General features: G+C 39.6%; 1 long non-coding RNA gene and 1 pseudogene across 1 annotated transcript; both read left to right on the top strand.

The window, feature by feature from the left end:
• The first annotated feature begins 77,569 nt into the window (after positions 1-77,569).
• LOC133257411 (uncharacterized) lies at positions 77,570-138,024 on the top strand. The gene is made up of 4 exons (XR_009739540.1): positions 77,570-77,715; positions 120,492-120,607; positions 121,127-121,209; positions 137,734-138,024. It is a non-coding gene; the product is annotated as an uncharacterized LOC133257411 (long non-coding RNA).
• Positions 131,235-131,890, top strand: LOC133256548 (selenoprotein H-like; annotated as a pseudogene).
• Positions 138,025-144,179: the final 6,155 nt, after the last annotated feature.

Below are 144,179 nucleotides of genomic sequence, written 5' to 3'. Positions count from 1 at the left end.
AGTGAACTCCAGGAGTTGGTGATGGATAGGGAGGCCTGGCATGCTGCGATTCATGGGGTCGCAAACAGTTAGACACGACTGAGCGACTGAACTGAACTGAACTGAGCTCATTAGAAAGAAATGGACATCTCCAAAGTTAAAAGAGAAATGATTTAACCAAACAAACAAAGAAAGAAAAGCGTTCACTAAGCTAGAACAGGTGCAGATAGTGTGAGTTATATGCTAATAAGTTCAAAGGTGTGTTGCCAGGAGGGCAGATGCCCACCAGAACTTTCACAGCCCAGTCCAGAGCCACCAGTAGAATCCCCTTTGTTGAGTCATCTTCTCCAAGTGAACTAAAGGGAGCCTGGTTAGACACTGAAGAAGCCTATGTGTATCTCCTAAAACACTGTACAGCTAGGTTTGTTTCTATTTTAAGTCTAATCCAGCAATTTCCTCTAATTTGCCAGTTCAGCTCATTTGAATTATTGTGATTATTAATTTGACTCATTTGAACTATTGTGATTGATGTATTTGAACATTTAAAAATCTTAGTCATTTCTGTTTTCTTACTGATTCTGTGTGACTTGTCTTCTTTTATACATTTTGATAACTTTTATTTTTCATTATTCCATTCATCCTACACCCTAAAAATTAGAACTTATATGTAGTCATTACTTTTGTGATTTTTACCATGCATATATTAAAAATTCTGAAGTTAATGGATATATTATGCCTCTCTATCCCATCCTGAACAGTATGTGAATAGTGTTCGGATAGAACTTTTCCCTCTTTTATATCTTCTAACTTAATTATTCCATTCCATCTCTATTGATTTGATGGCTGAATATTCCTTACTCTTTTTTCTTTGTGATAACTCTAGGAATAATAGTACATCTTTTTGGTTTTTAAGATCTAATTTTTTTTTTCTGACTTTTATTTTTTTATTTTTTATTTTATTTTATTTTTTAACTTTACAATATTGTATTGGTTTTGCCATATATCAACATGAATCCGTCACAGGTATACACATGTTCCCCATCCTGAACACTCCTCCCTCCTCCCTCCCCATACCATCCCTCTGGGTTGTCCCAGTGCACCAGCCCCAAGCATCCAGTATTGTGCATCGAACCTGGACTGGTGACTTGTTTCATATATGATATTATACATGTTTCAATGCCATTCTCCTAAATCATCCCACCCTCTCCCTCTCCCACAGAGTCCAAAAGACTGTTCTATCCATCTGTGTCTCTTTTGCTGTCTCGTATACAGGGTTATTGTTACCATCTTTCTAATTTAAATTAGAACTTTTAATATTTCTTAGAAAATACAGAGTTTAGTATTTTGATACTCCTTCAACTCTTTAGCTGGTTATCTTTATACTCTCTATTTTAAATTCCATAAAATAGTATAGTCAAATTCATTTAGGTTTACTACATAGTCACTTTTTTCATTTTTCTTCACTTCTTCCATCTTCATATTTCCACTTTGGATTATTTATCTTATGTCAGAAGAATACCCATTAATGTTTCCTCGAGTGTGTGCTTGCTGGTGGTGAGATCTTTGTATATCTCTGTCTTGGCAGTCATTTTCTCTTAGGACTTGACTATATCCTTACATTGTCTTCTAGTTTTCATTATTTCTACTAAGAAGTTAGTAAAAAGCCTTAGTGATGTTCACCTGAAGTTATCAATTTTCCACAAATTTTATGTTTATATTTAATAAAATTTCAACTACCACATTTCTTATTGCTACTGTTGGTTGCTATTTCTGCTAAGTTGGTCTTAAAATTAACATGGTAGAGTTGATTTTAAAATTTATATGGTAGAACAAGCCCAAGAAGTTCTAAAGCAATTCTTGTGACAAGATAAACATTGCCTTACCAAATAGTAAAATGTATTTCTCTAGAAATTAATACAGTGGCATTTATCCAATAAAAAATTGCCAAACAGGATAATGAGCTCAGAATCACATCCAAAGATTTAGGGAAGCATGGTATATAACAGAATTAATGTTGCTGATTATTTTTAAAATATGGAGTTCTCAATGAATGGTGCTTGAACAATTATCTAAATAAATAACAGAAAACTGAAATTGTATTCTTATCTCACCAAATGTACAAATTAATTCCAAGTGAATAAGGATTCAAATATGAAAGGAACAGCTTAAACTTTTAGAAAGGAATATAGAAGAATACCTTTATTTATCATCTGAGGATTGCTTGAAAAAAATGGAGGGTCACTAAAATAAGAGTAAAAAAGTGATAGCATTAAAGAAAGATTGTCAAATTTTGCTATTTTAAAATTAACAACTTTTATTCCACTAAAGTTCCCCAAAAAAGAATTAGATGACAAGTTACAATTTGAAAAAGATATTTTGTGAAATATAATGAGAAAGAATAATATTAAAAATACCTTAAATTAAAAAAAAATCCTACTTATCAACTGGAAAAGATGAATAATGCAATAGAAAACATGAGCAAAAGATATGAATAGTCTTTCCACAGGAAACACAAATTAATAAAACAGAATAATGTGCATTGCTATCAATCAGAGAAATACAAGTTAAAGCCACAATGAGGTATTATTTTCCTCCTATTATATTGGTTGAAATTGAGAAATCTACTAAGTCAAATGTGAGAAGGTTTCCTACTACACGCAATTCTGAGGATCAAAAAAGTGTAAGGCACTTTGGAAAGCAATTACAGCACAACAATTCTATTTCTAGAATTATATACTCTAGAGAAATTCCTACATATGTGCACTAGAGGATGCGTAAGAATATTCACAGCAGATTGTTTTTTAATAGAAAAACAAAACAATGTATTCATCAAAAGAAGAATGAATACTTTGTGGGCTATTTGTACATATTATACATCAAAAAAATGAATGCCCTGCAGTCACACACAATAGCACAGATGAGTTTTAGAAACAATGATCAATGAAAACAGAAAAGTATGTACAATGATTCCATTCATAAAGAGTTCAAAATAACCAAAACTAAACAATATATTCTTACATGCATACATGAAAATATTAAAACTGTTTGAAAAAATAAAGGCAACCTGAGATTGACAAAGACAAAAATCACAGTAGCTACTTCTTCTGGAGAGGGGTAGGTTAGGATAGAGAAGAACATAGAGGTAGATTCTAGAATTTTGTAATGTTCTATGTCTTTAAATAATGATATGTTCACAAATGTTTTTAAAATTTCTTTGCTTCATGTGTGTGTGATCAGTCACTCAGCCGTGTTTGACTCTTTGCATCCCCATGGACTGTAGCCCACCAGGCTCATCCATCCATGGAATTTTCCAGGGAAGAATGCTGGAGCAGGTTGCCCGTTATCATGTCAGGGAATCTTCTCGACTCAGGATTGAACCCACATCTTTTACGTATCCTGCATTGGCAGATGAATTCTTTACCATTGTGCCACCTGGGAAGCCCACTTTGTTCATAGGTGACCTATATACTGATTTAGTTGCTAAATTAGGTCCGACTCTTTATGACCCCATTGTAGCCCACCAGGGTCCTCTGTCCATGTGATTTTCCAGGGAAGAATACTGGAGTGGGTTGTCACTTCCTTCTATAGGGAATTTTCCCCACCCACAGATTGAACTTGGGCCTCCTGAATTGCAGGCGGATTCTTTACCAACTGAGCCGCCAGAAAAGCCGCCATTGACGTACGTACTATATATATTCATTCATATGTATCCATGCTTTAAAATATTTTTAATAAAAATTGGAGCAGAAGAATAAAAAGACTAGGATATACATGACTCACGACTGCGTAGTACTGCCTAGTTTGCTACAGTAAAATAGAGAATGCATCTAAAGTTAATGAAGATTTTACCATGAAGGCAGAATAGTTGTTTCTAATCAAGAGAGAGAAAATAATTTGCCTAATATCAAATAGTAAGGTAGGGACCTAATTCTGCTTGACCTACTTCCAGCTCTGTGTTCTCTATTAAATTCTGTGGTGCTGAAAGATGAGACTCACTGAAGTAGAGAGAAATATTTAAAGAAACTATGAGCCAGATAGGATAGAAATAGATTGAGGATTAAATGCCACTAAAATTGGAATTATAGCTATAGCTGTTCTCCAATGCATTGGCAGTTAACAAAAAATTTAAAATATTGCTTTAGCAAAAGTTTTCATTTAACTTGTTGGTGAAAGAAAAAGAAGCACTGAAAAGTATTATATCCAAAATATTTTATATAAGATTTGTTAGAAAACAAATCTCATATAAATTATTTTAATGGCTATTTAAATAAGTATTAAGCTTGGCTACGGGTAGACTAAAAAATAACTGTGGTTTAAATAAGAAATAATTTTATTTCACTGGGTAGGTAATCCAGGTATAAATTGGTGCTCCTTTGTGTTAAGAACCCCAATTCTTCAGTTTTATGACTCTGCAATGTGACTGATATTAAGTTTAAGTCTTTATCCAAGATGGCTACTTCATTTCCAAGGTCAATTCTTCACCTAAGAAGGATACTGCATCTTGATTAGAGCCAGGACAAAGGGAAGAGTTGGAAATATCACTTCCCCCTTATATCATATTGACTATAAATTAGTCATATAGACACATATTAATCCAAATGAAAGTGAAAAATGTAGTCTTCTAGATGGCCACATGTCCTGCTAAGATATACAGTTTCTGTTACTCTGAAAGTGGTGGGGGGGATGGATACTGGGGGACAAATAGCTGCCTTTGGTGAAAAGAAATTAATGTGCATTTCATTTTTTTTTTTCAATCAGCCATAGAACATAGTCCTGTGGCAGACCAGTATTTACTAGATAGATTAGGTATAGGACAATCCAGATACTTGGTGATTGACTGTGTGCAAAGGTTTAATGGAGGTTTTATGGAACTTCCCTTTGAATTATCTTTAATGGACAGTGAGGCAATGCATGTTCCTCTTGATGGTCTCTGAACAACAGAAGGCTTTTAAATTAAAGATAGATATCACTAGAAGAAATGAGATGTATTGAAAAGGTGAAGATTAAAGGTTAGACATCTAGAGAATGACCACAGTCATGACTTAAATGACCACAAGTATCCCTGAGTAGGAGTAGGGGGGTTTTATGTTGGTTGGATTTCAGTGGGAAGCAGAAAATGTAAAAAGGCAATAAGGAGGGTTTTAGGAAAATTAACTGAATTTTTTGTGCTGATACAAATTGACCACCCCTCCCTTGCAATATGTCATATACTCTTTTAATGAATTTTCAGTTAAAGTCAACAAAGCATATGAAAGTATTTTCAAAATGTGCAATGAAGTTTCTTTTAAAAACAGAATAGACTCAGTGGAAGAAATAGCATCAGGGTCTAAAGGAACATCCTAAAATAATCATTTTGCAACTGGCAGCATCTTCTCTATTATACCTTACTATTCATGTTTTACTTTCAAAATCAGCTTTTCTAATATATATTTTAAACTAAAATTTTCACCATAAATTTTATATATTCTGGACAAAATATTTCAAATATAGGAGTCCTAAAGTAGAAAATGTAAGTTTTTATAGTCCTTCCCTCCAAAAGTAACTATTTGGTGTATGACTTTATGAGCTTTTGACTATAGATATTAAACATTTTTTTCAATGTGAAAAAATTTTTCAGACTGATTGTTTGGAATAAAAAAAAGTTTAATACATAATTTTGAGAATTAACAGGAAGAATGACACAGAGTTACAAACAGGGCAGAAAACATGTACCAGTTTGTGATTAGTTAATTTTCATAAATTCAGGGTCACATATATGTGTGGCTATATTGACAACATTATTTTTAACTGCCCTAGAATTGGTGAGAAATGAAGTTCTGAGTGCTGCCGAGCAGGGGTAATGATGCAATACTTTCATACTCCTTGAATGGAAATTTCAATTAGTGTGTCTTTTTACTGAAATTCAGACCTATTGTGATATAACTGTGCTAGGTTTCTTTTTAAGTTATGAGCCACTTTACTATGATAAGAAAACCTTCACAAAAAGGCATTTTAAGTGAAGTCTCACTGAATCACGTCCATGCTTATCATTAATACTTAATTTGAATCAGATGCAAATGACCTAAATTTTTCAAGATACTTCTCCATAATCCAGTATCTCCATCTGGTTGCAGGTGTCATTTTTATAGCCGGTCTCTCTTCATGGGCGGCAAAATCATTAACAATTTTGCTCTGGAATTATTGATTAAAATAGTTCAACACTGAAAAAAAAGTCAAGTTTAGGAACCCCTCCTTATTGCTAACATTAAAAATGAATCAATCCACTTTATTATTTTAGATAATTTTATGATTGAGAAAAAAATCAATACAGAGTTCAGAAAATCTCACAAATAGCTGGCTTTCAAAATCAGTTCCTATTTCATTAAGAATGAATCAATAGAGATGATATTTTCCAAAGAAATTGTGTTGCTCATAATGGCCTATTGAACTCTAAGATTCAAAGAGACAATCTCTAATTCATGGAGGTGAAGTGCCCTTAGTGAATGATGCTGTGTTTTCTGGCCAATCAGAAAACGTCCCACTTTTTTTCTATCTTGGATTTGTCTCAAAGTGGGGAAAAAAAAGTCATAAATCTTGTTAAGTGTTAAATTTCTTTACTGATTTTTTGCCCACAAGAACTTTAAGGATTAGTATGTTTTGCAAATTACATCATTAAAAATGAAATCAACAAGTTCGATAAAATTACTAAATCTTCACTGCCCATACATTTGTTCTGCTAACTTAACTTTAGATCCACAATAAAGCAAACTAAACTTTATTTTTCAAGCTGTCCTTGATGGATGCTTTCAATCTGCACAGTTCTTTTTCATCTAAAATAGATTTAGGCATATCTATGACATCATGATATTTTTCTTCTGATGTTAAATTCACTTCTAATTTAATTCTGAAACTGACCTTAGAGATAGTGTCAAGATATATTTACTTTTTGGTTACTTTGTTTGTAATGATAGTTTTTTAACTTAAGCTAATATTTTTACTTGTCTCAAACTTCTGAGATTTTCTTTCAAACTTGCACAATTTATTTTTAATTGTCATGACAAACAATTTCATCTAATCATCACTCATTTTTCTTGCACAAGTGATTGTAGCTTTTAGTAGCATCTGAATTTTCAAAATAATAAAACCCATAATTTAAGTAAGCATCAACTACACCCTAACTATGTTGGGCAAAATTCCTTACCATCCCTTTTCTCATTATTACCTGAGGCAGGATCTCCATTTTGCTTATTGCTGGCAACTCACAACTGTCTCAAGCCTTGATGTTAGCTCACTCTGAAGGGAAATGGAGATGACAGAGAGGCGGAGGGAGAGGAAAAGAAAGAGGCATGGAAAGAAGAAAGGAAGGAAGAAAAAGAAGGAAGGAAGTAGGAAGAGAGGGAGGAAAAATGCTTCTTCTTTCGTAACATTATTTCTAAAATTTACTCATTAATTATTTCATATTTGTAGAACTCACTCTTTTCTAGAGGGAAGAAATTATCTGAGCAAGAGTTGTGTAGAACAGATTCAAAGGAGCTATTGAGAGATTATACCCTTTTATTAAGAATTCCTTAGATTACTGGTACAGTTTGCCTGATTACTGTGTGAATGAACTGATCTGTCCATGTGGTGTTAAAATACAGTACAGAGACACAGGCTCTCTGGCCCAATCTGCTGACATGTGTCCAAAAGAATTAGGAGAGAACCCTTATTTATACACACATAATGAGAGAGGCTTCTGTTGGAAGCTGAGGGAATAGCCAGCTATCAACTCTGACCACCTCATGACAGAGCTGGAGAATTCATTGTCAACACTTGCAAAAAGGTGTGAAATAGAGAAAAGTCACAAAAGCATCTTGTGAAAATATAACTCTGTTCTTGGGTAAAGATGTGGGAGCAGCAGTGCTCTCTATTCAGGAAGTAACTGCAATTGCTCAGCCCCACCCTACCTGTCTCACAAAGCTGTTACTTCCATCTAATTAAAGACATCTGAAAGGGAAAGTGAAGTCCCTCAGTCACATCAGACTGTTTGTGACCCCATGGACTGTAGCCCACCAGGCTCCTCTATCCACTGAATTTTCCAGGCAAGAGTACTGGAGTGGGTTGCCATTTCCTTCTCCAGGGGATCTTCCTAACCCAGGGATCGAACCCAGGGTCTCCCACATTACAGGCAGATGCTTTTACTGTCTGAGCCACCAGGGAAGCCCAAGACAACTGAGGCTTACAGCAATTAAAACTATCTCAGTCAAAGTCAAATAGCTCATAAGTGGTGGAGCTGGTACTGAAACCACGCACACACCACAAATTTCTATTTCAGTATTTTAAGAGTCACCATCCATCCCAATAGCCTGTTGGGTAATTCCGAGCAGGGACGTACATAATTTCAGCCTCAAGGGCAGGTTGTACTTGCCTTTCTGCTAGATAACTCTTCATGTAGAACTGAGAATAAATTCCTAGAGGAAACATAGTGACATTGACAATCCTGGTAAATGACAAAAAAAAAAAAAAAAAATTGGACAGGTCTTTCAAAGAATTTGGAAAGATCTCAAAATTAACATGAGTGTTCTAAGTCACTTCAGTTATGTCTGACTCTTTGCAGCTCTGTGGATCACGCCAGGCTCCTCTGTCCATGGGATTTCCCAGGCAAGAATGGGTTGGGTTGCCATTCTGGAGTGGGTTGCCATTTTCTTCTCCAGGGGATTTTCCTGACCCAGTGACTGAATCTGAATTTCTTACATCTCCTGCATTGGCAGGTGAGTTCTTTACCACTAGCGCCACCATACATGTATCTAACTATTACGAGGAAGCAAGGGAGGGGAAGAGGCAAGGAGGGAGAGAAAGAGAGATATTGAGAGAGATGAGCTAGATCGAGAAAGAGAAAGACTGATTCTCGATCCTTACTCAGGACGGATTTCTTGGTGAGCAGACCTTTACCCTCCTGTTTATCCTCAAGATGGTTTATGGCTTCATAGCTCCATGAATTCATTGCGTAAGCACAATGAATCACAGAACTCTTTCTCACTGAGGTTCTGTCCATACAAAGAAATCCCACAGTGACTGCAGCTTTGAAAGTAGAGAATTTAAATCATCTTTCTGTAAGTGAGAATGGAAATAATCCCAGAGCACCCAGAAACCCTCCCCAAATGTTGAGACAAGGCTATCTGAGAGGATTACCAGGGAGAGTAAACATGAGAGATGTGATTTCTCCTCCAGTAAATGCTTCTTGGGAAAGGCACTTGTTAACTCCCCCCAAAATATAGGCCTGTTGTCCAAGTCAGCAGTGAATTACAGAAGAAATGGTGCAAAACTTCACAGCCTGGAGAGAAAACCCCAGTTGCACTGAAGTGGAGCTGTGAAATGATTACTATATTTCAGGGAGAATTATTTTCTCTCTCTCTCTTTTTTGCTAAGCCGCTGAAATAAACAATCACAGTTCTAAACTGTGAGAAACAGGAAGAAACACTGGGAAGATTTATAATACACATCTTACTACTCCCTGTAGCATAATTAAGATAGTAAACATACATCCAAAGTTAACACAATAATTTCACATGTGTCACCTTACTTAGATTTTACGACAGTGTCTGCGAGAGAGATATTATTATTTTTATGTTATAGGCAAGAATGTAATATTCAAGCAATTTTAAGTGAGCCATAATTCATTGGGGATATTTTTTCAGGAAGTTAAGCTAATAAAATACACATACATTGCTTTGGTAGTAGCTGGTCTGTTACAGCACAGAGCTTAGTAGAACTCAGAATTATTTAGAATTTTTATTTCCTCAGATGAATTTTCAAATCCTTTCATTAGTTCTTTTAACTATAGTTTCCCAATAGTTAATTCAAAGCTGAAATTCCAAACCTAACAAACTCAGTATGAAGAAACATCTATTTGTTTGTTTGCTTATTTTCTTAGAATTCTTTTTTAAATGAAGCATCCTTGAGGTACAATATTGTGTCAGTTTCAGGTATACTACATAGGGTATGGTACATTAGTGTACCTTATGAAATGATCGCTGTGATATGCCTAGTAATCATCTGTGCCCATACAAACTTATAGCAATAATTATTGACTATATTTCTTATGCTGCATATTACCTCTCTGTGGCTTATTTATTTTATAACTGGATATCTGCACCGCTTAATCCCCTTCACCTGTGTTGCCCATCCCCTCAAACCCTTCCCTTCTGGGAACCACCCATTTTTTCTCTGTTGCTGTGGGTCTGTTTAGGATTCTTTTTTCTCTGACTAGATACTCTAACTCCTAAATTCTAATCAAGATCAACTCATGATTATGGTTGCATGGGTGTGCGTGCTATGCATGCTCAGTCTTTGTCAACTCTTTGCACCCCCATGGACTGTAATCCTCCAGGCGCCTCCATCCATGGCATTTTTCAGTCAAGAAAACTGGTGTGGGTTGCCATTTCCTTCTCCAAGGGATCTTCCCAACCGATGGACCAAACCCATGTACCTCACATATCCTGCATTAGCAGGAGGATTCCTTACCACTAGTGTTACCTGGGAAGTCAAATTACAGTTAGCATTAGGGTTAGGGTTAGAGTTGATTTCTCAAAATAGGAAAACAGAAACATTACTGTTGGGACTCAGTGTCTTTACTAGAAAAAAAGCATAAATATATTTTTAGCAATACTATATATTTAGTATTTGTAAAAGATACATGATAGAGAAACCATCACATTTTGCCAAACAGTACAATTATTTTTTAAAAAGCCAACTTAATATTGCTTTGGCTAAAGATCAAAACAATAATTTCAGGATAAAATTATATTGTAATTTGGATAATTCTAAAGTATAGGATAAAATATAATGCTATAAATACAAGTAAATATAACTTAAAGAATGAAAAAAATCAAATTAAAGGACGCTGTTATGTTAACTATTAAGCTGTTACAGAGACTGACTAGAATTTTTAACATTAATGGTGTGAAGGAAAAATATTTTATAACTTCCAAAATATCCAGAATGGTATACCTGGAAATATCATCTGATTAAAAACCAAAATTTTCTGATTTCAGTTCAGGATATATCAGCTGTAAATTAGAGGGCTGCATTTACTGATCCTTAGTTTTCTTACATATTCATGAGTCTTCTTATATGTTCATAAGGACATATGACTCACGTTCCACAGGTACATTGCTCCATAAACATTACTGAGAACACGATGTGGATCAGATATTGTTATAGGCTTTAGATTTAAAAGCGGCTCTTGGCAAGATTGTACAATGCAGGGGGAAATACTGCCAAGGAACCATTACTCCAGGAAGTGTCCTAACGGCAGACATTGAGCTAAAAAGATAAGATGTGATGATAGCATTGAGGTGGCACTGAGCTGGGTGTCTGGAGGATGCTTCACAGAAGAAATAATGCCTGTGCTGATTTTCAAGTGTGTTAGCAAGGTCTGACGATGAGGGATTGGAGCACCCCGGCAGAAGGAACAGCTTGAGAAGTATACAGTGTGAAAAAGCATGCTGTGCACAGGAAATGAGAAGTAGCTCAGTATTTCTCAATACAAGGCTGAAAGTGGTAAGAGGCAGGAGAAGCTGGAGAGGTAGGTTGTTTTTATGACCATGTAATGGTGGCTCAGACGGTAAAGCGTCTGCTTACAGTGCAGGAGACCAGGGTTCAATCCCTGGGTTGGGAAGATCCCCTGGAGAAGGAAATGGCAAGCCACTCCAGTACTCTTGCCTGGAAAATTCCATGGACTGAGGAGCCTGGTAGGCTACAGTCCATGGGGTCGCAAAGAGTCGGACACGACTGAGTGATTTCACTTTCACCTTTCTTTCAATGTTCTATTATTGGGCTTTCCTGATGACTCAGCAGTAAAGAATGATCTGCAATGCAGGAGACTTGCAGGAGATGTGGGTTCGGTCTTTGAATCAAGAAGATACTCTGGGGAAGGAACTGACAACCCATTCCAGTATTTTGACCAGGAAATTCCATGGACAGAGAAGCCTGGCAGGCTACAGTCTACAGAGTCGGACACAACTGAGTGACTAAACAACATCCTATTATTAAGGACATAGGAAGCAACTGAAAGATTTTTATAGATGACAGTGAAAAGGTTATATTTGTATTTTAGATCAGTTACTCACATGGAGAATTCATTTGAGGGTACCTAGACTAGAAGTGGAAAGACGACTTAGAAGACCTGGCGAAGTTTGCATGCACACACACACACACACAAGATTGGTGAAGATGCTACGGAGTGACTGGAGCAGTGCTCTTGCAGGAAACATACAGTTAATAGTAAATACAGAATTGAGAAATACATAGGGATATATGAACTCACATGAGGCACAGTGGAGTAATTAGAACTGTGAAGTAAGAATGGAACTCCCCAAATTGAATGTGAGATGGAGGAAGCAGTGCTCAGGAAGGAGTCTGAGAAGAAATGGCCGGAAATATAAGAGCATCAATTAAGAGTAACGTCACAAATCCTGAAGATAGAAGTTTTCAAAATGGGCGAAATCAAATGGGTGAAATTCAGCCAGTGAGAGTTAAAATAAAGAATAAATTGTTCATTTAGACTTAGCTCCAGAAAAATAATCAGGCAGAGAAACAGCTGTTGCAGGAACATAGAAAAAATTAAAGACAGATGCTTCTGAATAGTGAACTAACTAGGGAATACAAAGAAGAAAAAACAATACTTTGACACAAATAAAATGTCAAATTTTAACCCTGTGGAAATTTTAAAAACTGAAGAAGAATAGAGAAAGAGATGTGAGAAAAGTGACAGTTATTAAAGTTAGGCAAAGGCAATCTGAAACATGAGTACTAGGCGTCCCTGAAAAAGAAAGCCAAAGCAATAAAACACATATTAAATAAGCTATAATTCAAGAAAAACTTCCTAAAATAATAAAAGTTTGATATTTCTTTGGAAGGGTACACAGTTTAGGGATGATGAAGTTCTATGAACCAGAAGAGTTCTGGAGGCGGGTGGAAATGGAAAAAAAAATGAAGCAGTTGTTTTCAGACATTGAACAGTATGTAGTATAGCATGTGATTCATAATTGAGGAAAACGGCAAAGTAAACTGTAATAACACCCTAACTTTCTGCTTGGGGGGACTTCCTGGACCAAGGTGTATATAGAAGAACCAACCAGATAAGACCAGTTTTTTGTTGTTGTTTTGTTTTTCTGAGTTGAGTAACCAAGGAATCAGTTTTCACTGAAGACTGCAGTGGAAGTGATGCTTAGAGCAAGAGGGAAGAGAACAATGTAGAGAAAGAGTTCCAGAAATGAACACTGGGGTTCTCTTCAGTCTTTGGCTGAATGAGAAGCTTCATTTCTTTAGGATGAGACTTGAAGAGACTAGGCAAAGAACAAGTACATGGGAAAGAGCAACTACTGGAGAGGAATAAGCTGAACAAAACTGGAGCTAACACAGGTTTAGCAAATGTTCAACTTCCAACCTCCAAGAAAGATCACATCTTATTATACCTTAGAAATAGGAATAAAACAGCCCTACAACAGACTTTAGAAAAGCTAAAAATTGAATTTTGAGAAATTTTTGAAGTTGATCTCTAAGTAAATTAAAATTTCCTGCCAACGGCAAATTTAATACTCTTTAAAGGAAGACTACAAAATGCCGAGAGGAGCAACCCTATGTCCAAGGAGCGGTGGCTGCGTGGGTGCAGGAGGGTCAAGAGGAGCTACTCCACATTCAAGGTCAGGAGGGGCAGCAGTGAGGAGATACCCCTCGCCCAAGGTAAGGAGCATCGGCTGCGCTTTGCTGGAGCAGCTGTGAAGAGATACCCCACACCCAAGGTAAGAGAAACCCAAGTAAGACGGTAAGTGTTGCAAGAGGGCATCAGAGGGCAGACACACTGAAACCATACTCACAGAAAACTAGTCAATCTAATCACACAGCCTTGTCTAACTCAATGAAACTAAGCCATGCCGTGTGGGGCCACCCAAGATGGACAGGTCACAGAGGAGAGGTCTGACAAAATGTGGTCCACTGGAGAAGGGAATGGCAAACCACTTCAGTATTCTTGCCTTCAGAACCCCATGAACAGTATGAAAAGGCAAAATGAGAGGATACTGAAAGAGGAACTCCCCAGGTCAGTAGGTGCCCAATATGCTACTGGAGATCAGTGGAGAAATAACTCCAGAAAGAATGAAGGGATGGAGCCAAAGCAAAAAGAATACCCAGCTGTGGATGTTTACTGGTGATAGAAGCAAGGTCCGATGCTGTAAAGAGCAATATTGCATAGGAACCTGGAATGTCAGGTCCATGAATCAAGGCAAATTGGAAGTAGTCAAACAGGAGATGGCAAGAGTGAACATCAAAATTCTAGAGGGATGGTATGGGGAGGGAGGAGGGAGGAGGGTTCAGGATGGGGAACACATGTATACCTGTGGCGGATTCATTTCGATATTTGGCAAAACAAATACAATATTGTAAAGTTTAAAAATAAAATAAAATTAGACGGAAAAAAGAATCTAGGAATCAGTGAAATAAAATGGACTGGAATGGGTGAATTTAACTCAGATGACTGTTACATTTACTACTGCAGGCAGGAATCCCTTAGAAGAAATGGAGTAGCCATCATGGTCAACAAAAGGGTCCAAAATGCAGTACTTGGATGCAATCTCAAAAACAACAGGATGAACTCTGTTCGTTTCCAAAGCAAACCATTCAATATCTCAGTAATCCAAGTCTATGCCCCAACCAGTAATGCTGAAGAAGCTGAAGTTGAATGGTTCTATGAAGACCTACAAGACCTTTTAGAACTAACACCCAAAAAAGATGTCCTTTTCATTATAGGGGACTGGAATGCAAAAGTAGGAAGTCAAGAAACACCTGGAGTAACAGGCAAATTTGGCCTTGGAATACGGAATGAAGCAGGGCAAAGGCTAATAGAGTTTTGCCAAGAGAACGCACTGGTCACAGCAAACACCCTCTTCCAACAACACAAGAGAAGACTCTACACATGGATATCACCAGATGGTCAACAACAAAATCTGATTGATTATATTCTTTGCAGCCAAAGATGGAGAAGCTGTATACCATCAGCAAAAACAAGACCGGGAGCTGACTGTGGCTCAGATCATGAACTCAGGTATGAAAGTGAAAGTGGAGTCGCTCAGTCATGTCTGACTCTTTGCGACCCCATGGACTGTAGCCTATCAGGCTCCTCAGTTTATGGAGTTTTCCAGGCAAGAGTACTGGAGTGGATTGCCATTTTCTTCTCCACAGGATCTTCCCAACCCAGGGATCGAACCTAGGTCTCCCAAATTGCAGGCAGACACTTTACCGTCTGAGCCACCACAGAAGAAAGTGGGGAAAACCACTAGACCATTCAAGTATGACCTAAATCAAATCCCTTATGATTATACAGTGGAAGTGAGAAATAGATTTAAGGGCCTAGATCTGATAGATAGAGTGCCTGATGAACTATGGAATGAGGTTTGTGATATTGTATAGGAGACAGGGATCAAGACCATCCCTATGGAAAAGAAATGCAAAAAAGCAAAATGGCTGTCTGGGGAGGCCTTACAAATAGCTGTGAAAAGAAGAGAAGCAAAAAGCAAAGGAGAAAAGGAAAGATATAAGCATCTGAATGCAGAGTTCCAAAGAATAGCAAGAAGAGATAAGAAAGCCTTCCTCAGCGATCAATGCAAAGAAATAGAGGAAAACAACAGAATGGGAAAGACTAGAGATCTCTTCAAGAAAATTAGAGATACCAAGGGAACATTTCATGCAAAGATGGGCTCAATAAAGGACAGAAATGGTATGGACCTAACAGAAGCAGAAGATATTGAGAAGAGGTGGCAAGAACACACAGAAGAACTGTTCAAAAAAGATCTTCATGGTCCAGATAATCACGATGGTGTGATCACTCACCTAGAGCCAGACATCCTGGAATGTGAAGTCAAGTGGGCCTTAGAAAGCATCACTATGAACAAAGCTAGTGGAGGTGATGGAATTCCAGCTGAGCTCTTTCAAATTCTGAAAGATGATGCTGTGAAAGAGCTGCACTCAATATGCCAGCAAATTGGGAAAACTCAGCAGTGGCCACAGGACTGGAAAAGATCAGTTTTCATTCCAATCCCAAAGAAAGGCAATGCTAAAGAATGCTCAAACTACTGCACAATTGCACTCATCTCACACTCTAGTAAAGTAATGCTCAAAATTCTCCAAGCCAGGCTTCAGCAATATGTGAACCGTGTACTTCCAGATGTTCAAGCTGGTTTTAGAAAAGGCAGAGGAACCAGAGATCAAATTGCCAACATCCGCTGGATCATCGAAAAAGCAAGAGAGTTCCAGAAAAACATCTATTTCTGCTTTATTGACTATGCCAAAGCCTTTGACTGTGTGGATCACAATAAACTGTGGGAAATTCTGAAAGAGATGGGAATACCAGACCACCTGACCTGCCCCTTGAGAAACCTATATGCAGGTCAGGAAGCAACAGTTACAACTGGATGGACATGGAACAAATAGGAAAGGAGTATGTCAAGGCTGTATATTGTCACCCTGATCATTTAACTTCTATGCAGAGTACATCATGAGAAATGCTGGGCTGGAAGAAGCACAAGCTGGAATCAAGATTGCCAGGAGAAATATCAATAACCTCAGATATGCAGATGATACCACCCTTATGGCAGAAAATGAAGAGGAATTAAAAAGCCTCTTGATGAAAGTAAAAAAGGAGAGTGAAAAAGTTGGCTTAAAGCTCAACATTCAGAAAACGAAGATCATGGCATCTGGTCCCATCACTTCATGGGAAATACATGGGGAAACAGTGGAAACTGTATCAGACTTTATTTTTGGGGGGCTCCAAAATCACAGCAGATGGTGCATTACTCCGTGGAAGGAAAGTTATGACCAACCTAGATAGCATATTGAAAAGCAGAGACATTAGTTTGCCAACAAAGGTCTGTCTAGTCAAGGCTCTGGTTTTTCCAGTAGTCATGTATGGATGTGAGAGTTGGACTGTGAAGAAGGCTGAGCACCGAAGAATTGATGCTTTTGAACTGTGGTGTTGGAGAAGACTCTTGAGAGTCCCTTGGACTGCAAGGAGATCCAACCAGTCCATTCTGAAGGAGATCGGGCCTGGGTGTTCTTTGGAAGGAATGATGCTAAAGCTGTAACTCCAGTACTTTGGCCACCTCATGTGAAGAGTTGACTCATTGGAAAAGACTCGGATGCTGGGAGGGATTGGGGGCAGGAAAAGAAGGCGATGACAGAGGATGAGATGGTTGGATGGTATCACCAACTCAATGGACGTGAGTTCGAGTGAACTCTGGGAGTTGGTGATAGACAGGGAGTCCTGGCGTGCTGCGATTCACAGGGTTGCAAAGAGTCGGACACGACTGAGAAACTGAACTGAACTGAACAAAATCGGGACACTTGGAAGCATCATATTCCCAATGTCCAGTGCCCAATCCAAAATTATATGTTCATCTCAGTAAACAGAGAAGAGCATTGATGTGTTTCAACATCCCCTCCTTCTTGACACAAACTGTCGGCTGAACAGGAATAGAAGAAATCTTTCTCAACCCAGGAAAGCATACCTGCAAAAACCTACTGCTCAATAAAATCATCCTTAATGACAGTAAGCCAAATGTTTCCTATTGAAGGTTGAGAACAAACCAAGAATTCTGCTGTAACTTCTATTTAACACTATACTTGATGCCTTATTCAGTGCAATAAGGCAATAGAAATAAATCAAATGAATACAGATTGGAAAGGAAAATGAAAACTATCTCCCCCTACTATATTTAACATGATGGATAGAATTCAACACGAACCTAAAAATAATAGAGAAGAACCAACACAAGTCTACTAAATGTACTGGATTTTAAAGACTAAAGAAATAATCTTTTTGGCACATAGGTAAAATGAACACTATTAAGGTTTTTTTGGTGTATATCTGTAATATACACTAGTATGATATAACTATAAACAAATACAAGGTTTGGCTACTATTAACATTAGAATAGTGGCTAATTTTGAAAGAGAGGAGAGACTGGGGTGAGGCGATGGAGGGAAATTCTGAGATGGCTGGCAAAGATCTATGTCTTAAACTGGTTGATGAGATGATCTTATTATTATCTTATAATAATTTAGTGAAATATATATATTTATTTGTGTGGTCTTGTGCATCTGGGTTTTCTTTTATAATAAAAGTTAAAGAAAGTAAAGTCAAACAGAAAAGAGTGCATTCATATTTTATTGTGATCTTTAATGTGATCACACTTTAATGTGATCTTCTAAGAAAGTGGGAGAAGCAATTAAGTGTGTTATGGTTGCCAAATATGATATATTTTGTATTTTAAACCCAAACTATTTATCTATTTTCTTTCAGTGATAATCTGTGATGTTTTAAACACATTCATTCAACATTCATAGTGAGTTTCAAAATTGAGAAAAATTTTTGAAATATATATCTGCTATATATATATCTGTCATATATATAGAATGTTAAGGTTAAAAGAATAGTAAATATGGTGTCTGTCAAAAAATCCCACTATGCAGTGACCGAGGCAAACTAGTAAACACATGACCCAGTTGTCATGGCACCCTGATTTTGTTATAAGTTTGATATGTTTAACTCCATGTTGTTTTTAAAAATAATTATATGAGTATTACCTTAAGTTTAAAAAAAAAGAAAAAGAGAAAAGAACAAGCAGATGACTACATGGAATGTATGGATGGGAGAGCTGGGCAGTAAGAAGGCTGAGCACTGAGTGCTTTCAAATTGTGGTGCTGGAGAAGACTCTTGAGAGTTCCTTGGACTGAAAGGAGATCAAACCAGTCAATCTTAAAGGACATTAATCCTGACTATGCTCTGGAAAGACTGATGCTGAAGTTGAAGCTCCAGTGCTTTGGCCACCTGATGCGAAGAGCTGACTCACTGGAAAAGACTCTGATGCTGGGAAAGACTGAACTCAAAAGAAAAGGACAGCAGAGGATGAGACGGTTGGATGGCATCACTGACTCTATGGAAATGAGTTTGAGCAAACTGGGAGATAGTGAAAGACAAGGAAGCCTGGAGTGCTGCAGTCCATGGGGTCACAAGGAGCTGGACATGACTTAGCGGCTGAACAACAACAGCATGGAAACTTATTACAAAGACTGATTTTCTTAATGTATAGAGTTCTTTCCAATCAATAAGGAAAAGGCCAACCAAAGAACAGAATAGTAGGCAAAAAGAACTACACAATTTATTAATTTAACAATATAAATGAGGGAAGAACATATTAAATATGCTTGTCCTTGCTCATCATTAAAGACGTGCAAATTAAAACAATACAGCATATTAAGTGCCACACGGTAGTGCATATTAAAGTGCTACATGATCACAAAGAAAATAGCAACGATGCGCTTGAGTGCATTTCAAAAAGCTTCCAATTGTTGAAATCATATTTAATATATATTTTAAAAGATGAAGAGGAGTTTATCAGGCTGGTAAGATATATTGCACATGAACATGGCTTGAAATGTCTTGGTTGCATTTGGAAAAGACAAAAATGTACATATAGTTGAAATACAGTATGTATAGGCTACCATGGTAGGAGATTCTAACATTCAGCTAATGAGATAAGTTGGAGCAAAAACAGAAGAATTTTTTTTTTTTCTAAAAAGAAATGATACAAATGAACTTACTTACGAACTAGAAACGAGACTCACAGTCTTAGAGAACAAACTTATGGTTGCCAGGAGGAAGAACAGAGGGGCGGGATAGTCAGGGAGTTTGGGATGAACATGTATGAACATGTATGTGTTGCTATATTTAAAATTGATAACCAAGAAGGACTTACTGTATTTATAGCACATGGGATTCTGCTCAATGTTACATGGCACTCTGGATGGGAGGGGAATTTGGGGCAGAATGGATATACATGTATAGGTATGGCTGAGTCCCTTTACCGTCCACCTAAAACAATCACCACATTGTTAATTGGCTATACTCCAAGATAAAAGTGCTTTTTTTTTTAATGGAAGAACTTTGTGTACCATACTAAGCAGTTTAGAAGCTATTCTTAAAGAAGACAGGGAATTTCCAAAGAATTTGAGGGTGACTTAACCAGATAATCATTATTAGAAAGATAACACAAGTATGAAAAATGAAGTGAAAGATCAGTTTAAAATTATTGTAATTATTCAGATGAGACATAATAGCAGTCTATACCAGGCAGTGGTAGGAAGGATAAAGAGGAAGACAGTTTTGTAAGCCAGGGTTTAGCAATAAGTTTAATGTGGATTGTGTAGGATGATGATGTTTTTAGTTAGAGTAAGACTGTCAAAATTTGAATTCTGAGTTTCCACAGTAGTGATGAGTAATGGAAGATACAGTGTGCTAGGATGGAAACTTTGTACTATGATATCAGTGCTAACATGGGAGAAGTCTAAAAATCATGACAAAGATAATGAATTCTCTTTTCTAAAAAAGGATATATAAAAATACATCATCTCTTAGAAAAGACAAAAATGCTGGTCTCTTTAAGGTGTCTTTATATTTTAGTAGTATATGTATGAAACAATTAAAATACTCTTAACTTTCATCTATAACAAAAGAATGATAAGCAGATCCCTTATTTCTACAGTAACAGAGCTCTCAAATATCACATAGCTTGAAGACTTGACTCTCCATGGATTAGATGCTATAAAAGAGCAGGACATCGAAGGAATCCTCAGGACTTTTAAACAAAAGGGATTAGAACATAGATCCATTCAACATTTATTCAAATACTCCCTCCTTTGTAAATTCTCTGATTTCTCTCCATCAAACTGTTTTAATTCTCACATTATTTACTAAGCCTACAGTAATGATTGCCATTTCTGTCTTTTATTCCGGTTATTGGTCTTATTACCTAACCTAATGATGATAAACAATGTCTAAAATGTATGAAACTTTTCTTCTGTGTCAAATACAGTTCTGAGTCATATATGTATATCTCAATTTATTTGCTAATGATAGTCCTAAGATTTATGAGAAAGGTAATTATATTACCCACTTCATTTCACAGATGAGGGACAGCAAGGCTGAGTATTCTTGCCAAAGCCACACAGAGAATTACCACTTAAACACAGTCTGGATCTGGATTATATGCATTCAACCACTACTGAATGCTTTCCCTCACTGTCTATAACCTCCCACAGCACTTGGGAGAGTGCTGGATGCATAGGGTAAAGAAAGAAACATTCAATTAATAACTGACCCATGAGACAATGCCAGAAGTTGTAGGATCCATCCTGTTCAGAAAGAAAGATAAGTGTGGAAGCTCTAGGTTTCTGGCTTTCAGCCCCTTTCCTAGTTTCCTTATGACTCATGGTATTTGGAACAGGGCTATGCAGACCAGAGCTGCAGGTCTCATCTGTGCCTGGGGAAGCAATGCAATTAGGAACAGAAGCTTGGTAAGGAAAGTTAGGAAAAGATGCTGTTCTCCATTAGCTTGACCGTCTACTGCAAATCATGAAAATCCCAAGTGCTTTTCTATATACCAGCTAAGTCATTGAAAGAGATTGACACATGGGTGTCATTCAGGAAGAATATATACAAATGGAGCTCCCATTAGTGGGACATCACTGATATTTCCTCAAAGACACACAGATCTGCCTCACGCCTTTCTGCCTCCAATGCAGAAAGGCATGAGTGCCTTTCTGCTCTCTGCACTCTACACAGTTGTTCTACAGTCAGAAACCAAATGGAGACATTAAGTTTGGCCTCCTAAAACTGATCTAGGTTATGGAAATAAAGACCTAAATGTTGGAGTTGGAGGGAACCATGGAGATTACCATAAGGAAATAAGAAAATCAACCCTAAATATTCATTGGAAGGACTGATGATGAAGCTGAAGCCTAACTACTTTGGCCACCTGATGCGAAGAGCCAACTCATTGGAAAAGACCCAGATGCTGGGAAAGATTGAGGGCAAGAGGAGAAGAGAGTGACAGGGGTGAGACGGTTAGATGGCATCACTGATTCAATGGACATGAATCTGAGCACACTCCGGGAAATAGTGAAGGACAGGGAGCTACAGTCCATGAGGTCACAAAGAGGCAGACACAACTTAGCAACTGAACAACAACCCAGAACAGGAAACTGCAGCCCCAGATACTAGTGGCAAAGGGAATGTGCATTTGCTGCTGAGGCTCGATGTGTAAAAATGCGCATTCCTGTTAGAGGGGTTATGTCCAAGCACACTGTCACACCACTAGTTACACACTTGTAGTGCAGTGGGACACTTGTAGTGGCACACTTGTGTTTAATGGCACTCTTATTACATATGGTAAAAAAGTCAATTTGGAAACCCTTTGTGTTAGTGATATTTCTGGAGAAATATTCCAAATTTTGTGTTGTTTACACAATGAAGTCAATTTCCTTCACATGAGCTCAATTTGCATTTCAATCAGTCTCTCAGGTAATTTACAATTTTATAAATTGTGGTAATTATATTTTTCATAACATAAGATCTTTCTTACCATATCTCTCCACTCAATGTTTTCTCTATTCTCTTCCCCTTTTCTGGTTGTCAAAATATGTCTTATCTTTCAAAGATCAACTGAAATATCTCTTCCTCTTTAAAGATTTTTCCTTCCTGAGTACATTTCCCCCCTTTGATTCTTGTATTACATTAGCTGCACAGATTACTTGTATCTGTAATACAACTCATCAAACACATGTCTTGTTAGAGCTGTGTGCCTCTACCAATTTTTTTTTTCCTCTCAGTGTGCATCGATTGTTTTATGGATTTAGTATTTGCCCAATGTTCGTTAAAGTACATTGAGTTGACTCACTATTATTGAGAGACAGTGTCCTATAAGACCACAAGATTTGAACTTGCAATGTCCGTGTTTAAATTCTATCTTCACCACACTATTTGATTTGACCAAAGTGACTTAACGTTGCTAAGCATCAGACTTCTCATCTGCAAAGTCTGGATAAGAATATTTAACTCACAGATTTATGGTCCCAATTAACTAAAATGATGCCTGTAAAACAGCATGTTATAAACTGTAAAGCTCTGCCAGATCATTGTCGTTAAAGTTCTCTGTCGATTTACGGTCATGTTTGGTCAAGAATAGTTTGATCAAGGCAGATATGGAACTTTATGCTGTTATTTCAAACTAAACAAGCTGGCTGGCTTTGCTTCCTCAGACACAGACCCCCGACTCACCACATCACAGCTGGATAGAGCCTGCTTTGCTTTCCAATTCAATGTCTTTTTATAGCCAGTTTCCTCACAAGCCAACCAAAGAGAATACAGTCTTCCTACTGCTAATCAATGCCACGTGTAGTACAATGAGCAATTAAGCCCAGAAAAAGGAAAAGGACATTAATAATAGAACGCTTGATTACTGAGAGATTAGAACCTGAAATTGTGTTTGCATTCTCAGTTGGAAGGTATAATTTAATTAGCCAACTTGGAAAGGTTTTAGATGTGATAGGAAACTAATATTCATTTCTGCAATTTCATAGTCTCTTTCTTTCTCGTGTCAGCCCACTCCGTATTCTTGCCTGGAGAATCCCCTGAACAGATGAACCTGGTGGGCTACAGTCTACGGGGTCGCAAAGAGTCAGACCCGATTGAGTGACTAACAACACACTTTCTTTCTCTTACTTCCCTTCTTCTTCCTACGTGTTCCTGGATGCTCACTGTATGCCTGGTGTGGGAACCTTGGGTGACCTTGAACTATAAACACAGGGCAGAAAAGCCAGTTTTGCTAAACTGAATTCTTACTCAAATGCCAGAAGGGGCATAAGTCTCTGTTCATATTCAGCTTGTTGGACCTCCTCGTGTCAAGGGTGATGTACATTTTAGAGAGTGAAGTGCATGACCCATCAGCCTGCCTGGAGGCTAAAAACAGGAAGTGTCTCACTTCCTGGAAAGTTTCACACATGGCAGGAAGTTGATTTTGGAAAGACCAGTTCTTACTGACTTTTTCCAGAAAGGACAGGACCAAGAAGTCTCTTGGAGAAGGCAATGGCACCCCGCTCCAGTACTCTTGCCTGGAAAATCCCATGGATGGAGGAGCCTGGTGGGCTGCAGTCCGTGGGGTCACTAAGAGTCGGACATGACTGAGTGATTTCACTTTAACTTTTCACTTTCATGCATTGGAGAAGGAAATGGCAACCCACTCCAGTGTTCTTGCCTGGAGAATCCCAGGGACGGGGGAGCCTGGTGGGCTGCCATCTATGGGGTTGCAGAGTCGGACACAACTGAAGTGACTTAGCAGTAGCAGCAGCAAGAAGTCTCAGACGCTTGGGTAGATGCTAAGATTTTCATATTCTATGGGCTTCTTGAGTGGTTCAGTTGGTAAAGAATCTGCCTGCAATGCAGGAGACCTGAGTTTGATCCCCGCATTGGGGAGACCCCTTGGAGAAAATGTCAACTCATTCCAGCATTCTTGCTTGGAGAATTCCATGGGCTGAGGCAGCTTATAGTCCATATGTTGCAAAGAGTCAGATACAACTGAGCAGCTAACATTTTCACTTTTCTTTCAGTGAAAGTGAAAGTGAAGTCACTCAGTCGTGTACGACTCTTTGTGACCCCATGGACTGTAGCCTACCAGGTTCCTCTGTCCACGGGATTCTCCAGGCAAGAATACTGGAGTGGGTTGCCATTTCCTTCTCCAGGAGATTTTCCTGACTCAGGGATTGAGCCCCGGTCTCCCACATTGTAGGCAGATGCTTTAACGTCTGAGCCACCAGGGAAGTCTTTCTTTCAGTATCTCACAGCAAATTCTGAAGAGGAAGATTCTAAACAAGGTTAACTGCTAAATAGGAAAAAAGACACAATACATTGAAGTTCTGACTTTGATAAATCCCATTTTGGGGAAAATAGCATTTGGGAAGAAAACACTGTCCAAGCCACCCCCTTCAAGGTGTTTATTTGCCTGAAGGTGAAGGTCGGACATACCTCTCAGTTAGGGAGCTGACTTGGGGAGGTGTGAAGACATCCAAAGCAGTCATTGGGAAGGCTTGTGAAGAAACCCCAGAGGGTTAAATTTAGTTAGCCTTACTCATTTTGATTGATAAAGATCCCACAGAAATGATCCAGGAAGCAGGAAGAAGCAGAACTGCCCAACTGCAAGAGCATCTAAATAAGGAGAACTTGACTCACCAAGCAGGTGGCAGTGGTGGGTTGTGGGTAAGGTTGCCAGATAAAATACAGAATGCTCAGTTAAATTTGAATTACAGATCAACAAAAATGTTTTTTTTTTTGGGGGGGGGGAATGATAAGTATGTCCCAGGTATGTATAATTCATACTTATCCTTTAAAAAATTGTTGAATTGTTGGGTTTACTTGAAGTTAAAATTGAACAGAGAATACTGTATTTTCATTGGGGAAATCTGACAACCCTAGTTGGGGAAATTTTTCCATCCCAGAAGATTGGACACTCTTGTACTTGCCCTTCAATAACACCTGAAGATGGGTTTATATGTCTGTTTGTTTTCTAGAACCTTAGCTTTGCTTAGGAATCAGAGTTCCTGGTATGGGAATCTGTGGTCCCTAACATCTGCTTATAACTTTGGGCAAGTTAACTTCTCTGTACTTCAGTTTCTCCATGTATAGAATGGGGAATCACATGAACTGAACTGAGTTCAGTCTCATACTGTCATTGTGAAAATTAACAAATACTGATGATGTCTTTTGAACAGTTCTTGGAACCTAGTAGCACTCAGTAAATGTTGAAAAAATAGTAGCTATTTATGATTATTTTAGTAGTTCAGCACTCTTATGACTGTGGGCTCCCCTGCTGGGAGGTAGATAAGAGAAGTAAGAGAACTTCAGTACCCTAGTTCTTGAGTATTCTTGAACACTTCAAGTACTTCAGACTGCTAATACAGGAATGATGATAACAAAAAGATCATGACACCAAAAAGAGATGTCATATTGACATTTGGAAGGAAGTTGGCACTTCTGTGAGGTCAGCAGTTATTTCTAGTGCAGAAGCAACCTCCAATCTGCATAAGGTAATAGACATTGGCAACGTGGCTGAGAGAAGAGGACATGAGGCTAAGGTTGATAAATATTACAGATCCCTCTTTAACCATTTATTCACCGATTTTCAAGAGAATCCAGAACAGCAAGACTCATTCCTCTGTCTTTAAATTCAATGTTTGCAGATAATTAGTGACTCAGGCAGACCCAACACTGCCCTTCCTCCCCAGCTCAGGTGAGGGACCCAGCTAGCTTTCCTTCTATCTTTAGAGCTGCTTCCACTACATCTGCCTCTATAGCCTGACTGTGCTGGAGGATGCATTTCCGCAGTCTCTTGGTTTAATATTATTCCTAGAGGTAAGTGCAATTTGAAGAATTTTAAATTTACTCTCTTGGGCGGCACAGAATCACAGAGCTGTGTCAATGGCACCATCAAGGAATTGACTGCAGCACTGAAACAGACAACGACAATATGGACCTGTCATCTGGCTATGTCACTTCACCGACCCATGATGTGACATGCGACTGGCTGGTTAACTAACCTGGGTCTCAGTTTCCACACCTTTGAAAACAGCATAATTTTATCCCCTGCACTACCTACCACATAAGTTTATTATGAAAGTCTAATGGGGTGACACACGTGAAGGAATTGTGTAAACCATTCAAACACCAACAAGCTGTTATTTTTATTGTGATTAATTCTGACAGCCTGTGAAAGACTGGAAGCTTGTGTGAGAGATGTTACCATATGCTTTCACATGCTAGATTGGGGGCACTTATTCATTGCAAGAGGAACATTCAAATTAAAATTTTAAATTCAAGAGTGAACCATGCTGTATCTGAATCAAATATTTTTATTTCTGTGGCCTGAGCGCAGTTCAGGATGTTACCCTTGAGAGAATGTTACTGCCTCTAAATGAATTTGTCTGGTTCCTACAGAGAGATCTGCATGCCAGAAAGTGGCCATGTACCATAAAATTATAGGATCTGTCTTGGTACCATTTCCAATATATCTACCAAGATTATATTTTAATTTCCTGTGGCCAGGACAGCATGCCCAAATGCCCTCTTTGCTAGAACTCCCAGGAATGTGAGAAATACAAGCAGAGCTAAATCAAAGACTTTAATTGAAAGACAAAGTTTCACTTTAAGCCAATGATGGATTCACAAAAACTGTCAAAACTTTCCTTCTTCAAAGCATGAGCTTAACTGATATTAGGAGAGCTTATTACATACATGCTTCCTCCTGCTGTCATCAGAGGCCAGGGAACATAGACCAGGGGTTCACTCCCCTCTCCACCTCTGGGCCTCTTCAACCTACAGTAGCCATTAACTTTATTCACTCTTTTTTGTATCTTTCCATAAATATACTGATAATTTTCAGAACTTTTATGTTTGTGAAAGACAAGGAGAGTACTTTTCCTTTGACAAATCTCTTTTCTTTGGACAATAGTATTTCTTTTGGAGGATCTATTTTGCTTATATCTCCTGAAATCTTCTCTCTGATACCCTTTTATACTGTAGACATGTTGAAAGAAAGGAAGGAAGGAAAGAAGGAAAGGAAGACTTGCCTGAAGGCAGTTTTTAACATTCTTCTCGGTCCACATTTTAAAAGTATTTTATTTTAATAATAACTGTATAAACTTGAATACAACATGATGATTTGGAACACATACTCAGAGTGAAAAGATTACTACAGTAATAAGTGGTTAACATGTCATATTCTCATATAGTTACCGCTTGGTTTGGGTGATGAGAGCCCTGAAATCTGCTCTTAGCATATTTCCTGTCTTCAATAAAGTATTGTTAACTACAGTCATTCTGCTGTACATAAGATCTCTAGGCTTATTCTTTTTATATAACTGCAACTTTGTAACCTTCGATCAATACCGTCCATTTTCCCCCTCTTCCCCACCTCTGGTAACCACTCTTCAATTCTCTGCTTCTACATGTTCAACTTTGTAGATTCCACATATAAGATCGGGCTTCCCATCCCAGGTGGCCCTGGTGGTAAAGAACCCACCTGCCAATGCAGGAGACACAGGAGACTTGGGTTCAATCCCTGGGTCTGGAAGATCCCCTGGAGGAGGGCATGGCAACCCACTCCAGTATTCTTGCCTGGAGAATCCCATGGACAGAGGAAACTGGTATACAGTCTATGGGGTCGCAAAGAGTCTGACATTACTGAGTGACTAAGCACACACACACACAGTCATTTATACACTCTTAAAAAAGATGGAGAAGCTCTATACAGTCAGCAAAAACAAGACCGGGAGCTGACTGTGGCTCAGATCATGAACTTCTTATTGCCAAATTCAGACTTAAACTGAAGAAAGTGGGGAAAACCACTAGACCATTCAGGTATGACCTAAATCTGATCCCTTATGACTATACAGTGGAAGTGAGAAATAGATTTAAGGGACTAGATCTGACAGGCAGAGTGCCTGATGAACTATGGACAGAGGTTCATGACACTGTACAGGACATGGGGAGCAAGACCATCCCCAAGAAAAAGAAATGCAAAAAAGTGAAATGGTTGTCTGAGGAGGCCTTACAAATAGCTGTGAAAAGAAGAGACGCGAAAAGCAAAGGAGAAAAGGAAAGATATACCCATTTGAATGCAGAGTTCCAAAGAATAGCAAGGAGAGATAAGAAAGCCTTCCTCAGTGATCAATGCAAAGAAATAGAGGAAAACAATAGAACGGGAAAGACTAGAGATCTCTTCAAGAAAAGAGATACCAATGGAGCATTTCATGTAAAGATGGGCTCAATAAAGGCCAGAAATCGTATGGACCTAACAGAAGCAGAAGGAGAAGGCAATGGCACCCCACTCCAGTACTCTTGCCTGGACAACCCCATGGACGGAGAAGCCTCATAGGCTACAGTCCACGGGGTCGCTAAGAGTCAGACATGACTGAGCGACTTCACTTTAACTTTTCACTTTCATGCATTAGAGAAGGAAAAGGCAACCCACTCCAGTGTTCTTGCCTGCAGAATCCCAGGGACAGAGGAGCCTGGTAAGCTTCCATCTATGGGGTTACACAGAGTTGGACGTGACTGATGTGACTTAGCAGCAGCAGCAGCAGCAACAGAAGCAGAAGATATTAAGAAGAGGTGGCAAGAATACACAGAAGAATTGTACAAAAGAGATCTTCACGACCCAGATAATCATGAAGGTGTGATCACTCACTTTCACCTAGAGCCAGACATCCTGGAATGTGAAGTCAGGTGGGCCTTAGGAAGTATCATTATGAACAAAGCTAGTGGAGGTGATGGAATTCCAGTTGAGCTATTTCAAATCCTGAAAGATGATGCTGTGAAAGTGTTGCACTCAATATGCCAGCAAATTGGGAAAACTCAGCAGTGGCCACAGGACTGGAAAAGGTCAGTTTTCATTCCAATCCCAAAGAAAGGCAATGCCAAAGAATGCTCAAACTACCACACAATTGCACTCATCTCACACACTATTAAAATAAGGTTCAAAATTCTCCAAGCCAGGCTTCAGCAATATGTGAACCGTGAACTTCCAGATGTTCAAGCTGGTTTTAGAAAAGGCAGAGGAACCAGAGATCAAATTGCCAACATCCGCTGGATCATGGAAAAAGCAACAGAGTTCCAGAGAAACATCTATTTCTGCTTTATTGACTATGCCAAAGCCTTTGACTGTGTGGATCACAATAAACTGGGGAAAATTCTGAAAGAGATGGGAATACCAGACCACCTGACCTGCCTCTTGAGAAATCTGTATGCAGGTCAGGAAGCAACAGTTAGCTCTGGACATGGAACAACAGACTGGTTCCAAATAGGAAAAGGAGCACATCAAGGCTGTATATTGTCACCCTGCTTATTTAACTTATATGCAGAGTACATCATGAGAAATGCTGGGTTGGAGGAAGCACAAGCTGGAATCAAGATTGCCAGGAGAAATATCAATAACCTCAGATATGCAGATGACACCACCCTTATGGCCGAAAATGAAGAAGAACTAAAAAGCCTCTTGATGAAAGTGAAAGAAGAGAGTGAAAAAGTTGGCTTAAAACTCAACATTCAGAAAACTAGGATCACGGCATCCGGTCCCATCACTTCATGACAAATAGATGGGGAAACTGGAAACAGTGGCTCACTTTATTTTTCTGGGCTCCAAAATCATTGCAGATGTTGATTACAGTCATGAAATTAAAAGAAGCTTTCTCCTTGGGAGGAAAGTTATGACCAACCTAGACAACATATTAAAAAGAAGAGACATTACTTTGTCAACAAAGGTCTGTCTAGTCAAGGCTATGGTTTTTCCAGTAGTCATGTATGGATGTGAGAGTTGGACTATAAAGAAAGCTGAGCACTGAAGAATTGATGCTTTTGAACAGTGGTGTTGGAGAAGACTCTTGAGAGTCCCTTGGACTGCAAGGAGATCCAACCAGTCCATCCTAAAGAGATCAGTCCTGGGTGTTCATTGGAAGGACTGATGTTGAAGCTGAAACTCCGATACTTTGGCCACCTGATGCAAAGAGCTGACTCATTTGAAAAGACCCTGATGCTGGGAAAGAATGAGGGCAGGAGGAGAAGGGGATGACAGAGGATGAGATGGTTGGATGGCATCACCGACTCGATGGACATGGGTTTGGGCGGACTCTGGGATTTGGTAATGGGCAGGGAAGCCTGGCATGCTGCAGTTTATGGGGTCACAAAGAGTCGGACATGACTGAGAGACTGAACTGAACTGAAAGGGCTTCCCTGGTGGCTCAGATGGTAAAGAATCCACCTGCAGTGCAGGAGACCCAGGTTCTATCTCTGGGTCAGAAAGATCATGGAGAAGGGAATGGCTTCCCACTCCAGTGTTCTTGCCTGGAGAATTCCATGGACTGAGGAGCCTGGTGGGCTACAGTCCAGACAGTCACAAAGGGTCAGACACAACCAAGTGACTTAGCATGCATGCAGCATAAATAAGATTATGCAGTACTTGTCTTTCTGTGCCTGGCTTATTTCATTTAGCACAGTGTCCTCTACACCTGTCAGTGTAGACATCCGATCCATTCTGGTGCTATCTAAACATGATTCTCTGTGATATGGATTTGTTTTTCCAGGCCTGCTAAACTGTAGGAGCTTAACAAGTTAGCAAACTTCTCCTCTGGTCAGCTGCCACCCTTGCATTTGATATGCTCCCATGGCTTTTGCCAAAGGAGCCCTTCACTAAAACAAGTCCCTTGGTCAGAAGTAGAATTGTTGTTGTTTAGTTGCTAAGTCATGTCTGACTTTTAGGATGCTTCTCCTCAAAGGTATAAGGTGCACATCAAATCATTAGGCAAGGTTTTCACTATGGTCTGAGGTGCGTTTCTTTAAATAAAGCTTAATTCTCACTCACAACTTTAGTCTGTATTTATTTATTTTAATGGCAAATGAAATTCTACCAGGTTTTCTTATGGATGGAACCCTTTCTGAATTATCCTAGACAGGAATTAGAATTGAAGGTCAAACAATATAGATTGAACACAGATGAACCTAGAACCTGTTATACAAAGAATCAGTAAGAAAGAGAAAAAGAAAAATGGTACTGATGAATCTTTTTGCAGGGTAGGAATAGATGTGCAGGTGTAGAGAATGGACTTGTGGCCACAGCAGGGGAAGGAGAGGGTGGGACAAACTGAGCGAGTGGCATTGAAATATACACATTGTCATGTGAAACATACATAGATAGTGGAAAATTGCTGTAAAACACAGGGAGCTCAGCCAGGTATTCTGTGATGACCTAGATAGAGGGATGGGTTAGGAGGAGTGGGTGGGAGGAAGGCTCAGAAGGGAGGGGTTATATGTATACTTATGGCTGATTCCTGTTGTTATACCACAGAAACCAACACAACATTGTGAAGCAATTATCTTCCAATTAAAATTAAATTATATATATATATATATATAAGAACAAAGACTGTCTCTTATTTGCATCTGGTTCCTTTTTCAGGGATGCAGTGTAACTCATCACTCAGTGAATCTGGGGAAGGTTGGGGGTGGGGGGCATGAGGAAATGGGAATCCGACCCTGTCTGAGTAATCAGTGAACTGGTGGGTTCAGGAGCATTACTAGATGTCCACAAAGGGAACCCTGGATAATGAAATGGAAATTAAATCAGGGGAGCAAAGGAGACTTGAGTAAAAGAAGGCCTTGCTAAAGTTCAGGGACAAAATCCTTGTACAAAGTATAAACTTGAGATGTTCACAGAAGTCAACTTCTTGGAAGTCATTTTACTGAGAACAGGAGATTTAAAGAGTCCACGATGTTTGGAGTAGATGACTAGGTTCTCCATTTTCTATTTACAATTGTTATGCATATTGCATAGTTTGAAAAATGACTTCCTTTCCTACAAGAAACACATTTATGCAAGGGAAAATAAGCATGTGTACACACTGATATGGACATAAGCATACACGCACACACTGCAAGGAAATAAGCAAACTTATTTCAGAGTTCCAGGAAAAGAGCCCCTCAGATTGAGGTGTACAACCAAAATAAAAGGCTTCCCTGGTAGCTCAGGTGGTAAAGAATCTGCCTTGCAATGCAGGAGACTGGGATTCGATTCCTGGGTTGGGAAGATCCCCTGGAGGAAGGCATGGTAATCTGCTCTAGTGTTCTTGCTGGGATAACTCAATGGACAGAGGAGCCTGGTGGGCCACAGTCTATAGGGTCACAAAGAGTCGGACATGACTGAGTGGCTAACGTACACACACAAGCAAAAAATCCACCACCTCAGACTCATCTCTGCTTCTATAGCTATAGGCAGATATTATATCATACCCTGCTTCTCACTGAGCTGGCTAAAGATGAGATCTCTGTGAATCTCAAAAATTTCTCCTTCCCTTTTCTGGGAGACAAGTTCACCGGGGGCAAGATAGGTATGATACAACCCATGACTCCAGTTTTTTGTTCTATTTTGTTTTTTTACAAAGAATTAAATCTAATAAAGCCCCAAAGAAGCCCCATCTTCTAATTAAATTAGCATCTATCTTTACTTAAAAGTTGTGGTCTCCTTGTAAACACCATAACACTTATCTGGTTTTTCTAGCTACTAAACGAGAGTTGCGGAAATGGTGGATTAATTGTAGCAAATGGATAGTAATGGTAGTTTTTTCCTTCTGAAACAGCAGCAATTCTCCATGCTCAGCTTCTAATTGCTTTTCAAGAACACAATTGGCATCCTTCTTTATGAAGCTTGATTTATTGACACTGCATGTAAGCAGAGCTCTAAATGCCAAGATAGCATGATGAATGTCACAAGACACAAATAGATTTCTAGAAGATTGGAAAATATCACTCACAAGAAATAGTCCCAGAAAATAAGGTCACAGAGGCAGGCCAATTACTTCTACTAATAAGGTGTTCAGTTGACATGATGGTAGAGAGTGACTGCAACTAGGAGAGGATTATGATAGGATGTAGCTGGATAAAGTGTGCACCTAGCTTTTATACGCTGTGTTTAAGAAGATGTTCTTGAATGTCAGGCCAGAGATTTTGCATAAGCATCAGTCTGTGTGCTGGAATTATCTGCGTCTCATTTTTCTATTGATCAAGAGAGAATCACAGCGCATAATGGCTACTTGAACAAGTAGTTCTGGAACAGACAACAATGAAATCGTGTCTTTCTATCTTTCAACTATGCTTGAGACTATTCTTCATTAAGGCACTGCACAGAAGATTGACCAGCATAAGAAACTGCCTGTCTCTAGACAGGGTGACCTCACTGTCCCAATTCACTGTCCACTGAGACAGACCAGAGTGCGAGTACTTTGGTGGGGCAGAACACACCTGGGCTGCTTCCTAAAGCGCCAACAACTATTTCTGCCTTACTTGGAGATAAATAAAACCTCCTTAAATATAGATTAGTAAGAACAAGGCAGGAAATTGGAAAAACAGTGCATTTTCATTTAGTTTCATTAAGTCTCCTATTTCTCAGAAGAAGCTAAATGCTAAATGGAGAGCTTGTTATTTATTTATTTATGTTTCATTTTAATGAGCTATTCAGTCATGCAGTCACGGTAGATGCTTTTAAAAGCCTGAGCTGACTGGTTCCCTGGTTAGGAATGGAAAACAAGATTCATATCAGCCATGACAACTTACATAGAAGGATGGCACCCCTGCCTAAGAGGACCCTCTTCCTTGGGCTTTGCCTTATTCCTGTGACATTGTTCTGGAATCACATGGCTGCTCTTTTAGCTCTTCCTTCTCTTCCTTATTTCTCAATGGGGAGGTGAAGAGTAAAACCCATCTGTTATTTGTGTTTAAGATCTGCTGTTCAGAAGCCCACCCAAGGAGCAGATAAAAGTCTTCTTGCTTTCCTGGATCATTCTACACATGATCATACTTCTAAAAATTCTAATGTGACTCATTGATTGTGCAATGAGACCCAGACACTCTCAGGACATTTACACCATGATTGGTATATGATGTTAAGCCCAGAAATATGGGCAGTGTCTGAATTCTCATTCAAGGAAAAGAACACTAAGCAGAAATTAGACTTTCTGAATCCTGACTCCAGCTCTACAAGTCACGCACTGTATATATCATCACAAGTTAGAGTATGCCCCCGCCCCCCCCCATTTCTCTGGATTAAATTATTTCTAAGGGTTATTCTAGCTTTGATATTTATTTCTAATTTAGGCTTATTGGGACAGGTTAACAGCATATTGATTTCTCTCTAATGACAGGATTTGACAAATTGGATGCTCTCAGTAAATGTTTATCAAAAGAATAAATGAATAAATGGAATTAAAGTGACTGCTGATGGTTTGCATCATTGTTAGCAGCCAATGAACCTATTGCCTTAAAATTTGGCACCACTTTAGAGAATCATTTCCATAAGTTCTTCTAAGGGGCTAAAACTGTATTGAAATCTGTGAGGGTTAATTATATGTGTCAGCTTGGCAAGGGTATGGTGCCCAGTCATTTGGTCAAATCCAGACCAGATGTTGCTGTGAAAGTATTTTTTTAAATCAGTGAACTCTGAGTAAGCACATTACCCTCCATAACATGGGTAGATCTCATCCAATCATCTGAAGGCATTCAGAGCAGAGACTGAGTATCTTCCAGAAAAAAGAATTCTGCCTCCAGACTGTCTTCATTCTTGAGCTGAGAATTCAACTCTTCCCTAGATCTCCAGACTGCTGGCCTACCCTGCAAGTGTCACTCACGTCCCCCAAATTGCATCAGCTTAGTTCAACTCAGTTCAGTCACTCAGTCTTATCCGACTCTTTGTGACCCCATGAACCACAGCATGCCAGGCCTCCCTGTCCATCACCAACTCCTGGAGTTCACCCAAACTCATGTCCATTGAGTAGGTGATGCCATCCAGCCATCTCATCCTCTGTTGTCCCCTTCTCCTCCTGCCCTCAATCTTTCCCAGCATCAGGGTCTTTTCCAATAAGCCAACTCTTCGCATGAGGTGGCCAAAGTATTGGAGTTTCAGCTTCAACATCAGTCCTTCCAATGAACACCCAGGATTGATCTCCTTTAGGATGGACTGGTTGGATCTCCTTGCAGTCCAAGGGACTCTCAAGAGTCTTCTCCAACACCACAGTTCAAAAGCATCAATTCTTCCGCAGTCTTAAAATAAATTAATCTCTTTCTCTCCATATTATAAAACACATCACGTTTGTTCAGTTGGAGAACACTGTGTCTCTGATGAGAGAGGCTTAGCTGGTCCATCTTCCTATTCAGATGCCCAAAGTATCACTTTTCCAGCTGTAAAGCTCATCTTCACTTCTTTTAGCATCTTGCAACATCCACTTTTTGGTTTATAACAACGCTTTGGAACCATTGATTCCAAACTTTTCCACCTCATACGTTCTTCCTTGTGAAAAATGAACAGATAAAGATTTGTTCTGCAGTAGGGAAGTCTGGCAAGACTTTCCCTTAAACACTGGTGACAATGTATTCAAGGAAAACAAGGTAGGGGGCAGTGACATGCATTCCTGTGGTCATACAACATTCAGTTCTCCGTCTCCAGCATGAAGCTGTGTAAGAGGCTCAGAAGGTCTTCAATGAAATAATGTGGGTAAAATGGTCCAAGATTTTCTGTATTGGATCTCTCTCTCTTCTCTCATCATTTTTTCCCTCATTTTAACCTGTTCTTTAGGTTCCTCCAACAAATTTCTTCTCTTCTCACCCCTCTTTCGCCGTATTTACTCTACAAACCCTTCCAGACTAATCTCATCTACCTAATGTAAGCACTTCCAAATACTATTTTCATTCTCACCTCTAGGAATGACATATATACACTACTATATATAGACAGATAACTAATAAGGACCTGCTGTATAGCACAGGGAACTCTACTCAATACTCCGTAATGACTGATATGGGAAGAGAATCTAAAAAAGTGGATCTATGTAAACACGTAACTGATTAATTTTGCAGTACACCTAAAAGTAACACAACATTGTAAATCAACTATGCTCCAGGAAAGTGTTTTCTATGAAGTTCAGACTCCCTCAGCACCACCAACACCTACATGGAGCCAAGTCCTCCCTTATTTTAGCTTCCAAGATAAGTGAGGGTGTTTCTGTATGAGTGATTATCACAATGTGTTGCAAATACTGTTTACATCTCCTGCCCCATGACTAAAGTGTGTTTTCCTGGAAAGTAGGATCCACTTAGATTTTATACGTCCAGGATTTGGCATACACTAAATTTAAGTTAACATATGTGAGATGGCTAATTGATTAGATGTAAGAATTTATTATATCCATATGTTCTGAGCTTTCTTTGGCAAATGAAAGATTTAATGAGCATGCATTCTAGGTGGAAACGGATTGATACATTTAATGAATGTCTGCAAGTACAGACATGATTACATTATAGCTATATATAAAGTTCACAAGTCATGCCAAATTCATTTCCATTGTACTGCATCAATATATCTAGGCGTCTGGATGACTACTAAATCACGACACTATAAATTGCCCATTATGTAAAGTCTATTTTGAAGGTTGTTGCCAGCTTCCTAGTAATAAATAACCTTCCCATTCCAGAAGGAAACATCTCGCACGGTCCTAGTTGCTTTACGCACATGAACTAATGTATTCTAACAAGCCTGAGAGGTATAAGGTATAAGAGGTGTAAGAACAGAGCTGAACTCTGAGTTTCTGCCATGTTGAAGGCTCACCTTTGGCCTGACAGGTTAGAGATGGTAGAATTGGGCCCGGAACTGTTTTCTGTCTGCCCTCAGAGACTGCAATTGCTGTTCTCCTCAGAGATAGCTTGAAGATACACCAGTGCTATTGTCGTTCCAAGTAGGCATTAACTCCACAGGGACATGGATTACGCATTCCTTTCGCTCTCCCTCCCTCAGCGTAGAGCACAGTGCCCTGTCCTGGGAAGGGCTCAGGAATCCTCTCACGCGTGTGCAGATGACACAGGAGCAAAGCCATCTTCACTGTTGCTTCCTGCATGCTACGACTTGTATTATTTATCTCCTATGATTGCTCAGTTTTGATCTGCACAATCCCTTATAGAGGAAGCCTCTCACTTTGTGCATGTGATATCTATATATTTTTTCTGTTTCCACTTTGTTTGAACTGTGTAAATCTAGAAATGGGAGTGGAAGGTAAAGGGTGGGGAACGCATTGTCAGCTGGCAGAACATGAGACCTTTTATGTGTCCTGGAGCAAGAATACTGAGTCAGTTCTAACTCCCTTACAAAACTGTCAGTCCTCATCAGACAGCAGACCTTCCTGAAACAACTTACTTGGAAGCTGACAGATTCCTAACAACCCTCCCACAGTGTGTCCTCACATCCTTTCACACTTACTGGTCCCTCTGCCTGGAAACATTTTCCCTGAGATGCTCAAGGGGCTGGTGCTCTCAGTTCATTCAGATCTCTGTTCACATGGCGCCTAACTAGAGACGACTTCATTGGCCACCCTTATTCAAAAGACACTGGTCATTCTCTTGCCCTTTGCCCAGCATTCTGTTCTTTTATAGCACTGCCCAGCATCTCCTATCTCACACATTTATTTACTTATTGGTTTATTGTCCCAGCACATCCTTTAGAACGCAAGCTTCCTAAGACCAGAAAATGCTTGTTTCTATCACTGCTGTACCCTCAATACTTAGAAGACTGCTAGTATTCTGTAGATAATCAAAAAATATTTTTTTAAAGAGGACAATAATGCATCATCATAAATTATAGTAAAGGTAAGTATCTGATGCTCAGTATCCCCTACCACCATCCACATGTATGTGCATGTGCACACACACACATACACATACACCCACACACACATGCTCTACTCATCATTAAGGACCCTCCAATATGGCATAGAATAACTTGCTCTTTCATCTTAGACTGGTCACCTGTAGCCATGGAAAAGGCCCTCAACAACATGCTTAGGTAAATGAGCTACACTGTTTTTTGCTTTCTTTGAATAATACATAGATTTTAAATTCCTGAAGGTACCTCTAGTTATCAGCACAGGTCCAAACAAAGTTATATTGGCAGCAAAAAAACATCAAAATCTCCCTGCTGCCAGAAGTTCGGTTGAATTCACCAGCCCTTCCTTGCGTGCTAATGACTGGAAGAGAAAATGGTTATCTCATGTTTTGACTCACCAGTTGTTAGGTGGTCAGAGATTACTTTGAATGGAAGCCTTCCAGAGCTGGAGAAATGGTAAAACTCATACTAACAAAACAAACCAACAAGCTGGAGGTCAGGAGCCGTCGATGCAGATCCCTGTCACTAGCAGACCGCCATCTTTGATTCCCTTTCCACCTGTTCTCTGGGCACTGATTGCCAGCTCCAACATCTGTGTGGTTAAAGAAATAGCGATCATCAAAGAAACCTCCTAAGCTTACCTAACCTGCCACTGAGTCTTTCATTTACCCACACTGATATAAGACTCCTATTGGAATTTGTTGTCCTTTTGCTTGAAATTCGCATTTTAGCCTATGGAAAACCTGCAAACAGGACCTTAGATTCACACAGCCTGAAAGGGCATGCTCAGATTGATCAAATACCAAGACTGTGTCATCTTCCTTTAGGTCCAAGGCTGACCTTTGGAAAGGAGACCTGAGCTTCAGGCTCTAAAGCTGTGGTGGTATCAGGAAGAGATGGGCTCTGTCCTAAATTAACGAAGACATGATTATCTATTCTGGGTATTAATATATGTTTGTTTCCATAGATACCAGATAAAAAAGGCTAATTATACAAATATCGTTTCCAAATGTATTCAAATTTATCTCTGATTTGCTAAACCTCCTAGCATCTTATTCAATGTCTTTCTCATTTCTCTTTGAACAGTATGCAAATGCTTTATTAAGCCTATAATAGAAATTATATGAATAGAAATTGAATTTTACTTATTGTGAAGATATGCATCTGCTATTCTTCTGGGTAGTAAGCAGTTTTGAACATATGGACTCAAAGTCTCCTCCTCATTCTAATGATGTAGATACCTCAGAAAACTAGTTTGTTCTAATAACAAACACATGTATACATATTTAGATAAGTTTAGATCTCAACCTTCAGAAATATCTATTCACTGGCCATAATGTATAAATAGAAAACTTATCTTTTTTTAACAAAGTAGAATTATATCTCTACTTTCATCCAGGTACATACTTTCTGAAAGATGAAGTTCACGTACTTCTAATGATCCGTAGTCATGCTTCTATTTTTCTTCACTTACCACTTTGGAGAGTGACATGAAACCTCACCAAAAATCAGTCAACCAAACAAAACACTCCTGACCCCAGCTGGCCAGACCCCAGGAGCCAACTTATTTCTTATACCTTCCTAAGGCCAAAATACGAGTGGATACAATGCTGATTCTTCCTAGATTCTCCTTTAAAGATGGAGGTCTACCAGCAAACGGCTATTACAACTCCCTGGATATTCTGAAGTTGAACAGGTTCACAGTGTAAACATTAAGTGATGTTGTGTATTTGAATTCACTCTGGGATGAGTATTCTATGCCATGTTATTTCAATGCATTATTATTATGCATTATTAGTCCTCTGAATGTAAGGAAGGTATTTTCCTTTTCAAAATGTATTCTTTCATATTAATCTATTTTGATATTCAAAGGTAAAAATACATGGCTGTGTGTTAATCACTCAGTCATGTCTGACTCTTAGCAACTCCATGGACCGTAGCCCACCAGGCTCCTCTGTCCATGGGATTCTCCAGGCAAGAATACTGGAGTGGGGGTGGTGATGGGAGGGGCAGATTCTTTACCATTTGAGCCACCAGAGAAGCTCCACAAATACATAGTTATCCAGTTTCTATAGAAAAAAATATATAAGGTATAGAAAAATTGCAAAAAAGGAACTTGCTTGAGTTCACAGAGCTACTTACATATGGGCAAATTTTAGTCCTAGGTCCCAGGTCTCCAAATCCCCAATTCTATGCTAAGTGTTCATAAATACCTCATTTGTGTTTCATAAAAGACCAAGTATTATGATTACAACTGCAATACTCCATTATGTTTTACAATAAGTCATGTATTCATACACTTCTCAAATATCCCCAAATTGTAAAAAGACAAATATATTGTAAATGAAGTAAAGCATATATGTGTGTGTAGAAACATACAACATACACATACACACATTCACTACATCTTTCCCTTCTTCAAGTTTTTCTCCTTCTTACTTCCTTTATTCCTTTAAATTTTGAAGCCGAGTTCTCTCTGAGTCAATTAGAAATCTAATGAATGTTATCTCAAAGTGTTCTCTTTGGAAGGTAGTAACAAAATGTTATTAAAATTTCTATAATATAAAGCCTGGCCTTTTAGTTTATTTTGCCACTATTAAAGTTAACACAGTGCATTTGTTGATCATTTAAAGATGAAACACATGCCAAATTATTAGGAAGTCAGGAAATTTTAATGACTATTTAACAATTACTCGAACAGTCTGAAATTATTTATCTGTTGATAATTATGATTGTGTGCATGTGTGCTCAGTCATTTCAGTCGTGTCTGACTCTTTGTGATCCTATGGACTGTAGCCCATCAGACTCCTCAGTCCAGAGGATTAACCAGGCAAGAATATTGGAATGGGTTGCCCTTCTTCAGGGGATCTTCCCACCCAAGGATTGAACCCATGTCTTCTTCATCTCCTGCATTGCAGGCATATTTTTTTTTTTACTGCTGAGCCATTGGGGAAGCTCCAGTAATTATGATTAGATATCCATAAAAAGCAGCTGCAAGCCAATTCTCAAAGTTGAGAATCAACTAGTAAATTGGCATTTTTATGGGAATAATATTTTAAAAATGTAAGAAAAAACCAACAGAATAAGCAAAGGAGACTCTTTTCATAAGATTTTTACCTGAGAGAACCTGTAAAGGAATTCCTCAAAGTAAAAAATTATTTCATGGACAATCACTTCTGGATATTCAGCTAACTCCTTTATAGGATTAAGTGTTCTGGGTAGGAACGGTATTTATTAGAATAATGAATAGAATAGTATTAAGAACACTGCAGTCTATGTCAGTTTTTTTTACTGACCAGATATTACCTTGTTTCTTAAGTTTCTCATTTGTAAAACTTCATCCAGTGATACTAAGTGATTATTATGCATCTGGAAAATGTGAATATTTGTTTCCAGCACAATAAGCATCTTATCATTGTTGACAGTACTATTTATGCTGTATTACTGTTCATATATCCCCTACATTTTCTCAATATGTACTTTTCAACTTTTCTTCAACTTTTCTCTTTTCTTTTAGTTTTGGCTTACCAATTCCATGGTTTTCATGAATACTGTGGGGGGTGATGATTTCGAATTGTAGTGTTGGAGAAGACTCTTGAGAGTCCCTTGGACAGCAAGGAGATGTAACCAGTCAATTGTAAAGGAAAATCAATCCTGAATATTCATTGGACGGACTGTAGCTGAAGCTGACGCTCCAATACTTTGACCACCTAATGCAAAGAGCCAGCTCACTGGGAAAGACCTGATGCTGGGAAAGACTGAAGGCAAAGGAGAATAGGTCAGCAGAGGATGAGATGGTTGGATAGCATCACTGCCTCAATGGATATGAACTTGGGCAAACTCTGGGTGATAGCGAGGGACATGGAGGCTGGCGTGCTGCAGTCCATGGGGTCACAAAGAGTTGTACGTGATTTAGTGACTGAACAACAACAAATGGGACTGCAGTACAAATCAAGCCAAAAATGGTCAAAATACTTATATGCTAATAGATAAGGATAGGTAAATATAGCTACCTAAATAACTATACAGGGCTTCCCAGGTGGCCTTAGTGATGAAGAACCCACCTGCCAATGCAGGAGAGGTAAGAGACACAGGTTCAATCTTTCGGTTGGTGAGATCCCTTGGAGGAGGTCATGGCAACCTATTCCATTATTCTTGCCTGGGAAATCTAATGAATAGAGGAGACTGGTGGGCTACAGTTCATGGGGTCACAAAGAGCTGGAGATGACTGAAGTGATTTAGCAGGCAGGCATAGATATACAGGTAAATATAGCATCAAAGTGACCTAGTGGGACTGTTAATTATCAAAATAAGAAAGCAGCTAATGTTCTTTTAGGCAGGGGGCTCTGCTCCCTTGGCTCTTACTCAGCAATAACATATGAGATGTTTGCTACCCTTAGTGCAGGCATGCAGAAGAACACAGTCAGCCAGCTAGTTGCTGGAACTCAGGATGAAGGGCAGTGCTGCATAATGGTTAAGGCCACAAACCAAAGCACCATTTGGCAGGTTTGAGTCTCAACTTTGCTGTTTGCATCTGTGAGGCTTTGGTGAATTAATTTGAACAGGGTGTTTCAGATCCCTCCTGTGTGAAATGGGAATAATGCTCATACCTATTTCAGAGTTATCGGATAGACTGAGTAAGTTCCGACATGGAAAGATCCATCTGTCTCCATCACGGGCAGTGTGTGAAGGCAGATCATTTTTATCCAAGAGAAAAATGATCAGAAAGCATATGGGTTTTGTCTTTTCTCTTCTATTTAAAAAAGAAATGGGAAAACATCAAGAGAGCTGGGAGCCTGTCATAAACCACAGTTCCTATATGCTGTCCTGGAATCTGTCCACATCCAGCATCCTTTTTGTCTCTTCGCTTCCTCTCTAAAGCCATAAAAGAACTCTGATTAAAAGGTAAAGCTGAGATTTTGAGCAATACCAACTGCTTTATGAAGCAAAATACAATTAACTCAAATAAACTGAGTTTTTAAGGCATGTTCTTCTATTTTAATGCATGAGAAGTGGAACTTTGATTATGGAGAGTGTAAGAACCCCATCACACTCCTGTTCAGGCCAGCATGTGTGTGCACATGCACACGTTCTCACATAAACCCCTTCCTCAGATAGTCCCTCATCGAGAACATGTGATTTCTCTAAGCAACTAAAGTATTCATAGCTGTTCTCTTCTCTCTGTCTTGATCATGCTAATTGACTTATTGCTTATTCATAAAAACTCAGACCATGATGTTAACCACTTCTCATGGCTCTTACTGGTCAATTGATAAATTGACTGAGAAAATACACACCACCCATGCTCCAAACAAGGTACATTATTAGACTATTTGTTGCCTACGTGTCACTTTTACATTTCCGTTCCTTGCAGGTCACAACAAAGCTAAACTCTCTTGCCAACGCACTGAGCATCTAACCTTCCCAATGAGGTGGAATTGGGAGAGGTCTTTGAATAATCAAAAGAAACCGGTCAATGAAGATTTGAGGGCAGGATTCTAGATGGAGACAGGATCATAAATAAAGACATAATGATTTTATAAAAAGCCATCTGCCTATTTTCCCTAAGGCGTGGTGCCCTGTGTAGAATCAGGCACAGCACATAGCCTGGTCCCTGGGTGTTGAAACCTGGGCGCAAGGGAGGGAGGAAGAGTGGAATCAGCTGGAGATTAGCAGTTTAGTCCTCTGTCACAGAGTGTGTTATGAAGCATCAGAAAGACTGTTGGAACAAACTGTCCTGTTTTCTCTTCCGCAATTAAAGACAAGATTATTTTGATTCTAGAAGGGCAAACAAGGTTTTATTAAGAAAGCAGTCTCCATAGTCGACTCAAACTGAGGAAGTTGGGCAGAAAGCACTGGCTTACAAATTGAGTTTATCTTTTTCATTTGGGTTCTCTTTTTAGAAAAGAAACAGTGATGACTTCGTTTGTTTACTTGTTTTCCTGGAATAAGGCATTCCAATAGAGCTTTCTCATTACCCTGTGTCAAACTTCCCAATGAGGTGGCGTCTTTTCAGAACACATGCTCTCCTGAATCCATTCTGGAGGCTTGAGGAAATCTGTGGTTAGAAAGGAGGGAGGGCTATTCATTAAAACAAGTCATCCTAAGCTTGCCTGTTTTTTCACCTTGTGAAGCTTCAGCATACAGTATTTGAAGAGTGAAAACTCAAGCCTCTGAGACTCCTGTCACTTACCACTCCACTGCCCTAGGCCAAAGCACAGATAGATCTTTGACAAAAGATAATGACTTGTCCCTTGAGCTGTGCCCTGTGTGTGTCTTTGTCTTTTCTAAGTAATCATGTAGTCCTTAAACAGCCATGAATTCTAGAGAGGAGAGAACTGATCCACTTGGTCCCCTTGCCTGTCCAAGGGGCTAACCATATTCATGGTTAAGATCATGCCTGTACTTAAGCTTTGTAAGCCTCAGAGAAAGCATAATAAAGAAATTAAAGAAGGAATTTCCAGGAACAGAGAGGGTGTGTGTGTGTGTGTGTGTGTGTCCTAGGGGCCTATACCTCTGCACAGCATCAAGCCACTGAGGACCCACTCCTTTGGGGGGTAAATTTGAGCAGACCACTTCACCTCTTAGCCTTCCAAATGCAACCCTACTGTGTTGAGAAGATAAGAAAAGCTCACAGGCATGTTTCCAGGAAAGGCCGAGGAGACACTGGAAAGGCTGCTTCCTGCTGTCCCTGAGTCCCCTGTCACTGCAAGATAACAGTGCCCACTCTTGTTTGACATTAGGTGCTCAACAAAGTGTGTACACAATCCCTTTCTGCCTGCTGTGTTGGGTGCTGGTCATTCTGAGCAGTCTGGGGTCATAGTGACAGGCTGTCATGAAGAGGTCAAATAATTTCCATGTTTACTTCTCACCCCAGCAATTTCAGCTGATATAACTGAGAAACTGATGATACCAAATACCTGCCTGTGAAGAAAACTGCAGCCCCCTGCTTTGAAAACTTACACTGGGGCTTGCAGGGGGAAAAAAGCTGTTGTTCAGCTGATGTTTGTTTGATTTTGCTAAATAATGTCCTTTCCATCCCCTGCCTTTAGAAGGGGGACCAGTTAAGCAAGAGAGGCATGTGCATCTTATACACATTATGAGTTTCATTCTCCAAACATCCATCTTCATTTCCAAATTATTTATTGCCTCAGAACATCAACAATTGTATGATTTGGGTGAAGAAGAATAATTATTGAAATATGCTGTTGGCTAAAAGAACCACATTTGGTATCAGATTGCTGTAGATTTGAATCCCAGCTTTCCAATTTACTTACATGGTGAACTTGAGCAAGTCAGGTATCCTCTGTAAACCTCCACTGCTAACATGGCCAGTACTCTCCTCCCTAGAAGCCATGGCTATTTAAGGATCATGTGATTACTCAGAAAAGACAAAGACACAAGTTGTGTCCTATTCTTTGCGATCCTATGGACTACACAGTCCATGGAATTCTCCAGACTGGAATACTGGAGTGGGTCGCTGTTCTCTTCTCCAGGGGATCTCCCCAACCCAGGTATTGAATCCAGCTCTCCCACTGCAGGTGAATTCTTTACCAGCTTAGCCACTAGGGAAGCCCAAGAATACTGGATTGGGTAGCCTATCCCTTCTCCAGCAGATCTTCCCAACCCAGGAATCTAACAGGGGTCTCCTGCATTGCAGGCAGATTCTTTATCAACTGAGCTACCCGGGAAGCCCCCTAGCTACCAAAGACACAAAGAGGGCACAATTCAAGGGACATTTCATTATCCTTGTGAATTCAAGAGGTTTCATGGAGGAGAAGATCCCCATTAAAGCATGTTTAAGGCATTTTATGCTCATATTCATGTGAGCATCAGAAGGATTCCCTTTCCTCAATGTACAACAGGAGAGTAGGCATAAATGTTTATCTTTCATATGTGTGCTAAATCGCTTCAGTTGTGTCCAAATCTGTGCGACCCTATGCACTGTAGCCCACCAGGCTGTGTTGTCCATGTGGTTCTCCAGGAAAGAATGCTGGAGTGGGTTACCATGCCTTCCTCCAGGGCATCTTCCCAACCCAGGGATCAAACCCATGTCTCCTGCATTGAAGGCTGATTCTTTACCCCTGGAGCCACCTGGGAAGCCCTACCTTTTGTATACTCATGTATTATTTCATGGTATCCATGTTTCTTACTTTGGCCACCTGATGTGAAGAGCTGAATTATTGGAAAAGACCTTGACGCTGGAAAAGATTGAGGGCAGAGGAGAAGAGGGTGACAGAGGATGAGATGGTTGGATAGTATCATCAACTCAATGGACATGAATTTGAACAAACTCTGGGAGATAGTGAAGGACAAGGGAGCCTGGTGTGCTGCAGTCTGTGGGGTTGCAAAGTGTCAGACATGACTGAGAGACTGAAAAACAGCAATAATAACAGTGTTTCTGACAATCACAGAAATGTAGAAATGGAAAATAATATCATCCTTGCCTATGAAAGTGTAACCTATCCAAATTGTATTTATAAAATGGAAAATGAATTCCTTATCAGGTCATAAAAGGATATCCACAGGATAAATCTCCTTTGTCAATGGAATGACTAGTGGGGGACAATATGGAGATGATGGAACATATACACCTTCTGTGTTAGGATAATTGTCACACTCCCAAGAGTCAATGGGAAATAAAAAGAATTCTGAAGTACTCTGATTTGCTTTGGCTGTTGGAATAGGAGCTATGGGGCATCTTCTTTTCTGTGTTTCAGGTAGACTTTACAGTAAAATCTTCCTTGTATCTCTGCAGATCCCCTCTCATTCCTCTCTGCTGGAGGAGGAATCAACTGTCTGGCAAATTTGGAAACAGAAACTGCACAAACTAAACCCCTCCCACTCTTTCTATGGTATGCTTTTCTCTGGTCCCCTCCTCCTCATAAGTGGAAGGACTTGCCCCTGAGAAGGAGACCTGATATTTTCCACAATAGATTTCACTAGAGCTTATTGCAGTCTAAGCTTAAGAATCAGTAGTAGTAAACAACCATTGCTAAATTTATTAGCCACCTTCCCACATCTGTCAGTTTTAAAGCTAGTGTTTAGATCTCCATTCATCTGACTTCTTCGTCTATCCCTCATTGATACAGAATATGGGAGGGGAAAAGAGGGATATTATTTTTTAAATTCCCATAAAACCCAGAAAATATTATTTCATTCTAATTTAATACTTAAAGTTCACAAAGTTAATACCTGCCAATAATTTCTTCATCTATTGGATGGGAGTAGTAAATGACCTTACACACTGCTATGAATATAAGTTTTGAAAATCTATACCATGCATTCACAACAGGAGTGATCCTACCCTTTAGCATCACAGTTTGTGAATTTTGCCTCTCAGATGGGTTTCTGGAGCAGAACTGGTCACTGTATCCATGCTCAACCTGGGACAGAAAGCCCTAGAAAGGAAGATGTGGAATTTGGGCAAGAGGTTCCCCCAGAGGTGATTCAGAGAATGTCCTGTAATTACAAATCCCAAGTCCAGACCCTTCTCAAGAGGCAGGAGTTGGTTTAATCAGAGGAAGTGGGAGCTTCAAAAGAGTAGTAAAAAGGTATGAGGCAGGGAAGAGTCAGTGAACAGTAGACCAAGGTAACATTCAAGGAAGTTGTTCAAATGTCAAAGGGGAAACTTGAAGTATAACAGCTGCCACTGGGGGAGAATATGGTGTGAGCATATACACATCAAGCCTTTGCTGATGGTTCAGATGGTAAAGAGTCTGCTCGGGAACATTCCCTGGAGAAGGAAATGGCAACCTACTCCAGTATTCTTGCCTGGAGAATCCCATGGACAGAGGACCTTGGCAGGCTATAGTCCATGGGGTCACAAAGAGTCGAACACGACTAACACACACACACATACACGTCATCTTACCCAATCCTGTGGATTAGGAGCTCTAGAAACTTTTCCATGAGAAGGACTTGTTCAGGGTAGCAGGTGTACCTAGATCAGTGGAGACCCAGTTGAGCCCCAACTGAGCCATGAGCTCCTGAGGGGAAAAAAATCAATGTCTGCTTTGCTAAACCATTAAGCTGTGGGCTGCTTTCCTGTGCAGCAATAGCTAACTGACAGGGTTTGTATGTAATCAAAGTAACTAAAAAAATAGAGCTAGTAAGTAGCAGAGCTAGGATTCACACCCAGATGTTATCACTTCAAAGCCATTTCTTCTAAACTCTGTACCAGGAAGCTAGACTATAATATTAAGGGCAAAATTTGCCCTTGAAGATTTACTGAGGCACAGGATGGTCTCACATGGACTCCAGAGATCCAGAGAAATCAAAACTTGGATCCCCAGGGACTAAGACTTGTAAGATTGATAAGGACAGACACATAACTGCCTTGTTCATTGTTTTATCCTCAGCACTTAGAATAGTGTCTGCACAGAATAAATTCCCATTGAATATTTGTGAATGAATTAATAAATTCTGTCATTCATTATAAAATTTCAATTTAGTTGGTCATTCAACAAATGTTAGAATTCCGTTAAATATAGGTATAACAACATTTAATGAGACTTACAAATATCATTAAACTCTCAGAAAATTTTCAAGAATCCTCAAGAAAAATTAGATGGTTTGTAAAATTGAGTCCTCACTTTGGTGAAGTCCTTGGAAATGAAATCTCTCTCTCCTATAGTCTGCAGTATAAATATGAAGGTTACTGCTTGGATTAAATTAAGATTATGTGGCAGGAAGATGCTGGTGGGCTTGTTATGTTGGACTTCTCTGAAACAGATGGAAGGGTTGCTTCAAACAGTATTTTGTTTTCCAGTCTTGCATCAAACATTCTCTTATCCTTATTTTTATGCGAAGTTCTAATTAGCATTGTATCTTTGATGTCAATTTTCATAAAAGAGAGAGAAAGGTCTAAACAAAGACTAAATAAAATTATGGTTTGCTTTTACATTTTGTGTTTCTTTTTTTATGTGCTCCCTCCCTCGCCATCCCTGCCAAGTTCTAAAAGACAAAACAACTCAACTATATAATGGGTTTTGCTACTAAGATCAATGTTTGAACTTAGGCCAGTTATTCAGTATACCTGGGCCTCAATTTGCTAATTTCCTCATCTGGGTGATAAAAGTTTTGTACTGAATTAAATCCAAGGTCCTTTTCTTCTTGAAAAAAAAATCCATGATACCATGTGTGAAGGGAAACAAGTAGGAAGAATTACTGTCCTGTGAATCAACCTGGCCTTGAGGCTGAATGATCATCATTGGATTGTTTTTGTTGTTCAGTTATTAAGTTGCGTCAGAATCTTTGCGACCCTATGAACTGCAGCACATCAGACTTCCCTGTCCTTCGCTATCTCCCAGAGTTTGCTCAAACTCATGTCCATTGAGTCAATGAACTATCTTTGAATAAATGGCATGTGCCAGACACTGTGCTGGGAAAGGCAAGAAAAATATGTGTAAGGGATCCACATGGATTTTGGGGAACATTCAAGAGAGAACAAGCAACCAGAACATTGCTTTTTCTCTAGAGTCAGAAAGCAGCTAATGACATGTCTAGATTAGATTGTTCTAATGGGTCCCAGAGAGGCTAGGCAGAGGAGAGGTGTGTTAGCTTAATTCTTTCAAGCTATCTGAAACAAAAATAAACTCAGATGATCTCGAAAAATGCAATTCATTGTAAGGAGAGTAGGGAAAGGCAAAAAAAGAGAAATTCTTTTCATCAGTGATACAGCCGTGCCTTACAGAGACCCTGTCTACAACAAGATATGTTAGTAACTCTGGAATACGGTCTCCAATGGATGTGCAAGACTAGACAGAGTGCAAGGAGAAAATGTACTAGAACATCTTTTACATTTTAAAAAATCTCATCACTTGTTTTTTTAAATTTTGAATGGTTTTCTGATGATGTATATTATAAGTTATGGTAGCCATCTAAGTTATAATTATATAGTATCTGTTGTATGTGACAGAGTAATGCTTACCAGATATTGGTTCCTTACATTTCTCAGCCTTATACAATTAAGTGGGTTCATTTGACTAGTCCTAGGGAATAAAATCTGAGTAGAAGTGATGTGTTGTTTTCAGCTTGAAGTAATGAAAAGTCTATGCATAATTCTACAGGCTCCCTTGGCTATTGTCATGCCTCTTGGCCACATCTGCATGCTCTAGATGATGTGGTTATAAGGTGGTAAAGCCATCCACAGCTGTACACACCAGAGAACTAGATAAAAAGTTTTTATAGGAAACAGACCTTTGTTAAGTCACCCTGAGATATTGGACTTACTTGTTATTGCAGAATAGCACAACTTTTCCTAATAAAGATGCCTACTCATTTTTTTCTTTTTTTGGTGGTGTGAGTGAATTATATAACTTTTCTACCCACTTTTGTTTTTGCTGACTAACCCACTCTTTAGATTTCCCACAAGATACAATCTGAGTGGTGCTCTAATCTATAAACAGCCACACGTCTTTAGTCTGATAAACTTTGGCCAGGGTATTAAGTTCTTGAGATGAGAAAGACTCTTCCCATCATTACTTTTGCCATTAGGGCCAAGGAGCTTCAGGAATTTTCAAGGTCTTCCTAAAATGTGCATGCAAATCAACAATTTCATGCAGAAACATGAAGTCAAGGAATGGATGCCAACAGATCATTTGGGGCACTAGGAACTTATCTATGTCAACTTTGCATTGCAACTTCACATAGGTTTTGATCAATAAAAGCCTTTACTAAGTGAATCATGAATGAGTGAATGAAGAAATACATGCTGGAGTTGGTAGATTTTACAAGAGGAAGGTGATAGGGTATTAAGTGGGCAGATGTGGGAGACTTATCTTTGGCAAAAGACCAATCCTTTGGGAATGGGGTCTTGGTAATGTAGAATTCTGCAAATGGTTTTCCGTTCACACATTTATTCAACAAACAGTTATTGAATGCCCTTTATATTCTCCGGTCACTTTCCAAAAATAACTGCAAAGAAAATGTTTTCTACTTTTCTTCTTCATCTGGAAAGATCTATTTTAAAGGATGGGATTAATGGATTTGAGCACTGCTTTTTCAACACAGTCACGAATCTAGGCATTTGGTCCAGGCAGTGCTGGGAAGAGAATGGGTAATGATTTTTAACAGAGCCTGCTGCAAACACCCACTCGTTCTTTCACGAGCAACTAATCTTAGGTCTTAGCAATGCAATATCCCAGAGAGTAAAGGATGAAGCTGACTACAAGGTGAAATGCTGCCAATAAAAGAAGCCAAAAAGAAACTCACTCTTCAAGGATGGCTCATTGGTGTCAGCTCAGGTCAGAATGGTGTTGCAGCACCCTCATCATTGATGACTGATACTCTGACCTCTTTAGCTACGGAGATGGGATGGGAGCTGATGCTGTTAGCTTTTAATATAATGCCTGGGCAATTTACTGGTAAGTAGAAAAGGAAGTTGGTGAGGATGAGCTCACATTTGCCAATGAACAATAATGTGCAGAAAATGTTTAATCAGACTGTGAAAGTTTAACTTCAATTCATCAATCAAGCGTTTCCAAGATACTGACTCTATGATTGGCACTAAGTAAAAGGCCTGAGGAGAATGAACACAGTCCCTGACGTTAAACAGCGTACCTTTTACCAAGGAGACAGAACAGGCTAAAGAAAATGATCAATGGATGAAAAGACCCCCAAACAGAAAAATATGATCAGTTCTGACAAGCAGAAGAGTTTAATGGCCTGGCAGGCAAGTTGTAGAGCCAAGTAGGTTCAAATTTCAGCTCTACTACTTAATAACCAAATAACTCCAGCCTAAGCTTTTTACTTAACCATTGTGCAATAGTTTCACTTAAAATACGGGGATAATATGGTTATTTCAAAGTGGTACACGTGAAGTACTTAGAACAGTGACTACAATTGGTAAGAAATTGATATTAGCTATTATTAAGAACAATTGAGATTTAGAGGGACCTTTAGTTTGTTTGATTACTTTTCTCATCAAATATTCCTGCTGTTTCATAATGTTCCTATTAGGATGTGTGTAAATATGATCTCTTTTGGCACGCTGAGAACTCTGGTCTGGAATCTTTTCATCCATTGATCATTTTCTTTAGCCTGTTCTGTCTCCTTGGTAAAAGGTACGCTGTTTAACGTCAGGGACTGTGTTCATTCTCCTCAGGCCTTTTACTTAGTGCCAATCATAGAGTCAGTATCTTGGAAACGCTTGATTGATGAATTGAAGTTAAACTTTCACCACTACCTCGGGGGTCTCCCTGTGGTTTCCAGAAGGATGAAGGACTGTCTCAGTGTTTAGATCTCTCCTGGGGTCACAAAGAGTTCCTCTGATAAAAATGCCAAAGTCTTCGTTGTGTGCTTTATTCTATCCTTTTAAACAAAATTTGCCTTTCTTCTCCTCTCCACTGATCTAAATTCTTCATGCTTCAGAATCCAGGGCCCAGGGCAATGATGTGGAAAGAAATAATGGATTTTTGAGTTATGAATTATGAATTATCTCCAGTGAATCTCTATATATCTTGAACTTTCTGAGAGCTTTAGCTTTAAGTAGAAATCTTGTCCATTCAGAGCTCATGGCCCCTTTAAGTCCAGAAGATTCTTTCTGAGGATATCTGGTTATCATTAGTTCAGTTTCCTCATCAGTCAGATCAGTCTCAAGAGGAAATATTAATCAGAGCTGCATGAATTCCTGAGCTAGCCCTTCCTCATACCCATTATTCCCTTGTCTTAGGAGTTTTGATTATTCACCTTGATTTATGTGACCAAAATGTGCCCATCATATTCCAGTGTCTACCACCATATGAAGTTCTCTCACATGGATGATGGCCACCACATTCCAGTGTCCACGGCCATATCTGGTAGCATCATTGATTGGGACTAATCCATCCTGCGTGGTACACGATGAGCCACCTCATCTAGTCAGCTGAAAGCCAGACTACAGTTTGCCCTAGAAATACCCTGATGCTGTGGTGCAGCCATGCTCAGGATAAATCAGACAAGCAGGGAAGGGAAAAACAGGTGTGTCTCCAAAAAGCATATCATCTCTGCCAGTGTTTCTACTTATTCTTTTCATTATTCTTTCTACCCTTCTCTTCTTCCTTTTCTTTCCATTTTGTTCATTTTTCCTCCATTCTTTCCTTAAAATTTGTTTTGAATATTTATAGTAGTGCCCTATGCTACGTGCCGTGGTCTGTATGTGCGATGATGGAGGCATAGACTTATAGACAATCATCAGCTCTACCATTGTCTGAGAGTGGGATATCAGTCAAGCCATTTTTTTATTTTTTAGATGTAGTCATAAGTTGAGGCTCTTGATCTAAATGACCTTTAATAATCTTCAAGTTCCTCTATTCTGTGGTTCAGGAAATTCAGATTCTACTCCCAAGGATGTGAAATGAGCACAAAAAGTCTTAAACTTTACCTTTTACTTTCAGAATTTTGTTTTGTGACAGACAGCAACTGCATCCTAGCACCCACTCCCCTTTTATTTAAGTAGTAAAACTTTCCAAGTTTTAGCAGAGTTTCCTAGATAGACGTTATATACCCAGACTCCTTTGCAACAAGGTGTGGCTACATCATTATAATCTGGCAAATGAGAAAAGTTGCTGCTGGCTGATTAAGGTGAAATGTTGCCGCTTAAGGCAGAAGCTGTTTACTTTTCACTTCCTCTTTCCTCTTCCACCGCTGCCTAGAGCAGATGTCTAGAGACAAACTAGACTACAGACAGAAGTCTCTTGTTGGAAATAGCATAAGAGTAGCTCCTCAGGCCCTGAGCTACCCAGTCTTACACTCCCATAAAATGGAGAAATACAATTGTTTCATTTAAGCCATTTCTGTTTTGTTGAGTCTTTTGTTATAGCAGCTGAGCATCTACCCTAAATAATAGGCTAGTCTCCTCCACCCTTGTCCATAGGTTTCTAATCAGTTAAGCGAAGTGGTTTGAACAGAATCCTTAAGGGTGTCTCCAGATTAAACACTGTAGGATTTATATTCTGGAAATTGACAAACACAAGAAGATGCTGTGTGACAGGCTGTCCTTGTTCTAGAATTTATCCAAGTGGATTAGATACAGCTCTAACTAAAGGCTGGAAAATGGGCCAGAGTTTCCTAAAATTTCCTCCCATCACTAGAGTTGAGGCTGTTAAGATTCTGGTTTTCTCTTCTTTGTTCAGAATACATCATCCATTAGCTTTCATTTCCACCCTGCTATGACTATAGAGGCATCCCAGAAACATACTGCCTTACTCTGAGAGGTTTTACTTTCATCTTCTAGGACAGAGGTGCCAAACCATTTCTGTAAAGGGCTAGATAGTAATTATTTTCAAGTCACATATATGGCATATTCTTCCTTTTTTTTTTCTTTTAAAAAATGAGTTCTTTAAAAAAAAAAAAACAACAAAACAAACCATTCCTAGCTCAAGAGTTGAACAGAACCTGTTTCAGGCCAAATTTTCAAAATCATACAGTCTTATTTTAGTCTTCTTTTAACAGTTCAGCCCTCAATTTATCTCTCTCCTCTCATATTTTACTATGAGCAAGAAGAAGAAAATAGGCTGCATCTTGGAAATTTCCTTTGTGAGTAACCAGGTATAACACTGGTGAGTTCGCTTTCCATATAACTCCAAGGCAATTTCACTAAGTTTTCTGCTGCTACATAATGAGGAGCAGCCCTCCTCCAGTTTTTGGTAGCATGTTATGTACTTCCTTCTAAGCCCTCACTAGGAGCACCCTCAACGTTCATAATTCTTCCAACAGTCTGTTCAAGAAAATTCAGGCTTACTCTGTTATACTCCTCAAAATTCTTTCAGTTTCTGTCCATTGTCTAATTCCAAAGCCACTCTCATGTCTTTTTAGATTTTTGCTACAGCACCACTCCACTTCTAGGTGCCAAAATCTGGTTTAGTTGTGAATTGTAACACATTATCATAAAACTAGAAGCTAAAACAGCATCCATTTATCACCCCTCAGTTTCTGTGGGTCAGGAGTCTGAGCATGACTTAGCTTAGTCCTCTCCTCCAGGTCTCACAAGGGATCAGGCAGGACTACGGTCTCATCTGATACTCAGGTTGTCTTCTAATCTCACATGATTGGTGAAAGAATTCTTCCTGAATCTGTAGAACTTAGAGTGGCCTGCTTTTTGAAGTCCAGCGAAATAATCTCCCTTCAGATCCCTTTGACTTCCTTAATAATTCACCTGATAAGTTTAGGCTTAATGAGAACAATATCCCTTTTGATGGACTCAGAATCAATTGATTAGAGACCTTAATTATATCTGCAAAATCCCTTAAGCTTTGCCTTGCAAAGCTACTTCCAGGCTACTCTTGGGAGTGATACCCCATCACTGTCACAGGTCCTGCCTACACTCAAAGGGAAAGAGTTACATGGGGAGGGAATCTTGGGGACTGTCTGAGAGGTATGTCGACAACTGTTTGAAAAGAAATTTCAATTTCTTTTCAACAATCCAGTGCATTTCTCCATTTAATTCTCATGAATAATTTTTTTAAGTTATTCTCTTAATAATTCAAGTTATAATAAGCTTGGTGCATGAAATAAATTAAACTTAGTTCTCATGGTGTATACTGTTGCTGCTACTGCTAAGTCACTTCAGTCGTGTCCGACTCTGTGAGACCCCATAGACAGCTGCCCACCAGGCTCCCCCGTTCCTGGGATTCTCCAGGCAAGAACACTGGAGTGGGTTGCCATTTCCTTCTCCAATGCATGAAAGTGAAAAGTGAAAGTGAAGTCGCTCAGTCGTGTCCGACTCTTAGCCACCCCATGGACTGCAGCCTACCAGGCTCCTCTGCCCATGGGATTTTCCAGGCAAGAGTACTGGAGTGGGGTGCCACGGTGTATAACCACAGCCTAAAGCAGAGTTCTGGTCTGAGACTCAAGTGATGTGCTTGATAATCATATCCCTGCTTCATGCTGAGATGTTGGGCATTCTCAGAGAGTGCATCACATCTTACTGAGTTTCTGTTCCTTCTTGATATATTGAGCATACTATCACCAGTTTCCCTTCTAGCCCTTAGGTTCTCTGGCTCAATAATTTATATGTTCTAAGGTATAATTGAGATGAGAAAAAAGAGTAAAGAATGAGGAGGCTGGAGTTAACTACCTTTAAGTGTCCAGACGATGCAGTTATGCTTGAGTGTTCAGTCTGATCTTCCCTAGAGAGAAACTCAGGGAGCCCAAGGAATGTGCGCACTCCTAGGCTTCATATGTGCCCCTCCAAGTCTGAGGCTAAAACAACTATTTTCTGGTCAGCATCTGACTGAGAGTGTGAATATTAGCTTTTCATGGTTAAGTGGTTTTATGCTAGGAGCTTTGAAATCAGAGGACAAATCAAATTTAAAGACAAATTAGGTATTCCTAGCTCTCATATGTACTATCTTCAATCTTCAATTTTCAGAGCGCAGTACAATTTTAATCAGCCCACATATCTCTATGGTTGGAACAGTTCCCACAGATATGGAACCAAGGTCTGTGACCAAAGTTTTCTATCAAATCTCTCTGGTAGATGACCACTTCGCAGACCTTCCTTCAAGTGTGGTCAAGCTTCAGTGATGACAATGGCAGGGGCTGTCCCCTGGGATGGGTGGCTCTACAGTAAAATGATAATTGAGTATGTTAGTTCAGGCCTGAGATGGAATTAACAGATCCAGGGCTCTGGAAAGAGCCTAATTGACTCAGAAGCTGTCTGTGACCTTATGAGCCCTGGGATTTACTAACCAAACCAATTATACCTCTATAAAATGAAGGATAATTATAACTACAAATTGTATGGCCTTGCTATCATGGGGTCACTATTATCCAAAGTCTGACCCTTAGACCTGCATGTTTTAATTGCTCACTAGGGCTGTCAAGTTTTTAAATAAAAATGTCAATGTCATTGAGAGTCAATCTATAATGCATGAGGCATTGTTTTAGGTACTTTGCATATGTTTTCTCTATAGTCCACATAACCTCAGTTACGAACTGAAATATGTCTCACTAAAATTCATATGTTAAGGTCTTTATTCCCATTGTGACCATATTTAGAGACAGGGCCTTTCAGGAGAGAATTAAGGTTAAATGAGGTCATGAGGGTGGGACCCTAATCCTATAGGACTCGTGTCCTTATAAGAAGAGGGAAAACTCAGAGGTGCATGTGTACCCAGAGACAAGGGCCTGTGAAGACACAGAGAGAAGGCAGCTGTCTAAACACAAATCAGGAAAAGAAGTCTCACCAGAAACCAGCCCTGTCAATATCTTGATCTTGGACTTCCAGAACTGTGAAAACCTACATTTCTGTTGTTTTAAGTCACCTTGTATGGGGTGTTATTATGGCATTTTTAGCTATCTAATACACTATCCTCTGATAATAACACCCCAGACAAGGTGACTTAAAACAACAGAAATGTAGGTTTTCACAGTTCTGGAAGTCCAAGATAGCATATTCAAAAGCAGAGACATTACTTTGCCAACAATGGTTCGTCTAGTCAAGGCTATGGTTTTTCCTGTGGTCATGTATGGATGTGAAAGTTGGACTGTGAAGAAGGCTGAGCGCCAAAGAATTGATGCTTTTGAACTGTGGTGCTGGAGAAGACTCTTGAGAGTCCCTTGGACTGCAAGGAGATCCAACCCGTCCATTCTGAAGGAGATCAGCCCTGGGATTTCTTTGGAAGGAATGATGCTAAAGCTGAAACTCCAGTACTTTGGCCACCTCATGCAAAGAGTTGAGTCATTGGAAAAGACTCTGATGCTGGGAGGGATTGGGGGCAGGAGGAGAAGGGGATGACAGAGGATGAGATGGCTGGATGGCATCACTGACTTGATGGACGTGAGTCTGAGTGAACTCCGGGAGTTGGTGATGGACAGGGAGGCCTGGCGTGCTGCGATTCATGGGGTCACAAAGGCTGGGACACGACTGAGCGACTGATCTGATCTGATCTGATCCTCTGAAGTAGGTGGCGTTTATCTTTTACAGAATAGATTGGGGCTTAGAGAGGCAAAGTTAACGTCTGTCATAACACAACTATGGACCAGTGTCATTTCATTAATTTATGGAGGTAGAGCCAGCTTTCTTTGGAGGTAGAGTGTGCTTTCTTCGTATATAGAAAACCTCATACTGCACACTTCCCTCAACTTACAGGTCAGGGCCTGGGACATAAAAATCTCGCTTCAACAAGAAATAAAGCATTTCTAGTGGAACTTTTTAATTATACTCATCTACATTTAGACTATAACTGACAGTTAGCTCCTGGTACCTTCAAAGAACGTGTATGAGAACATTCTCATCAGTGGCAATCAGATTTTTTCAGGATAGTTTTCTCTGTATACGTTTTACATCAATACTTGGCTCAACATCTTTCCTAAGCCATTATTTACATAAGCAAAACAAAGAGGATATTGCAGAACTTCCTAAGAAGGATACCTCTGAACTCAGGGTATGCCTTCCCAACTTGATACAGGACAGACATCAGGAAGAAGAAAGGAATTGAAGGAGATGGCTTTTCTCCTCCATCAGAGGGGTACCAGATTCCTGGCCAGAGGTGAGTATTAAGGCCTATAACAAATGTTTCAACTATCTCACTAACCATTTTGCATCTTTATGTTTCTCTGCTGTTCACCCTTCGGTCTAAGGCAAGTTTTACAAACATTTTTGGATGCTTGCTGCTGCTGCTGCTAAGTCACTTCAGTCATGTCCGACTCTGTGCGACCCCATAGATGGCAGCCCACCAGGCTCTCCCATCCCTGGGATTCTCCAGGCAAGAACACTGGAGTGGGTTGCCATTTCCTTCTCCAATGCATGAAAGTGAAAAGTGAAAGTGAAGTGGCTTAGTCGTGTCCGACTCTTAGCGACCCCATGGACTGCAGCCTACCAGGCTCCTTCGTCCATGGGATTTTCCAAGCAAGAGTACTGGAGTGGGGTGCCATTGCCTTCTCTTTGGGATGCTTGCTGCAGCTGCTGCTGCTGCTAAGTCACTTCAGTTGTGTCCGACTTTGTGCGAACCCATAGATGGCAGCCCACTAGGCTCCGCCATCCCTGGGATTCTCCAGGCAAGAACACTGAAGTGGGTTGTCATTTCCTTCTCCAACGCATAAAAGTGAAAAGTGAAAGTGAAGTCTCTCAGTTGTGTCTGACTCCTAGCGACCCCATGGACTGCAGCCCACCAGGCTCCTCCATCCATGGGATTTTCCAGGCAAGAGTACTGGAGTGGGGTGCCCTTCCATAGTTTTCCATAATTTCATACAAAAGAGGTTTCTGGTTGTTGAAAATTTCTTCATATTTGAAAAATGTTTTTAAGTGAGTTATAGTTTGAGGTTACTAACATTTCCCTCTGTTGCTGATACAAACAATTCTTAGAAAAATCCTTTAGACTTAATATCAAATTTCCCTTCATTGATTTGTATGTTGTATTCTGTTTCTTTCGAGGATTAGCATTCAAAGCATGGATGGCTGATGAAAATTTGTACATGCACAAGGACACACATGCATAGCTAGGTTACAGCTCCTTTTGCTTGTTTGGGGAATGAAAATGCAGAAGATTTAACCATTGGCAAGACATGTGCGTCAAGCACATTTAGATGACCCAAGACCTCTCCCTTCAAAATCTCCATCTGCAAATTTTGGTGGGAAAGGCATATATTAGAAATCCTAATATGCTGTAGACTTGAGTTCCTAGAAAAATTAGAACAATAAATCATCTTTTTTCATTTCCATAGATTCTATCAAACCTCCCATATAAATCATATCATGCTTAAAATTTATAAAGGTACCAATTATCCTGAAAATAGTTAAAACTCAGATATGTTGGTTATGAAGCTAAAACACCACCAGCATACCTAAATAGTATGCCTATTAATTAGATTTAAAAGATACTTGCTCCTTGGAAGGAAAGCTATGACAAAGCTATGGTTTTTTCCATAATAGTCATATACAGATGTGAGAGTTGGGCCATAAACAAGGCTGAGCACAGAACTGAGGCTTTCAAGTTGAGGTACCAGAGAAGACTCTTGAGACTCCCTTGGACAAGCAAAGAGATCAAACCAGTCAATCATAAGGAAATCAATCCTGAATATTCATTGGAAGGACTGATGCTGAAGCTGAAGCTCCATCCAATACTTGGGTCACCTGATGTGAAGAGCTGACTCATTGGAAAAGACCCTGATACTGGGAGAGACTTAAGGCAAAAGGAGAAGCGGGCAGCAGAGGATGAGATGGTTAGATAGCATCACCAACTCAATGGATATGAATTTGAGCAAACTCCGGGAGATAGTGGGCGACAGAGGAGCCTGGCAGGCTACAGCCCATGGGGTCGCAAAGTGTCAGACATGGCTTAGAGACTGAACAATAAGAAATTGTTTTTCTTTCAAATATCACAATTTGATATATACCCCTGAAAATGATTCTTTTAATGTTTTCATCACACATATTAATAATCAAAATATACTGAAGTGAGAATATAATTGAGAAATGTTTTCATCCTATACCCTTTTATCAATGAGAAATCCAAGGCTCTGAAAATTTAAGTGACATACTCAAGGTCACAGAGCTAATCTGTGGTGGAGCAATGTTCGAGTCTAACTTTCCTGATGCTTTAGGAATCAGAGGTTTGGAGGGTGGTATGTTCATACACCATATGGGAACTAGTGCTCTAATGCATGACTGACTGACCTTATCTGAACATGCCTAGGACAAGCACAACTAATCACTATGCCATATTTGACAAAAAATACACAGTATAAGAAAACTCTTTCTAAGCAGTACATGTTATACCGAAGATACTTAAATCATAATAATTAGAGAGGCAGGAGGATTCTACTTTGCTTTGATCATTACCATGGTCTATGTAGTAATATTTTAAGATAGCTCAAATAATAATAGCTGAAATAAAACACATAAATATAAAGTTCTTAGTGATAATACTGAAAAGTCAGATCTACACATATTTACTAATTATGTTTGAGATTTTGCCCAAGGAAATGTAGGGATCTGATGATAAAAAAGAATCCATTCTTTCCATGGATGAATGTCTAACAGGACATCAAAGACCACAGAGAAGTAAAATCAAATGGAAAGTGATAGGGCCATCGATTAGGTGCAATTCAATCGATTAGGTGATGAAAGGACATAAGAGGATTTCTTCAACATTGATTTTTTGTATTCATAACAAAACCATTCAGGTTCCCAAAGAGCTTTTCAATTCACTGATTTTAAAACTTCTGTTCTCTCCAAGCAAGATCTTCTCAGCTGGAGCACCACAATAAGAATAACTGATAACTTTTCAGCATTGCAGTAATAATAGCCTTGGATCATTAATGTATTTAATCCTCACAACTTTGTGAGGTATGGGTTATTAATAATCCCTATTGTGAAGAGAAGGAAATTGTAGCTTAGTGAGATTTAATGTATTGCCCAAGTTTGCAGTCATTAAGACGTGAACCAAGACTTGAGCTTCAGAAGTATGCGTCCTACACCCACAGACTAAGCACTCTGCTGTACACATCAATGTTAGCCATCGCAAAAGATTCCTAATAATAACTGGGTCAATTAACGTTCAGTGTGTTATTAGCAACATAATAATTAAAAATTGCTCGCGGCTTTCATGAGCAATGACTTTTGTCTTGGTCAGGTTGATCTGTAGATCCTTTTGTGGCAGAGTGCTTCCCTAGTGACTCAGACTGTAGAGAAACTGCCCGTAATGCAAGACACCAGGGTTCGATTGCTGAGTCAGGAAGCTTCCCTGGAGAAGGAAATAACAGCCCACTCTAGTGTTCTTGCCTGGAAAAATCCCATGGACATATAAGCTTGGAGGGTTATAGTCCACAGAGTCGGGGACAGGACTGAGCAACTAACAAACACTTTTTGAGGCAGAACCATGACAGCAGCAACTATTGACTATATAATATCCTTTGAATCTGTGATAGCAAAACTATAAAATCTGCATATAAAAAGATGATTTTGTTTCTATTATCTAAAACAGGAGAGCATGCTTTATCATTCCAAAGTGATATCTTATCACAAAGGAATGCATTTTAAATAAAGATAGAATATTTTCTGTTATCGTTGTCTGATAAGAGAAATTTGCATTGACCCTGCTCCCCTACATAGTCTGAAGATACCAGTTCTGAATGAATGCCATCAGTTAAGGGCCTTTATTGAGCTTCTGAAGCTCAGTCATAACTTTGTGCATATACAAAGGCCAAGGAAGATCCATAAAGTTGAGCCAATAATCTTATCTTATTAAGATGGATTTCTCCACAGTGAGCAATTTAGGTATTAAGTGTAATAAAGGAGACTCACAGATACAATTCTGTATCTATGGTTACAGTGTGTCCTATAGAACAACGGACACATACACACACACACACATTTATTAAGCAAGAACTGACCTGCAGGAAAGCTGTACTCCACTCTCTATATAGATTAATGAGGCAAAGAAAGGAGAAATGACTTGCCCATGACTACTCAACTGTGTGTGTGTGTGTGTGTGTGTCTTGCATGGTGGGGAGACTGGAAGAGAGGTGAAAAGCAAAGTGTCAGGACACCTAAGGGCATTTCTTTCCACATATTTCCTCAAGAACACATATTTATGACTCACAACTTTGCAACTGAAAAAAATAGCCTTTTGTGTGTGTGTCCCTTATGAGTATGTCTCTGTGTCCACACACACACATATGTACTCACACAGTCAATGCTAGTCGAGGGGGTGGGTGTCAAGAGAGAAAAGACAGGAGGCATCCAGATAGCACTGACCGGGGGGAGAAGAGACAAAGGGGACATTTGTCCCTACTCTGGATCCCACAAGTGGCCTCTGAACAGGAGGTTGGAACAAGACCTCCAAACTGGAGCTAGAGGAACAGGAGGTGCTTATTCTCTTAGAGGAAAGTTTCAAAGTGCAATAATTTCTCTTTTATAAAGCCTCTGTACATATATGATTGATTCGTGTTGATGTTTGACAGAAAACAAAATTCTAAAAAGCAGTTATCCTTCAAAAAAAAAAAAAAAACAAACTATAACAAACAAAAAAAGCCTCTTTCCTTCACTCTCTGACTCTGGGCAGGCTGTCCTTGAGGCTGGGGTAGGACAAGGTCAAGGGGGAGAACGTATGGCCAAAGCTCTGAAGTGCTCAGCCCAGGAGGACTTAAGCATAGTGGCTGCTGGAAGTCAGGGTGTTCTTGTCTGCGGTCTACCTCATTAAGAGATAAATTAATGGGAGACTCAAAATCTGAATTAAGCACCCCCATGTCAATGCCAATGTGATATACCCAAGTTGAATTACACTTGAGCCATCAGATAAATTCAATACCTCTTGAGTTTCTGTAACATTTCCTGAAGAACTAGATTTCTCTTTAACAGAATTGCCTTTTCCTTCCAGTGATAACTTGTTAGGTACTCAGTCATGTCCGACTCTTTGCGATCCCATGGACTGTAGCCCATCAGGCTCCTCCATCCATGGAATTTTCCAGGCAAGAGTACCAGAGTGGGTTGCCATTTCCTTCTCCAGGGGATCTTCCCAATCCCAGGAATCGAACCCAGGTCTCCAGCATTGAAGGCAGACTCTTTTCCGTCTGAGCCACCAGGGAAGCCCTAACTTGATCCCTGTAGTACTCTGATAGATAGAGGTGTACCCATACCACACGGATTCTAAGCAGCAAGAACGTGGATATTTGGAAATGGATTATTTGTTGTGGAAGATGTCCTATGAACTGATGGATGTTTAACAGTATTTCTGACCTATTGGTGCTAGATGCCAATAGCAGCACCCTGGCTTCCCTGGTGGTTCAGCAGTAAAGAATCCGCCTGCAATGCAGGAGACACAGGTTGGATTCCTGGGTCAGGAAGATCCCCTGGAGATTGGCCTGGCAACCCACTCCAATATTCTTGCCTGGAGAATACCATGGACAGAAGAGCCTGGCAGGCTACAGTCAATGGGGTCTCAAAGAGTCGGATACAATCAAAGTGACTTAGCATGCACGCATGCCAGTTTTGACAATCAGAAACATCTCCAAGCAGTGCCACATGTTCCTAGGGGTGAGGAAATGGGGGAATTCACTCCCAGTTGAGAACCCCTGCTTCATTACAATGCAATTTTTGTTGGGGATGGGAGGAGGTTTGTGCTGGGTAGCCAGTAGGATCTTAATTTTCAGAGCAGGGGTTGAACCTGCATTCCCTCCACTGAAAGAACAGTCTTAAGCACTAGACCGCCATGGAAATCCCTGACAATGCAATTTTAAATGCTGAGCTATAGTTCCCACTGGTAGTCATAGTATGTAATCACATGCTGGATTACCATTGGTTCAATCATTTTCAATCTAATATTTATAGAACTGTACAAAAAAGATCTTCACGACCCAGATAATCATGATGGTGTGATCACTGACCTAGAACCAGACATCCTGGAATGTGAAGTCAAGTGGGCCTTAGAAAGTATCACTACAAACAAAGCTAGTGGAGGTGATGGAATTCCAGTTGAGCTATTCCAAATCCTGAAAGATGATGCTGTGAAAGTGTTGCACTCAATATGCCAGCAAATTGGGAAAACTCAGCAGTGGCCACAGGACTGGAAAAGGTCAGTTTTCATTCCAATCCCAAAGAAAGGCAATGCCAAAGAATGCTCAAACTACTGCACAATTGCACTCATCTCACACTCTAGTAAAGTAATGCTCAAAATTCTCCAAGCCAGGCTTCAGCAATATGTGAACCGTGAACACTTCCAGGTGTTCAAGCTGGTTTTAGAAAAGGCAGAGGAACCAGAGATCAAATTGCCAACATCTGCTGGATCATGGAAAAAGCAACAGAGTTCCAGAAAAACATCTATTTCTGCTTTATTGACTATGCCAAAGCATTTGACTGTGTGGATCACAATAAACTGTGGGAAATTCTGAAAGAGATGGGAATACCAGACCACCTGACCTGCCTCTTGAGAAATCTGTATGCAGGTCAGGAAGCAACAGTTAGAACTGGACATGAAACAACAGACTGGTTCCAAATAGGAAAAGGAGTTTGTCAAGACTGTATATTGTCACCCTGTTTATTTAACTTACATGCAGAGTACATCATGAGAAACGCTGGATTGGAAGAAACGCAAGCTGGAATCAAGATTTCCGGGAGAAATATCAATAACCTCAGATATGCAGATGACACGACCCTTATGGCAGAAAGTGAAGAGGAACTCAAAAGCCTCTTGATGAAAGGGAAAGTGGAGAGTGAAAAAGTTGGCTTAAAGCTCAACATTCAGAAAACGAAGATCATGGCATCCGGTCCCATCTATTTTATGGGAAATAGATGGGGAAACAGTGTCCGACTTTATTTTTCTGGGCTCCAAAATCACTACAGATGGTGACTGCAGCCATGAAATTAAAAGACACTTACTCCTTGGAAGGAAAGTTATGACCAACCTAGATAACATACTCAAAAGCAGAGACATTACTTTGCCAACAAAGGTTCATCTAGTCAAGGCTATGGTTTTTCCTGTAGTCATGTATAGATGTGAGAGTTGGACTGTGAAGAAGGCTGAGTGCCAAAGAATTGATGCTTTTGAACTGTGGTGCTGGAGAAGACTCTTGAGAGTCCCTTGGACTGCAAGGAGATCCAACCAGTCCATTCTGAAGGAGATCAGCCCTAGGATTTCTTTGGAAGGAATGATGCTAAAGCTGAAACTCCAGTACTTTGGCCACCTCATGCGAAGAGTTGACTCATTGGAAAAGACTCTGATGCTGGGAGGGTTTGGGGGCAGGAGGAGAAGGGGATGACAGAGGATGAGATGGCTGGATGGCATCACTGACTTGATGGACGTGAGTCTGAGTGAACTCCGGGAGTTGGTGATGGACAGGGAGGCCTGGTGTGCTGTGATTCATGGGGTCGCAAAGAGTCAGACACGACTGAGTGACTGATCTGATCTGATCTGATTTATAGAGCATTTAATAAGTATTAGATACTGTGTACATTTATATCTTCTATACTTGAACATTTTGTCTAAGTATTCATCATCAAATATGAATCTGGTTCATACAAGTTTCAAATTTACATAAATCTATGTAATTTTTGCCTCAATAAATCTTGAATTTTTGTATACATATATATGTAAATAAATAAATAAATCTGTAAGTTTGGTAAAAAAAAAAACAAATCTTGAATTTTTATGTCCTGTTACAGAGGTTTTTTTCATGTTTTTATGCAGTCTGCATAACTTTTAAGAGCAACATTAAAATATTCCACTAGACAGCTATTAATCTTGGTGTGTTTTAAAATATTGATCATGGTTCTAATTATTTACTATTGGAAGTAATACCTCAATGAGCACATTCATATTTATGTCTCTTTGAAATAGTCCCAGAGGTAATGAGCAGGTTAAAGTGTGAAAATATTTTATGATCATGATACAGATTGCCACAAGCTTTCTAAAGAATCGTAAAGCTCTCAGAGTCCCACATCAACATCACATGAAAACAGATTTTCTTGCACCTTCTAAAGAATGTTAGTAACTATGTTGAATGCTTACAACGTAAATGCCTTTTTGAAGCACTTTCCAAGTGTTAGTCATTGATATTTGCCATCACCCATTATGATAGGTAGAGTTATTTGTCCCATTTAACAGAAAAGAGAATTTAGCTGGGTGACTTGCTCAAAGTCACCCAGCTAAGATTTAAACTCAGATTCCAAGGATTTTGGTCTTACTGTGGTGCTATAAGGAGGCTTCCCCAGTAGCTCAGCAGTAAAGAATCTGCCTCAGTGCAAGAGATTCCGGAGATGTGAGTTGAGAAATGGTGGCACCACTTCATGGAATTGATCAAAGTTCCATCTGAGTCTGGGCCATTGAGCACATTCAGGATCGTCCTAGTCAACTTATTAAAGAATAGATTCTTTGGAGAAGTTTGGTTTACTCATTGTCCTACCTTTTCTTCTCCCCAGCACTGAAGTATTAGGTAATTATACTCTCAGAGAGACTTGTCTTCTCTGTGACTTGTTTATGCTTCAGGAAAAGAGAAGCTGACCGTTGGAATCTTACCTGCAAATTACAGCAGCCCTGAGCTTTTGCATTTCTAAGGGACCTGGTGGGGAGCCTGGCACACTAATTAGCTGCATTTCTCAGTGACTCAGCACCTTCTTCAGCCTCTTCAGGTTTCTCCTTTGAATACCTGCTGACTTTCCTTTGGAAAAGCATAGTGATTAGCCCCTAGCATCCTTCTTAGCTTTCCTCACCCTTTTCCTTTTTTTTAAATTTTATTTTATTTTTAAACTTTACAATATTGTATTGGTTCTGCCATACATCGAAATGAATCTGCCACAGGCATACATGTGTTCCCCATCCTGAACCCTCCTGCCTCCCTATACCATCCCTCTGGGTCATCCCAGTGCACCAGTCCCAAGCATCCAGTATCGTGCATCAAACCTGGACTGGTGACTCGTTTCATATATGATATTATACATATTTCAATGCCATTCTCCCAAATCATCCCACCCTCTCCCTCTCCCACAGAGTCCAAAAGACTGTTCTATACATCAGTGTCTCTTTTCAAAATATTTATCACACAGTATCAGCCCTGAAGACCCCGAGGAGACAGTGAATGAAGACACAGCAATGCTTTGGCCTCTTCCAGTGGTCATTTATTCACTCAGGTCCCCAAGGTTCTTCCTAATGTTTACAGTATCCAAGAATCAAATCGCAGCACCTTGTCTCTGGAAATCTTTCCACAGTTCTCAGCATTTCTCAGAAATCTAAAACATTGACAAATACATTTTTTAAATCTTTTTTTTTGTAACATAAAATATATTAACACACACAAAAAATCATAAAATGTATCACTTAATGAGTTATTATAAGGTAGCCTAGCAAGCTACGGTCCATGAAGTTGCAATGAATGGGACATATCAGAGCACACCCACGCATGCACACTCACACACACACACACACACCCACTAACGACAATCTAAGTCATGAAAGAAAAGAAAACTTTACCAGCTAACTGAGACCTTGCCCCTCATTCCAATGATAACCCAAACCTTCTCCCTTGATTTGATTTTCATAATCACTTCCTTTTAATGCTATTATCCAAATGCACATCCTGATGCATGCATGCTCAGTCACTAAGTTGTGTTCAACTCTCTGCGACCCCATGAACTGTAGCCCACCAGGCTCCTCTGTCCATGGGATTTCCCAGGCAAGAATACTGGCATGGATTGTCATCTCTTACTCCAGGGGATCTTCTTGACCGGAGATAGAACCTGTGTCTCCTGCAGGCAGATTCTTTACCACTGAGCCACCTGAGAAGCCTGCACATACTTATAATCTATAGCTTAATCTTTTAGTCTAAAACTACGTGATATCCTTCAGTCTATTTTAATCTACAGTTTTCACCCTCTATCCTTTCCATTTCCTTAAATCTGGTGAAAAAAACCAAATCATTTTGCTTGCAGAGTTTCCCACAGTCTAGATTTTGCTGATTGTATACTTTTGATGCAGTTCAACAACTTCTGTCCTCTGTACTTCTTGCAAATTAGCATCTGCATTCAGAACCTTGATTTGTTTCATATTCAGTACCTTTGGTAAGACTAGAGGTGGTGTGATACTCTTTCATAAGTAGGCACATGATGCCTGGGTTTCACTCTTATTATATCAGCAAATGTTAATGGTCAACACCTATATTCATCAATTCATTGGGGATTGCTAAGGATTGATAAGGAAAGGATCAAGTATTTATTCTAACTATATATGTATATATATATGTATATATGAGGAATGGGGATCAAGTATATATTCTAACTATATATGAACTATAACACTAAGTTTACAGAAAGTTTATGAGACATTTTCTCTTCAAAAAAATATTCCAACTAATAAATGAAAAGAAAATGAAAGAAATAGAATATCAATCCTTAGGATCTTCCTGGTGGCTCAGACGGTAAAGTGTCTGCCTGCAATGTGGGAGACCTGGGTTCGATTCCTGGGTCGGGAAGATCCCCTGGAGAAGGAAATGATACTTGATCCTCATTCCTCATATATACATATATATACATATATAGTTAGAATAAATACTTGATCCTTTCCTTCAAATATTAGAAAGAGATGACATTCAGAATATTACTCACAGCTCCCTCCTCTCATGTTTTCATGGAGTGCTCAAAGATATGGCAGTCTTCTTTCTGAGACCTCTTGGTATTTTTCCCTAGCACTTTATTTAGAATTTTTACATCTTCCCCTCTTATTTCTAACCCGCTCAACACTGAATCAGCTCAGTGGCATGGTGCTTTATCCTGGAAGGGTGCTGTGGTGGCTTGGTTTTAAATTTTCATGGCAGTCAAAATGGGACAGTTCCTTTAGGCATTACTACAGATTCTGCTACTACAGTGGGTGGTACTATGTCAGCCTCAGCTGCTGTTCTCAAGTTGGTTCACAGCATTTTAAGCACAGCCACCTTTTGGCTAGTTTGAAACTCCAGTCTCAGGTGCTTCAGAAGCATTGCTGCTTCTCTCTGCTGTTGTCTGTGCCTCTGCCTATTGATGTCAACATAGATGTTGATGCTACTCTGGTCCATAGCTGTTGATGAATTGTCCTTGCAGGGTTAGATTCTGGGAATTGAGGGAATATCTCTTACTCAGTTTTGTTATAAATTTTATCCATAGGGGCTTCCCTGGTAGCTCAGCTGGTAAAGAATCCACCTGCAATGCAGGAGACTCCAGTTTGATTCCTAGGTTGGGAAGATCCACTGGAGAAGGGATAGGCTACCCACTCCAGTATTCTTGGACTTCCCTGGTACCTCAGATGGTAAAGAATCTGACTGCAGTGAGGGAGACTGGGATTAGATCCCTGGGTTTGAAAGATCCCCTGGAGAAGGGAATGACTACCCACTCCAGTATTCTGGCCTGGAGAATTCCATGGACAGAGGAGCTGGCAGGGTACAGTACATGCAGTTTCAAAGAATCAGACATGACTGAGTGACGTTCACGCTTTGGTTTTGTTATCTAATATTTCTATTGGTTTTCATGTGGGTACTAGATTAAAACTTAAGAAAAAAAATGTGTCTTTGCTATAGCCACATTCCCAGGATTCTCTCCAATTAGTCTAACTTTTAATTCATATCCAGGCATTGTTGCTGAAGTTCTACACATATTGGATCAGTGAATACCAAATCTGTACTCTTGATACTTCACATGTCTCAAAAGGTATCATGATAGTCTGTTTAAAAATGTTGCCAGTAGTAATTCAATCAGATAACAAATTATAACTAATAACCATTCTAAAGCATGATGTAGAAAGATTAAATATTACAGATGGAATAAAACTAAGTAACATATTCATTGGTTCACTTTTTTAGTCAATGTTACATTAAATGTAGATGACTATCTACTAATCACACTGTGGTATGAATTAGGAAAATAAGAAGGCATGGCCCAGCTTTTTCACTATGATATAATTACTCCATTCAGTGTACATATTTTAGGTGTATACTATGTGTTTTTTTTTAAGCTAAATAGTATTTGAAATTAATATTAAATGGAGAAAAACTATGACCATGTCCCTCACACATCAAGATTCTCCACAAGGCTTCTCTGAACTCAACATGTGCATAATAGTCTGCTGACTTACAAGATGTTTTTACAGATTAAATGATGCAAGAGTTCAGAGGATTTTTATAAATTTTATTAAATTCTTTCTGCATTCAAGATTCATTAGTTTATTTATATTTAATATTTAGTGCCACTTTGTTAGGCACTATCTTAGTCTTTGAGGATACAGCTTGTGACCAAGACAAGATTCTTACTTGTCTTAAGCTTATGTTCCGGTGGGAGGAGGAAGACATAAGATGAACACAATCAAAATAGTTCAGGTGACAAGTACTGTTGAGGTGAGGTGATTGAGAGAAACCAAGGTGCTCCCTAGACTCTGTGGTCATCAGTGTCCATGACAAGGACTTTGTTTTTCTTCCAAGATCCTAATTATAAAATGGAATCAGCCACATAAAGATGAGGGTATAAAGCATTGCAGCCAGAGAAACAGCGGGTTTAAGGCTCATGGTGAGTATGAATTTCATGTAATCAAAGAATGGAAAGCAAATGAATGTGACTAGAGTTGTATGAGAGAGTACAGACCTGGCAGGAGATGAGGTTGGAGAGAGGAAACTGCAAACTGGATTGTGAAGGACTTCCTGCCCCAGAGAAAGATATTGGATTTTTTTTTAAGAGATAAATATAAGCCATGGAGCAGCTGAACACTCAGGAAATTATTTCAATAGTCCAAGTAAGAAATGGTGAAGTGAGAAGAGAAATGGCGGTGGCTTAAATTTCAGTCATAGCATTAGAAATGAAGAGAAGAGGCTCTGTTAGCAAAATGTTTTGGATGTAAAGTCAGGAGGACTTGATGTTGCATTGCTCATGCAGAAGTGTGTAAAATGAGTAATCAAGGATAACACCAACGTTTTGACTTAAGAAACTGGAAGGATGGTGAAACCATTAACTAAGATAGGAGAGAACAGAATGGATGGAAGTACTGTTTTAGAATGTGTAGAAGTAGCATTTGGGGAAGAACCAAGAGTTCTGTTTCAAATATTCATTTTTAGATGCATATTTGACATTTAAATGGATATGTCAAGAAGGCCTCACATATACTAGTCTGAGTCTGCCTCCTGGAAGAGGATGGAGCTGGGAATAAGTATTAGATCATCAACAAATAGATATTATTCAATGCTAAGTGAGTTGGAGTGTTAAGAAAGATTAATATTTTGGCTGCTACAGTTGGGTTAAAATTGAGAATAGGAAAAAAATTAGGGAAGACCAAGAAAGAAGAGTCAGGGAAATAGGGGGAGAATAAGAAGAGTATAGTGTCCCCAAAGTCGAGGGAATGATGGATTTCAATATGAGAGAATAGTCAATGTAATGGACTCCCCTGATGGCTCCATGGTAAAGAACCCGCCTGCCAACGCTGGAGACCCGAGTTCAAACTCTGAGTAGAGAAGATCCCTGGAGAAGGGAATGGCATCCACTGCGGTATTCTTGTCTGGGAAATCCCATGGACAGAGGAACTTGGCAGGCTACAGTCCATGGGGTCACAAAGAGTTGGACATAAATGTTTCTGAGAGTTTGAGTAAGTTAAGCGTAAAGTAGAGAGCATACGATGTGGTAACGTCAAGGTCATTGTCTTTGGAGCAGCAAACTAGTGACAGTGTAGAATTTGAAATTAGCATGTGTCTTCAGACCTTTCCAGGCATAGGGAAACAATGAACTATTTACAAAAAGAATGTCAACAATGTTGGGGTAAATATCACTCTCCAGATACCTGAAGAAGACAGACTATATCAATAATCAGGATCCCTTAAACTGCACTGACAAATATGGCAGCCACTAACCACATATAGCTATTTAAATTTAACTCAGGCTAATTAAAATGAAATATTATTAAAATTATCCATAAGAGTTTATGTACTCAGTCGCCACATGTGGCTGGTGGCTATCTAATTGGACAACACCTATATAAGATATTTCTATCCTCACAGAAAGTTCTAGTAGTCAGTACTTCTCTAGAGAACAGATGCTTCTTCATTGGCCTGAACTGCTAAAGAAAACACAGGGGCTTCAGTAGCTTAATTAAGGATTGAGAGAGGAGGGAATGTGACTGCATCTTATTCTTCTCTGCCTATCCACAGAGCTGAGAGATGCAGTGCCCACAAGTTCCTGGATGGTGTCCAAGGCTGGATGAGACGAAGAAAGAAATACTATAGTGAAACAGACCAGCAGTCATGAGATGCCATTTATCTACAAGGCAAATGAAAAGTACATCAAGAAACTCAACTTGACCAGTGAGGTGCATCAAAGGACTGAGACAGCTGCTGCCAGACCACACTCGCCTTGAGTTCCAAGAAGAGTCCTGAGAGGGAAGAGAGGACTAGTTCCTTTGGTCACACTGTATTGAAAAGTCACTCATCAGATGGCTCTCTCGATGTCTGTGCCTTTTCCTCTAGTGTCCTCCCTCTCTTTCCCTTCATATTGCTATCACAATCATGCTCTCTCGTGCATGAATCCTCCAGTGGTGTTTTACTTCCTTGCACTCACACAGCACTTGTACAAGTCAGGCAGGACTTAACATACTCAAGATTTCCATGGAGCTTTTTGCAGAGAAAAGAGTGCAGACTTTGACAGAAAGTCCTGGATTTGGATCCTGACTTTGCCTATCAACCAGCAGTGTGATTCATATAAGTACTATTCTCTGATCTTCAGTTTCCTTCTCTGTAAACTTGGAACACTAATACCTCTTCTGAAGAACTTTTGAGTTTTCCATGATAAAATGTGTGTGAATGTCTTCGGCACCATGCCTGACAGATGTGGAGGCTACATGATGAGAGTTCAATCCTTAAGATGCATTTCTTCCAACAGAGAGAGGCTGCTATTGGGCTAAGAACTCCGTATCACAAAATCTCTTCCAAGCTTTTCACTTGTCATGCTATATAACTACCACTTGAGTAAAACATGAATTAATTCAGAGACTCACAGGTATGAATGATGTAGAGATTGGTCTTGGCTCTAAAGCATAGTGTCCCTGCCACATAAGAACCAATATTGAATCAGTGAAATGAAAACCTAATCTCCATATCACTATAACAGAACAAGTAAAGATTCTTCTCCATCATCTTCACTCCTGTCTATTCTAACCTCAGCACAAGGAAGTTTGTCTTCATATCTTATCCAGTTTATTGGCAACCATGCCTTTCCTAATTATGTAACATAAATTTCAGTGCTAGCCTAAGCAAGGTACAATCAGGTAATAGAACTGCTTCAGAAATACACCAGTGATGCATGGAAAATCAACACATCAATTCCTTTTTCATTAATCAACTCCATTAGTTTCACCACAACTCCCATATGGAAGGAAAATTGAATGCTGGCAATCTATCACAACCTCAGATATGCAGATGATACCATTTTAATGACAGAAAGTGAGGAGGAACTGAAGATCCTCTTGATGAAAGTGAAAGAGGAGAGTGAAAAACCTGGCTTAAAATTCAACATTCAAAAAACTAAGATCTTGGCATCCAGTCTTATCACTTCATTGCAAATAGATGGGAAAAAAGTGTGGAAACAGTGACAGATTTTATTTTGGCAGTGCTCCAAAATCACTGCAGATGGTAACTGTGACCACGAAATTAAAAGACACTTGCTGCTTGGAACAAAAGCTATAATAAACCTAGACAGTGTATCAAAAGGCAGAGACATCACTTTGCCAACAAATGTCTATTTAGTCAAAGCTGTGGTTTTTCCAGTAGTCACAGATGAATGTGAGCGTTGGACCATAAAGAAGGCTGAGGGCCAAAGAACTGATGCTTTTGAACAGTGCTGTTGGAGAAGACTCTTAAGAGTCCCTTGGACAGTAATGAGATCAAACCAGTCAATTCTAAAGAAAATCAATCCTGAATATTCCTTGGAAGGACTGATGCTGAAGCTCCAATACTTTGGCCACCTGATGTGAAAAGCTGACTTATTGGAAAAGACCCTGTTGCTGGGGAAGATTGAGGGCAGAAGAAAAAGGGAGAGACAGAGGATGAGATGATTGGATGGCATCATCGACTCAATGGACATGAGTTTGATCAAACTCCAGGTGACACTGAAAGACAGAGAAGCCTGGAGTGCTGCAACCCATGGGGTCGCAAAGAGTCGGACATGCCTTAGCAACTGAACAACTATAGCAATGGTAGAGAAAGGAGGGGCCCAGCCCAGTAGGTTAGAATTAAGAGGTTTTAGCACTACAAACACATACTCAGAATCAAAGGAAATATCCATAAAGTGAAAAAGACAGTTCATTCACACTACGCAGACAGAGAGGCTCTAGGAGTGGGAAAGCATTAGCAGTGTTGAAACACAGACTATAAATACTATTCCTGGAAAGAAAACACTCAAAACTATCATGGAGATGGCAGGAAAGCTGTGGAAAAACCAGAGAGGCAGAGATGTTGCAGCTGCTTTGAGGACCAGGTGACAGTCTTTGTGACTGGAAATTGGGGAGGATGAGAGCAGAGGGTTAGGAAGAAGGTCAGAAGCTAGAGCTGCAGGAAGGAAGAGAGATGTTTTCACAACCACTGCTGACCCACTGAAAGGTGGTCCCATTGCTGTGGAACAGCAGGGTAGAGAATTTGCAGCACTTGCATACGATACACAAAATATCCAGGGTATTTTCTGAAACCACAGGGCCCTGATACATCTTCACTGTCCTATGTATATGCTGAATCCCTTTGCTGTTTTGATAAAGTAAAATATCACATTGCTAATTGGCTATAATCCAATACAAAAACAATAAAAGTTGAAAAAAAAAAAAAAGACCAATGATACCTAAAAGTGCCTGCAAAACTGTGGCCTCAGTTCTTCCACATGTTTCTACATGAGGAAGCCAGAGACTCATTAACATTGCTCTGTTCACATGTTGCCCCTTTACACACCACCTTAGGGTGTCCCAGACTATCATGTTAGTGCCTGCTGCTGCTGCTGCTGCTAAGTCGCTTCAGTCGTGTCCGACTCTGTGCGACCTCATAGACGGCAGCCCACCAGGCTCCCCCGTCCCTGGGATTCTCCAGGCAAGAACACCGGAGTGGGTTGCCATTTCCTTCTCCAATGCATGAAAGTGAAAAGTGAAAGTGAAGTCACTCAGTTGTGTCCGACCCTTAGCGACCCCATGGACTGCAGCCTACCAGGCTCCTCCGTCCATGGGATTTTCCAGGCAAGAGTACTGGAGTGGGGTGCCATTGCCTTCTCTGATGTTAGTGCCTAAGAAGATGCAGTTCTCATAAAGAAGAGATCTGTATAAGATACAAAATAATTCTTACCAAAGCAAGGTAAAATCTGTCTACATGAATACATAGCAAGTATTTTGTAACAGGCTTTAATATAAAACACTGAGAACTGGATGAAAGAATTCCTCATCCACAAGCTTATAAGATTAGAGCTTATTCACACTAATTCCCCACCATAAATTGGTTTCTGGAGTCTGATATTTTAAAATCAAATCAGGTCTCTGCAATCTATTTTATATTGATAGACCTAACAGCTAACTTGAATTGTTTTCTAACCTGGAAATGGAAATCTTAAGACTCAGGTATGCTCTGCACATTCTGCCTGGCAATTTCATCTGAATTAAGGTTTCCACACCTCCTTTCGACAAAGTTATTAAGAAGGACTTCCACACAGGGTAAGTTTCTCCTTTCCCTCACATTCTTAATATATAGTTTGCACACCTGGAAAGTTAATTCATGGGCACAAGGAACCCAGGGATCTACTTGAAAATTTTTTTGATTACCTTGGGTCAGTGGGTTATTTCCAATTTGCCTGAGGAATAAACCAGATGAAGAGAATAAGAGAGCTTCTGAAATAGCCAAGTGGCTACAACCATCTTAAACAGCTTTGTCCTTTTGACATGTCTTCCTCACTAAGCTTATCATTTCCAGCTTTTGATTTAAATCAAGACATGTGACTCTTCTTTTCACTTGTAGACTTAGAAACCATTGTTATTAGCTGGCCTAATTTCAATATAATTATGTCTCAGGAGATAAGGAGGCCCTAGAAGAGGGGGAGAGACAAGGAATGTCTAGTGGGTGGAGCAGTCGGAACACATACCCATTTGTCTCACTATCATATGGGCAAGGTTTGTGGTGTCCCAGAACAATTATACATAATGTCAAAGATCACTGATCACTGAAACAAACTGATCATTAAAAAATCTGAAATATTCTGAGGATGACTGTGATGCTGAGACACAAAATCAGAAAATGCTGTTGAAAAAAAATGATTCCAATAGATTTGCTCAATGAAGGTTTGCTACAAATCATCAATTTTTTTAAAAAGAAAAATGCAATATTTGCAAAGAGCAATAAAGTGAAGTTCAACAAAACGAGGTCTGCCTATACTAACTTTCTTTGCTCTATCATCCTTTCACTCAAAGACTGCTTTCCCAGAATTCTGACCTCATTGTTTTTGTTTTTTTTTTCTTTTGAACTTTTTATGTTGTGTAGCCAATTCACAATGTTGTGATAGTTTCAGTTGAACAGTGAAGGGACTCAGTCATATATATACATGTTTCCATTCTCCCCAAGGCCCTCTCCCAGCAAGACTGCCACATAATATTGAGCAGAGTTCCACATGCTATACACTAGATCCTTATTGGTTATCCATTTTAAATATAGCAGTGTGCACGTGTCCATCCCCAATTCCTTCCCTCCAACAATCATAATTTCATTTTCTAAGAAATGATATAAATCAACTTACAAAACAGAAAGATTCACAGGAATTTATTTTGTATGTTTATTCTGGGCATTGTGTCTTTAAGCTAGTGTATCACCCAAGTGTGACTTTAACTGCCCAGTAAAAGGCACTATGGGGCTGTTCTATACAGTCACCAAAATGCCATTAGTCTATTCACAGCCTACCTACATCAGTTGGTTTGGGCCTTATCTCAGTTCCAGATCCCAGGATTTTAGTCTCTGATGCCTCCTTGTGAGCATGGTATCTGAAGTGTTTTCTGTACCATGATCTGTGCCCAGCCTTGTTCTCTCTGCCGCCCTCCCCTGCTCTCTGCATTAGCTTTCCACAGGAAGTGCAGCACCAATTCAGCGGCATGCTGGGAGGAGGAGGAGTTCAACAGGAAGTCAGTGACACTTCCTAAAGGCACAGAACTGCAGTCCCCAGGGACGGACAGCAAATCTAACCATCCAATATGTCAGATCCTTTCCAGCCTTGGACCAGGTATGGAGAATCAAAGGCTTCCCAGGTAACAGACCAGTGACAATTTTAGAAGTTCAGGATGGTGGGGGTGTCAAGAGAGAGAGAGAGAGAGCCAGGATGTCCTAGAAATTTTGTCTAAAATAGGGCATGGAAAAATAAGAAGAGAATTCAGTTCTGGGATCATTCATGGCAGCATCAAACACCCTGGCAAGTTTCTGATGGGCACTAACTCTGGTCTCTCCACAATGACATCTACTTCTCTGACATAAATAGGACTTCTTAGCAAGCTGGTGTGCCCTGTAGATAAAATATTTCAGGGACAAGGAGCTTGAGAGTTGTTTCACTGGTGGATTCAAGGGGTTATTGCTCCCTGGTAACAATAAAGAATCACTGGGACCTTCTGCCATCAGACATGAAAACTCACTATATTTCAAAACCCTCTGGTTTGAGTGATAAGGGTTACTCAGATGCGAAGCTTTCATCTTCTCCCCAGTTTCACACAGCTGGCAGGTAACTATCTACACTGCATCTGTACAACATTCATTAACTCGTTCATCTGTCTTTTATATAAAAAATGCTGCTTGTCAGACAAAGTGTAGGAGAGGAACACAGAGTCACTGATTTGCTGTAGAGCGAGATAAAAAAAGATTTCATGTATTTTCTGGGTTGTTCACTTGGCAGCTTCAAATGCTTCATTGCATTTATTCACAACAGAAAGCACTGAATACAGCCAAGGAAAGGTGCCTGGCCTTTGATTACTGGTTTTGTGATGGTCTATGAGATTCCTTGATGTGGCATTTGCTTAAAATGCAGAAAATAGTGTTTATTTATTTTCTTCTTAATGTTCACTACAGTTTAAATGCAATGTTCTTTCTTTCTTTTCTTTCTGGTACAATAATTACCATGTCAGGCCAGTCAGTCCTTTTATGGACTGAGGGACAGGTCTGAGCACTGAGGCTAAACATATGTATTTTTTAAATGAGAGAAATACCCTCCAGAGTAAATATGTTAAGTCTCTGTAACTATTTTATTTGGAAAAGAATGAGAAAGTTCCTTGAGGTGAGACAGACATGCCATCTAGGGAATGCTCCTGGAGTTTACCCTGTTAAGTACCAGAACTTTCCTTTCTAAAAATATTTTAAAGGAGAAAATTTAGATTTACATATTCTGAGTTAAATATTTCTGTAATTTATTATGCTTCATTTTCCATAGTGTATTCTCTTGAAATCTAGTTCCGTGACTTGTATTATGAGAGTGAGGAAAGGTTTTTAAGGTCAAACAAATTTGGGCAATGCAAAAATAAAAAGAGCTTATTTATTATCGTATTTATGATTTCATATGCTAATAGGCAGTATGACTCACCTAAAAGGTTACATAAAATGCAGTAGTTCAAAACCTTATCTGGCCAGTAAACCCTCTTCTGTTCAGAAATTCAATTTTGAATTACTTGTATGTCATGAAATATGCTTATAGAATCTCTTCGTTATAACCTTTCTTGCCTTTTAAAATAAACTCTGCTGAATATTTCTCTTGGTAGCCAGTGTATGTTTGGTTATCAATATTATTTTGAGTTGTAACATGATGGATGACCTTAGATGTTGTGAAAGAATATGGAATCATTTCTTCCTACAGTAAATGCCAAGTAGTGACATGTGTGGGTGGTGGTGGGGGTAGTTCTTTTGTATGTTTATAAAAATAAAACCCCATGGGTAGCTGTGAGTCATTCACAGGGATCTGGTGTGACATTTCTGCCCCTCTGGGCAGTTGTCTGTGCGTGCCTGCAGCAATTCCTTCACCACCTGTCATTTTTTGTCCCTCAGTCACTGCACATTAGGAAGCCAAATAAAGGGTAATGTGGGGAAACAGCACAGGGCAGGGGAAGAAGACAAGTAGGGCCTTTTGTAGTCAATTAGAATCATGCAGACCTGACTTCAAACTCTTACCTGCTGTGAATCTTAGAGAAAAAATCTGTGCCCCCTCTGAGGTTCTGTTTTCTCATCTTCACAATGAAAGCAGGGGCATCCATAGAAGGGAGAGAGCATACTTCCTTTATCCTCCTATCTGCCCACACAACCCCAGGTTCCTCCACCTATAATGAAAGGAGAGCATCCCATCAAATGGCAAAAAGGCTGGAGTATTAATTCTGCCCCAATTATTAGTTGAGAGGGCTTCCCTGGTGGCTCAGAGGGAAAAGCGTTTGCCCGCAATGTGGGAGACCTGGGTTCGATCCCTGGGTCAGGAAGATCCGCTCGAGAAGGAAATGGCAACCATTCCGGTATTCTTGCCTAGAGAATCCCATGGATGGAGGAGCCTGGTAGGCTACAGTCCACGGGGTTGCAAAGAATCGTACACGACTAAGCGACTTCACTTTTATTAGTCAAGAGAGCCAACGTGCATTAAGTAGTGGCACATACAGACTTGAGGGCCCCCTTGCAGCATGATCAGCTCCTTCTCTCTCCATTTTCCTTATTCTGTGAGGAAGGAAGAGAATGGTAACACTTGGACTCAAGCCCTGGTGGAAGGTGGAAAACAGTGCCCTGTCTCAGAAAGACTGTGTGAGTACCGACACAGCTTAATAAGGAGGCAGGATTATTATTATATTTTTTATTCATTTTATTTTCTGCTGTTTTCACAGAGCTCAATCTGGAATCTCAAGAGAAGAGCTGTAGGGCTGCATTTGCCCTAAATTTTGGTCTCATTTCCATCAAATGTCACAAATACATCTGAACACATTTATCTTACTCTCCTTCAGTATAAAAGAGAGAGTTAAATGCAGAGATTCTGAAGTTGCTGATATTTTTCCACATAGGGACAAAGCTGCTTCTTATTATAACTACTTCTAGAGTACAAATGAATGAATTCAGAATAAGTTTCTGATGATCTTTCCTATAAACGAAGTGCATGTGCTTCTGTGTAGACTTCACAGATCACAGCTATGCTCCAGATTAAACACCTGGATAAAAAAAATGTATTGTTATATTTTAAACTTGCCATCTGGTATCTGAGAAATATCTAGCTAAATTTTAACAAGCATATTAGCATTAAAAATAAAAATAATTTCTTCATAAACATGTCACTTGCAATAGTCTGATACAAATGATAGCCTTATAAAGGGTTGCCTACCTAGGAGATCACACCAATGAAAACAGCTAGAACCCCAAACTACAATAGGGCTTGTTCCTAAGTAGATTTAGTTGATTCCTATATTAGCTATACATAAGATACTATTTTCTCCCTCTTTAATCTACCTTGTTGAGGGATTACATGGCAATTATTAGATCAGGAATACTATCACCCTCTGGGCCACTGGTAAAAATAAATATCCACTAGGCTTTGTGTGGGTTAGTCTGATCTGTGAATTGGTGAATAAAAGCAAATGTTAAGAGAAATGTTCTGTTCTCCCTGCCCCATTACCTTAATGAGGACTGGGTTTGAATTTTTAAAAATAGAAATCACAGAAAAGACATCGAGATGTGATTTTTTTAAAAAACAGTAGATTTCTGTTACCAATAGAGTAGGAATGATGAAACCTTCTTTCCCCCTTCAGATCTATTGCTGCCCTTGGCAAGTCTGACCTTTTTGTCAGGAATTTGAAAACTTCTTACAGAATACCTTAGGAGAAAAAGCTCATTATAGTGTCCAGAAAAGTGAAAAAATCTACATTTAATACTCCAGAAAAGCAAACTTTTCTACAGCAGTAGAATGGTATGGCATTTCTGATTCATGTCAATTATGTATTTGGAAAGTTCAATTTGAATATTTTTCCTAAGGGACATTCTTTTATGACCTTAAACAATAATAGCACTGAGTTATTTGAGATGAAAACCATGTGTTAGTCATAAAGGGAAAGTAATACTCTTCTGCATTTGAACTTTGCTGTTCCATTTATAAAGCCCTCTCCTGAGATCTTTCATCTGACCCTCATTATAGTTCTGTGTGGACGAGGTAGTTAAGTTCTGAGAGGTTCAGAGACTTTCCCAGTGTCATGCTGCTACTGGGCAGCATGTACATGACTGGGAATGTGTCTCAACTTATGATTCTCAGTTCCTTTTTACCTCTGCACACATCCATATACTTGGCAGGTACTAGGCCAGGAGGTCTCAGGAATATAGAAAGCAGGCTGATATCCGCTTCTTGGAGTTTAATTTCAATAAGAGGAAGCAGGACCAAAACTACTTAAACATGGTAATATCAGAAAATATCTGACTTTTTGTAACCTCACGGACTATAGCTTGCCAGGCTTCTCTGTCCATGGGATTTTCCAGGCAGGAATACTGGAGTGTATAGCTATTCTCTTCTCTAGGAATATCAGATCATTACAAGCAAAGAAGAAAAAATTAACCTGGGGTTGTGGGGGCAGGTACTTGGCTAATGTATCTAGGGTGGTCATGGAAAGTATATCAGCTACGAATCATACGTATCGAAAACCCAGTTTGTGTAAAGTCTAGGAACATTATCTCACATAATGAAACCCGGAGGTAAGCTATTTTGGGGTTGGTTGACTCAACAATAAAACTGAATGTTTCTGAAAGTCTCTGTCTTTCCTCTCCAGATGTATGATGGCTATTCTAGAGTTATCTGTGTCCCATTGTCTCTGAATAGCCCAGTAAAAGCTTGTTTACCAAACCTTTTCCATCTCCTTGTGAATTGCCTTACTCCCCTTTAAAGTCCCAACATCCCACAGTATCCTCTTCTGTCTTTAGATGAAGATGGTATTTAAAGTGGGGATTTAGGCCATTTTGGCAAGTTACTCAGTTTTCCTAGTTTCTCCCAAATATGCATGTTATTATCCTTTTGTTTGATTTTCTCCTGTAATTCTCACTATCTCATGGCCATCTAATTCCCAGACCAGCCAGAAGAACTTGGAAGGGTAGAAAATCTCTTCCTCCCCAATGCTGTCCTCAATTGGTTGTCCTATCCCAGTGAATCTTCCAAGCCTCATCTTCCACTTTAAATGTTGGGAGGACCCAAGAATATTTCTCTACCCACAGTTTTTTTTCTTTTTTCTTTACACCCTTTCCTAAGTAATCTCATTCAACACCAAACCCTAAATTCCTTCAGCCCAAACCTCTTCTTGAGTTTCACGTTCTGATACCCTACTGTGCACTCAACATCCACACTTTGATGTATAATAACCATCTCTGGCCTATATGGCTGCAAGGGTGTCAGTGTTTCCACTGTTCCTCAAATCTCCTTCTGTCCCATCCAGCCTCACTGCCACTCCCATTTTAGCATTTTCCATCTTGCCCATCCAGGTGCTCAAGCCCAAAGCGTCACTACTTAATCTTTCTCTTTCTTTTATACACTGAGTTCAGTCCAACAGTAAGCTTTATTGGTAATATCTCCAGAACATACCTCTGATCTGACCATTTCTCACCATCTACAAGACTAGCACAAACCCCACCTTATCTCTCTGGACTATCAGCTCTTCTGTTTCCTTTGAGAGTCCCTTTTATCAAATCAAGCACAGTGATGTTTCAAAGAACAAATCAGGTCCAGTTGCTTCTGCTTTTTAAAATTTTACAATAGTTGCTCAGTACACTTTGAATATAATTCGAACTCTTTCCTGGCAAGTTGCTTCTTGACCTTTCTGTCTTCTTCCACTTCCTTTTCTGATATCAACACCTCTACTTTTCCCATTTTTTTTCATTCTATGTTATTCTATTTTCTTTTCTTTATAGCACTCTTCTGTTCCCTCAAATTATCTTAGTTACCAGTTTACTTGTCTGTTGTCTAAATCCCCACTTGAATGTCAGTTCCATGAGCATATTTTTCTTTCATTCCCTGCTAGCCACCATGTACTTGGATTAATCGCTAATACTTTGGAAGTACTAGTTAAATATGTTCATGGCGTATCTTCTCTTTTCTCACTTGCGGTAGAAGTACAGATAAAAGAATTATTTTGCTTTCCACTGAACTCTACTACATGAAGAAAACAACCCATCATTACAACAAATTAAAATCAATACCCAACCCTGCTAAGGGGACGTTAAGAATTGGAAGGATTTCTGGAGATTAGGACAGTAAAGATCTCATGCAAAGGAGATGCCTCTGTTTAGCACCAGCCAACAGTTACCTGAAGGAAGATAAGTCTAGTGTGATGTGATATTTTAATATTCTAAGAAGTCCCAGGCTCACATTCTTAAGTGATTTCAGTTGCCCAGTTGTGTCAGACTCTGTGACCCCATGGACTGCAGCATTCTAGGCCTTCCTGTCCCTCACCATCTCCCCAAATTTTCCCAAATTCCTGTCCATTGCCTCAGTGATGCCATCCAGCCATCTTATCCTCTGATACCCTCTTCTCCTTCTAAATACCTAAATATCTAATTATCTCTAGATTTATAAATAATCTTAAATAAATCCATTAAAAAACATGTATGAAGACCAAACACAACACATTTGCAGAGCAGTTGTACTTTGTGGGTTATCATTTTGCAACTTTTACTATAGGATGATTTCATGATCAAGAAAAAAAAAAAAACAGTCTAAAGGAACTTAATTGAGTATCATGGCTGATGATGAAGAGGGCAGTGAAATCCTTAGGCAACCCAAAGAAACTTCACCAGTTTTAAACTTTTACCCATAAGTATGGCTTGACTATGCATTTGGAGTTGGCCCAGTGTATGGTCTGAAGCCACAAACTTTCAAAAGGAGAGAGACATTTTGTCTTCCTGAAGCATACTGGTTTCTGTGGTCCATGAAAGCAAAAATCATAGAGAAAAGGAAGGTAAAAATAGCTAAGATCCTCTCAGGTGGCTCAGTGATAAAGAATCTGCCTGCCAAGCAGGAGACCCAGGTTCAATCCCTGGTCTAGGAAGATCCCCTGGAGATGGAAATGACAACCCACACCAGTATTATTGCCTGGGAAATCCCACGGACAGAGGAGCCTGGAGGGCTAAATCTGTGGCGTCACAAAAATGTTGGACACGACGTAGCGACCAAACAACAGCAACAACAAAAAATAGCCAGAGACTTTAATAGGTAGAGGCAACCTGCACAGAAATTCAAATTCCTCACCTATAGTTTGCGGAGTCCTGAAAACCCATATAATTCAACCTCACACTTGCCTTCCGCTCCCTCATTCTGGGACCAGAAACACACTAGGAATTTATCTTGAGAAATTTTTAAAATTATATTTATGTAAAGCAGTGAATATACATCTCCACTTCCATTTAGATAACCTACAATAGCATCATTGTTTCAGTTCAGTTCAGTTTGGTTCAGTTGCTCAGTCATGTTCGACTCTTTGTGACCCCATGAATCACAACACGCCAGGCCTCCCTGTCCATCACCAACTCCCGGAGTTCACTCACACTCATGTCCATCAAGTCGGTGATGCCATCCAGCCATCTCATCCTCTGTCGTCCCCTTCTCCTCCTGCCCCCAATCCCTCCCAGCATTAGAGTCTTTTCCAATGAGTCAGCTCTTTGCATGAGGTGGCCAAAGTATTGGAGTTTCAGCTTTACCATCAGTCCTTCCAATGAACTCTCAGGACTGATCTCCTTTAGAAGGGACTGGTTTGACCTCCTTGCAGTCCAAGGGACTCTCAAGAGTCTTCTCCAACACCACAGTTCAAAAGCATCAATTCTTTGGCACTCAGCTTTCTTCATAGTCCAGCTTTCACATCCATACATGACCACTGGAAAAACCATAGCCTTGACTAGATGGACCTTTTTGGCAAAGTAATGTCTCTGCTTTTGAATATGCTATGTAGGTTGGTCATAACTTTCCTTCTAAGGAGTAAGCGTCTTTTAATTTCATGGCTGCAGTCACCATCTGCAGTGATTTTGGAGCCCCCAGAAATAAAGTCTGACACTGTTTTCACTGTTTCCCCATCTATTTGCCATGAAGTGATGGGACCAGATGCCATGATCTTCATTTTCTGAATGTTGAGCTTTAAGCCAAAGTTTTCACTCTCTTCTTTCACTTTCTTCAAGAGGCTCTTTAGTTCCTCTTCACTTTCTGTCATAAGGGTGGTGTCATCTGCATATCTGAGGTTATTGATATTTCTCCTGGCAATCTTGATTCCAGCTTCTGCTTCTTCCATCCCAGTATTTCTCATGATGTACTCTGCACAGAAGTTAAACAAGCAGGGTGACAATATACAGCCTTGATGTACTCCTTTTCCTATTTGGAACCAGTCTGTTGTTCCATGTCCAGTTCTAACTGTTGCTTCCTGATCTGCACACAGGTTTCTCAAGAGGCAGGTCAGGTGGTCTGGTATTCCCATCTCTTTCAGAATTTTCCCCAGTTTATTATGATCCACACAGCCAAAGACTTTCGCATAGTCAATAAAGCAGAAATAAATGTTTTTCTGGAACTCTCCATGATCCAGCAGATATTGGCAATTTGATCTCTGGTTCCTCTGCCTTTTCTAAAACCAGCTTGAACATCTGGAAGTTCACAGTTCACATATTGCTGAAGCCTGGCTTGGAGAATTTTGAGCATTACTTTACTCAGTTTAGTTCCATTCAATTTAAATAAGAAAACATTCTCCGGTGCCTTTCTAAAGACTGTACATGGTGATTGTTGCTATAAAAATCTTTTGAATTAAATGATGCATAGGTTTTGCCTATAATGAGAGGAATACATTTTCTTCCTCTTTTCTTCCATGTCACCTGGGATCACTCCCTCATCTTTGGGCCCACTATGGAAGAGGGTCTCAGAGAATCACTGGCAATCAGCAGCCTTCCATAAAGTATTGTCAAAGAAGGAATTGGCAACCAACTCCAGTATTCTTGCCTAGAGAATTCCGTGGACAGAGGAGCCTGGTGGGCTGCTGTCTATTGGGTCGCACAGAGTTGGACATGACTGCAGTGACTTAGCAGCAGCAGCAGTAGAGTATTGCAATTTATTATGTCCATTTTATATTTCTGCAACCTTGACTGCAAGCTTATGCAGGAGAACTGAGTTTAAAGCTTCTCTTTTTCACTTCAAGGACCCAGGATGGGTTGGCCCTTCAGGATTTTCTCAATTACTCCATGTTGGTTCAAGGACCAGCCTAAAACTTTGGTTTGTGAAGGACATTTGCCATTGGGGTTTGCTCAGAAAAGGGCACAATGGATGATTGGTCGAACTTCATTTGTTGTTGTTGTTAGTCACTCAATCGTGTCTGACTCTTTGTGACCCCATGGACTGTAGCCTGCCGGGCTTCTCTGTCCATGGGATTCTCCAGCCAAGAATACTAGAATAGGTTGCCATTTCCTTCCCCAGGTCAAACTTCATACTTTGGACATTATTCCTCCTAAGGTAGGAAGAAGAAAGTTCATTCTCCTTCATGGAAAGATCTATTATTTAGTCTGGCTGGCTGTGTTCAGAATTTTAGGGGAAATTCCAACAAAAGTTGCAGCTTTTAGGGAGTAAATTCTACAGGAAATGGTTACAGATTTGAAAGTCTGGGGGTTTGGGGGAGGCATGGCTTTTCTTAATGCTGTGAAATGTAAGAAAATCACAGTGGAGTATGTTCCACCTTGTTCCAAACTTGAAAACTGACAATGAAATCCACCATGAGAGAGAATTAATCTGCTTTCAAAATTTATTAAGACTGAGTTTCTCAGTAGGTGAAAATGGCAGGATATGCCTCAAAGCTGACAAGAATTGCCTCACCGTTCAGAACAGGAAAAGAGAAAAGTGTAGGAAAAAGGCACACGTGGAACTCAATGTGAGCCCCACACATACTGGAATTTTAACCAACTCTAGTGAAATCCTGTGAATTATCAAAGCTCTTAATTAATGCATTTAACACTTCTATTAGGCAAATTAGTCCTTTCAATCCCATTTATACTGAAGACAGAGGAATTAAACAGCTCAGAGTCATAGAATCTGAGAGAAATAGACTTGGCCAGAAGTCAGCCTTACCTGAGATTCTTTGCAGGATTAAACACAGGGCTTACTCCCATAGAATCCATTTCAGACTTCATTTATGATGTTCTGGTCAGCATTCCTTCTGTTCCTTCTGAGGAATGATTGGGAGCCTGTAGAATAGAACTAGAATCAATGAGAATGAAGACTTTGTTTCAGTTTCAACAGAAAAGCAGGACCCAGAAATTTCAGATGACCTCATTAGAGCTGAGTTTTATTTTTACACCTGCCAAGAAAGAAAAGAAGACTTAAGACCCTAGATTGTCTCATTAGGCAGCTTCATAGTTCATCACATTTGAATCTTTGCTCTCAACAACCCTCTGATAGAGATCTATTAACTCCATTTTACAGATGAGTAAGCCATAGCTCAGAGAGGTTAAATAAATACCTGAAGCTAATAAGTGACATTACTGTAATCTGAAATGATCCCAGAGTCCATCTTCTTTGCAAGACACTGTTCAGGTTGCACATAACAGTTAATAAGCTGTGTAACCTTGGAAAAGTCATTTCACCTCTTTGGATCTCTATATAATTGAAGGAGTTGGAATAATATCTTGGCAGATCTAAGATGTCTGTGGCTCTGGATGGGAGATACTTTTCCATTTGACACATTAGAGACCAACCTTGTACAGAATGGTGGAGCATCTGAAATTTCATCCCACTCGAAAGCCAACAAATGAGCCTCCCACTGTTCCATACCTCTTGGCAGAAATCATGTGATTCCTGGGTCAGAGACAAAGGGCTTTATTGTTCACAGCACAACAGGCTCAGGAGTTTCACAGTTATATCAGTCCCTTTTGCTCCCCCAGTCCTACAAAGGTGATGTGAAGGGCCCCCAGTGGGTGCTGCATAGACTGGGTTTGGGTCACTGCTGAGAACTCAAGCTTAGGAAGTCCCTAGTGTTGTAAGAGGCTGCTTACAAGCCTATTTAGCAAGTCTCCCCACATTTTCCCCGGAGGGAGAAAGACTACTCAGTCAGGAAACAAATCTGCCTTTTTTTTTTTTTTAATCTTAGAAGGAGACACTACCACTCTCTTTCAAAGTTGTTTGCTGCATAGACATCCTTGAAAGAAACTTCCAGAACAAAAGCTGATAGCAGATGTGTAGAAATGCCAGGAGGAATTGCCTCTCAACAAACTGTGTACTAAAAACTGAATCGCTGGGGCCAGGTTAAAGACTTTGATCTTAGGTTCATATCAGAGCCAGTCGAGCAAAACTTAACTGAGAGTTTACTCTGTGTCAGGCGTTAAGTTAAACATGGTAGATAAAGAGATGGAAAACAAATTAGCACAGACAAAATTATCCCACTGGAAATGAGGCCCGGATAATGTGTAGCCCTTCCCTAGTGGCTCAGTTGGTAAAGAATCTGTCTACATTGCAGGAGACCCAGATTTGATCTCTGGGTTGGGAAGATCCCCTAGAGAAGGAAACGGCAACCCACTCCAGGACTCTTGCTTGGAGAAATCCGTGGACAGAGGAGCGGGGCAGGCTACACTTCATGGGATTGCAAAGAGTCAGACATGAAAGTGCAACTAAATTAATGTGTAGCACAGGTTCATAAGTGAGCAAATAGGCATATTTAAGACAGCCTTTGGGTTAGAGAAAGTTGACACCTGAGCCAAGTCTTTAAAATTTCCAAGAATTTGGGACTGTAAAGAGATGAAATGCTAGGTAGAAGGAATAGATTGAGTAAAATAAGTGCTGAAAGATGTTTATTGTTGTTCAGTCACTAAGTCATGTCCGACCCTTTGCAACCCCATGGACTGCAGCACACCAGGCTTCTCTGTCTTCCACCATCTCTGGAAGTTTGCTCAAACTCATGTCCATTGAGTTAGTGATGCTATCTAACCATCTCATCTTCTGCCACCCCCTTCTTCTTCTGCCTTCAATCTTTCCCAGCATCAGGGTCTTTTCCAATGAATCAGTTTTTCACATTGGGTGGCCAAAGTATTGGAAAGATGTTCCTAAACATAAGTTCTGCCTTGTGAAAATGTCAAGCATAGAACAAGGAGATGGGCTGCATGCTCTCAGCTAAATCAGCAAGGCCTGGGAATGAAGGCTCTTGTACACAAGAATACTTAGATAATTATCCTGAAAAGAAAAAAAAAAAAGAGAGAGAGAGAGAGAGGCTGGGTAGTTGAAGATAATTCTGGATAGTATAAGGAGAATGGATTGCAGAGTTTGATACGGAGGACAAAGAGACCAGTTAAGAGGCTGCTGCTTTTCTCAAAGAAAGAAATGAACTAGAACACTAACAGTTTGGCTAGGGAAAAAAGACACAATGACTCAGCATCCTAAACTCAGTAAATGCACTCTGTTGGGAAAACAGTTCCAGTGACTTGTGAGAAATGTTGCTATCTGATAACAGTAAAATTAGGGGAAAAAAAAATCTTACTACTCAGAGATATCAACAGGTGATTAATCAAAGCAAATAAAGCTTCTGGAGTCAGGAAAACTTGTGTTTAAATCCAAGCTCTAGGAACTCTGTGATTAAGAAAATGTTGCTTAATTTCTCTGACCCTAAATTTCCTTAAGAAGGGGGAAGACAGCAACAGTTTTCACATGAAGTTGTAAGTATTAAATGAGGGGCAACATAAAAATGTATAAAATTCTTGGCACAGTTTCTGGCATATAGTAAATCCCCCAAAATATTAGGTTTTTTATTTTAAGCCAGGAAACTGCCATTACATGTACACTCTGAAATCCAAACAACACCAAGATGGCTTTAATATGTAAATCAATTATGATTTATAAGTTCATCAAACAAATGTTCTAGGCATCCTAGATCATGTTTAAATGCACTCACACACTATTCCTACTGAATCACTAAAGACACTGCCTAAGGACACATACACGATTTGCGGCTACCTCAAGTGCTACATTTAACAAAATCTCATTTCTATAAAAATGAGACAAACTTCTGTTTCCATGAATCATAAATCAGCTTTTCCTCCAATTAGTGTGAATTAATAAAGAATAATAACTTACTGAAACCTAAGGTTTTTTCAAAAGAATAAAATAGCTTTTCTGTTAACTTGAAAAGTTTACTGCTCTCTAGATATCGTTTCACTCTCATTTTCTTGTAATTCTGTTATTTCACCTGGAAGTGTATGGGCACTGCTGGAACCAAGCTACTTCAACCAAACAAGCTAGGCTCAAGTTTCCACTCTGCTTGTACAGCTTTGAAGAAATTAAAACCACTGAACTTCAGTTCCCTCATTACATTCCTCATGTCTGCTTCCCAGAGTCGAAGATTACATGAAGGCACAATGAGCGAGATAATTCCTTTCCATTTCTATATCTAAACATATGAAAGAAAAAGAAAAACACAAGTTCCCAGGGTCCTTATGGTTTTGGCTCACAGAGTCCTTGTTTTACTGCACCCATAATGGTGTCTCTGGCCTCACTTCCTCCTGGATCAGCTGCCTAATTCTCTTAAAGTTCTAAGTTCAGTTTCATGAAACATGAAATTTATCTAGCTCATGTATGTGAATGAGGCCATTGCATAAAGACTGACCTTCAACCATGAACTCACTGGTCTTTTGTCAAATACCCACCCTAGAGCAAGTGTCGTTGATGCTGTTGTTCAGTTACTAAGTCGTATCTGACTCTGTGAGCAAATACTCACACTAGAAAAACCTTAAAATTTACATGGAACTGAAAAACCCCCAAATAGCCAAAGCAATTCTGAGAAAAAAAGAACAAAGCAGGAGATATAACACTCACTGATTTCTAATTATCATACAAAACTATGATAATCAAAACAGTATCATATTGGCAGAAAAACATAGATCTACGAAACACAATTGAGAGCTCAGAAATAAACCCACACATATGTAGACAATTAATTTACAACAAAGGAGCAAAGAACATACCACAGAGAGAGGATAGTCTTGTTAATAAATGGTGTTGGGAAAACTGGACAGCCACATGTAAGAAATAAAACTGGACCACTATCTCACACCATGCACAAAAATCAACTCAAAATTGATTGAAGACTTGAAAGTAAGATCTAAAACCCTAAGACCCCTAGAAGAAAACTTAGGTATGTGCTCTTTGACTTGAGTCTTACCAATATCTTTCTGGATACATCTCCTCAGGCAAGGGAAACAAAAGTAAAAATAATCAAATGAGACTACGTCAAACTAAAAAGCTTCTGCACAACAAAGAAAACCATCAACAAAATGAAAAGGCAACCTACTAAATGGGAGAAGATATCTACAAATCACATATCTAATAAGGGATTCATATCCAAAATGTATAAAGAACTCATACAAATCAGCATCAAACATACAAACAGATTAAAAGATGGAAAGAGGATCTGTTAGACATTTATTTTTCCAAAGATGATGTACAGATGGCCAAAGGCATATGAAGAGATATCCAATATAACTAATAATTAGGGAAATGCAAATCAAAACTACAATGGAATATTACCTCACACCTGTTACAATGTTATCAAAAAGGCAAGAAATAACAAATGGCAGAGAGTATCTGGAGAAAAGGGAACTCTCATACACTGTTGATGGGAATTTAAATTTGTGCAGCTACTTCACATACAGAAAGCCACTGTATCATATGGAAAACAGTAGAGATTTTTCAAAAAATCAAGAATAGAACTACTATACGATCCAAGCTATTCCATTTCTGGGTATTTATCCAAAGAATATGAAAACACTAATTCAAAAATATAAAATGCTGGAGAGGATATAGAGAGAAGGGAACCCTCCTACATTGTTGGTGGAAATGTAAATTGGTACAGGCACTATGGAGAACAGTATGGAGGTTCCTAAAAAATTAAAAATAAAGCTACCATATGAGCCTGCATTCCCACTCATGAGAAGAAAACATGGTCCAAAGGACACATGCACCCCACTGTTCATGGTAGCACTGTTCACAATAGCCAAGATATGGAAGCAGACTAAATGTCCATCAACAGAGGAATGGGTAAAAAAGATGTAACACATATATAAAATGGAATATTACACAGCAATTAAAAAGAATAAAATAATGCCATTTGCAGCAACATGGATGGGCCTAGAGACTGTCATCCAAGGATGGGCCTAAAGTGACATCAGGCAGAGAAGGAGAAATATCATGACGTGCTTATATATGGAATCTAAAATGAAGGGATACAAATGAAGTTATTTATAAAACCAAAACAGACTCACAGACTTAGAGAACAAACTTATGGTTCCTGGGGTGGAAAGACGATGCAAAGGGTTAGTTGGGGAGTGTGGGATCAAATTACACACTGTTATATTTAAAATGGGTAACCAACAAACACCTACTCTATAGCACATGAAACTCTGCTCAGTGTAACATGGTGGACTGAATGCGAGCAGGGTTTGGGGGAGAATTGATACATGTAAGGGTTTCCCAAGTGGAGCTAGCGGTAAAGAACCCACCTGCCAATGCAGGTGACATAGGAGACGCAGGTTCGATTCCTGGGTCAGGAAGATCCCTGGGTTAGGAAGATCCCCTGGAGGATGTCCATTCCGGTATTCTTGCTGTCCATTCCAGTATTCTTGCCTGGAGAATCCCCATGGACAGAAGAGCCTGGTGGGCTACAGTCCATAGGGTTGCAAAGAATCAGACATGACTGAGCACACACGCATGCAGATACATGTATGTATGGCTGAGTCCCTTTGCTGTCCACCTGAAACCGTCAGAACATTGTTAATCAGCTATACTCCAATATAAAATAAAAAGTTTAAAATAAAACATATATGTATACATATACACGCACCCTTATGTTTACTACAACATTATTTACATTAACCAAGATATGGGAACAACTTAAGTGCCCCTCAATGTCTGAATGGATAAACATATGTGTGTGTATATGTATCTGAATACTGCTGCTGCTGCTGCTGCTGCTGCTAAGTCGCTTCAGTCGTGTCTGACTCTGTGTGACCCCATAGACAGCAGCCCACCAGGCTCCGCTGTCCCTGGGATTCTCCAAGCAAGAACACTGGAGTGGGCTGCCGTTTCCTTTTCTACTCAGCCTAATAAAAGATGAAACTTTGCCACTTGTTACAACATAGATGCACTTTGAGGGTATTACGCTAAGTGAAATAAGTCAGACGGAGAGAGACAAATGCCATATGATTTCACTCACATGTGGAATATAGAAAGTAAAAGAAACATCATATATTAACAAACCAAACCAAATAAAAACAAATGAAGAGAAAAAGAGAAGAAAGTAGTGGTGACCAGAAGGGAAGGGGAGTGGGGTGAATAGGGAAAAGAGGTGGACAGTATGGTGACAGGTGGAAACTAAACTACTGCAGGTGAGCATGCCATAGAGTGTTGTGCGTGCTTGCCAAGCAATTCACTTTGGGCGTGTTAGACTCCTTGTGATCCTATGGACTGTAGCCCTACAGAATTCTAAACATAATGTGGCACACATGAAATCTACATAGTGGGACAAGCCAAGAAAAATTAAACAAGAAAAAACACCAAGTAGGAGTCCCTGATGATTAGACGAAAATGAAGTGCTAGGAACGGCTTCCTTCCTTCACCATGCCCTACACATCCATGTCTGACTGGGACAATATGGAGCTTGGGCTGCTTCCTTCATAAAAGCTTATAATTAAATATGTCCAGGCTTATAGTACTATTTTCCCTCTATTTTCTAGTTTTAAGTTATTTCTTTAGGATAAAGTCCCAGAAACAAATTTACTGCGTACATCTGGATATGGATCAATTTTCATGACTTTTAGAATGAATTGCCAGTGTCCAACACCATGGGCAGGACATACATGAATATTCCGGTTTTATTATATCTTTGCTTATATTGTACATTATATTTTCAGTTTCTTTTCATATTCCTTACTCGTCATCATACATCTGTAAGTATTAAAACACTTTACTGTATCTGTTTATCAAACATGCCTACAAATAACAGGGCAGAATCGAAAGTTGCTGGTGAACACTAAACTACAAGTGGTTACTCTAGAGAATGATTTGAGTCTCCAGTTAAAAATAAGGAAAGGAAAAAAATCTCACAAAGTACATCTTATTTTTCAATTCTTTCCACCAAGACACGCCTGAACAGGCTGTACACAGTTTCAAACTTAGTTATTCCAGCCCTCTAGCTCCAAGTAGGGATTTGACAAAATTTTACGGAGCATTATTCTATATTCCATAGTGCGAGTTCCGGCATTTATCTAGAATGAAGGAGGAAGTAAGAGCCCTATTAGAATTTCAAGACAGGCACAATTTGTTCTGAAACTGTCAGGCTGCTTCTTCGAGAAGCTCTGTGTAACCTGATAATTAGCTTATGACTGAACTGTTCAGATTCATGATGAGTTTTACCAGGTCCCTCTCCTCTCCTAGTTCTACTAAAGATGACTGATTCCAGTTATAAAGTCTGAACCACTAAGTCTCTCCAGCTCTGATATGTAATTCATGCAAAAATATTACTTGAAAATTAAATATAAGATGAAAGTACAGGTACTCCCCTGAGACAGATGACTAACACTAACTTATTTTATGGTTGTTTCAAAAGCTTGATGCATAGAATGTGCCAGATTTCTAAATCAAGCATCTGAAAATATTCCTCTCACTGTTTTCTTAACTACATACTTGTCTAAACCTCCATCATCTCTTGGGTTACTACAGTAACAGCATCCTCTCTGGAATATCTGCCTCCACCCTAATTCTAGTAACCACAGTGATTTTTTAGATTAACACTTTGTTTGTTTAGGGCAGTTTTAAGTTCACAGCAACATTTAAAAGAGGTTAGGGTTAGGGCCCCAATGTTCATCGCAGCACTGTTTATAATAGCCAGGACATGGAAGCAACCTAGATGTCCATCAACAGATGAATGGATAAGAAAGCTGTGGGTACATATACACAATGGAGTATTACTCAGCCATTAAAAAGAATACATTTGAATCAGTTTTAATGAGGGATGAAACTGGAGCCTATTATACAGAGTGAAGTAAGCCAGAAAGAAAAACACCAATACAGTATACTAATGCATATATATGGAATTTAGAAAGATGGTAACAATAACCCTGTATACAAGACAGCAGAAGAGACACTGATGTATAGAACAGTCTTTCGGACTCTGGGAGAGGAAGAGGGTGGGATGATTTGGGAGAATGGCATTGAAATACGTATAATATCATATATGGAACGAGTCGCCAGTCCAGGTTCGATGCACGATACTGGATGCTTGGGGCTGGTGCACTGGGACGACCCAGGGGGATGGTATGGGGAGGGAGGAGGGAGGAGGGTTCAGGATGGGGAACACATGTATACCTGTGGCAGATTCATTTCGATATTTGGCAAAACCAATACAGTATTGTAAAGTTTAAAAATAAAATAAAATTTAAAAAAAAAAGGTTATACAAATTTCCCATATACCACCACCTCCATGCATGCCTGCTGCTACTGCTAAGTCGTTTCAGTTGTGTCCACCTCTGCGCAACCCCAGAGACGGTAGCCCACCAGGCTCCCCCATCGGTGGAATTCTCCAGGCAAGAACACTGGAGTGGGTTGCCATTTCCTTCTCCAATGCATGAAAGTGAAAAGTGAAAGTGAAGTCGCTCTGTCGTATCCGATTCTTCGTGACCCCATGGACTGCCGCCTACCAGGCTCCTCCATCCATGGGATTTTCCAGGCAAGAGTACTGGAGTGGGGTGCCATTGCCTTCTCCACCATGCATGCCTAGCCTTTCCCATAATTAACATCCCCCACCTGTGGCTCAGATGGTAAAGAATCTGCCTGCAATGTGGGAGATCTGGGTTCGATCCCTGGGTCGGGAAGACCCACTGGAGAAGGGAATGGTTACCCACTCCAGTATTCTTGCCTGGAAAATTCCATGGACAGAAGACTGGTGGGCTACAGTTCACTGGGTCACAAAGAGTCAGACATAAATGAGCGACTAACACTAACATTTTCACCAGAGTGGTATATTTATTACAATTAATGAACCTTTTTGACACAAATAATCACCCAAAGCCTATACTTTACATTATACTTCACTCTTGGTTTGTACAATCTGTGGGTTTGGACAAGTCTACGATATCTATTCCTCAGACTTCTCAAGAACAAATATAAAGCAATGCTTCAGTGGGAGTTTTATAAGTAACTCAAGGACATAGGACAAGCCGTTATTCAAGTAACAAGGCTGGTTTTGAACATGTATTAATAAGAACTCAAGGAATATCATATTCTTGAGCTCTTTCTGAGGAATATATTAAAGGATGGGCTCTAAGAAACTAAAGATAGGGAGAAATTTTAATTTATTCCAATAAAGATACAAACTCTTTTACTATGGGTTTTCTTGGTGGCTCAGATGATAAAGAATCCACCTGCAATGCAGAAGACCTGAGTTTGATCCCTGGGTTGGGAGGATTCCCTGGAGAAGGGAATGGAAACCCAGAGGAGCCTGGTGGGCTACAGTCCATGGAATCACAGAGTCAGACATAACTAGCAACTGTACATTTTTTTCTTTTTTCTTTTCTTTTACTATAACTGGACAAGTTGATACTAAAATCCAGATGGAGAAAGTAAACATATAGTAATAGTTATAACAATATTGTAAAAGAAAGACCATGGGGAGGAAGAACTAGTTTTTTTTTCTAAGTTTTTTTTTTTTTTTAGTTTCTTTTTTAACTTTATTTTTAATTGGAGGATAATTGCCTTACAATATTGTGTTGGCTTCTGCCATACAACAATGTGAATCAGCCATAAGTATACATATGTCTACTCCTTCTTGAACCTCTCCCCCACTATCCACCCAATCTTACCCCTCTAGATTGTAACAGAACACCAGGTTGAGCTCCCTATATTATAGGGCAACATCCCTATAATTCCCATTATAGATAGCAATCCCCATTAGCTATATATTGTATGTATGGTAATGTATATGTGTCGATGCTACTCTCTAAATTTATTCCACCCTCTCTTTCCCCTACTGTATTGAAAATTTGCTCTCTATATCTGCCTCTCTATTTCTGTCTTGTAAATAGGTTCATTAGCACCATTTTTTCTAGATTCCATATATATATAAGTATATATATACACACACACACATATGTGTGTGTGTTAATGTATGATATTTGTTTTTCTTTTTCTGACTCTTCACTCTGTATAACTGGCTCTAGGTTCATCCACCTCACTAGAATAGACTCAAATGCGTTCCTTTTTGTGTCTGAGTAATATTCCATCATTCACATGTACTGTAAATTGATACAGCCTCTATGGAGAAAAGTATGGAGACTCCTTAAAGAACTAGGAATAAAACCACCATATGACCCCACTACTGGGCTTATATGCTGAGAAAACCATAACTGAAAAAGACGTATGTACCGACAATGTTCATAGCAGCACTGTTTACAATAGCTAGGACATGGAAGCAACCTCAATGTCCATTGACAGATGAATGGATAAAGAAGTTGTGGGACAACTGAAACATGCAGCCATGCCTACTAACAATACTAATGTATGAATAGACAGAATGCCAATGGAATGAAACAAGTCTAGAAACACATTGAATTATATATGAAAACTTAGTATATAAAAAGGCAGTATCTCATATTAATGGGGAAAGAAGTTTTTAATAGATTGTATCAAAATAACTGAATATCCTTTTGAAAAGTATAAATTATATCATTTTCTCACATCATATTTAAGAGTAAATTCCTATTAGAACAAACAAATGTACCAAATATACGACTATCCAAGTATTAGAAGAAAATTCTTTTATAACCTGAGTATAAGGAAAGGCTATCCATGACAATAAATCATCACTATTTTTTTTAAAGATAAATTTGCCATTAAAATTTTTTAAATGTGAAAAATCATGGTAAATAAAATAAAGTCACAAGAAAACAAATGGATTGGGAGAAAAAAATTGTAGTGTGTATTCTAGATGACTAGTAACACTGAAACACAAAGACTTTGTTTCTTTTTTAATGTAATCATTACATATAAAGACTTTATTTTTTTAATTTTTTAATATAAATTTATTTATCTTAATTGGAGGCTAATTACTTGTGAGGCGAAAAATCCAAAATTGCAAGATACATGAAAAAAGCCCAAAAATATACTAAATGGCTTTTAAAAGATGCTTGCTCCTTGGAATAAAAGCTGTGACAAACATAGACAGCATATTAAAAAGCAGAAATGTTAATTTGCCAACAAAGGTCCGTATAGTCAAGACTATGGTTTTTCCATAAAAGAGTTGGACCATAAAGAAGGCTGAGCACCACAGAATTGATTCTTTTGAACTGTGATGTTGGAGAAGACTCTTGAGAGTCCCTTGGACTGCAAGAAGATCAAACCAGTCAATCCTAAAGGAAGTCAACCCTGAATATTCATTGGAAGGACTATGCTGAAGCTGAAGCTCCAATACTTTGGCCACCTGGTGTGAAGAACTGACTCCTTAGAAAAGAGCCTGATGCTGGGAAAGAGTGAAGGCAAGAGGAGAAAGGGACAACAGAGGATGAGATGGTTGAAAGGCATTACTGACTCAATGGACATGAGTTTGAGCAAGCTCCGGGAGTGGTGATGGACAAGGAAGCCTGGCGTGCTGTAGTCCATGGGGTTGCAAAGAGTCAGACACGAATGAGCAACTGAACTGAACTGAAACATATGGAAAAGTATTCAATATCTTTCATAGTATAAGAAATGCAATTAAAATCTACATGAAAATATCATTTCTAACCAATTAGATTGGCAAGACATTAAAAAGCTTGATAAAAATCCACTCTCAAAAACTGTAGAAAAAGAGTTGACAATACAATGTTGATGAAAATAAAAATTGATGTAACAGTGGAGAGAAATTTAGCAATATCTAACACAACTACATATTCATTTACTTCTTTATCACAAGATCCACTAAGAATTTTCATCTTAACCTAAAAATCTTCTAAGGATTTAAATGATGATAAATGTCCAACACTATGAAAATAAATTTGCATCTTGGCTTCCCTGGTGGCTCAGGGGAAAAGAATCCATTTGTCAAGTAGGAGTCACAGATTTGATCTCTGGGTCAGGAAGATCTCCTGGAGAGGAAATGGCAACCCACTCCAGTATTCTTACCTGGAAAATCCCATAGACAGAGAAACCTGGTGGGCTACAGTCCATGGGGTTGCAAAGAGTCAGACATAACTGAGAGACTGAACACACACACATGGCTATTATTCGTCCTATCATTGGTAACTGCAAGATGTTAGAATTAACCTAAATGGTCATGTATAGGATACTGATTAAATACACTGCTCCATTTACAGGACGGAAGTCTACACAGCTGTAAAGATGAGTAAGTAAGGAATCTATGAACTGATATGGAGTGACTTCTGGGATATATTCTTAAGTGAAAAAGCACAACATATGTATAATGTGATAACTTTGGGGTAAAAAAGATGGTAAAATAAAATAAGATCATATATCTGCTTACTGTTGCAAGATGATATATAGGAAGAATAAACAAACAAATAAACAAAAACCCAAAAAGCAAATTGGTTATCTGCAGGAGATGAAAGAAAAATTAAGTGGAAGAGTTTATCTGAATATATTTTTTGCATAGTTTTTACTTTTAGAACATGTTAATACTGTATAGATTAAAACATATACAGTGAAATCAACAAGGTGGAAATGAAAGAAAAAAATCAATAAATGTGAACATAAGCAAATGAATCCTATTATATTTCAAATAAATAATATAACACACAGAAATGACATCTCTGGTACGAAAAATGGGAGAGGGAGATTGTTTTCTTCATTTGTAAATGATAGCCCCAGCCATTTTCACAAATAATTCATGTCCCTCCTGATCCCTACCATTCATATGCTAAAAGCATACTAGAGGTAGAAGCTGTTGTGTGTGTGTGTGCCCGTGTGTGTGTGTGCCCGTGTGTATGTGTGCTCCTATATATCTGATGGAATAATGAGTCGATTAAACCACAGAAGTCCTAAATTCAAATCCCCACTAATGATGAACTACTGGAAAGAGAAAACAACAAAAACAAATCCCCTTCAAAATCATATCAAAAAGAATAAATACCTAAGAATAAACTTAACTAAGGAGATTAAAGATCTATACTTTGAAAACTATAAAATACTGATAAAAGAAAGTGAAGATAATATGAAGAAATAGAAAGATACCTTGTGTTCATAGATTGGGAGAATTAATATTGCTAAAATATCCATACTACACAAAGCAATCTACAGATTTAATGCAATCCCTAACGAAATACTCATGACATTTTTCACAGAATGAGAACAAACTATCTGGCAGTTTACATGGAACCATAAAAGGCCTCGAATAGCCAAAGCAATCTTGAGAAAAAAGAACAATGTTAGAGGTACCACACTTCCTGACTTTAGACTGTACTACAAATCTATAGTAGTCAAATACCAGATGTGGCATTTTGGGATAGTAACCTCTCATTTTGTCATATGTAAAATGTAGTGATTGGGCAATCACAGGGAAGATGATACTGAGGATTCACGGAGATAATGTGGTTCAGAGCATAGGCTGTAAAATCCTATTTCTGGGTTCAAATCTCAGCTTGATCTCATTTTAACTTTGGAATCTTGGACACAGTATTTAACTTCTTTGAGTCTAAGTCTCCTCTTCTATAAAACTGGAGAAATAGTCATACCTGCACCTGAACTTTCTAGTAGGGACTAGATGAGTGAAAAAAGAGTGAAAATGTTAGTTGTTCAGTCGTGTCTGACTCTATGTGACCCCATAGACTGAAGCCCACCAGGCTCCTCTGTCCATGGAATTCTCCAGGCAAGAATACTGGAGTGGGTAGCCATTCTCTTCTCCCAGGCGTCTTTCTGACTCAGGGGTGGAACCTGGGTCTCCCGCATTGTAGGAAGATTCTTTACCTAAATGAGTATATTCATTCAAATAAACAAGGTCGTACATGTAACAGATTTCACTGGAATGTAAGTGCCACAAAAAAAGGAAGGGTCTTTTCATTTTATTTGCTGCTTTACTTTCAGTCCTAGACCCTGCCTGGCACACATCCAGTCCTCAGCACACATCTATGAAATGAATGAATAAAAGCCTTTTCCTGGTCCCCAAATACATAAAAAGTATGGAAATGTTCGTTGTGTCGCCATTTTCTTTGTAATTCTGAACACTTTCATTATTATAAATGTAGTAAAGATGCTTGGGATTCAAAAATAAGTGGGAAAATACAGACAATCTCTTTTACTTTCAACATGCAATGCTGAATTTCATTGCATAAAGACTGACAACCGGGGCATAAGTAATCTGGGAGAAAAAATGGTCTGATGGTAGAAAAGAGTCCATGCAGCTCTCTCTTGATTGATGTGTCTACAGTGGTTACTGTGGGGCTTCCCATTCCCTACTTTCTGATAGCTTGAAGAGGGAACAGAAAAGGAAAAGGGCATCCAAAAGCTAAAAATACTCAGTCTAAAACTACAAAAAAAGAGATAGAAGCTCTGAGTGTCAGTAATTGATCCCTTTGAAGTTTTATGTTAGGGGAAACTCAGGCCCCTAACAGAAGCTCCTGATCTCATTAGGGGAAAAAGTAAATCCTTTCAACATAAGTCTTCTCACAGCTTAATAACAGATTTCAGTTCTCCTTGAGAAAAAAAGCTTCCTTAGATTACACCCCAGAGCCATATTTCTTATAAACTCTGTCATCTGAACTTCTGGACTGAGCAATGCAATAGTCTTGGGAAAAAGGGGAATTTATAGTTGGAAAAAGAAACCCAATCCTTCAATGGTCACTGTCATGCCAGCATTTAAATCAGGGAAGATTTTGCTTTGGCTCTGCTCAGTTAATAAATTATTTCTTTTGGAAATGAGAAATTTTGTAGTGGAATAAAAATAGCATGGTTTAAAATGACAAGTGGAGGTCAGTGTCATCAGGATCAATGTGGATTTAGGTATTCTCTAATGAAAAGATTTCATCCAGAGCTTACGAATTTTGTCTAGAAAGAACCCAGGTCTAGATCCAGCTCTGATGTTAATTGACTGGTTACACTGGGCAGGTTGCTTTCCTTCTAGACAAGTTTCCTCATTTTTGAAATGCCAAGGGGACAAAAAAGGCAAATTCAAATAAATATTTTTAAAGCTCCTTTCCTTTAAAGCTCCTTTGTATACCTTTTTGCGATGTATAAGCTTTTCTTTCCAGCCAGAACAAAACATTTTTTAAAAATGCATCTATTCAGATGGAAAATTTTCACTTTGGTGGGATTCAAAGGTCTGTTACTGAAAAGTTAGCATGTCTTTTTTTTTTTCCAGAAGATAATTTCTCAGACCAATAATCCATTCAGTGATAGAACAGCGATGTAAGGAAAGGCTCAGTCCTTCCCTCTCTGGGTTTGCTCTTGCCTGACCACTGAAAAATACGTGCAGCCTAAAAGTTGAGGCTTAGTTTTTATTCAGTGGGAATGTTAGGACTGGAGGTCAGAAGACAGTATCTCAGGTGACCCCAAGAAAACTCCTAGGAGACAGGGAAGGAGCCAGGCTATATACAAATTTGCAGCAAGGGTCAGGTAATCTGAATATGAAAAGATTACTGCTAATTAAGAGAAAACTAAATCTCTTACATGAAGAGACTTAATGATCTTCTATATATGGGAAGATGCAAGCCTCTAGGCTTGCTGAAATTTTTCCTTTCATATGCATCTAGCTATCTGGGGCCAATCCTGCTTTCTTTATTGTTTACATACTAATTTCTCATTCACCATAAGAGATGACAGATGTGGTGAATGGCAGCTTCTCATATCCCCCCAGCTCCTTGGCACTTAAGGGGAGGAAGTAGCTGATGGCTTCCAGATAGCTGGCTTTGTTTCACCTGGGCTCAGAAATTTGCCTTTGGAATAGACTTGTTTACGGGCAGAGTGTAGAGCAGACAATATTTCATTTCCCATACCACACTCAAGTTTTCCTCCCTTTCACAGTCTCCTTTCAAGGTGGGGAGGCTCACTGACATTGACCACATTTGCCCACAGCTCAGGCAGTGGCTCTTTTTGGAATGAGGTTACCATTCCTCCTGCCTCTGCCCTGACAATGACTGGTGTGAAGTCGACTTCTGTCTTAGTCCATGCAGCAATATGGGAACTGCATTTGGGCTCTGGACCCAGATGGACCTCTCATTACCCTTGTATGAAGGACTGCATGTTCCAGTGTACAGAAGGGGAGTCCACATTAATCCCAGGAAAACTCCTGTTTTCCACTTCAGCTTTTTCCAGAGAGCCAAACATTTATGGGCTATCTTGTATTCAGTTCAGTTCATTCGCTCAGTCATGTCCGAGTCTTTGCGACCCCATGAATGGTAGCATGCCAGGCCTCCCTGTCCATCACCAGCTCCCGGAGTTCACTCAGACTCACGTCCACCAAGTCAGTGATGCCATCCAGCCATCTCATCCTCTGTCGTCCCCTTCTCCTCCTGCCCCCAATCCCTCCTAGCATCAGAGTCTTTTCAAATGAGTCAACTCTTTGCATGAGGTGGCCAAAGTACTGGAGTTTCAGATTTAGCATCATTCCTTCCAAAGAACACCTAGGGCTGATCTCCTTTAGAATGGACTGGTTGGATCTCCTTGCAGTCCAAGGGACTCTCAAGAGTCTTCTCCAACACCACAGTTCAAAAGCATCATTCTTCGGCACCCAGCTTTCTTCACAGTCCAACTCTCACATCCATACATGACTACTGGAAAAACCATAGCCTTGTCTAGACGGACCTTTGTTGGCAAAGTAATGTCTCTGCTTTTCAAAATGCTATCTAGGTTGGTCATAACTTTTCTTCCAAGGAGTAGTGTCTTTTAATTTCATGGCTGCAGTCACCATCTACAGTGATTTTGGAGCCCCCAAAAATAAAGTCTGACATTGTTTCCACTGTTGCCCCATCTATTTCCCATGAACGGATGGGACCAGATGCCATGATCTTCGTTTTCTGAATGTTGAGCTATAAGCCAACTTTTTCACGCTCCTCTTTCACTTTCATCAAGAGGCTTTTGAGTTCCTCTTCACTTTCTGCCATAAGGGTGGTGTCATCTGCATATCTGAGGTTATTGATATTTCTCCCGGCAATCTTGATTCCAGCTTGTGCTTTTTCCAGCCCAGCGTTTCTCATGATGTACTCTGCATATAAGTTAAATAAGCAGGGTGACAATATACAGCCTTGACGTACTCCTTTTCCTATTTGGAACCAGTCTCTTGTTCCATGTCAAGAGCTAACTGTTGCTTCCTGACCTGCATACAGACTTCTCAAGAGGCAGGTCAGGTGGTCTGGTATTCCCATCTCTTGAAGAATTTTCCCCAGTTTATTGTGATCCACACAGTCAAAGGCTTTGGCATAGTCAATAAAGCAGAAATAAATGTTTTTCTGGAACTCTCTTGCTTTTTCCATGATCCAGCAGATGTTGGCAATTTGATCTCTGGTTCCTTGGCCTTTCTAAAACCAGCTTGAACATCTGGAAGTTCACAGTTCATGTATTGCTGAAGCCTGGCTTGGAGAATTTTGAGCATTAGTTTACTAACGTGTGAGATGAGTGCAATTGTGCAGTAGTTTGAGCATTCTTTAGCATTGCCTTTCTTTGGGATTGGAATGAAAACTGACATTTTCCAGTCCTGTGGCCACTGCTGAATTGTCCAAATTTGTTGGCATATTGAGTGCAGCACTTTCACAGCATCATCTTTCAAGATTTGAAATAGCTCAACTGGAATTCCATCACCTCCACTAGCTTTGTTCGTAGTGATGCTTTCTAAGGCCCACTTGACTTCACATTCCAGGATGTCTGGCTCTAGGTCAGTGATCACACCATCGTGATTATCTTGGTCATGCAGATCTTTTTTGTACAGTTCTTCTGTGTATTCTTGCCACCTCTTCTTAATATCTTCTGCTTCTGTTAGGTCCATATCATTTCTGTCCTTTATTGTGCCCATTTTTGCATGAAATGTTCCCTTGATATCTCTAATTTTCTCTAAGAGATCTCTAGTCTTTCCCATTCTGTTGTTTTCCTCTATTTCTTTGCATTGATCCCTGAGGAAGCCTTTCTTATCTCTTCTTGCTATTCTTTGGAACTCTGCATTCAGATGCTTATATCTTTCCTTTTCTCCTTTGCTTTTCACTTCTCTTCTCTTCACAGCTATTTGTAAGGCCTCCCCAGACAGCTATTTTGCTTTTTTGCATTTCTTTTCCATGGGGATGGTCTTGATCTCTGTCTCCCATACAATGTCACGAACCTCCGTCCATAGTTCATCAGGCACTCTGTCTATCAGATCTAGTCCCTTAAATCTATTTCTCATTTCCACTGTATACTCATAAGAGATTTGATTTAGGTCATACATGAATGGTCTAGTGGTTTTCCCTACTTTCTTCAATTTAAGTCTGAATTTGGCAATAAGGAGTTCATGATCTGAGCCACAGTCAGCTCCCAGTCTTGTTTTTGCTGACTGTATAGAGCTTCTCCATCTTTGGCTGCAAAGAATAAAATCAATCTGATTTTTGTGTTGACCATCTGGTGATGTCCATGTGTAGAGTCTTCTCTTGTGTTGTTGGAAGAGGGTGTTTGCTACGACCAGTGCATTCTCTTGGCAAAACTCTATTAGCCTTTGCCCTGCTTCATTCCATATCCAAGGCCAAATTTGCCTGTTACTCCAGGTGTTTCTTGACTTCCTACTTTTGCATTCCAGTCCCCTATAATGAAAAGGACATCTTTTTTGGGTGTTAGTTGTAAAAGGTCTTGTAGGTGTTCATAGAACTGTTCAACTTCAGCTTCTTCAGCATTACTGGTTGGGGCATAGACTTGGATTACTGAGATATTGAATAGTTTGCCTTGGAAACAAACAGAGATCATTCTGTCATTTTTGAGATTGCATCCAAGTACTGCATTTTGGACTCTTTTTTTGACCATTACCAACCATCATATAGATGGTTTCTGATACCTACTAGTTTTCCTTGATTGTACCCTCCCTCTGTTATCACTTGGAGGAGAGAAAAGATGAGCTATAGGCTGACCCGCCAAGCACTGATCATGAGAAAACCCCAAAGCTTCCTCTCATGCACTCTAAACTCAACTTTAGCCACCTTAAGATTCTTAGCCAAGTAAATTGGGCAACATCCTGGCCAGGAAGCCAGGCAGTAAGACTCCAACTCTTAAGCCCACCACTTCTTATATATGAGAAGAAGGACAGGATGGAATGCTATCAGTTATTTTTCTCCTGTTTCATGAATGACTAAGTCTATGTCTGTCGACAGAGCCAGATACACAGAATGAAGTAAGTCAGAAAGAGAAAAACAAATACTGCATATTAAAATATATATGTGGAATCTATAAAAATGGTACTTATGAACCTATCTGCAGGGGAAAAATAGAGACTGGGGCATAGAGAACAGACTTCGGACACAGCAGGGGAAGGAGAACATGATTATGGACAAATTGAGAGAGTAGCACTGAAATATACACATTACCAAATGTGAAATAGATAGCTACTGGGAAGTTGCTGTGTAATACCAGGAGCTCAACCTGGAACTCTGTGACAAGGTGGAGGGGTGGGATGGGATGGGAGGTGGGAGGGAGGTTCCCGAGGGAGGGAACATATATACACCCATGCTGATTCATGTTGATGTATGGCAGAAACCAACACAACATTGTATAGAAGTTATCCTCCAATGAAAAATAAATAAATTCAGTTTTAAAAAAAGCATACTGCATCTGAATACAACAATATGAATTCTCTATAATCTGTAGGGCATTTCTCTGAGTTTGTTTTGGGAGGACTAAAAAGAATAAAGGCAATTATTCCCAAGGCTGAAGTTCTACTTGTGGCAAAGAGCAGATTGTTTTAATAATTAAGCTACTTTCATTATTAAAAACAACCTTTCCCTTGAAATCTACAGTTAGAAATAAAAAAGAAAAAAAATTCTTAGCAAACCCTAAATCATTTAAATCATTGGTGAAAATCAAAGTAGTTCTACACCCCCCTTTTTTAATATAAATTTATTTATTTTAATTGGAGGCTAATTACTTTACAATATTGTATTGGTTTTGCCATATATTGACATGAATCTGCCACGGGTGTACATGTGTTCCCCATCCTGAACACCCTTCCCACCTCCCTCCCCATCCCATCCCTCTGGGTCATCCCAGTGCTCCAGCCCCGAGCACCCTGTGTCATACAATGAACCTGGACTGGCGATTCATTTCACATATGATAATATACATGTTTCAATGCCATTCTCTCAAAGCATCCCACCCTCCCCCTCTCCCAGAGTCCAAAAGACTGTTCTATACATCTGTGTCTCTTTTGCTGTCTTGCATACAGGGTTATCGTTACCATCTTTCTAAATTCCATATATATGCGTTAGTATACTGTATTGGTGTTTTTCTTTCTGGCTTACTTCACTCTATATAATAGGCTCCAGTTTCATCCACCTCATTAGAACTGGTTTAAATGTATTCTTTTTAATAGCTGAGTAATATTCCATTGTGTATATGTACCACCGCTTTCTTATCCATTCATCTGTTGATGGACATCTAGGTTGCTTCCCTGTCCTGGCTATTATAAACAGTGCGGCAATGAACATTGGGGTACATGTGTCTCTTTCAATTCTGGTTTCCTTATACCGCCTTAATTAATAGGAAAACAAAAAGCAATTCAGCTGTGGGCTGGATTTTTACTCTAATTCAATTTGAAACAGAAAAATACCTATTTGTTGCTGTTAATTCTAAAAGAAATACACATAAATCCTAGGTATATGTGCAACACTTGTAGAATAATACTTGCATAAATACATTATGGATAGCTAACCAATATCTTTCTCTTCTCATCATGTCCATGAATTCTTATGTGACAGGATGTGGATTTATTTGAAGGAAGGGTAGATTCTTATGAAAATAAATGTGGTGTATTATCCAGCTGAGTGTCCAAAAGACATGCGAGTTCCTGCACCACCTTGCCCCCAGTGTTGGTTCCATCTATGACTAAGTTCCCCCATGACTAAGGCAGGATGTTATATATTCCAACAGCTGTAATCATTGTGCTATTCTAAACTGTGAATCAAATATTGTCTCCCTGAACTTGGAACCCATGGTTTGAAATCTGCTCTTTGGATTTGCGAAGATCGGCTTCTACTTCTTCAAATGATGACTCTTCAGTTAGTATTGGGTCAGGAAGATCCCCTGCAGAAGGAAATAGCAACCCACTCCTGTATTCTTGCCTGGAGAATTCTATGGACAGAGGAACCTGGCAGGCTACAGTTCATGGGACTGCAGAGAGTTGAACGTGACTGAGGAAGTAAACAACAACATATTTCTTCTTTGGCAAGACAAACCTTCTCAGATCTTTGAACTGCTTCGTAAAAACTCTTAATTCAAGTAAACTGTCTTGTACGACCATCTTTTAAATGTGTTCTGAAAGTGAAAGTCTTTCAGTCATGTCTGACTCTTTGCAACCCCATGGACTGTAGCCCACCAGTCTCCTCTGTCCATGGAATTCTCCAGGCAAAAATACTGGAATGGGTAGCCTTTGCATTTCCAGGGGATCTTCCCAACTCAGGGATCAAATCTGGATCTCCTCCATTGCAGGCAGACTCTCTATTATCTGAGCCACCAGGGAAGCCCAAGAATACTGGAGTGTACCCCATGCCTTCTCCGGGGGATCTTCCCGACTCAGGAATCGAGCCGGGATCTCCCGCACTACAGGTGGATTCTTTACTAACTGAGCTATCAGGGAAGCCGAAATGTGTTATTTGTTCAGTGGCCTTTCTCTTCTGGTTTCAGTAATAAATTAGTATTTAAATTCCTGATTCCCACTGCCTGATATTTTAGTTCCTTTAACTGTTTGCTGTCTGTTTCTTCTACTAGGATATAAGTGTCATAAAAGCAAATATTTGTTTTGTCCCTTTCTATACTTACTCTTTAGAATAATGCTCTCCCATAGAAGGTGTACAATGAATATTTACTGTATAAAATTGAATAAATAAATGACTGTATCATTTATTTTTAAAAATAAATACATTAATGTAAAAATAAGAAAGCCACAAATCATCCACAATTCTATAACTCAGAAAAAAATGAACATTTAGTGACAAAGTAATGATACACCTGAGTTGTCAGGGTTACGCAGGAGCGAACCAGGAAGGGGGCAGGAGAGGAGAGATACATTTCAGAGAAAGCAGAACATGAAAGGGGTGTGATGGAGGAAGTGCTAAGACAGACTGTCTGGAGAGGGTAAGGGAAGGGAGATGCCAGATCAAGCGGAGACGTAGGCAGGGTTTCGAACATGCTGGAAAAGTCAATTGTGTACTCCTTGTGAAAGAGCTTTGTCTTTATCCCTTGAGCACCTACATGACATTGAAGAGTTGTTTGAAGGGGTGTTTGGGCAAATTTACATAAAAATCATTCTGTATCTTAGAGAACTAACTGGAGACCCTGCTACTGTCTATAGATCTTTAAGGACCTACCCCAGGAATGCAGCAGTCCCATCGCACAAGCCTCAGATGTCTTTCATCAAGGCTGGGTGGTTTGAGCTACTTTAAAGCTACTGAAAGATCTCTTATAACTTATCTGTCTGTGTGAGTTCCTCTCCCTGCCTAACAGAGCTGTCCTTCCCCTGTGCTTTGAAGAGCGCTTTCACACTAGGGACTGTGCTGGGTGACTGTGGACCCTCTGTACCCAGAGGCACTGGCATGGCTATTCTACTGAGTCATCTCCATGGCCACCAGGTCAGGGGACACCCTCACTTCACCAAGTCTGACTCCATAAGCCAGTTAGACTGTTAATAGTGATGACAACAGTAACTGACACTGTAATAGAAACCTTACAGTTTGATCCTCATAGCCAACTTGCAGCACAGATATCACCATCAACTCTTTTTATAGATGAATCAAACAAGGATCAGAGCACTGAAGTAATGTGTTCAATGTTACAAGTTGAGGACAGAGCAGAAAAGGGATTCATACTGGGTCTTCTGGATCCAAACTGTATGCTTTCTTCATGCACCCTCGTTCTTCTGTGATGGGGTAGAAGGTTCTGGAGAGAAAGAATTCCTATTTACTTCACTGAGAGTTCCTCGACTCACGGCCCCGCTGCGAGGCTCAATTTTCTCATGTGTAAACTTGGGTTAGTAATAGCTAATACTTACTAAGAATTATCTTGCTGGGCTGCTGTGCTAAGTGCCTTCCACGTTCTAGTCCTTCCTTCCCATAACCTGACACCAAACACATTATCATTATTTCCATTAGTCGGGTGGAAAACCTGGAGCACAGAGGGGGAAAGTGACACTGTCACCAGAGTCAGTGCTCGTCCGTTCTGTCCCCTTATTTCCCGTTATGCCTGGCTGAGAGAATCAAATACATGTTATTCATTTAAATTTTACTCTTTACTAGAACTTTCTATGTAATATTCTTTTGTGGAAATCCAAGTGTTTCTGCAGTTACAAAATGCCCCAATCTGAAGATTATCCATCAGAAGCTAGTACATTTTGATGATTTCATTTCTTACTTGGGCTTCCCTGTTGGCTCAGCCAGAAAAGAATCTGCCTGCAATGCAGGAAATCTAGGTTCAACCCCTGAGTTGGGAAGGTTCCCCTGGAGAAGGAAATGATGATCTATTCCAGTATTCTTGCCTGGGTAATTCCATGGAGAGAGGACAAAGGAGCTTGGTGGGCTACAGTCCAATGGGTCACAGGAGTCGGATACCACTTAGCGGCTAAACCACCACCACTTTTTACTTAGATGAGTATTAAATGACTATCTTCCAAGAGTGTGACGTGGAGAGTGACACAACACTAGGATTGAGGAAACCTCGGCCCTGTCTCTATTCAGCCACTAAGTCACTGCATAACCTTGAACAGGTCACAACATTTGGGTGTGCTGAATTCCACTGTGTAATAAATTCATGAGTCTATTGATCACCTCTTCATTTTCATTCAGCAGTGGTGAAATAGATGATTTATATTCAGTGATAAAGCTCCAAAATACCATTGAAATGACCTGATCCAATCCATTGTTTTATTGATTCAGGAACTGGGATTGAAGATGGGAAAATGACTTATTCAAAATCATCAAATCAGGGTCAGAATCAAGACAAGAATTTTTGTCTCCTGATTCCTAGCTAAATATTTCCTCCTCTAATGCACACTGGCTTGCTTTCCCTATAAAAATCACAGGTAGTAGCAAAACTCTAGGGTGCTTTCAGAAATTTTTATTAAGGTTTAAAGAGTCATTGTTATCAATATCTACACCACATATTATTCACTAATAAGCATTGCTAAATGAGTCCAGACATTGTGACAACTGATGAAAGAATATTGGTTCGGTACATGTTGCCCAATGCATAATGCTGTATATCCTTCATTACAGTATCATGTAGAATGGTTTCACTGCCCTTAAAATTCTTTGTGTCCCCCCTGTTCACCTCTCCATCCACTGAAACCCCTGGTAACCCCTGATCTTTTTATTATTTCTATAGTTTCACGTTTTCAGAAATCATAAAGTTGAAGTCATATGATATGCAGCCTTTGCAGATTGGCTTTTTTTTTCTTTGTAATATGCATTTAAGGCTACTCTATATCTTTTCATAGCTTGGTAGTTTATTTCCTTAAATTTCTGAGTTGCTGCTGCTAAGTCGCTTCAGTCGTGTCCGACTCTGTGGGATCCCACAGACGGCAGCCCATCAGGCTCCACCGTCCCTGGGGTTCTCCAGGCAAGAACACTGGAGTGGGTTGCCATTTCCTTCTCCAATGCATGAAAGTGAAAAGTGAAAGTGAAGTTGCTCAGTCGTGTCCGACTCTTAGCAACCCCGTGGACTGCAGCCTACCAGGCTCCTCCGTCCATGGGATTTTCCAGGTAAGAGTACTGGTACAAATGCAACAGAGTTTGTTTATCCATTAACCTATTGAAGGGCACTTTGTTGCTTCCAGTTTTTAGCAGATACGAATAAAACTACTACAAACACTTGTGTTCAGGTTTTTATGTGGACATATGTTTTCAACTCATTTGAGTAACACCAAGTAGTGTGACTGCTGGGTCATATGGTAAGACTATGTTTAGCTTTCTAAGAAACTGTCGAACTGTCTTCCACATTGGCTGAACCATTTTGAACATTTCCATCAGCAATGATGAGGATTTCTGATGCTCCATATCTTTGCCAGCATTTGGTGGTGTCAGTGTTCTGAGTTTGGCTGTGTCATTGCATTTTTCACTAAGAGAAATTACCTTGTTGATCTATTTGTTCATGGATTTGATAGCAGTCTTAACAGCTGTCTTCAACCCACCATTAGGTCAAAAGCACAGATTTTGTCTATCTTGTGAACTGATACATTTGTACACAGAGCTAGGAAAAAAAGAGCACTCAGCTCATAGTGGGCATGTAGTAAATGCACAGCTAAAGAATGACTAAATGGATAAGTTTGCTTTATGAATTGTGAAGGAGTTGATTATTATCTTCATAGATACCCACACATGCCATCCTCATTTAGTTCCAAGTTCCATCAATTCTTTCATGTCAGTCTCTCCCTATACATTTCTCTCTTTTCACTGTTGTAGCCAATCCCTGTTCTATATTTTTGACTTGCTGTTTGAGTTGGGGCAGGAATGGTTATTGCATTATTTTTATCCAACATAAATGCACCTCCAGAACTTTGAAACTGACTTAGTTCTATAGTGCTGTATTTTTTAAACTAGGGTTTTTGTGTTTTCTCTGTGTTCTTTGTTGATAGCAGTATATATCCTGTTTTTCCCTTATTCCTGCTGATGTTATATTTTTGAGGGAAAAATCAAATCTACAACATGAAAAACATATGGCCCTCAAAAGCTCACAACTCCCACAAATTCATGAGATGAGAGCTCTCTCTGCTCTTGACCCATCAGGGATAGTATATATTTCCGCCAACAGCTTCCTGGATAAGACTAAGGAAGCAGATATTTGGTCACTGGAGCTGTGGACAGTCACATCAAGAAGCCATCATTGTTATTTCTGGAAAACTTCTATAACTGAGTCCACATTGCAGCTAGGTTTGTTGAGACAAGAGAGATCAAACGTACAGAACAAAACTAAAAGAAGAAAAAGTTAAGAGTTGAAGAAACAGAACCAGTTGAAGAAACAATCATTTGTTCATCTATCTACTTTGTGCAAGCTTTGCCTCATCTACTGTGGTTTCTGTGGGATCCAGTCAATCACCTTGACATCCCTGAGCAGGCCACCTGGTAGGTGAATGAGCAATGAAACAGGATTTCTGCTCTAGCCACAACCTGTTGTGTGACATTGGACAGATCATGATAATAAAATCTCTATTATCAGAAATACTGACTTCAGGGATATGGATGAATTATTCTATATTATTTCCTCATTAGTTAGTTAGTTAGTTAGTTAGTTCAGTTGCTCAGTCGTGTCCAACTCTTTGTGATCCCATGAATCGCAGCACACTAGGCCTCCCTGTCCATCACCAACTCCCAGAGTTCACTCAGACTCACATCCATTGAGTCAGTGATGCCATCCAGCCATCTCATCCTCTGTCTTCCCCTTCTCCTCTTGCCCCCAATCCCTCCCAGCATCAGAGTCTTTTCCAATGACTCAACTCTTCGCATGAGGTGGCCAAAGTACTGGAGTTTCAGCTTTAGCATCATTACTTCTAAAGAAATCCCAGGGCTGATCTCCTTCAGAATGGACTGGTTGGATCTCCTTGCAGTCTAAGGGACTCTCAAGAGTCTTCTCCAACACCACAGTTCAAAAGCATCAATTCTTTGGCGCTCAGCCTTCTTCACAGTCCAACTCTCACATCCATACATGACCACAGGAAAAACCATAGCCTTGACTAGATGGACCTTTGTTGGCAAAGCAATGTCTCTGCTTTTCAATATGCTATCTAGGTTGGTCATAACTTTCCTTCCAAGGAGTAAGCGTCTTTTAATTTCATGGCTGCAGTCACAATTTGCAGTGATTTTGGAGCCCAAAAAATTTAAGTCTGACACTGTTTCCACATCTATTTCCTGATTTACCTCTGGGAATTTAATGGCAAGAGTGAACCCAGTGCAATTTTGCTTGAGTCTCCTGCCCACAAGCTATGGGAATCACTGCAGAGGTGGGAGTCCCCTTCTTTCATCATGTATTTGAGAAGACTAAGACCCAATGAAGGAGAAAAATTGTCAAGGGCTTTCAGTGAATATTTCGTAGAATCAGGACCAGAACCCACAACTGGTGGTTGTAATTTGATGCCCATCCTTGTACGTTTATCTCAAATAGTCTCTTGTTCCTTTCTGGTATGCTATTCAGCATGCAACCATTGCTCCATTCTTTTTAATTGACAGGACTCACCAATGGTTCCTGAGGCATGGTCATCACTTGCACTGCTAATTCAGAGTGTTTAGAGTAGCCAGAATCCTAACTCTGCTTTAGGATGGGGGCATGAGTTTTCAAGAATACATTCTTCACAAGATACTAAGTCTACCAGTTTTTCTGTACGTCTTGGGTGAGACTTTCTAAACTTGTCTACAAGTATCCAAAACTAGCCTGTTAATTTAAAATCCATAATATTTAAAGAAAAAAAAATTTTGGATCTTTTATAAAAATGGAGTTAGCTCAGTTGATGAATTTGTTGTTGTTGTTAGAGATTTAATTTACTTGAGGGATCTGACACATCCCAAGCAGATTCAGACAATTTTTTAGCATATTAATATAAATAACTGAGCTTCAAAATCAGGCTTATTCTCCGGATGAAAGCACTTGCTTACACAGTTAGCCTTCTTGAAATTCCTTGGAGTACTTGAAAGCAATAAAACTTTATTAAAAGTGTTTTCCATGTTGCTTTCACTAATTCAAAAATGTTCTGTCTTCAATGAGTCCAAATTCCTGAAGCTCCCTTATGCTTATACACATTCTAAATGTATTCATATGGAATCTTAGACTTGGAAAGGACTTAACAAGTCTTACTAAGTTTCTCCTGTGGTCCGGAAGAACAGAGAAGCTAGTTCAAGGTCTCACAGTTTGTTTCTTGGTAGAATCACTGATATTTGTCATGGATTTGATGTTCATATAGTCACTTGTAGAAAGGTCCATTTTAAAGAGCTCATGAGATGAAATCATCTCCACTTGTTCCAAAGAGCTTCTGAAGCCAAAGAGCTACATGAAGATCAAGAAAACTAAAAACATGCATAGTGTCTGAAACCTACTCTAAGTATCACCTTTGTAATGACTATAGAACTCTGGTCAATCAGCTGGTCGGGTTAACATTACTCTAAAAGAAAAAAACAAAAAACAAAAAAACTCCCTCCTTTCCTCATTCCCTAAACCCTCTTAAATGAAAGGAACCTTTGTCCAAGTATACACTTGCCTCTCTCTGATAAGTTCCTCTTCATCCTGCCAGGCTTATCTCAAAGGCAGTCTCTTCTGAGCGGCATCCTCTATGGATCCTCCTAGCCCCAGGCTGTTATAATTCTCTTCTCTCTGCTGCCCCTGAACTTTATATGTATCTCTGTCACAGCACATTGCACATTTTATTTTGCATTTATTTTATATTTTTAACTGTCTCCCTGCAAACTGTGAGATTCTATAGAGCAGGAGCCAAGCTTTATTTATCTTTAATTCCCCATGCCTAGAACAGAGAGAGCAACATGATAATATGTCCTCCACAAATATAGTTTGCATTTCTTTCAGCATCCCTTCATCTCTGAAACATGAAACATGTCCAGTACTGTTACAAGGTCTCTCTGACTAGTTCCTTTGGTGTCTTTGAAACTGTGAAGGTGAGAGAGGGAATAGAATTATCTCAAATCCTTTCCAAAGATCTCTTCTTTTAAAATGAAGAGAAGGGATGCACAGCCTCTTAGAGGTTGCTTTCTAGCCAAAAGGGAACTAACTTGTATCCGAAGTATGTGGATAGGAAAAAAGTAAAGACAGTTTTTAACAACTGAGACTTTGGAGTTTCTATTAAGTTTTTGTTATATTCCTACCTTCTGTCCCAACTCTGTTCTCATCATTCAATAAATATTTTGTTGTTGAGTCGCTCAGTTGTGTCTGACTCTGTTCCATGTCCAGTTCTGTTTCTTCTTGACCTTCATACAGGTTTCTCAGGAGGCAGGTCAGGTGGTCTGGTATTCCCATCTCTTTAAGAATTTTCCACAGTTTGTTGTGATCCACACTGTCAAAGGCTTTAGCATAGTCAATGAAGCAGAAGTAGTTGTTTTTCTGAAATTCTCTTATTCTATGATCCAACAGATGTTGGCAATATGATCTCTGGTTCCTCTGACTTTTATAAATCCAGCTGTACACATCTGTAAGTTCTCGGCTCACATACTGTTGAAGCCTAGCTTGGAGAATTTTGGCATTACGTTGCTAGCATGTGAAATGAGGGCAACTATGCAGTAGTTTGAACATTCTTTGGTATTGCTTGCCTTTCTTGAGGACTGGAATGAAAACTGACCTTTTCCAGTCCTGTGGCCACTGCTGAGTTTTCCGAATTTGCTGGCATATTGAGTAGAGTACTTCAACAGCATCACCTTTTAGGATGTGAAACAGCTCAGCTGGAATTTCATCACCTCTACCAGCTTTGTTCACAATGATGGTTCCTACTATATAAATATAGTAACAAATATTTGCTATATACCTTTTTTCTTCCCAGGAAAGAAATCACCTGCCAATGCAGGAAACTCAAACAATTTGGGTTCAATCCCTGGATGGTGAAGATCTCCTGGAGTAGGAAATGACAACCCACTCTGTGTTCTTGTCTAGAAAATTTCACGAGCAGAGTAGCCTAGCAGGCTACAGTCCATGGGGTCGCAGAGTTGGACACAACTGAGCATGCACAAGATAGCATGAGAATGATGAAAAGAAAGGGATTAAGAAGCTTCCAACCATTTTTTCCATGCTGTGGTTTTCCTGCTATGTACCAAGCGCTTAAAATAAATCATTTCATTTGTTAGATATAATTTTCCTACTTTACAGAATGTAGTACTGGGATGTAGAGAAATAAATCAAATTGACTAGTATTGCACAGCTTTTGATTGCTGGACTTGGGGGTTTAAACTGCTTGAGATCAAAGTCTGGGCTTGTTTCACTGTAACTTGATATTAAAGAGAAAGACATGGCCCTTTCAGTGAAGGAGTTAGTAATCCAAGAGTGGGCATCCTGCAAATAGCCATCAGGTACAAACCTGCTTTGCATGGTTTGCCCTCAGTTACAGGACCATGTGGACCTCAGTTTGGTGATGCTAGAAGAGTCTTGGAAGGTGGCCAGGTAATTTTCCTGAGCGGGAGGCCAGCCAAGCCTTCATTCTGTAATTAGCACACAGGACATTAATTATCACAGCTCGAGGGAAGAACAAGCTCTTTTTCTGCATCTGAGACTGTGTCCTAAGCAGCATGAGGGAAGTGAAAAGACAACTTTACAGGCTCAAACTGGTCTCTGTTTGCAAGTGCCTCTGCAAAGCCCTTACTTGATGGCTTCTGCACGTTCGCTGTCTTTCCAATCTTAACTATTTCATGGACTTGTCATTACTATGCAGAGTGAATTGTTGTGCTCTCAGGGTGATGGACTGGTTTGGGAAAGTCATGAACATAAAAAAAAAATTTCAGAGGATGGTGGAGAGAGGTTGTTGCTAGCCTGTATGCCTGGTGTTTCGAACAGAATGTTTCTGTCCCCCAAAGGGGGACCTTCTCCAAAGCTTTCTCTTCCAATGTGAGGGTGTTTGGAGATGGGACCTTTGCAAGGTAAATAAGGTTAAAGGAGGTCATGAGGGTGGGACCTTCAAGAGTCACTGGTGCCACCCAGCTATGAGCATGCTGAGAGGACTGGGCAGTGCCCAGTCCTTGGCATTGTTCATGACAGAAGTTGCTGCATGTTAGCGGCAAACCACTTACAAAGAATAAAAAGTAAAACCTGAACTTGGTGGTTAGAATTCTGATTGTTGTTGTTCAGTTGTCAGTCCTATGTGAGTTTTTGTGACCTCATGGACTGCAGCACACCAGGCTTCCCTATCCTTCACTATTTCCTGGAATTTGCTCAAACTCATGTCCATTGAGCCAGTGATGCCATCCAACCATCTCATTCTCTGTTTCTCCCTTCTCCTCCTTCCGTCAATCTTTCCCAGCATCAGAGTCTTTTTCAATGAGTTGGTTCTTCGCATCAGCGGCCAAAGCATTGATTCTTCACCTCCACCATCAGTCCTTCTAATGAATATTCAGACTTGATTTCCTTCAGAATTGGCTGGTTTGATCTCCTTGCTGTCCAAGAGACTCTCTAGAGTCTTCTCCAGCACCACAATTCGAAAGCATCAATTCTTCGGCACTCAGTCTTCTTGTGGTCCAACTCTCATATCCATACATGACTAGTGGAAAAACCATTGCTTTGACAGACCTTAAAATCCTGATACTAAGGTGCAAAGATTCAGTTCAAAGCTGTAGTAAGCTCTCTGGGTTCTCTCCTTAGCCTTGCTATTTACGTGACAGGCACTATTTGGGGCTTTTGCCCAGAAGCTGATTTTTCTTTAGGAAATTAACTCCTTGTCAATAAAGTTAGAACTTAAATTAAAATTAAATATGAACTTAAATAATGCTAGAACTTAAATGGGAAGGAATAATAGAAAAGAGATTCCATTTTCAATAAAAAATAACAAAGAAATAAAATATAAAATACTTAGGAATAAACTCAAAAAAAGAGACCTGTAAACTTTAGAAGGAAAACTATAGTCTTGAGTTATACTATTTATAAGACCATCTGAACAAAAGGAGAGAGAATCCTGTTGCTGAATAAGGAAAATGATTATTATAGAATTTATTTTACTGTATATTTTTCAGTAGTACACCAGTTTTATATTAGTATCAGAGTAGGAATTTTTATACTTAACAAATAATTATAAAAGTACATTTAGAAAAAGAAATGTCAAAGAGCTAAAAAGTATGATAAAGACCACAAATCAAGATGTGTTAAGGGCATAAAAATAGAAATATAGACAGGTGTAACAGAAGAGAAAATCCATAAATAGAATCTATCCAATAGAATAACTTTCTAAAAGCTAAATATCTTACTGAAACAAGATAGGAAACGTGATTTACTAAGTGATATTTAAAGAAAAAATTGAGAAAAAGTTCTAATTCCCAGCTTGGCACAAACAAATAAATTTTAGCTAAAGTCTTAAATATACATGTATATTTGTGTATATAAAATCACATTATAGAAATGGTAGTAATAAAATAGAATATGCATTAAATTGGAGAGTAGATCACAACTTCGTATCTCTGAAGCAACAGATAAAATCTTAAGAATAAGTCTTTTAAAATATCATATTATTTCATCTCAAACCAACATTTAGAGGAGCTGGTCCCTTTCTTGGGTCTCTGGTGTCAAAGACTTTGGGGTGATAAAAGTTCTCTTAGGCTGAGCAAGAAGCAATGCTTTGTCCCAGCAGAGGCCAGGACTTGTCCAGCAGACAATCAAGTAGAAGAAATTTAGGGCCTCAAGGGAAAATGACCAGGCAAGACAGTAGGGAGATGGGGCTTGGACCAAGTATGGAGGCAACCATTGAGGCAGAAACCCAGTGGACTCAGAAGACTGATTACATTTAGAGAGAAAAAGCAAGTAAGTGAATAGGTTGAGAATAATGACAGATGGAGCTTCCCTGATAGCTCAGTTGGTAAAAAAAATCCGCCTGCAAAGTAGGAGACCCTGATTCGATCCCTGGGTCAGGAAGATTCCCTGGAGCAAGGAAAGGCTACCCACTTCAGTATTCTAGCCTGGGGAATTCCATGGACTGAATAGTCCATGGGTTCACAAAGAATTGGACATGACTGAACGACTTTCACTTTTAGTGACAAATGGATGGAAAGGGTGAAAGTTAGAAGTAAGCTCATAGTGTTGGGTTTGTATTCAAAGCACTAGTGTGAAATCACAGTTCGCATGGGCTTAGACTTTCTTGTTCTTTGGTGAATTTCTTCACTCCTTTCTCTGTGAGGTCTGTTTTCTTAAGAGCTCTCTGTTGTTTCATTTGACAGACCTGGACCTGGTTTGCAGGAGGAAGCTGAGGCGTGGAAACGTAAAGCACTTTAGGATAAGAAGAGGAAAGAGGACTCACAGTCACTTGCCAAGAGGACACCATATGTCCTGAGAGGTAAATGTACTTCAGACGTGTTTGGATGCTTAAAGATGGGTCCCTCACTGCTGAGCATGAAAACATTCCTGAGGAATAAGCCAATACCATCCTCTGCTGACCTCCCCAGGCCATTACTCTTCCTTCCTCCTTTTCTCAGGAAGTTGAGCGTGAGGAAAGTTAAGCAGTGCTCCTGCCGTTTTCCCTCCGAGGTATGTGAACATGGTAACCCCAGTTTGGGGTTGCTGGAAATAGGAAACTGATCCCGAGAGTAGGGTGGGGCAGTCTCTGAATATCCTCACACCCTACATGTTGCAATTCCCCCAAATAGTGACGGCTCCAAAGATTTCTTTTCTGAGTAGAAGGAGCTCTGATGATAGTCACCTTAGACTTACTTATTTCTTATGAGTGCATGCATGCTAAGTCGTTTCAGTCATGTCTAACATTTTGTGACCTTATGGACAGTAGACCACCAAGCTCCTCTGTCTGTGGGATTCTCCAGGCAAGCAAACTGGAGTGGGTTGCCATGTCCTTCTCCAGGGGATTTTCCCAACCCAGTGATCGAACTCAAGTCTCCTGCAACTCCTGCACTGCTGGTGGATTCTTCACTGCTGAGCCACCAGGTAAGCCCATTTATTTCTTGCCACTGTTGAATTTATAATCTCCAGATATCAGCACAATTTAAGGAGGATGGCAAATAGAAAAGGAACTCTATTTTATGGCATGATGATATGGGCAGGATCTCCACACTCTGGATAGCTGGCAAAAGACAGCAAATTATGATGGTAGGAAAGAAAATGGATTCCAGAACAGTGTCCCCAGCTTCTCCTTTCATGAAGATAGAAGATTTAGCCTGGATTGGAAAAATCCATCATGCATCTCAGAATCCACCGAGTCTCTGGAGATGGAATATTCTGCCTTCATTCACTCCTCACTCATGGAAACCTTGATTTCTTTTTCAGACAATATGACAGCTCATTTTTATTTGGTGAGAACCTGAATCTATGAAAGACCAAAAAGCAAGGATATGCTGGCTATCATCATGGGTGAAAAGGAGAAGTATAAATGGGTTTCATTTATTTGATTTTGGATGATAACACCCAAATAAAGTCTTCTTGACTAAAGCCGGAAATCCTCTTATTAAGGGATAAAGTCTTCATGAGAATCTAAGCTTAAAGGTAAATTCCAAGGAAGAGACTATTATGCAAATATCATAGAGAAATAAAAATGACTGATCAGAGATTAGTTTCTGAGTGCAGGTTCAGTTCAGTTCAGTTCAGTGGCTCAGTCGTGTCCAACTCTTTGTGAGCCCACGAATTGCAACACGCCAGGCCTCCCTGTCCATCACCAACTCCTGGAGGTCACTCAAACTCATGTGCATCGAGTCGGTGATGCCATCCAGCCATTTCATCCTCTGTCATCCCCTTCTCCTCCTGCCCCCAATCCCTCCCAGCATCAGAGTCTTTTCCAATGAGTCAACTCTTTACATGAGGTGACCAAAGTATTGGAGTTTCAGCCTCAGCATCAGTCCTTCCAATGAACACCCAGGACTGGTCTCCTTTAGGATGGACTGTTTGGATCTCCTTGCAGTCCAAGGGACTCGCAAGAGTCTTCTTCAGCACGACAGTTCAAAAGCATTAATTCTTCGGTGCTCAGCTTTCTTCATAGTCCAACTCTCACATCCATGACTACTGGAAAAATCATAGCCTTGACTAGACAGATCTTTTTTGGCAAAGTAATGTTTCTGCTTTTTAGTATGATATCTAGGTTGGTCATAACTTTCCTTCCAAGGAGTAAGCATCTTTTAATTTTGGTGTAATAGGAAATATTAATGGTGATGAAGTTTGTAGTTTAGAAGAAGCAAGCATAGTATGCCCTTTTACTATGCATTCTATTATATGCACGTGTGTGTGGGTGTGCTCAGTTGTGTCTGATTCTTTGCACCCTCATGGACTGTGACCCACTAGGCTCCTCTGTCCATGGGATTTCCCAGGCAAGAATACTGGAGTTGGTTGTCGTTTCCTACTTCAGGGGATCTTCCTGACCCAGGGATCAAACCCTCATCTCTTGGGTCTCCTACATTGTCAGGCAGTTTATTTACTAATGAGCCACCTGGAAAGCCCCAAATATTACACAGAACAAGCAAATTAAAAATGGAAAAATATACATAGAAATGAAATGAGAAAGGATATAAGAAACTCTTCTAATAAGTCAACACAGAGATTAATGATACAAGACAAAAAATAAAGATTCAGAACAGTCAGCTCTGAATGTGAAGGGTGATTAGGATACATTCTAGCAAATTATTTATATTCAATTTCTTTTCACTTATGCATACAATGCATATATGATAAAATTTTTTCCTGTATCGCTAAAAAATTTCAATAATTGTAAACTGAAAACCATATATGATAATAAAGCTTAACATAATGGGATTTTTTTTTCTTTTCTTAGTAGTATATGAAGTAATGGGGCTTCTTACAATCAATAACACCTTTATAAAAACTCCATGGTATATCTTTGGACAGTAAACACAGAGATTACATAAAACTGTGCATTGACCTCTTTTTAAATCATAAAGAATAAATAACTTCAGTATTATTCTATTCCAGACCACAGAAAAACTGATGAACTCCCAAATTCATTTTGTGATGATAGTGTAACTTTATAATGAAAACATAATAGAGATAGTGCAAAGAAGAAAAACTACAATTCAGTTTAACTTACTAGTATAGGGGCAACAATTCTAAACAAAATATTTTCAAATGAAATCCAACAGCATATTAAAGCATAGCATATCAAACTAAGAGGGTTTATTCCAAGAACGCAATCATGGTTTACCATCAGAAAAAGCTATAATGCCTTACATAAAATTGAACAACCATAAAATTATATTAATAGATACTGAAAAGTGACTTGAAATAATCCAGCAACCTTTTCTAATAAAAATGTTAAGTAAGTTAGCTCACAGGCTGACAATTTGCAAGCATTAGCAATGAATATTTGCATAAATAGTGCAATAAGCTACATTCATTAAAAGCAGAAATAAGATAGGGATCTCCTACATTACCACTTACAGTCCACAGCTTTGATATTTCTAGCTAATAGAGCCTGCGAGGAAAATTAAGCTAAATAATCAGTATAAAATAAAATGAAAACAGTAAGTGATTAAAGACTTGATTTGTACTTTTATTTTTGGCTTGCTGCTTTAATGAACTATTTGGACACCCAGTAGCTCTCAGCTCTCTTTCCAGCTCAGCTGACCCTTATAGACAGAAACCAAATCTAAAACTTGCTTAGTAAAGTATGCTCAATTCGGAGATGGAAAGTTCTCAGGACTTGACATGTAGAAGGGCATGGAGAACAGGTTCACTCTTGATTTGGAAGCCACTGCAGACTTCTCACTTTTGGAAGATGAATGGGTGACATAATCAAAGCTAGATGAGTTGTGGGAAGCTTCCCCAGTTACTCTCACTTAGCAAGAGGAAAACTGATACCCAGAGTGGTGAGGACTGGCTTTCGGCAATTGCAGGCATGCCTCATATTATTGTGCTTTGCTTTATTATGCTTCAGAGATATTTCATTTTTTACAAATTAAAGATCTGTGGCAACCCAGCATTATCAGTGCTATGTTTCTAACAGCGTTTTTTTACTTTGTGTCTCTGTCTCACATTTTGGTCATACGATATTTCAAATGGTTTCATGATCCTTAAAAGTGAAAGTGAAGTCACTCAGTCATGTCCAACTGACTTTGTGATCTTGTGGACTGTAGCCTACCACGCTCCTCCGTCCATGGGATTTTCCAGGCGAGAGTACTGGAGTGGGTGCCGTTTCCTCTTCCAGAGGATCTTCCCAACCCAGGGATCGAACCTGGGTCTCCCAAATTGTGGGTAGATGCTTTACCGTCTGAGCCACCAGGGAAGTCTCATGATCCTTCTCTTATGGTAATCCGTAGTCACTGATCTTTGATGTTACTATTGCAAAAAGATTTTGATTTGCTTAAGATTCAGATGATGGTTAGTATTTATTAGTCATAAAGTTTTTAAAATTAAGGCCTGTGTATATTCTTTTTTAGACAGTATGCTGTTTCATACTTAATATACTACAGTATAATGTAAGAATAGCTTTTATGTGCACTAAGAAATAAAAAAATCTGTTTACCTCACTTTATTGTGATATTCATTTTATTGAAATAGTCTGGAACCTGAACCCATAATATTTCTGAGGCCAGCCTGTCCATGAGTTACTGGCAGAGACAGGACAGATTCTACATAGGGCATCACACTCATGCTTTGTCTTGGGGGAAGAGCCTGGCCCTTAGAGAGAAGTGAAATGAACAATTGTGACTTGACAGACATTCTCAACCACCATCATAATCTGTCTTTGGGGTCCTCCTAGTTGAAAGACTCTTTGAGAAGTTTAGACACATCCTAACCAGTACCAAGTACAGAAGCCCTGCATCAACTCTTTACTCAAGCATAGGTTCAGCATCAGCCTATTATAGACCAGTGGTTCTCAACTGGGGGTGATTATTCTCCTCCAAAACCTTTTGCAATACCCAGAGACATTTGGGGGGCTTCCCTGGTGACTTAGCTGGTTAAGAATCCATTTGCAATGCACGAGACCCAGGAGACACAGGTTCAATCTATAGGTCTGGAAGTTCTGCTGGAATAGGACATGGCAATCCACTCCTGTATTCTTGCCTGGAGAATCCCATGGAAAGAGGAGCCTGGGAGGCTACAGTCTTTAGTGTCGCAGAGTCAAACTCAACTGAGCGACTAAGCACACAGTAGCACAGAGACATTTTTGGTTAACATGATTTTGGACAGCATTACTCTGAAGACATGAATGCTGCTGGATATCCTACTGTACACAGGACAGCCTTCCAAGACAAAGAATTATCAAGTGCTGAGGCTGAAAACCTCTGTATTATACCATTTCAGGTTAAGGATCTCAGCCACAAAATGCATAGTGTTGGGAAAGCCCCTTCTTTTTCTTCTTCAGTATTTGTGCATTTTAAATCGTTTCAGTCGTGTCTGACTCTTTGTGACTCTATGGACCATACTCGTAAGCCAGGTTCCTCTGTCCTGGGGCTTCTCCATATAAGAATACTGGAGTGGGTTGCCATGCCCTCCTCCAGCGTTCCTCAGTATATCCATCTGTAAAATAGCTGGAAAAGCTAATTTCTGAAATTGTTTCCCGTTCTATTGCACCATAATTATAGCTGTATTTTCCGAAATTGAGAATAGTTTAGTTTTCCAAAAATATCTTTAAACCATATTTCTTACTTTTTTTCCCCACAGTCTTGGTTTTTTGCGAATTAAACAACCAGTCCAAAGGAGTTAATCAGTACTTCATCCACCACTGTTCACAGGCTCCACTCTGATATAGAGCCATCCAAATTGTAGAGGCCCATCTTATTAACCAAGAATCCTGCAAGGGATCCTGCCCCACTGTCCAGCTCCCTCATTTCTATGTCCTGATTCAGCCAAGGAAGACTTGCATTTCATGAGGATGTGTCTGACTGCCAATGTGCAAGGAAGCTGGCTGCTGACAGAAAGTGTTGACAGGCCCCTGGGAGCTGGCTTGCTCAGCGGGACTCTGCTAAGCACTGGCAGTAACAAAAGGCATTTTTCAAGCCTCTTTCATGATAAGCATGAAAAACCGTGAAAAGGAAAATAATGAGTGAGGATGGGGCCAATACTGGAGACAAAGCTGAGAGCAGACGTTGGGGAAGAGACAGGAGGGAAGAAAGGAAGGCAGAGGAAGTTAATTAAGAATTTATATCCTGGATTTTTTTCTTCCTATGCTTTCACCTTATTTTGTCAAACTCTATATGCTGGGTACAGCCAAGTGTGAAAGATCTATTCATGATTGTACTTCTACCTTCCATGTAGCTCTACTTAGTTCACTGACAGAATCACTTAAACATCTAGACTCATTCCCTGGGTTGGGAAGATCCCCTGGAGGAGGGCATGGCAACCCATTCTGGTATTCTTGCCTGGAGAATCCCATGGACAGAGAAGCCTGGCAGGCTACAGTCTATGGGGTCAAAAGGAATCGGACATGACTGAGCAACTAACACTTTCATTTTTTCCCCAAGATATTAAAACATAGAGAGACACATTTAGACACTTTTTTTTTGTAGTGAGTCACAACTGAGTGTCCCTCATAGGTGACTTTGAGTATCTGTGAACTATATAATCTTGCTAATCAAAGATGACTCTCGCTGAAGCTGGGTACATTTTAAATTGTGCTGCTTAGAATCATCATGTTATTGTCATTTCCAAATATCTGAACAACACAGTGTGTAGAAGGAAAGGGAAGAATGAAGTCAGTGGGCAGGAAGGCAGGCAGAAAGGAACTTTCTGAATCACCATGCTGTGTGTTCAGGAAACCCTGAGTCCTCAAATAAGATGGTGATATAGGGTATTTTGAAAGAAACAAAATTATTTTTGATAATGAATTCAATTTCCCAGGGCAGCAAAACATACAGAAGCAACTGTGAACTTTCCTGTCTATAATGGTGTCAGCCTGACATTTCACCTGTCTGCCGATGATGTCTCCAACTGGGCAGGCTCTGCAGCCAGAATGTCATCTGAAAATGAGGCTGGGGATGAGACAATATCACAACACTGAGATGCAAGCTCTGGCCTGACTAGTGAGAAGGTGGAAGGCAGAAATGAGAGAGTGCCATTTCAACAATTCAAGCGCGTGCATATTAATTCTACCATTTCCCCAGGGGATATACTGGAGGGCGGGCATTCTTGTATCAGCAGCTGTAATAGTGCCTTGTGAGTAGGCAGGCAATAGATACTGAATTAAAAGTAATTTTTATTAAAGACTGAGATTTGCTCAAGCTTTAACAACTGATTAGAAGCAGGAGTAGGAAACAGGATGAGAAAATGTATGGAAATGGGCGAGTGTGGGTATATATTGAGAGCAACAGTTCTCCAGTTTGCCTAGAATTCAGGCTGTGATAAAGGGAGTTATGAATTGGAAACAAAGGAGAAGATGGTAGTGGAATGTATAGATTCCTTACAGAAGGTGACAATTGAGACTGCAGGACTGGGGAGCCTGAAGACTTTGGACTTAGGTGAGAAAGAGACTAGTTATAAATGTTCCCACCAGCCTCCCTCTCTCTTCAGTCCTTAAAATAACTTCCTGCCTTTTGTCATACATAACTGCAGTTATTATCTCAGCCTGATGTCTCTGAATAAATAGATTAATCCACTAACTTCCTGTATACAATTCTGTATCTAGTAATATTCCATTGTATTTTTGGTGCTCAGTCACTCAGTCGTGTGCAACTCTTTGCAACCCCATGGACTGTAGCCCACCAGGCTGCTCTGTCCATGGGATTTTCCAGGCAAGAATACTGGAGTGGGTTGCCATTTCCTTTTCCAGGGAGTCTTCATGACCCAGGGATTGAACCCACAACTCTTGTGTCCCTGCTAAGCTGATGCTAAGTCACTTCAGTCGTGTCTGACTCTGTGCGACCCCATAGATGGCAGCCCACCAGGCGCCTCCATCCATGGGATTTTCCAGGCAAGAGTACTGGAGTGGGGTGCCATTGCCTTCTCTGCTTGTGTCCCTAGAGACATGTAATTCTCCTCTTATTGCTCTGGTATAGATTCATAAATTCTGTCTTCTAAAGGGAAGAAGTATCATGGTACATATACAGAAAGTTAGTACTTATAGCCTGTTTCCTCTATTTTAAAAAATCCATGCTGAATATATAGGTTACATTTTTCACCAACTATGTGACTATATTTTCTGGTGAATTCTCTTCATCTCCTACTTTTTTTTTCTCTTTCTCTTTTTTCCTCTGATTAGGACTTACTTCTTTTCAACTAGCTTGTCCAAAACTTCTTCCTTTTTGTGGCCATGAACCATAACTTCTGCAAAGTGAAAGTGAAGTCGCTTAGTTGTGTCTGACTCTTTGCGACCCCATGGGCTGTAGCTTACCAGGCTCCTCCATCCATGGGACTTTCCAGGCAAGAATACTGGAGTGGGTTGCCATTTCCTTCTCCAGAAGATCTTCCCAACCCAGGGATTGAACCTAGGTCTCCCGCATTGTAGGCAGACGCTTTACTGTCTAAGCTACCAGGGAGATCAACTTCTGCAAAAGACTTCTGCAAATCCTTGCTTAATTTCTCTGTATGGAAGCTTTTGTCTCCTTTTGTTGTTGTTCAGTCACTAAATCGTGTCCAACTCTTTGCAAACCCATGAGCTGTAGCACGCCAGACTTCTCTGTACTTCACTGTCTCCCAGGGTTTGTCCAACTTCCTATCTTTTGAGTTGGTGATGCCATCCAACCATCTCATCCTCTGTACCCTCCCTTCTCCTTCTGCCCTCAATTTTTCCCCACATTAGGGTCTTTTCCTGTCTCCTTTACCAGTCTTAATTCTTCTTACTGCATTCTATTGCCTTTTTATATTTATGAAAATTTTATTAGTATTCATTCTCCTTGAAGGCAAAGGCTATTTTGTAGATGTCTGTGGATCTCCATAGTCCCTAATACACTGCAATTAGTAAACATCAGTGACTGATTAATAAATTATCAAAATAATAAATAACTGAATTAATGATTGAAAAATTCCTGTAAAAGATGATATGCATATCCATCAAAAATAAGTTAATGAATAGCTTGTAGTTGGAGAAGGAAATGGCAACCCACACCAGTACTCTTGCCTGGAAAATCCCATGGACGGAGGAGCCTGGTAGGCTACAGTCCAAGGGGTTGCAAAGAGTTGGACACGACTGAGCAACTTCACTTCACTCACTTCACTTTATACTTTATCATTGGAGAAAGAAATGGCAACCCACTCCAGTATTCTTGCCTGGAGAATCACGTGGACAGAGGAGCCTGCCGGGCCATGGTCCATGGGGTCACAGAGAGTCGGACACGACTGAAATGACTGAACACACATGTACGCATAGATTATATACAGCATTATCCCAGGGAAAGCTGATATCTAACAAGAGCATCTTAAATTTGATTAATCAAGAGAAGTACTCCAGAAGTTATGAAGTAGAAGCAGAAACCTTCCAGCAGACTATCTCCACCCACGTCCTAACTCTGAGCAAGGCACCCTTTCATCTTCTACAATTTATGAAGCCACAGGACTATGTCCATCAGCCTGGCCCATGCATGGATTTTTCTATACAGGGTTCTAAAGGTTTTTATTTTTAGACATGATGAAGTATAATCCCAGTACCTATTCTAAACTAAATTGACATGCTTATTACTTTAAGGTAACAGCATTATTCTGCACCTTCCATTTATTGCAGCTGGAAAGCTAAGCATTATATTCATTTTAAACCAAGACCAAAAATAACTCATGCTTTAGAGCATTTTGCTTCACAAGTGGAGCCTCAATTTAGGCTTTCAATGATCCTGTTAGAGTCTATTGCCCCCAGCTTGTAATAAACCAGCAACAATGGTAACTGGAGTGCTTCCTTGGCTTGAAACACAGTGTACTTTCTTGGATGAAAAAGATTCAAGCTGGGAATTCTAGAATTGCTGAACCATTTTATGTTTCATATATTTAACAGCGAGTCCCCGCTGCCTTTTCTTCTGTATTGCTAGGTACATGTACCAAATTTATATTTGAAAATGCAGTTGGTACACTGGAGAATCTATTAGCTCAAACCTCTCTTTTTAAAAGGGGTATGACCCTTACAACACATTCAGTGAACTCAGAGAGTTAGCACAACTTCAAGGAAACCTCAGAACTGGAAATCTAACTTATTACCTTCTCAACTTTTTCCTCCAAGCTGCAACTATTTCTTCATTTGAAAACTCAGTATCTCTCTGCTTGTATGTATGTTTATACAGAGTTTGATCAATAGATTGACTGACTTCTAAAACATACAAAGATAAGACAGCACAGATGGGTGAATGTTCTCAAAACAAACTTGTAAAACCAGATGCATAGTTGTACTGTGCTTAGTTGCTCAGTCTTGTCTGACTCTTTGCGGCCCTGTGGACTATAGCCCACCAGGCTCCTCTGGCCATGGGGATTCTCCAGGTAAGAATATGGAGTGGGTTGCCATGCCCTCCTCCCGAGGATCTTCCCAACCCAGGGACTGAACCCAGATCTCCTCCATTACAGGCCAATTCTTTACCATCTGAGTTACCAGGGAAACACAAGAATACTGGAATGGATAGCCTATCACTTCTCTCCAGGGGATCTTCCCAACCTAGGAATCGAACCCAGAATCCTGCATTGCAGGCAGATTCTTTGCCAGCTGAGTCACCAGGGAAGCCCCGAGATAGTTACCAACACTTAAGTTTCCCTGGGGACTTCCCTGGTGGTCTAGCAGTTGGCACTCAGCCTGCCAAAGCAGGGGACACAGATTCAAATCCTTGGTCTGGAAAGATTCCACATGCTGAGGGGCAACTAAGCCCATGTGTCACAAATATTGAGTCTCCACACTGCAGCAACCGAGCCTGAGTACCCCAGAGTGTGTGTTCTGCAACATGAGAAGTCACCACAGTGAGAAGCACACGTGTCGCAACTAGAGAGTAGCCTCCACTCACTGCAGCTAGAGAAAGCCCATGAGCAGAAACAAAGACCCAGGGTAACCAAAAATTTTGAAAAATATAAAAGATAAAAATTTTAGGGGCTGCGGTTCCGCGCTCGGAGCCGGGCTGGCTTGTGCCCGCGGCTGTGCCCTGTCCCCAACCGGGCCCCAGGCGCCATGGCGTCCCGTGGGAGGAAGCGGAAGGCCGAGGCGGCGCTGGCCGCTGCGGCCGAGAAGCGGGAGAAGCCGGCCGGCGGCCAAGAAGGGGGAGTGGAGGGGCCGAGCGTCGTCATCGAGCACTGCACGAGCTGACGAGTCTACGGGCGCAACGCCGCGGCCCTGAGCCAGGCGCTGCGCCTGCAGGCCCCCGAGCTGACGGTGAAGGTGAAGCCCGCCAGGCCGCGGAGGGGCAGCTTCGAGGTGACGTTGCTGCGCGCCGACGGCAGCAGCGCGGAGCTCTGGACGGGTCTTAAGAAGGGGCCCCCACGCAAACTCAAGTTTCCGGAGCCTCACGTGGTGCTGGAGGAGCTGAAGAAGTACCTTTCGTAGGGAGGTGGGGCAGAAGGCGTCTCGCTGAGCCTCTGTCCCTGGTGATGTTGGAGCATTTATGACGGGACATGGCCAAACTTCAGTCATGTCCCTGAAGCTGTGGTTTCCTCCCCTCCAGAAACGAGGGTTCAGTTGTGAGGCAGTCCTCTAGTAAGACATTGAAAAGTTCTTGGATTTGGTTTAATAAAAATTAAAGGATTTGAGTTTACATAAAAAAAAAAAAAATTTTAAGAAGTTTCCCTGGTACTCCTTTTATGTCATTATTTCTCCCCAAAGTAACCACTTTGGCCACCTGATGTGAAGAGCTGATTCATTTGAAAAGACCCTGATGGTGGGAAAGATTGAAGGCAGGAAGAGAAGGGGACGACAGAGGATAAGATGGTTGGATGGCATCACTGACTCCATGGACATGAGTTTGAGTAAACTCCAGGAGTTGGTGATGGGACAGAGAGGCCTGGCATGCTGCAGTCCATGGGGTCGCAAAGAGTCGGACACGACTGACTGACTGAACTGAACTGAAAGCAACCACTACTGGGGCTTTGAATAGCCTAGATTACTATTGCCTAGTTTGTTGGAATAAATAATTTCCTTGTTCGCAGGTTATGCATATGATTAGATATACAAATACAGCCAAACAGTTTTGCTAGCATCATCCTCTCACTGGCAATTACATGTAAGTTCCAGGTTACCCAAGTGTTTGCCAACACTTGGCGTTTTACACCTTTAATTTGCATTTTCATTTTGACTAATGAAGTTAAGAACTTTTCCATTAGTTTATTGGCCGTTTAGGTGTCATTGTTTACAGAAAATTCGTTTTAATCATCTGCACATTTTCAATTAGATTGTCAGTCACTTTCTTATTGATATCTAGGACTTCAAAAAATGTATCCTGGAGATGAATTATTTGTTAAACATATGTCCTGTAAATGTTTTATCCTGTTCTGAATAAGTTGCTTTTACACTCTCTTAATGGTGTGTTTTGAAGAACTAAAACTGTCTACATCAATTTTAATATAGATAACTTTAAGTTTTTCTTTTGTGATTAATACTTTCTGAGTTCTGTTTAAGAAATATTTGTTCACTTCAAGTTTATAAAGATGTTCACCTATGTTTTCATCTGTTGTAACTTTTACATTTATTATAGATCTAGGACTAACTTTTTGTGTGGTTTGAAGTAAGGGTCAAGGTAATTTAATTTTTTCCTTTGAAAGCAATTGATTTAGCACCATTTATTGAAAAGATTACTCTTTCCCACTGCACCACAGTGTGTATGGAATCTGTTTCTGGAGTATTTATTCTGTCCCATTATTAGATTGTCTTTTTTTTTTTTTGGTCTAAGTATCACACTATATTAATTGCTATATTTTATACTAGATACTGATAACTGGTAGTTTTTAATCTTCCAGTTTTCTTTTTCTTCTTATTGCATTCATTATTTTTAGCCCATATAAATTAAGATTCAGTTTGTCACTTTCTTTCCCTTCCCACTTCCACACACACAAAAAATCTGCTAAGATTTTTTCCACTTGAAATTTAATTAATTTTATATACTAATCTGAGAGAAATTAATATCTTCAAAATACTGAATCTTTCAATCCATGAGCATAATTTATCCCTGATCTTATTTATGTTTTCTTAATTTATTCAGTAAAGTTCTGTAGGTTTTGTGTCTGTGATGCAGAACCAGTTTTTTTTTGTAATGATTTCAGGTTAAAATATGCATAACTACTATTCATGACTAGGTCATAGTTTGCACCAGATGTGACTTATGAATTATGTTCAGCAATAAACAAACTGGTTTACATACTTTTAAACAAATCGAATCCATTGCTAAGGAGTAAAAGAGGAAATAATGAACTCTGCTCATTATTTAAATAATGGCTCTGCTCCATGAACCATACTTTGAATAGCAATGGTATAGAGGGTCTGTACATCTTTCAGCATATTATTTTCAAATATGATTTTTGTAGGTTATTTCCCTATATGAGTTTTGAATGCATTGCTTTGTTCAACATTTTGCTTCGCTCAAGGAAACAAGTCTTCATCTATCATTATTTCTAAGCACATCTGCTTCTAACAGATTCTCTAGTCTTTTTGATCTGCCATGCTTAGAAAAACAAGCTAGATATTCTGGTATTAAACCTTTTTCAAAAGAAGGAAAAATTTTCTATTCTCTATTTCCTATTCTATTTTGGTGGCATCTAGCTGATCTACACTGACTTTAAATGCTTCGCTTGAAACATATGGATGCTGTTATCATTTGCTTTGTAAATGAACTTAATAAATTGACACTGTTACACCTACGTAAATTATAGATTAAAAATCCATGCATCCTGTGGGAACTCAATAAAGATTAACTGAAAAACAGCACCATTAGATCATGCATTGCCTCTCTACTTTAACTTGAGGGCTGATTATAATACTCCTTTTAAACCAAGGCCAGTCATAACTCATAGTTTTAAGGCATATTTGCTAGGACAAAACCTATGCCGCAGGAAATTTAAATGGTTTATCTGAAGCTCTTAAGATTGTAAAAAGCAGAATAAATCCTGAAATTTCTGACAATCACTTCCATAGTTTCTCTTCTCAGTCATGTAGTTCACAGTATATGCCAAAGTCTCCCTCCTCACCACATTCTTACCCTCTGTATAGACTATCCATGGGTATGGATTGAAAAGATAGGGCAATAAAGTGAATTTGCTTCTTGGTTTTAAAACACCCACTTCTCCCTACTGACACAAATTCCTACTTCTTTTCTCCATTAGCTCTTCTCCCTGGAATTTTATATATACATATACATATATATATATATATATCAAAAAGTCAGGTACATATATGATCTGTCTCTGACAAAGGCTTCTATCTTTAGCCTTTAACTGTAGTAGATAAAGCAGCTTGAACTTTGCAGTTCAATTTTGACTTATCAAATGAACTATCATTCCCAAAAATCAATATCCAGAAAAGCCTATGGGCAAATGTTTCATTAATTATAAAATGTTATATGTGGAAGCATCCTAGAAGTCACTCATCAGGAAAAAAGAAAAAAAAGTCACTCATCATTATCTAAGAAGTACATGGGAATGCCTGTGAAAATTCACTAGAAATCATCCAAATTAAAATAAGAATTCATTTTTATTAAGCTCTTTGAATCCAAGTGAATTGCATAACTTCTGACTTCAGGGTCTTTCTACATTAAATTGATAAAGATATTAATACCTACTTACCAAATTTTTGTCAATAATAAATGAGAAAATGCCAGTGAACTACCACACAATGGCTGGTGTGCAATGTGTACACAATAGATATAGCTCTTAATTTTAATACATTCAGTTGCATTATAGATAAAAAATAATGTGTGTTATTATTCTTTATACCCCAGAATCCCTCACCACCACTCTCTAGCATGGCTCCTCGACACATCACTGTGGTTCAGTCACTCTGTTTATTCCCAGGAAACTTGTAATTGTAGACTGTCTCTCCATAAGTAAAATTGAGCATCTGGGAGGGAAATTTATAGCCTCAAGGACTCAAAGTCTAAGATGGAAAACAGGCTACTCAGTTGCTTCATTTTCATAAAAACCAGGAGCACTATCAGTACCCCCAGAAAATGGATGCTTACTAACAACATTTTTGAACATCAATTATTTAGTAAGTTATTATTGAACTCCTTGTGTATATTCAGGTCTAGTCTGCACATCTTTTGGACAATAAGGGGTAGGGGGAAGCTGGGAGGTCATACATATGAATGCCAGGAATATAATCCAGAAAAGAATCAGTCAGTCAACAGGATAAAGATGTAAGCAGTTTAGGTGAATAACTCAAAAGAGATTTGACTTAGTTCTGATCCTTTGACTCTTCCTATTTCATCTATAGCACAAAGGAAACATGGGATATTAAGGACAAATCAGTTGTTCTTAGAATTTCTTTCTTAGCAAAGTCAGCTCCAATGGAAAAAATTGTAAAGCCCTCACTTCGTCCTGAAAAATCCAGAAAAAAATACCTTAGCATATTTACAAACTCTTTGGCATGCTCTGCTGACCAATGGCCTGGAGAAGCTAGAAAATTTACCAAAGTACCAAACTGAAATAAATCTGGAAGAGAATCACCAGATAAGCCAGTAAGACCAGCTGACCACACACCATTTACATCAGCCAAAGATGGTCCTTGAATTGCTCAGTCATACTTCACTCTAGCTTTGTACAGGAAATTATTATTAACATAACCTTTCAGGGCATTTGTAAATCAGAAAACAATGCCACCTGTGACAAGTAAAAACTTTAAGACTTAAAAACTTTGAAACAATTCATGAGTGAACACAGGGATTTGACAGTTGTTTGTTTGTCTTGAAGATTTGGCGAAAACTCAAATGACAGCATAACAGCAGTGAAGTGACTCTCTGCTTTGCTAGTGCACATGGCTCTGTCACTGATGTCCTATCCCCCCGCCATATGCATCCTCTTACAGAATGTTCACGTAAGTCTGGGTGGCCATTAGTCCTACTCTCAAGAGATACTTAAAAAAGCAGATGCAGTTTACACACTTTTTATTTAATCTCTTTCTAAAAAGATGTGTTAAGCACATTACTTTCCAGCTCAACAACTTTATGAAGTTCTCTATTTTCAATTTTTTTTAACTAAGGTTCTTCTGTATGTGAATTCACAACTCACAAAGAACTTTCTGTTCCAGAAATACATATTGATTCTTGCTCCTGTGAACCTGTTACTCGTAATCCATTTTCAAGTTTCACTCACATCACTACCTGCACATAGAATTTACATCATTTCTTCCTCTTAAACTCTTGAACATCTATATTGTTCAAATATCTATGTTGTTCAAGAGACTAAATCTCACCTTACTAAGGACTTTTCTTAAAGCATGTTCACATTCCATGAGTCTTTCTGGTAGGTATTCTTCATCTCATCCACTTGGAACTGTCACAATGTGCTGTTGTTGTTAGGTGTATGCATTTGCATATCATTTATCCAGCTCACATTTATTGAAGGTCTATTCTTGTACTGTCCTGGCCCCAGAGAATAGGGAAATAAAAGACAACTCTTCTGTCCTTAAAGAGTCTGACAGAGAAGAGTCAAAAAAAAATTATCAAAAGTAGTTATGAAGATTTTTGTGGAGCACAAGCAAATGGAACAATTAAATAAGAAGAGGATAATGGAAAGATTACAGAAAGCTTGAAAAGAAAGTTGTCTTTTAGACATATCTTGATGTAAAAGAAAGCAAATAATAGCTAGTATCTACTCATCATTTAGTATTTATTTCAGATTCCAACTGCATTACTTGTATCACTTCACTTGATCCTCACAGTGACCCCATTATGTAGGCATCATCAGCACATCTCAAACTTCAATGTGCATATGAATCTCCTGGGGATTTTGTTAAAGTCCAGATGGTACATTGAGAATGTGCTGGAAGAGTGGGCATGATGTCTAGGATGACAGAGCCGTTCACTTGCTTATTCAATCAGTGACATATAGAGATAAGAGCATTCATTTTAACATACCCACAATGGGTTAACCCACAATGGGTTAAGTTCTTTGCTGCCCCTTTGCATATTATCTCTTTTCCTCCAATCAATTTTATAGATCACAGCTATTGTCCCTATTTTGTTTATGATAAAACTTAAACTGTGAATCAGTTTATGGTCTAAGGTCACTGAGCTAGTAAGGATGAGAACTGGAATGCAAATTGCATCTTCCTGGCTCCAGAAACCCCAATCGTATCATTGTATCTCATTATTTTATTTCTCAATATGTCCATGGTAATCTTAGATGACTTAAAAATAGCCCTTTAATTTCAGTGCCCTCAGCATATGAGTATATAGAGAAAGATATAATCCTTCTCTATTATCTCCATCCCATTCTGATGGACTGGGATTGCAGCTGTATGGGAGAAGAGATAATCAATATTTTACCAAATGCAAGTAATGTGCTTGAACTTGCTTTAAAGGAGTCAATTTCAGTTTTAATTATCTGGAAACAACAAATAGGAATGGAAATATTAATAAGCTACAGGGCTGGAAATGCCTGATGGATAAAGATAATCTGTTTCAACAGGTACCCATCAGCATTGGAGAGCTGGACAACACTCCATTCTCTGCATGAGTTCCCTGCAGAGTCCCTGGGGAGAAGAAAAAAAGCACCATCTGAACTGTGAGTCAAGTTACCACTTTTAGGGCCAGAGCAATGTCGTAAGGAACAATAACTGCATGAAAAATATATTTTATTTTAAAAGAAGTCAAGAAACAGGCAGATTTGGCCTTGGAGTACAGAATGAAGCAGGGCAAAAGCTAATAGAGTTTTTCCAAGAGAACACATTGGTCATAGCAAACACCCTCTTCCAACAACACAAGATCAATACAAAACCATCTGGACTTTAACAAAATCCCCAGGAGATTCATATGCACATTGAAGTTTGAGATGTGCTGATGATGCCTACATAATGGGGTCACTGTGAGGATCAAGTGAAGTGATACAAGTAATGCAGTTGGAATCTGAAATAAATACTAAATGATGAGTAGATACTAGCTATTATTTGCTTTCTTTTACATCAAGATATGTCTAAAAGACAACTTTCTTTTCAAGCTTTCTGTAATCTTTCCATTATCCTCTTCTTATTTAATTGTTCCATTTGCTTGTGCTCCACAAAAATCTTGTGTTGTTGTTCATGTGATGTTCTACACATGAACATCACCATATGATCAATACAAAAATCAAATTGATTGTATTCTTTGCCAAGATTATATTCCAAGCCAAAGATGGAGAAGCTCTATACAGTCAGCAAAAACAAGACCAGGAGCTGACTATAGCTCAGATCATGAACTCCTCATTGCCAAATTCAGACTTAAATTGAAGAAAGTAGGGAAAACCACTAGACCTAAATCAAATCCTTTATGATTATACAGTGCAGGTGAGAAATAGATTTAAGGGACTAGATCTGATAGACAGAGTGCCTGATGATCTATGGACGGAGGTTTGTGACATTGTACAGGAGACAGGGATCAAGACCATCCCCAAGAAAAAGAAATGCAAAAAAGCAAAATGACTGTCAGAGGAGGCCTTGCAAATAGCTGTGAAGAGAAGTGAAAAGCAAAGGAGTAAAGGGAAGATATATCCATTTGAAGGCAGAGTTCCAAAGAATAGCAAGGAGAGATAAGAAAGCCTTCCTCAGTGATCAGTGCAAAGAAATGGAGGAAAACAATAGAATGGGAAAGACTAGAGATCTCTTCAAGAAAATTAGAGATACAAAGGGAACATTTCATGCAAAGATAGGTAAAATAAAGGATAGAAATGGTATGAACCTAACAGAAGCAGAAGATATTAAGCAGATGTGGCAAGAATACATAGAAGAACTATACAAAAAAGATCTTCATGACCCAGATAATCACAACGGTGTGATCACTCATCTAAAGCCAGATATACTGGAATGTGAAGTCAAGTGGGACATAGGAAGCATCACTACAAACAAAGCTAGAGGAGGTGATGGAATTCCAGCTGAGTTATTTCAAATCTTAAAAGATGATGCTGTGAAAGTGCTGCACTCAATATGGCACAAGTTTGGGAAACTCAGCAGTGGCCACAGAATGGAAAAAGTCAGTTTTCATTCCAATCCCAAAGAAAGGCAATGCCAAACAATGCTCAAACTACTGCACAATTGCACACATCTCACACATTAGTAAAGTAATGCTCAACATTCTCCAAGCCAGGCTTCAACAATACATGAACCATGAACTTCCAAATGTTCAAGCTGGTTTTAGAAAAGGCAGAGGAACCAGAGATCAAATTGCCAACATCCTCTGGATCATGGAAAAAGCAAGAGAGTTCCAAAAAAACATCTATTTCTGCTTTATTGACTATGCCAAAGCCTTTGACTGTGTGGATCACAATAAACTGTGGAAAATTCTGAAAGAGATGGGAATACCAGACCACCTGACCTGCCTCTTGAGAAACATGTATGCAGGTCAGGAAGCAGCAGTTAGAACTGAACATGAAACAACAAACTTGTTCCAAATTGGGAAAGGAGTATATCAAGGCTGCATATTGTCACCCTGCTTATTTAACTTATATGCAGAGTACATCATAAGAAACGCTGAGCTAGACCAAGCACAAGCTGGAATCAAGATTGCCGGGAGAAATATCAATAACCTCAGATATGCAGATGACACCACCTTTATGGCAGAGAGGGAAGAAGAACTAAAGAGCATCTTGATGAAAGTGAAAGAGGAGAGTGAAAAAGTTGGCTTAAAGCTCAACATTCAGAAAACTAAGATCATGGCATTCTGTCCCACCACTTCATTGCAAATAGATGGGGAAACTGCCGGGAGCCAGCGTGAGGAACTCTGCCCGTGGCAAAGGTCATGAGGAAGGAGGCTTAGCATACGCAAAGGCAGGATCGAGCCTCAGGAGTCCCCCTGGAAATTCTCGAGCATCTACCCCCAAAACCAGAGTCTGCCTACTTTACTGCTTTGTGCTCTCACCTACACCTCTGACTTTACGGGGGGCTGTCCCCCACCACCTCTCTCTGAAAAAGGTTAACTTACAGCTCCAGTTGATAAAGTTCCTGGGTGTGACAGGAGTGTTTAAACCTACAAACTCCTTTGGAAGTTCTCTAGCCTGCCTGAATAGGTTTTCTGGCCACATGTGATTGTTCACAGCCTCCCAACTGTGAGAGGCATGAGATGTTCTAAACTGTCTAAATACAGATTCCTTTGAGCAGTTAAAAAATTGATTAGAAATTGTATCGGTGAAGGGTTTTTCACTTGTTGGGCTAATGTTTGCTGCTAAGTTTCCATATCCCTTACCTACTGTGTCCCTGGCAGTGTATTGATTAATATAATTGGTGTATAGGAATGTAAGTAGTAGCTTTAATGTTTGTAACCTTGGACCCTTGAGTTAATTCTTTTCTTGTTATAGCCCACCACACCTTTGCCCTATAGGAATGCAACTTTATCTAAAGCTTTCAGAGGGTGGCGCCTGACTTTAGAATAATCACCTTTAGAGAAAAATAAGTTTTCTGAAGAAAGGATCATAAAATGTTAACAGGCCTCTTGGCCAGAAGATGATGTAATTCACCTAACTTTTGCATATGATAAGTTTGCAGGAAGAAAGCCTGACTTACTGCTGACTCTACCCCTTCCCCCATTATCCTCTATGCATAACTTAAGGTATAAAAACTACTTTGGAAAATAAAGTGCGGGCCTTGTTCACCGAAGCTTGGTCTCCCCCTGTCATTCTTTCTCTCACCTTCTGGCTGAATTTCCATCTGGAGCATGGAGGCTCGTCAAGCCTACTAATTATGCTTGGGCTTCTAAGATCTGACCGGGGAGGCCTTAGTGTCTCCTCTCCTTCGGGAGAACGGGAGGACGCCTGTAGCCTACGTAGGTGACATAAATTCCTTGCCTTGGAATTTTATTAGCTTTCCACGTAAACCAAGTTATTCAGCCCCTTTTCTCCACTGAATTTTCTCACTGAGCTATCTTTTTCACTCTTTATATCTTTAATTCTATCGTATCCTGATCGCCAAAGCCGTCTCCCCTTCGAAACCCCTGACTCCAATGGGGCTGGACCCCGGTAGGAAACAATGGAAATAGTGACAGACTTTACTTTTTTTGCTCCAAAATCACTGCAGATGGTGACTGAAGCCATGAAATTAAAAGATGCTTGCTCCTTGGAAGAAAGAAAAGTTATGACCAAACTAGACAGTATATTAAAAAGCAGAGATATTACATTGCCAACGAAGGTCTGTCTAGTCAAAACTATGGTTTTTCCAATAGTCATGTATGGATGTGAGAGTTGGACTATAAATAAAGCTGAGAACTAATGGCGAAGAACTGATCCTTTTGAACTGTGATGTTGGAGAAGACTCTTGAGAGTCCCTCAGACTGCAAGGAGATCCAATTGGTCCATCCTAAAGGAAATCAGTCCTGAATATTCATTGGAAGGACTGATGTTAAATCTGAAACTCCAATATTTTAGCCACCGGATGCAAAGAACTGATTCATTTGAAAACACCCTGATGCTGGGAAAGATTTAAGGCAAAAGGAGAAGGGGATGACAGAGGACAAGTTGGCTGGATGGCATCACTGACTCGATGGACATGACTTTGAGTAAGCCCCAGGAGTTGGTGATAGACAGGGAAACCTGGTGTGCTACAGTCCATGGGGTCACAAAGAGTCGGACATGACTGAGCAACTGAACTGAACTGAACTGATTTTAAGAGAACTTATTGTTGTCATTTTCCCTGGTCCACGAAACCTAGTAGGAAAGAATCTTGTGAGAAAGGAAATACTTAAGGGAGGTTATAGGAGGTTTAGACAAACCTCTCTGGCTTCTATTTAAGCTACAATTCAGCTGTGATTAACTAATGCTTCCTATCTTAACAGATGTTTCAAGAAGTATTTTAGGTACCTTGTTTCATATTATCATCATAAGACCTTAATTGTGTATGATTAACCTCCTCAATAAAAGGATGGGCTCAGTACCTTTCTTGAAATCACACCATGAGCCCAGAATACAGTTGTTACTGAAGTCAGCCTGTCTCAAGGATCTAGAGCATGGTCCACTGCTCCTAAACTGCCTCCTGTGTAATGTCTAGGAGAGATGAGGTTAAAAGTTCGCTCACTATCAATGCTGTGCATCAAAATCATGTTCTTTTTGATATGATATTTTCAAAATCAAGGAAACAAAAACAAACATCTTTAACACAATTAAGTCTGGCATAATCTTTACAGACAGAAGAATTTATGAGGACAAGACAATCCATTTCACATAGCTGAATAAATTATTTAACCAATCCTATGGTAAGAGACTGACTTTTGTTTAATTTTTATTGGAGTATAGTTGCATTCAGATCAGATCAGATCAGTCGCTCAGTCATGTCTGACTCTTTGTGACCCCATGAATCGCAGCACGCCAGGCCTCCCTGTCCATCACCAACTCCCGGAGTTCACTCAGACTCATGTCCATCAAGTCAGTGATGCCATCCAGCCATCTCATTCTCTGTCGTCCCCTTCTCCTCTTGCCCCCAATCTCTCCCAGCATCAGAGTCTTTTCCAATGAGTCAACTCTTCACATGAGGTGGCCAAAGTACTGGAGTTTCAGCTTTAGCATCATTCCTTCCAAAGAAATCCCAGGGCTGATCTCCTTCAGAATGGACTGGTTGGATCTCCTTGCAGTCCAAGGGACTCTCAAGAGTCTTCTCCAATACCACAGTTCAAAAGCATCAATTCTTCGGCCCTCAGCCTTCTTCACAGTCCAACTCTCACATCCATACATGACCACAGGAAAAACCATAGCCTTGACTAGACGGACCTTTGTTGGCATTACAATGTTATGTTAGTTATTCCTGTACAGCAAAATGAATCAGGTATATGTATACATATAGCCCCTCTTTTTTTGGATTCCCTTCCCATTTAGGTCACCACAGAGCACTGAGTGGAGTTCCCTGTGCTATACAGGTAGTTCTCATTAGTTATCTATTTATACATAATGTCAATAATATATATGTGTCAATCCCAATCTCCCAATTTATCCTACTCCCCTCCCCTCATTGGTGTGCATACATTTTGTTCTTTATGTCTGTGCCTCTATTTGTGTTTTGCAAATAAGATTATCTATACTATTTTTCTAGATTCTACATATATGCATTAATATAGGATATTTGCTTTTCTCTTTGGGACTTACTTCACAGGCCTGGTGTGCTGCAGTTCATGGGGTTGCAAAGAGTCGGACACGACTGAGCAACTGAACTGAACTGAACTCACTCTATATGACAGCCACTGGGTCCATCCATGCAAGAGAATGACTTTTAATAGCCAGTAGGGAACTGCTTAAAAATACCCTTTTCAATGAAAGGACAATGAAAGTTCTCTTCATCGTATTGCCAAGTCTCTCTGTTCCCTTCAGGAAACCATCTGTGCTAGCTGCTAACTCGCCACAGCAGAGCCTACTCAAGCAAAGATTTTAAGAGAGAAGACCAAGTGCCTTAGAAAGGGTGGCAGTCTTAATCAGAGAAAATCTCTTTGTTGAATAATCACAAGTCATCTGATTAAGTGCTCTCTCCCCATGACACTAACATTTTCAAGTTGACGTTCAGGGCTGAGTTGTCTCAACACTAATTTATTGGAAAACAGACTGTGATTAGAGAGCTAAAAAGTCATAGGAGGATAAGACAGAAGAGGCTAGTGGCTAAACTGGTTTCCTGCAGAAAGGAATCTTTCTCTAGGAGCTAGCTATGATGCCCAGAGAATTATATTTCTGATCTCTTCATATAGGAAATTTAAAAGAACAGCAGATGGGGGAATCAATTACATAGTTTCCAGTAGACTTGGCCATGGCTTTCAATGCCAAGGTTGTCTAACCACATAGAGGACAGTCCCTCCAAGCATGATTTTTTTCTTTTCCTTCCCATGTTACTGGAGTCACTAGATGAGAGCTTTGCTCACTAACCATACTAGACATTCTATTCATTCATCAAATAATTTAAAAAAATAAGACTTGATTGA

Source organism: Bos javanicus, chromosome 11 (assembly GCF_032452875.1).
Source record: "Bos javanicus breed banteng chromosome 11, ARS-OSU_banteng_1.0, whole genome shotgun sequence".
In the NCBI taxonomy this organism is placed as follows: Eukaryota; Metazoa; Chordata; class Mammalia; order Artiodactyla; family Bovidae; genus Bos; species Bos javanicus.
This window is presented reverse-complemented; position numbering and strand designations above follow the sequence as displayed.